At 40.5% G+C, this 144,179-nt stretch overlaps 2 protein-coding genes and 1 long non-coding RNA gene across 6 annotated transcripts; 2 read left to right on the forward strand and 1 right to left on the reverse strand.

Annotated features, from left to right (window-relative positions):
* Window positions 1-466: 466 nt before the first annotated feature.
* dnajb11 (DnaJ heat shock protein family (Hsp40) member B11) lies at window positions 467-7,668 on the forward strand. Its single transcript, XM_044131111.1, has 10 exons — window positions 467-662; window positions 1,070-1,226; window positions 2,507-2,604; window positions 3,791-3,923; window positions 4,056-4,198; window positions 4,913-4,995; window positions 5,074-5,131; window positions 5,211-5,322; window positions 5,400-5,559; window positions 6,734-7,668. The coding sequence occupies exons 1-10, from the start codon at window positions 589-591 to the stop codon at window positions 6,796-6,798; spliced, it is 1,083 nt and encodes a 360-aa protein (XP_043987046.1). The 5' UTR covers window positions 467-588; the 3' UTR covers window positions 6,799-7,668.
* Window positions 7,669-38,771: 31,103 nt separating this feature from the next.
* Window positions 38,772-97,549, forward strand: satb2 (SATB homeobox 2). Of its 4 annotated transcripts, none has more exons than XM_044131112.1 (14): window positions 38,772-39,406; window positions 55,988-56,203; window positions 61,124-61,309; window positions 70,897-71,023; window positions 72,729-72,852; window positions 73,281-73,383; window positions 74,463-74,516; window positions 74,588-75,171; window positions 77,437-77,649; window positions 77,763-77,849; window positions 78,709-78,861; window positions 80,833-81,027; window positions 94,324-94,530; window positions 95,299-97,549. In XM_044131112.1, exons 2-14 carry the CDS (start codon window positions 56,032-56,034, stop codon window positions 95,794-95,796), a joined length of 2,703 nt encoding a protein of 900 aa, XP_043987047.1. In that variant the 5' UTR covers window positions 38,772-39,406; window positions 55,988-56,031; the 3' UTR covers window positions 95,797-97,549. The 4 variants fall into 4 exon arrangements, with proteins under 4 accessions (XP_043987047.1, XP_043987049.1, XP_043987048.1 ...); XM_044131114.1 differs by having other exon boundaries at window positions 94,345-94,530; XM_044131113.1 differs by having other exon boundaries at window positions 74,466-74,516.
* A 1,671-nt stretch (window positions 97,550-99,220) lies between these two features.
* LOC122839504 lies at window positions 99,221-104,629 on the reverse strand. Its single transcript, XR_006372050.1, has 5 exons — window positions 104,596-104,629; window positions 104,085-104,247; window positions 103,255-103,326; window positions 99,577-99,648; window positions 99,221-99,260 (listed from the first exon to the last, which is right to left on the reverse strand). It is a non-coding gene; the product is annotated as an uncharacterized LOC122839504 (long non-coding RNA).
* Window positions 104,630-144,179: the final 39,550 nt, after the last annotated feature.

The following is a 144,179-nucleotide window of genomic DNA, read 5'->3' on the forward strand; positions in this document are numbered from 1 at the left end:
AGGAAGTCTTAATTTTTTGTGCCCTGCTATCAGCCAGCTTCCATCTACGGAAGAGGATTAGGGCCACCGAAAAAAAAAAGAATTCTGAGTTTAATCTCAGAATTCTGACTTTAAAGTCAGAATTATTATTATTATTTTTTCGGTGGCCCTAATCCTCTTCCGTATCCATCCTATTATATCAGCAGTGAAAAATTATAACTACACACAAAGTGTTGGAAACCCGTGTTTGGTGACTGACTTTTAATTGTCAGGTTTAATATACAATGAATACAGGTTTTAGAAATTATTTTAACATTTCAATAATTATAAGTAACACATTAATTATTTTGCGCATATAAATTTCCAGTTATATCCAGATGTTATTGATTTATTGCATTGTGTCACTTTTGGCTCTCATCAGAAAAAGTAACCTCGACTCATGGTCCCTGCGGCTGGAGCTTCTTTAAGTGTGGGCGGAGTTTCTGGACACGCTGCGGTGGGAGGGTTCTCTCTGACAGGAGGAAGAAGGCTTGTGAGTGGCTGCGGGATCTGAGCTTCAAAAGCCGGCTGGTACCTTCTGTATCTTCTCCTTCGTGACTCCGGGGATCTATGGCTAAGAAAGGGATTAACATCTGGAATGCGTGCTGCCTGCTGCTTTATATCGCCACGGCAGTACTTGCCAGGTAAGACGGTGTCGTTCGCAGAAGCGGGGACCCAACGGTGAAACGGCACCGCCAGCAGGTACACATGTTTAGCTGTGATTGGTCTACCAGGGGCTCTCCATGTGTGGAGGAGAGCAGGCTGATATTCTGAATAGAACCTCCAACAGGCGTTTTGTTGTTTCGTTGAACCCCAACGAGCTGGTATTAGCGGTCATGTTTTGGTTTAGTTAGCTTAGTTAGCATGGAGCTAGCAGTCTCACGGAGGGAGCCTGAACATAATACCGGTGGCTGTCTCCTCTGAGACTTTAGCTAGCAGACCACTGCTTCACTGACTGGGAAGCTACCAACATTAGCAACAGAGCTCGGTGTGTTTCTGTCCATGGAATAATGAACATGTCCCCATTCTTCCCTCTCCCTCTTTGATGTAGTCGAGATTTCTATAAGATCCTGGGGGTGAGTAAGACAGCAACCATCAGGGATATAAAGAAGGCCTACAGAAAGTTGGCTCTACAGTTACACCCCGACAGGAACCCCGACGACCCCAAAGCACAGGACAAATTCGCAGATCTGGGAGCAGCTTACGAGGTGAGCATAAAACCATTGTTTTGTACCAGTTATAGATGAATGAGGCCCAATACACACTTCCTCCTTACAGCATAGTTGCTCAACAGCAGGAATGTTTCTAAAGTCAAATGAAATGCAATATAGAACAAAATTGTACAAGAAGTGCCAAATGGCTTTGTTATTAAAGTCTTTTGTGCGCTTGCTATTTCATTACTATTATAAACTATCAAAGCTCTGTGATTGGCCGACTACACCGTGTGGCTGCAGCTCATTGGCTGTAGCATAGCACAGCTGGCGACAGGAAAAGTCAGACGTGGATGACTGGGAGTGGATTTTATTAACCGCTGCAGGTGTTTCCATCTCAAATGTTCACATTACCTTATTGCTGACTTTTGATTAGCATATCTTAAGTATTCGTAAGAATCACAAGTGCTGTTAAGATTTGTGGGCTTGGAAATCAGATTTCATTAATATATTTGGATTTTACTGTAAGCGCGTTTTGCTAGAAATAAAGCTTTAAAATCCGACACGATTTTTTTTTTTTACTTTACTCTCAGCACAATACTTTATGTAGTTGATGCCGCCTATACATACTGCATGATGCACAAACTGCAATAAACCTTTCAAATGGTTCACAAAGTGCAATTTGGGATTCTAAATATAATGCAAAATAAATACTAAAGCATAACACTGCTCACAGTAAGACATAGAATTAGACTGAATAGTATGGGTGCACCAATTGCAGTATTGTGGCCGATTGCTTATTACTGATCTTTTAAAAAGCCTAACTTACCATTCCGATTTTGGCCTATATCATGTTTTTGTCTGAAATGTTGCTTAATATGTCAAGAAAGTTGCTCAATTAGCAACAATGGGGTGACTATTGTTAACTGTAAATGTGCAGACATGACCTGGTCAGGCAGTTTGTCAGTCAAACCTCTCTCACGGGTGAAAAGAAAAGCACGGTTGTTGATTTAAAAAAATAAAATAAAAAATTTCTAGACCTTTTCCGAGGTTGATAACATCAGTGGATAAGATCGGCTTCACATGTAAAAATCGGCCGATCACCGATCTCCCAAAATTAAGGAAATCAGCACCAATAAATTGGCTGGCCGATAAATCTGTGCACCCCTACTGTACAGATATTAATATCAGATCATTCATCCAACTTCAACAATCTATTTATTTACAAATTATCTAACAATTTTATGTTAACCTTAAAATGTGAAATGGTTCTGAATACCGGTGCCTGACACTGTGTATGTGTTTACCTTGAAGTTGATTGGCTGTTTTGTATCCAGGTTCTGTCTGATGAGGAGAAAAGGAAACAGTATGACATGTACGGAGAAGATGGACTCAAGGAAGGTCATCACAGTTCTCATAATGACATCTTCTCCAGGTTGGTTCTGTGGTCCTTTTAGAAATCATTGGATTATTTTTTATTATCAACATAAAGAACTGTTTCAGTCAAAAGTAATGTTCCAAAAGCCTCTCATATTAGTCTTGCTAATGTACTAGTTCTGTTGTTCCAAGGATCTGGTTAGTTTGGGGGTAAAAGGCAGTAGATCTGCCTCAAACAAAGAGACTGAAAAGTTTTACGTTTTAATCGAGTCTCACAATAAATCAGACCATTAACGAGAAGATATTTTCTTAAACTTCCCTGATGTGGTCTTTGAGCAGGAGATGGAAATGGAACCAGTTCTATATTTCAATTGGTTTGACATTTAAACCTGAATAAATGTTATCTGGCTCAGATGGTCTGGAGGCTCTCAGTCCAGATCTGTTCAAACGGATGAATCCCATATTCAGCTCTGGGGCCTCGTGTATAAATGCGTGTGCACAAAATATGTGCGGCGCCATATTTTACGCACAAGTTGACATGTAACAAAACGAACGTGGCGTGAAAGTTTGTGCAAACGTTTGACCTGGTGTGAAAATGTGCGGCAGCCACGCAACCTTTTTAATAACAAACTACAAAGCCTCAAAACTCAACTAAATACACTGAAATCTGACTCCATTCAGTGTATTTAAACCAAGAAGCATCAAACCTGAAGTTTTTTCATGATTTTAATATTTTATAGTTGAAATGTAAATGATCAAACTGAACTACATTTATCCTCAGACAATAACCTAACACGCACACAAACTAAAGAAAATAAAAATAAAAGGATGTGAAAACTTCACTCAAATGTAAATAGTACTTTTCCTCAGTTTTTGTCTCATAAGAATGTAACATGTTGGTCTGCACCGAAGCGCAAGAAAAGCATCTATGGGGTAATTTCATTCTCACTAAAAAAGAAAACTGGGTGGGATCAGCAGATTAACTCCAAACAGGTTTAATTATTTTTAAGGTGATCAAGGTGTGTAGACAATCACATGTATATAAGTAGCTGCATGAAGGTGAGCCGCTAACTGAGGAGCGCTTTGTCTCTGATGGAGAACTTCGCCAATGAAAAGATTCAGAGGGAGCATTTAATCAGAGACCTTACTGATCTGCTGGGAAATGTTGATGATGGTTTATTAGTGTTTAGATTTCCCAGACAAACTCCACTGACTGTTTCTCCTCACCGTCTTTGCCCTCAAAGCTTCTTTGGCGATTTCGGCTTCATGTTTGGAGGAAATCGGCAGCAGCAGGACAGGAACATCCCCAGAGGAAATGACATAGTCCTTGACCTTGAGGTCACGCTGGAAGAGGTTTACTCTGGAAACTTTGTGGAGGTATGGAAAACCTCTTCCTTTTTGAATTAATAACTCCAGAATTACCTTTCATACCGTCTGTAGAACAACATGGAGTTTTCTGCTGTAATTTTGTTTTATTTTTGATTCCTTGTGAAACTGTTTTGTTGCCAGGTTGTGCGGAATAAGCCTGTAGCTAAAGAAGCTCCTGGTAAAAGGAAGTGCAACTGCAGACAGGAAATGAGGACGACGCAGCTCGGACCAGGCCGCTTCCAGATGACTCAGGAGATGGTGTGCGACGAGTGTCCGAACGTCAAGTGAGTCCCTCATCATTAAAGAGGGGTGGAGTCATTCAGGCTGAACTTATGATGCAGCTTATTTTTTTTGTTGATCTGGATCTCAAGTTCTGGAACAAAACCTGACTATTTGTGATCCTCTGTTATCAAGTTAGTGCTTGGAGTTGATTACATTTACAAAATGCTGAATTTGCATCACTGTCAAAACACCTGGTCATCACTGTACTTTCAAATGGAGCTAGAGGCCTTGTAACTGTGGTGCCCTGAAGAACTGGAGTTAAATACTTGTGCATGTCCGAAAAAGACACCGAATCTGATCAAATTGATCACCCTGCTGGATCCAAAGGTATGGAAATCAACCACTGTGTCCATTAGCTCTGGTGGGACTGACCAACCCGTCCACCAGATTATGTCTGCACCTGCAGTTAACAATGGTCACCCCAGTCTAGTTAACTTAGCATTTTTAGTTAGCTACTTTTTATGTTATTGTGTTGACCAAAATCAGTATCGGCAGGCCAGGCTTTTCAAACATTGGTGATCGGACAGAAAGCTGTAGTTGGAGCACCGCTAGTTATTGCTTGTGCGTCCTGCCTGATTGGCAGCAATTGGTTGAATAAGCAACCAATTGCTGCCAATCACTTTATCATAAAGTGGAACTCTCTCTGTTAGTTCTTGAATTGACTGTTAAGTGAGTCAGAGTAAGCTCCTCTCTAACATGACCTTTTCTCCCCTCAGGCTGGTGAACGAGGAGAGAACCCTGGAGGTGGAGATTGAACAGGGGGTGAGAGACGAGATGGAATATCCCTTCATTGGAGAAGGTGATCCTCACAAAGCTTAACCAGAGTCATTAGTTCATGCGTTATCATTCGTTCCTCATGTTTTATCTGTGACGTCAGGTGAACCTCACATCGACGGTGAGCCTGGAGATCTGCGATTCCGCATCAAAGTGCTGAAGTATGAAGCATCTTTCATTACTGATGGATATGAGATGAGCGTGTAGGGAGCTGATTTCTGACTTGCTTTTCTCTTTCAGACATCCGGTGTTTGAACGCAGAGGAGACGACCTTTACACTAACGTCACTATCTCTCTGGTTGAGGCTCTGGTCGGTTTCGAGATGGACATCGTCCATTTGGACGGGCACAAGGTCCTTCTTTTTTAGAACTTACACTGTTTGAAGTTGGTGGAGAAAGTAGGAGTTGAACTGAATGCATCTCTTATCAGGTCCACATAGTGAGAGACAAGATCACTAAACCCGGAGCTCGAATGTGGAAGAAAGGAGAGGGTCTGCCGAACTTTGACAACATCAATATCCGAGGTTCCCTCATCATCACGTTTGACGTGGAGTTTCCTCAGACACAACTTGATGATCAGCAGAAAGATGGTGAGAAGACAGAGCTGAAGCTTGTTGTGCCTGTTGAGTGACACATTTTAAATGTTTATTTGTGGTAATTCAGTTTTTCAAAAAATTGCAGTGTTCCCTAAGAGCAACAAAAAAGGACTTCAGAAATGTTATGTTGTACATAATCACAAGACTTTATAGACTGAGCTGATGCAAAAGGTCACTGCTAAACCAGCTGGCTGTTAAGAGATTTTAATGGAAAGTTTAGGGGTAGAAAAGAAGTGCACGAGCTACAGCAACAGCCTCAAGGATTGTAAAGCAACGATTGGAATCGACTTCAGCTGGAGTCCCCATTGCCAAAACCACCAATACTAGCTTTAATAACCATGACATCACTGCTGATTGGCCAGCTGAACTGGCCAATCAGCAGTGAATTTATGAAGTATTATCAAATGAAAGATGAGACACCAGACCCAACCATGCAAATGGCCACTCCCATTGGCAACCTGGGCTTCCATTACATCTTAGTGCGTTCACAGACTGATAGCCTGCATTGGCACTCAGTGGTTTCCATTACAAATGACTAACGGCTCAACTGGGTGGGGTTGTCATATAGTCAGACGCACCCAGAATCTGAAAAATAACATAAACTGATCTTTACAAACAACACAACAATGGAGGGCATGGAAGCTTTGTTAAAGTACTCAGTGCGTGGATTTTTGTCAGACTCATACTAGACGAAAGCCAGAAAAGGCTGCTGGCCTAGCCTAGAGTAGCCTAGCCAAACAAGGACCACCAATCTTCAGCCTATCATGGCAGCAACATAGGTTCTAAAATGGGGGCTGGTACAACTTAGCCAACAATGTCAAAATACAGACATACTTTTCAGAAAGTCCACATTTATACATTAAAATTCATTTTATTGGTCTGATATTTGTTTTATGATTCTGGGTAACGGTTTAAGGTCACAGTGAGAATACATCAATCAGCTTTGAACCTCTTGTCTGCTGGAGTCACCATGGATCATTATGTTTGCAGATGATATATTCATCTGTTGTAATAAAAGGCAGAGAAGAGCCTGTTGAACTTTTGTTTTTTTTAAAGTTATTTGTTAAATGATATTTTTACTGCAACTCTTGTACTACATCTGCCATCGGGTGAAGCCACTTGACTCTTCCGTGACTCTAATAGTTCCTCAATGTATGTGTTGTTCCAGGTATCCGGAGTATCTTGAAGCAGGGATCTGTACAGAAGGTTTACAACGGACTACAGGGATACTAAACTGCTGGGAGAGACAGCCAGGACTGATTCTTTACTACAACCACAAGAATACACTTGTTCAAGTCAACAGGAGTGTGCTCCAGGGATCCTGTCATGATGTATTTATGATTTCCAGAATGTTCTCAGGACGGTTGAATCTTGTTAGTTTTTATTTTTAAAATCATCTTGTGAGGAGCAGCAAAAGTGTTTTTATTTAAATACACAATCAGATTCAAAGTTTGAACTTTTTTTGCCCCTACAAAGTCTACTGTAATAATTTCTAAAGTTCTGAAACATAAAACCTGGGAAGACCTTTATTTGAAGTATCATGACTCCTCCTGCAGGGGGAGATGCTGAGCTGAAGTCACACACCTGAAGTAGCTCTACTTGGACCTTATCTAGTTGATCCAAACTCAACAGCACCACGTGTTGAGTGAATTTGCTCTGCTCTTAATCTCAGTTCAGTGGGGAGGAACAAAACCTGTTAGATTTTCCAGTAGTTTTCCTAATTTATGTTGTTTGCCTTTTCCTCCTGAAGGGAGAAGTGTCATCCTCCGAGGTTTACTGTGGCAAGAGTTGATCTCTTCAAATATACAGTGAGCACAGTTTACTTTGCCTCTTCAGACCTGATAGTTTACTGATTTTTCTTAGCCATCTCAGACATTTTCAGATTTTTTTTTCCGTTCTTCTCCCTCACTGATGAGTCAGACACTCTGGCCTCCAATCAGGATTTTCAACAGGATCTTCTCTTTTTAATGTGACTGCAACATGTCTCCCTGTCCAAATTTCGAGAGTAATAAGGTTTTAATATAAACTATTTGGCTGTTTTTACGTGTACAATGAGATGATGTTCTTTACTTAAAATATAAATAAAGATTTATACAAATTTGATTACATGTCATGCCACAAATATACCACTAGATGGTACCAGAGTCATTAAAATGGCACACTAACGTCACTACGTCTGTACAAACCACTATCTGCAGTTTAGTCCTCAGGTCTTGTTGGACTTTGAAAGCTGCTGTTTCTAAAGCAGAACTTGAGGTTTTTGCTCTGTTACGGTGTCTACATTCCTACTGACAGTAAAACCATGAGCACATCAGGAGGACTGGTCGGATCTGAATGTCATTTGGTTCACACGCAGATCTAAAATGGGTTGATTTGCAAGGAGCTGACAAATCTAGAACGGACATGCAAGTTTAGTAGCTGCATTTTCACCACAAATGTGCACAAAAACCTTTTTCTGCTAATGTTGATAAAATGCAATTTCGTAATTGCAGTGTTTCCATTGAATAAGAAATTAAAATAAAATGATGTGAATAAGCCTGCTCGCGCGATAAGTCATTCAAAATGATGGAAGTGACGGGTGAAAACAATTGCATAAAATATTCATAATTCAGCCATGGCACTTTGTCAGCCAATCAGAGGAGACGTCGGCGTCCTTTTCAGGCGTCGGGGAGACAAGCCCCTTATTCTTGGGAGCGACTGTCTATGCGGCGTTTTGGGGAAATTATAGTTGGTGATTTTACAGAAGAGTTATGGACTCAACACGATACAACGTTTTATCTCCTGTGAGAGCTCTGGAGGAGCCAGCTGTACATTGTCCGAAAAAACGCTCCATCATCTCTACAAGAGTTATCTTGTGATCGGACGGTTGTGGGTTCAATTACAGCTTCTTCCTGACACAGTGATTTGACCCTTAACCCCAAGTTGCCTACCAGTCTGTGCTTGAATGCGTTTGTTACTGTTGTAAAGTACTTTGCGTGGTCAGTATGACTGAGAAAGCTCTGTATAAATTCGTCCCACTTTCTTAAAAGTGGGCCGAATTTGTTGACAAAATTAATAAACAAAGAGCCCATAATGGTCACTGAAATAAATTGAAACTGACAAAAGTACTGAAAATTTAAAAATATTACTGAAAATGAACCAATGAAAATCAGACATTGCTTTTGAATTGTAGTCCAACCCATCCATTAGAAAAACCAAACTAATGAATAAGGACTTGACAAAAATGATTGTACTTGTAACTTGATATTTGACATTGAGGCAATCAAATTTCTACTGGTATTCTGGTCTACTCCTCATGGACAAATTACTCCAGTAGTTTTAGGTTTGAAGGGTACCTTCTCAAGATGTTCAACAGGATTTAGATCAGGGCTCGTAGAAGGCCCTGATCTAAGCTCTTCATTATCATTGGACTTTTTTAGTTGTTTGCTTCAGGTCTTTACCTTGTTAGAAGACTGATGTCCTGTGACTGAGACCAAGCATTCTGACGCTAGCACATTTCTCTCCAGAATGCCTTGATAGTCTCGAGAAATCATCCTACCGGGTTCATTTTTGGCAAACTGTTCAAGTCACTCTACAAGATGCAGTAAAGCAACTCAACCCCAGAACAGAATCAAGTCTCCTCTATGCGTATGGAAAGTGTTCTGTTATGTTTTTTTTTTTATTATTTTGCATCTGTGAACAAAGAGCCTTGCCAAAGAGGCTCCAGTTCTGACTCATCTGTCTATAGTACATTCTCCCAGAAGCTTTGTGGCTTTTCGACATGCATTGTGGTAAATTCTGGTCTTGGATTTGCTTTCAACAAAGTCGTCCACCATAAATTCCACTTTGGCTCAAATACTGATTGATGGTAAATTGTACTGTACTTGTATAGCTCTTTATCAAGTCCAGAGGACTCCAAAGCACTTCACACTACCTTCAGTCATTCACATACAAATTCACACGCTGATGGTGGCAAGCTATTGGACAGCAGCCACAGCTGACTGGGGCAGTCTGACATGATAGTGGATGGTGAGCAATAGTGTGTCTTGACATCGACCTTGGAGTTTAATTTAGTTGTTCTGGACTATTTGGCTAGGATTTTTAATCGGATGTTAAACTGCAACAAGATCACAATAAATACCCTGAACCAGAGAATTAATTTGTCCACTAAGCTGTGCTGGACACTAGAACGTTTCTCTGTAAACTAACACTTCCTGAACATGTTAGTGACTTGCATTGAAAGCTTGGATTGAAATGTGTAGTGATGGAGTTCTTGTATGTGTGAGGTCTGAAGTGACAGCGGTGTTACCCCTGCCATCATCTGACCCTTTGACTCCTCTGTGGCTTTCCTTATAGTAATGTCTGCCATGTGGGGTGTTCCTTGCCTCAACCTTTAACATCCACACCCAGACCTCGTGGGTGGATGCGTTGTGGGTGGAAGGCTGCCGGGGAGCCTGTGTGGATGGGTGGGGAAGGGGGATGTCCACAGAAATAATCACTGTGGTTAGTTTACGGTGCGGTAAAATGCACATCTGCCCACCAGTGTTTGTGAATGTGCAATAATCTCACACAGCTCATGAATTAGTTTATGTGTGCATGTGTGTGTGGCCAGTCTGTGTGTATAATGAACTCCCACAGAGATAGCAGGGCTGTGGTAAAGGGAGTTTCCTCCTCAGCCCCACTGCACCGTCTTTTTCAGGGAGAAGAAGCTCCGCAGAGGAACAGAGGAGCTTTGTCAACAGCTGTTCTGCCTCGCAACTCAACTCTCCAGTTAATAAAACCACTTAGCGTCAGCCCACTACAGCTGGATGCCTCTGTTCAGTTAGGCATTCAAAAGACTACCAACCTCAGACTGCTCACAGTACGCTTCAGACTGATCCTTTATTAAAGACACTTCCCTGGAAGGAAAAAAGAAATCCCTTTTGCTTCCTCCAACACACTTTGCACCCTGTAAGTTGATCATAAGACTTAAAATGCTGTGCAAAAGAATTCAGACCTGTTTTCCTATTTTTGACACATTACAACCACAGGCTGTCTTTTTCCAATTGAGCCTTTGCCCACTTCAGAAAGTGTCCCTCTCTGCTATGACGGATGCTGAAGCAACCCAATGTCACTTTTATCTGGTTGATTTTACTGTCGTGCAGGACGCAAACCAAACTTGTCATTTTATCAAAATAGATAGATAGATAGATAGATAGATAGATAGATAGATAGATAGATAGATAGATAGATAGATAGATAGATAGATAGATAGATAGATAGATAGATAGATAGATAGATAGATAGATAGATAGATAGATAGATAGATAGATAGATAGATAGATAGACAGACAGACATGCAAAAACTATACAAAAGTTCAAGAACCAATACTCGCATGAACGTCTTTGCACAGCGCTGTAGTGTGTGAGTGTGTGACCCATTCTGAGACGTGCTTCTCAGAGAGCAGGCCTGAGTGAGTTTTGTCTGGGATCTACCAACCACCCACAAACAATATCTTTCAGCCATGCGTAATTGCAAAGTGTAGAAGAGCTCAAGGGGGCAGCATTGCCTCTCCGATTGCATCCCTACATAAATCACTTCTTATTCCTCACAGAGGTCTGTTTGTAAAATGTGCACGCGGCTGCACTTGCCAGTTGTTGACGCAGATAAGCACAAGGATCACACTTGACCCTGAATGTAATGAACTGTAAGAGTAGCTGCGGGGTTAAGAGAGGCACCAGCTAAAGGAGCACTAATTGAGCAATCAGCTCTGTGTGTGTGTGTGTGGGTGTGTGCGTGTGTGTGTGTGTGGGTGTGTGTGGGTGTGTGTGCAGTCGTGGGTGCGCTGGCGCCATGGGGTGTTTTGACCTTCTCTGACTCTGGTGGCAAGGGCGTAAATCCCATCTCATCATTGGGGGGGATCATAAATAGGAAAATTTCTTAAGAGCAAATTTCGGGGGATCAGTGAGGTTCCATTGAAATGTAATGTAAGAAGAAGTTTAAAAAGTTTTTAAAACCACATTCAAGCTCCAGGACCAAAAAGGACTAGTAATGCACCTCAAACAGTAAGCAGTCATTTCACTTACTTATTCTCAGTAAACAGCCTGCAGAGAAGTAAAACTAAAATTCAAATGTTGCTTAGATACGAGTTTTGTTAGTCTGACTGGCCTAATCTCTTCTACACCTTTACAAAAATGTCAGGTTCTAAATTAAAAAACTATAATGAGTAACTGCTCTTAATGAAATCCCTCATAAACATCGATTTATTGAAATGCAAGTTATGGCCTATTTAAATTATAACTTGTTAAATTGCTGTATTTTAAAGCCTCTTTTAGTTTTGGTATGTCCTGTGGTAACTGAGAACAAATAAGTAGATAGAAATTAATATCTGGGAAGTATCATAATTTAAAGGTAGCACCTAAGGCACGAGAGTTTATATAGAAAAATATTCTGATTTTATTTTGTGGTTTTAAAGGCTCTACGTTGAAGGCAGTGAGAAATAAAGCCATAACTTTTCGTAAATTTCTATCTGTTCTCGGCTCCCACACACAGAGCTGCGTCCCCTGACTCTGCCCCTCCCTCCCGTTTCAAACTCTTCTAACTTAACTTAAAGTTAAAGAGTTAAATATGAATGAGATGTTTGCTACCGTTAACGAAAAAGCTTAAGTCTATGAAAGCAGTGTAGCAGTTTTGCTAATAAGCTGCTGATAAGGCAGCTTATTCAGTCAAAGTACACCGTGTTCCAAATTATTATGTAAGTGATATTTTCTCAGATTTTCCTAAATGGTCAATGCAAATGATGGTCAGTTTCATTTTCAAGTCATGAACTATTACATTATAAATCAAAATTTTACTGAAGCTCCCCATGAGAACAGTATATTTTCAAAACTAAAAAACTCAAAATGCACTGTTCCAAATGATTATGCACATCAGATTTTCTAAGCATTTATGGATTATAAAGAACTACAAACGGTCATTCTTTGAATGTGCAGCATTAAGTGTTCACATGTACTAAAATCAAAAGCTATTTCAATCAAAAACATCTTAACAGACCAAGTTACATGTTAACATTGGAACCCTGCTTTGATATCACAGCACAATTCTTGCATCCATTGAACTTGTGAGTTTGTTGATAGTTTCAATGGTTTGGAAGACAGAAACATTTGGAAATGTGCAAGGTTTGAAAAGTGTTTGTGAACATATCAGAATTTGTACTGTAAAAAGACGGAGAATTTTAGTTTTAGATTAACAGAAATGTTGGTAAATTGAACATGAAAAACTGTTAAATTATGGAAAACATTTTGATGGAAATTCTGTAAAAAAAAAAAAGTATATATATACAGAAAATATCCTGGTAATTTTCTGTCAAGATGTTTTCAGTTTTTTTATTTTTATTTTTTTTACAGAGTTTCCGTCAGAGGTCTCCCGTAATTTAACATTATTTTATTCCAAAAATGTTCTGTAAAAAAAAAAAAAAGAATAAAGAAAAAAAGAATGGCGTGGTAATTTTCTGCCAGCACGTTTAGTGTTTTTTTTCGGAATCTCCAGCAGAATTTTTATGGAATTCTGCCGGAATTTCCGTTTAACATGTAAAACCTATTAAATTGCGGGAAAAAAACCTGTTAAAAGATTCTGGAAAAAATTCTGATGAATTTCCGTAAAAAAAAAAAAAAAAAAAAAAAAAACCTACAAAAAAACCCCAACAAAAAAAACCAACAATAAACAGTAAAAGTACTGGCAAAAAATTACGGGTTTCTTTTTTTCTTTTTCTTTTTTACCGTGTACCTTTTCATACCTGGCAGTAGTCAATTTAGTTTAAACCCGTATAAAACAGATATTTTTTCTGTCAGCAGTCAAGAAAAATCTCTTACTCTACACATCACATTGATGTGTAGCCCATGTGACAAGCTCCAGCTAATTGGGTTGCCACGATCTCTGGCATGTATGTATATATATATATATATATATATATATATATATATATATATATATATATATATATATATATATATATAGTATATTGTACTGTAATTGTCCCAAAGCACTTCTTGGTCCACGGTAGGAGCTAGCTATAGCTATAAATGCATAAATAAGAAATAAATAAATAGAGAGTAAATAGCTCGTCTCCATACCTCAGACGGTGCACTAATATTAGCCTTTAGAATTCTTTCTGCACTTTTGCAGAGGGCTGAGCTCCTCTTTAGAACTACAATGACGGCAAAATGTCAGAACTACAAACATGGCACTTTGAGCGGCTTTTAGTATGAAGGGTGCTTTATAAATAAAATTGATTGAAATGTTTCATTTTTTTAATAAACGCACTTAATGTCAGAGGAGTCAAGTGATTAAAGGTTAATTTTCCATTTCTAAACGTGAAAATTGTTTCTATTATCTGTTGCATCTCTAGTGTTCATTCATCTACAAAGAGAAAAATTTGACAAGACAACAACATGTCGTCAGTGGAAGATGTAAGTCACCTCAGCATGTTGTAGTTTGCTACAGACCTATTTAGGCTCGTTAGATTAAATGCTTGTCTTTGCTTCACAGAGCAAAAGCTGCAGGATTCTGGACACACCAGAAGAGCAAGAAGAGGGAAGCAGCTACAAGCTCAGGAAAGAGTTTTTCTGCTTCATGGTCACTGAAAGAACACCTCCGTGTCCACACTGGAGAGAGACCGTTCCTCTGTGAGGTGTATGGAAAGAGTTTCAGGCATCCGAAAAGTCTGACATGTCATCAACTCATTCACACAGTGGAGAAGCCTTATGTCTGTAACCACTGAAACTGGGAGTTTAGATTTTCCCAAGATTTGAAACATCACAGAATCCACACAGGAGAGAAGCCTTACAGCTGCTGTAACGGGTGGCATCAATGATTTTCCAGAGGTCATTCAGTCAGGTTTCAATGAGATTGTTTTTTCTTCTGGGGAAGAAGAGTAAAAACAGACCAACCTCCTCTTCAGCTCACTCTCCTTGCGCTCCAGCAGCACAGAACAACGCTGTGCGAGAAAAGGGGGAAGCTACGAGGGCTGGAATGAACTACGGAAGCCCCGGAGACTCAAACGAGGAAGAGTGCAGAAAGGAAAAAACAACAAATAGCAATAACTGAACAAGATCAAATTCTCAATATAAAATGAATTAGAAATAATAATTTTAAAAAAGCACATTTGTAATTTTGTTACACTGCAGCAGGTGTGATAAAAGTTTGGATTTGGATTCTTTTAAAGTACCACCAATACGTCCACACAGGACAAAAACCTTACAGCTGTGAGCAGTATGGAAAACGGTTTGTTTCATCAAATGATTGGAAGCAACGTCAACTCATCCTCAGAGGAAAAGCTTGATGTCTGCAGATACTTCAGCAAACATTTCAGTGCTAGGAAGTTTGAAAGTTCATCTGAGAATCCATGATGGAGCTCCGTCCTCTTAGACAGGATGTTCAAACCTTCAGGGACACTACTGTCCATTCTCTCTCCTCAAGGCTCAGAGTTCTTCAAATTTTTAAAATGTTCAAAATGTTTTTGGGTTTTGTTTGGTTGTGGAGTTTGTTTTAGTTGTGAAGTTGTTCGTTATAATTATGCAAATATTTTTCTAGAAATATAGTTTAACACAAATGTTTTCTATCTGGAAATGTAAATGTTGTCTCCACCCCCTAATTAGCCCTTGTAGGAGCCAATGCTTTAAAAGTCAGGTGATTTAGATTAGAGGGAAACTCTCCCTCCTGTTGTTTGAATGCTTATCATGCTGTGAACTGGAGTGAAATGTTTGAAGAACTGCATAAAGAAAAAAATTCAGAGCTCTACAATTTCTGGATTCTGTCTGATTTTTCATCTCAAACCAACAGTTAAAAATCCACCTCTGTGTATTTAAACCTTAGAATAAAAGCTTCTCATTCGTCTACATATAACACCTTTTATACTCAATAAGATGGATCGCCAGCTCTCTCCCTTATGCAATAAATGTGGAAGAGAGGTAGGAACATATTACCATTATTTCTGGCAATGCAGACTGATTAAACGATTCTGGGGTGCAATTTCTAAAGAGCTGAGCGACGTATTTCATGTAAGAATCAGATGTGACCCAGGTCTGTTTCTTCTTGGCCTCCCTTCAAAATCAGTCACTCTGACACAATTGCACTTCAAACTCTGTGACAAATTATTACTTTTGGCTAGAAAATGTATTTTAATTAATTGGATTAAGGATAAACCACCAACAATCACACAATGGTATAGAGAAATATTTAGGGTCCTCCCTCATGAAAGGCTTAGTGCAGTTCTTAAAGGTAATGAGAAGCATTTCATTGATATGTGGTCTCCTGTGCTAAGCTATTTGCCTAAAGAGCTGACACAACTTGTGATGAGAGGTCAGACTCCTATAAAGTGGAAGGTTTCACCAGGTCACAACTAATGTACATCCTCCTTTGGTATTACTATGTGTCTTTTTTCTTTTTTTGATCACCTGGCTAGTTATGATTGTTTTGATATCAGGCTCTTCAATATGTTAATGTTTGGCAACCACTGGAGACATGATATAACTGGAATGTGACATTGTATGGCGGCTTCCTTTTATTTATTTTATTTTATTTTATTTTTTATTTTGCCCTTTGTGTTTGTTTGTTTTCTTCTGTTGTTTTTGTTTTGTGTCCCATATTCATGTAAGGTAACTGCTTGCACAGTGTACAATTTTTATTTTTATTTTTTCTGTTTGTGAAAACACAAAACTAATAAAAATGTTTTAAAATAAAAGCTTCTCACATGTTCACAGCAAAACATGGTGGTGGCAGCATCAGGCTACCGGGAGGATTTTCTTCAAAGAATATTCTCAGTTTATTCTCTCTCGAGTGTCTGGAAGGAGAACGAGTGTGAGGTTCTCTAAAGGTTTGAGCTTCATTTTTTTTTTTACAGTGGTGATTCACTTGTTTCGCACTTTAACACATTCTGTTTCCACTGGTGCTTCAATAGTGTCTTTTCGGGCAACACCAGGCTTTTAGCTCGGTGCGATGGAAAAACGTTGTTTTCTATCATTTTTTAAACCTGTTTTGAGAAGGATGTGTAGATTGGTTAAAGGACCAAAAGCAGCAGGCGAAGACATTGAGTTGGTTTTAAAGTTTTAATTCAAACTGAAGGATCAACATATACAAAAAAAAAAATCACAGGGAAGGCAGGGAGCCAGAGAGAAACAAAAAGGAAAAGGAACTGGGAATAAAAGGCCAGCAGGATGAAACGGGGAAGTGATGGGATTTAAGGAGGATCCAGCCAGGAGTGACAGCAGAGGAAGTGTTTAAAAGGTGGGAGAGTGAATGTAGGACAAATGACCTGACTGGTTAGCTAACAGGTTGCTGGTGTGAAGGAACAGAGAGAAAAAATCACACAGGGGGCGAGGAAATTAATACAACATTAAAGAATAACTTGGCATCATTAAACTAGAGTAACAAAGAATAACTAGACACACAAATAAACATAAATTAGAATAACTAAGGAAGCGCTGAAGTAAAATAAAACAGAAACCAGGCTGACATAATCAAACACAGAGACTCAGGAACACAGAAGAATAATGAAACTAGAATTAATAAATCAAATACCAAAACAACCCAAGGTCCTGACAAAGGGTATTTTTTGCAGCACAGACCTTGAATCCACCACAAACTCCTTTGGTTAATAAACGTGGGCTAACTTTTCTGAAGAGACTTAAAAGAAAGTGATATTCAGTGGTGCTTTATGTTCATTGTGAAGGCTTTGTTTTTGTTAAATAGTTACATACTTATGTTAAACAGACACAGATTTAGGGAATCTCAGAGCTAAAGATAAGTTGAGTTATTTTTAACAAATATTATTGAAGACATAAAGCATCTGTGCGTAGATATATGAACATTCAATTCATTTTATTTATGTAGCACCATTTCACAGTAAGTTTGTCTCAAGGCACTTTACAAACAAAGTCATTTCAGTTCCGTCACCCATAGATTCAAATTGATCCTAGATATCCATCCATCCATCCATCCATTTTCTAACACCCTTGTCCCTAATGGGGTCAGGAGGTGATGGTGTCTATCTCCAGCTACGTTCCAGGCGAGAAGCGGGGTCACCCTGGACAGGTGGCCAGTCTGTCGCAGGGCAACAGACTGGCCACTGGACACACAACCATTCACACACACACACACACACACACACACACACACACACACACACACACACACACACACACACACACCTAGGGAGAATTTAGAGAGACCAATTAACCTGACAGTCATGTTTTTGGACTGTGGGAGGAAGCCGGAGAACCCGGAGAGAACCCACCATGCACAGGGAGAACATGCAAACTACATGCAGAAAGACCCCGGACTGGGAATCGAACCCAGGACCTTCTGGCTGCAAGGCAACAGCTCTACCACTGTGCAGCCCTTCTGTATAAATTCATCCCACTTTATTAGTGGACTGAATTTATACAGAAGGGCTGTATAAAAGCCATCATTGGATCCAGGTGTGGATCCAATGATGGGTCATTAGAAGGCCTAAGAAGAACATTGACATGGTGAGGAGGTTGTTACTACAACCAGGGAGAGAACTAAAACATGCAGGATGCTGGCCCTCCAGGACCCACTTTGGGCACCCCTGCCTTAGAATGAGGCCTGAGAGGCAGAGGACCGTTCCCAGACTGGCCTGACCTTACTGGAGTTTTTATCTTCCCAGCTGTTCTAACAGATCACAGCTAGACTTCCACAGAAAGGAGCAGAAATGGGGTTTTCAGTGTGTTTGACACGTCAATAAATGCCAAGGTCAGTAAAGGACAGGAAAAAAAACGAGGACAGATTGTGACTGAAATAAAACACGCTGATGGACGAAGCCTACAATTTGTGGGATCTGGGCATAAAGCAAACAAAGGGCAACTTTTGTAGGGAATAATGCATGTCAGCCGTATCATTGTCCCGCCGCAGCTTTGAACAGTGCTGGGGACGTCCGCCACTACGCTGTGTCTGTCCTCTTTCTATATTAAAGCCAGTCGCCTCAAAGGGAACGGCCTCAAATATTCAACAACTGAATGGCAGTACTGTCATTATGGCCAATGTGGGCAGATAAAAAAAAAAAATAAAAACAGGTTTTGGGGGTTTTCGTCGCAGCGACTCGCAGCCCTCCGGTTAGCCGGGACGAGCTGCTGTTTATCTCAGAGCCTTTCTGTGGCTAAACTTAGTCAGCTGTCATTATGGATCGCACTCTCTTTCCCTCATCCATCCTCCCTCTCTCTGCTCCAGCATTTATTTATTTCTCTCTCTCCCAATTTTGCCTTCTAATGACCCGTGTTGTGTTGTTGTTTGATGGCTCCCCGGTCGCCCACATCCTGTGAGGAGGAGAAGGGGTGGCTGGGACGCAGGAGGCAGAGCGCGGGACAAACTGCACAGCAGACCACCTATATGGATAAAAGCCACGAGCGATGGGGACGACATTCCACAGGGGGACGAGGAAACTGAAGGTACGAGCAGCAGTGGTCTGTACACACACTTGGTACGAACCACTTCTTGATGGCAACACCTTCACAGATGTTCTTATGAAAGCATCAAATTCTTCCCGGCAGGGAGAGGAAATGTTAGCAGAGCACCTAAAAGTGTGTGATTCACATATGAACTCATGTAAATATGTATTAGTGAGTGCTGAGGGGTCAGGAAGGTATGCAAAGGTGAAAGAGGTCTTTGTGTTTGGAGCCGAGCCCTCTGGTGGACCCTGTTCAGGCCGGTACAGGGGGATCACAGTTAATAGCTGTGTGGTGGGCTGTCAGAGGCACTTAGCCTGACGCTGGGCAGGCTGGGCCAGGCTGGGCCAGGCTGACGTCTCCGACTCCTCAGCCTGGACTCAGGAACTCAGCGTTGAGGGGAAATGGAGGGAGGGGGACGGACAAAGATGAGCACACGAATGAGCAAAACTCAGAAAACACTCAGCGGGACAACGCTGTCCCACTGAGTGTCATTTTCTTTACAAACAAGCAAAACAAAAGTTAGTCAATATTCCTCTAATGGAAAAAAAACAAAAAACAACAGTTTCACAATCATTAAATAAGAAACACATTTAAAACCAGTTTGAATAAGTTTGTCACTCAGAAACATGCTGCGTCATGATCCTCAAACCACTTCCTGTCTTCTTCTTTGTGGTTTTTGCCAGGGAAAAAATCTGGCTGTTGATCATCATCATTTTGTGATGCAAAAATGTGTGTCCATTGTAGTTTTGTGAAATAAACCGATTTTGATATAGCCAAAAAAAAAAATCACGTCATGTTAGAGCAAAAATATTTTTATCCAAAAGCAAGAATTAAAAAAAAAAAATTTGGCGTGTTTTCATTTAAAAATTTATTTTTGAAATGTCAAATTGCTCAATTCTATGGTCAATGGAAATGCAGCTACTGTCTGTGCAGCATGAAAAGGATTGAACTTAAAAGACTGACTTAGTGTGTCCACACACACGCAGCATAGGCTGCATTTCCATTCACTATATGATTTCAGAATTTGACATTTCTAAAATAAATTTGCTTAATGGAAACACAACAATTTTGAAGAAACTTGTTTTAAAAAATCTTGTGATCTTTTAAGAGTATTGACCAGTATTGATCATTTTGTTGCACCAAAAGAAAATACTTCTTGGTAAAAATAATTTTAGATCTAAGTCTATCAGGCACATTAATAATTATAAGATTAAGAACACTGCGTCTCTTGGCCTGCCTAATTTTGATGATCTAGTTTTATTGTCAGTCCTAGATTTGTTTTGAATATGACACCACTGGGTGTCATCAAAACAAGAGGAAGAACTGCAGGACAGAAAACATTCACTGGCGTGACCAGACCAGGTCAGGAAGAAAAGTAACATTTTTATACATCTATTAAAAAATTTGAATTAAAATTCTTTTTCTGAAACAGGATTACTGGCAAGTGTAGGTGATCCATTCACAAAATTAAATCAATGTACGTAAACCATTGTTATGAACGTATCCTGTGATGTCTATTATGACCTAACAATGAATAAACATGTTTTTTTTTAACACATATTTATTTAATTATTGGGTTTTAATTTTGTTCCACGTTTGAAGAAGATTAATTTTTATGAACTGAACATGATTTTTGGGGGGACCTCCTGTTGGGGGCGCCACTGTTACCTACGTAGCGAACAAAAGCTTAATACGGAAGAGACCTTCACAAATTTTAATCAGTCTGTTCTACAAATCATTATCTTTAGTTTACTGATTTTCATAAAACTGGAACATAAAAATACACCAATACTCAAACACACATAAACAGCAGTCACACCCACACCCACACACACATCTTCAGAACAGCAACAGTTCAAACAATCATATTCCAGTATGTTCATCATAACAGTTTGGAGCTACTGTCACTGTATCTCCTCTAAACATGTCATAAAAAAATAAAAATAAATCAGTTTTCTCTAATTGTTTGTTGGAGGATGTGGTGCTGAAGTCCAGGAAAACATCTCTTTACTGTCAGTGTGAATGTTTTTACTCTCAGGAAGAATTTCATTCAATAAAACCTCTGTTTTAAAAGCTTGTTTTATTCTGGTTTTATTGGTCATCGACCTTCACTGAGTTAAATATCACTTATGTTTCATTCAATAAAACAATAATGTCAGAATTAAAATGTCTACAATTCATAAATTTGATGTAAATTGATGATCCATTTATCCATACTGTGAGTGAAGATGGGCAAAAACGGAACCTGCTAGACGGGAAGGGAAAAATCAACAAAGCCAACCCGGCTGTTTAATCCCGTATAGCAGGAGTGGACAGTCCTGGTCCTGGAGGGCCGGTGACCTGCGACTCTTAGACGTCTCCCTGGTCCAACACACTTAAATCCAACAGCTGAATCACCTCATTATTTGACTCAGGTGTGTTGAAGTAGAGATACATCTAGAAGTTGCAGGAGACCGGCCCTGCGGGCCTGGAGTTGCTCTCTCCTGCCGTACAGCATCTCATCTGTTTGGTCACGGCTCCTCAAGGCCTTTAATAAACCCTGAGGCTGAACACATCGAAACGAGGCTCCATCTCCAGTCATCAGCATCAGATGTTATCAGGTCCACAACAAAGAACCGCCCAGATTTCTTATCTGATCCCCCCCCCCACACCCTCGTAAAGCGCCATGGACCAATGGAGACCCGTCACATCTTGAGTGGCATTTCCTTCTAAACAATGCTGACGAACAGACTGGCCTTCCTGTCTGTGAAGTCTAAAGTCCAGCTCATCCCAGTTTACAAGATTAGATAACTCGCTGTTAAAGGCAGGCGACTGTTTGCTCAGTGACTCCTCTCTGCCCTAATAGCATCTGATCTAATGGGAGATTGCTGGCTGCTTGTTGACTGTGGAGACCCACACAGTGTCATGGCAATGGCCAAACAACACAGGGAAAACAAAGCAGGGCTGAGCTTTAGGGCCTATAATCACTGGATAAATATCAGCCTCTTTGCTTAAAACTGCCAGCAATAAATACTGTATATAGCTGTAATTACAGCCACAACATTGTTTGTAACATTAAAACATAAACTGACCTGACAAGAGATGCTAATAGCAATCTGCACTGATTGCACAACAGTTTCTTCAGCAGCCATATTTAGTTAGAACACACTGTTTGCCCATTTAATCATGTAAATGTTTCAGATAATCAAACCCATTTTTATTTCAGGAATATAAAATGTGCTGTTTTCAAATCAGGATTGCATTTATTAAGCAAAAAAATCTCTCCAACCCAACCTGCCCCGTGTGAAAAAGAATTGCCCCTGAAAACCCATTACCTGGTTGCGCCGCCCTTGGTGATAATAATTGATATCAAAGGTTTGTGATAGCTGGCAGTGAGTCTTGTACATAGTTGTAGATGATTTTTGACCCACTCCTCTATGCAGAATTGTTTTAATTCAGCCACATTAGAGGGTCTTACATTATAAATACCATATTTGATCACAGAATCATAATCTAATTTCAGGCTGAATTCTCACAATTTTATGATTCTTGGAGAAAAGCGACAAACTTACCTGTGGCAGGTGGTCAGTACATTCCCTCAAGTTGTCTTTCTACAACATGATCTGAAACGAGTTTGACAACAAAGAAAAAAATGTGATTTAAATTTATTTTTCTGCAAATAATCTAAAGATCTGTGATCTTACATTCAGAAGCTCTAACTATTTTTATCAGCAGGTTGGTGCTAGCGTACCTAACTTCTTTGCTTAATGGTTTAGCTTAAATGAAAGCTGCAGTCAATACGCTCGTTGTCCTGACAGGCAGAGCGGGAAGAGATCAGTACAAAAACCAGCAGCCAAAACATTTTCAGCGCCGAGAACCGTCGATATGTTTATTTGTTTCAGGAGTGGCGGCCATCGAAAGAAGTTCTGGTCAAAATCAACTCTAACATTTGTGGACATGATAAAATAATCAGGAGAAGCGGAGAACATTCTTTGCAGACACGGTCACGCAGCGGCGGTTTTCATTATGGCCAAAGTTCAGACAGCCATGAGTTAAATGTAGCTGACTCCTTTTACATAAAAAAAGACAATTTTGACAAATACTGTATTGCTGTGTTTAGTTAGCTTTGCTTTCTGTTAACTTTACCTAAAATCTGTCAGTCATTATATTTATGGATTCCTGTGTTGTTGGTCATATCCTTGTCTCTGTTTTCTCTTCATGCAGTTGGGTTCTAACATTTGTTTGAAATCTTTTCTAAAAAAAAAAACAAAACAAAGCACTTCAGGAATGAATTCTTAGCTAATTGGGTTTGTTTGCATCTTTTCCACATCCATTCTGGTTTACAGCCTGAAGTTTCTGATTTTAGCCTCCAGAGATGAGAGAATAAAATCTCACTGTATGTACAGAATTTAACTCTGATCATAACATAATTGGTAGGAAGCGATTTCTCAGAATCAAAAAGTGTTATTGTAGCAATTGCATGCAGCATGACTAATTGGAATCAGATTGGAATCACCCATGAATCAGCCTGATGTTGTAAACTTCTATTAACCAAATTTACATCATGAGTAAAAACCCGCTAATTAACAGAGAAATCTTTTGTCACACTAGAAGAAATTACTTAGAAATTCCTCACTAAATGATGATATTGATAAAAGCCATTTTCAGTTTTAATGAATAGTAAATGACAATGAATGAATGCCATTCCCAAAGACACAGCAGCAGAGTGAGTAGGGCAGAATCACAGAAAGAACCCTGACCTTCATTTGTGCCTTGGAAATTCAAAGGTGGGCTCATAGAGTCCAAAACATTCAGAATGTTTTGAGCAACACGTTCAAATTGTTGATTTAATTTTACTTTTTGTGATGCCCACTGGTGTGTACCCACAATAGGAAAAAAGGAGCATGCATTTCTTTAAATGTTTATGGGGTAATGATAAGTAGCTATTTTATTTGTTGTTAACAGGGGTTAATGACGATGGGTGTAGTAACGGTGTTTCGCCAGTAGGTAGCGCATGGAGACTCTGACCTGCCTGTTGCTCTGCCGTTTCTCAGAAATTGAGAGAAATTGGAGTAACACAGACTGCGTCTCCGTGTGCTCGCTTACATGCTGTTTTTCAGATGAGAATAACTTTCAAGTTTATTTTAACAAAGTACTTTTTTATACTTTGATACTGTTCGAGAAATGTCAATGCGTCAATGTGTTAAAGATATTGGAAGAATTCTGTGTGTTTCGGAGCCAGCAGCGGCTAGAGGAAATAGCCAACATGCCGTGATGCTAGTTGGTTAGTAAACTGTAGCGCCGGATAATAGCGGGTTATGTAGGTGCATCCACTGAATTACTAACAGTAACCGCCTGTAAAGGAAGGTTTATATTTTTTTCAGACATCTGCTGCTGACCGTTACATTGTATTCTACTAATGTAGCTTAAACATGAATTAAAATATCATCAACATAACAAGCTTAGTGAAAACTGTGTTGGATTCATCTGATTTTACCCAAAATGTCCACAGACCTCCTCACCCCTGTCACTGGTCTTGATCTTGGATTTCGTAGGATGACACAGAGACATTTCACCGTTGGAGTCGTTTATAAATCAGTATTCTGGTCACAGATGCACTTCCATGCACTATTTTGTAGCGAACTCCATTTCCATCTCTATTCATCAACACCTTTTAACCCTGAACTGTAACCCACAAAACCTTCGCTTGTCAGACAGCAGCTTCATCAGGTCACCGGGGTCCTCAGGACATCTAACAGGTTTAAAGGCACATAAGTGATACTGATACAGATCAGAGATCCAGTTAGGGAATATGACATGTTACCTGCTGTTTGTGTTCAGAAATTAGGTTGATTTTACTTAGACATCTGTTTGCCTGGATGTGGAGATATTTAATAGGATTTAAATAGACTTGGTGTCTGTAAGCACTTTGATGAACGATGGAAACTGAAAGTGAAACAGGAGCATGTTCCAATATTTATCGGTACAGACATTTTTATCTCATAATAATGTGGCACCTCGCTGGCTGGCTGGGGAAAACAAAATGTAATCTTAACTGTGTTTTAATAAAAAAAAATTGTTAAGAAATTAACATTTCTAATTAAGTCCTAATTAAGCAGAGATGTTTGGACTGATATGGTGTGTTCTCATTCTGAAACTCTTCACACAGATTATTATTTTTTAAATAAAACATTTCATGTAAAGAGATACTAAGACATTTGACTGTTATTGAATACAATATCAGGTTCAATTGAAATACAATTGAACCTGATATTGTAGAAAATTACTTGATGTTTTATGGAAATAATTCCTTTGAATTCATACAGTCATGTGATATAAAGCAGATAGAAATAAGCTTTTTCTGATCAGTTAACCTGAGTATAAAAACCTGGCTGAACTCTACAGTGTCTGTATTTTCATAAGACAGAAGGGTTAGTGTTGCTGCCGTCTCTGGCACTCTGTTTTAAAACAATCACTTCCTGCTCACAATCCCCTCATCTGCTTATCCATCATTTCATAAGCATGCATGTCTCTATGTGCATGTTGACATGCTTGGGGTCCTGTTGCAGCAGCCACAGCCTCCCGGGAGCTGCAGAGTTTATAGACGGTGGGCAAAAACATTGGCAGTTCCCTCAAGACAGCCCTCAAATTAAGAACTAATCAGTTAGCCCCTGGAGCAGGGCTTTCCACAGAGCCCAGACATGCAGGCGAATGGGCAGGCCGACCCCCGGGCTTGAAGCAGATTCATCTTACCATCCTTTTTCTCCTCCCCTCTCCTCTCCTTTTCTCTCCCGCTTCTCCTCACCGCAGTGACGAGCCTGGCCTTGTCCCCACGAAGACCCCGCTTCCTCTTTCTCTCTTCCCTCTGAGATTAAACAGACCCGGCTGGGGTTGGGGGAAAGTGTTGGCCCTCACTTTTCCCGTCCTTTTCCACTCTACCTGGCTCTGTCACCTCGCGCTCCCCTCCTTCCTCTGACAGATATTTCTAGATTTGATCAAACTTGAAGCATTTCATATGTTTGTCTTGCATCTTCAAAAGTTTTGTTGTCTTTTCAAGGTGCAGTGTTATGAATTTTCAAGCTACATCGTGCCTTTTTACAACACAACCAAATAACTGTTACCTTCAGTTGTAATAAAAACTGAAAATCATTTATATTTCACACTTTGTCTTGTATTTTCAACAGCTTTCTTTTAAAGCGGCGGTATTATATATTTTCTAGCCACATAGTGCCGATTTATAATACAATCAAGTAACTGAGTTACCTTCAGTTGTTATAAAAATGAGTTTTACCTCAAACATGACTTAAAAGAAATAAGTCTTTGGATACTAATGGCTTCAAATTGGGCCTCTGTCTCTTTAAAAACTCCTTCTCTTCCTGAAGCGCCGCCTTCAGGAAATCATCACGACATGGCTCCTCTATTAAGCCCCTAAGGAGCACAGGGGATGACTGCAACGTGAGGGGGAGGAGGTTTGTGAAAATAGGCGGAGCTTTGTGAGAGCAAGCTGTTGTGCCACTCTGCTTTTCAGGAGCTTTGAACCCATAACTTTTACTCCAGAGGAGACAATGTGACTCCTGGCCCAAAGCCATCTAGTGATGAGACTTGAATCAGGAGATAAAATAGACAATAATGAGTAAATATCAGAGAATCAGTCGTTGCTTTGCAGCATTGGACTTCTGCTTAGTTCATCTTAAGAATGAGACCAAGAGGAGCAAAGAAACCCACATACCCTGCTTGTGTATTCATACTTTTAACATCATGTGTGACCAAACTGATCTTAACTATATATATATGTATATATATCTCCAGATAAAATGATGAAAGATGACTCTGGATAAAGTGGTGGAGAACAGTTACAGACAGATTCAGCTGAGAGTTTCATATCCACCCTGAGGAGATTATGAACCATATGCTCTCAGTTAGTGAACATTATTCATTACACTATTACAGAGAGTTAAGGCACCTCCGAATGGTTGCCAGGGGTGATTCAAGGATTTCTCAAACACGTAGTAAAGAATCAAACACTTCAGGTATGTTTCTGATGTAGAAATGACATTACAACCTCATATGAAGTTCAAAAACAATAAATTTACATGATACTCCCACTGTAAACCTGCAGTATGTAACTTTTATAGAAAACTATCTTCTTACATCTGTTGAAACAAATATGAGACAGATAATCTGAGCTCCTCTGTCTTCTCCCAGTGCTCACTAGCAACAACCAATCAAAGCCAGGAGGCGGGTCTTAGAGCTGCCCATCACTTCTCCATGTGGCAATGCTCATCCCTCCTCTCCCCTTCCTACCTTAGCCATGCTACTCTGCTGCTAGCACAGCCTGTCATAAATGCTAAGGCTAGTTAGCATGGCGACCAAAGACGGTGCATAAACAGTTTTTCTGTAACAAGTTGTTGCTCTGTGATTAGCACATTTAGCAGCGAGTACATGGGATTGATTGACTGCGCTAAGCCCCTCCTCCTGGCTGTGTTTGGTGGATTTCTACAGATGGCAGTAGCAGCTTAGCGAGGAGGTGGAGGAGAATGACCTTTACACAGATTATCTATCTAATAACTTTCTGTCACCACATGGCGAGAGTTTCAGCAAATATGTAAAAAAAATAAATATATATATATATGTATTACAAATGTTACATACTGCACCTTTAAGTAATAACTACCATGTCTATGTTGTCTATAAACTAATTTCAAAGTTTGTAGAGAACTGAATAATGCAAAGAAGTGTTGGGAAATGTTTTGTTGTTGTTGTTTAAACTCTTCCTTTTTACTTAATTTCACCTGACTGGATTTCATTTGCAGCTCAACATTAATCAAACAAAAACAAAAAAAGGAAAAAAAAAACCATTGCCTTTCCACTGTAATTATCATCAATTTCACTAGAATGTCTAAACAACTGCTGCCCTGCACTTTGCTTCTAATACCTGCTGAATTCCCAAAACGTCTCACCCAGCCATTTAGTATTTGTTGCCATGGCACTCGATATTCTCAGGGCAATAAAAGACAAGCAGCAGTGTGAGAAATAAACAATGTCACGATGACTTTGGAACCTCACTTAATGTGAACAAGGATCTGGCTTTCCCCTCACACACACTCAAACACACACACACACACTGAATGTTTTGGATCTGTGGAGCTAATGTGATGCTTTGGCAACTAAATCATTGTAACTGAACTCGGCTAATAGATGACACATGGCAGGTTCTGGCAACATCAGATCTTCACTGACTCCGTCCAACCTCTCCTCATCTGCTTCATCATTCCTACACACACACACACACACACACACGCCTGCACACACACAGACAGAGCCCATGTGCCAAACCAGACCACTCACCATACACACTAATGCTTCTGTTCCCCACACAGAGCTCCATCAGTCATGTTCACCTCACTTAAGTTCCCCATTTGTTTTCATTTCATTCAAGCGTTTGCTGAAACGCCACACACACAGAAACACCCCAACCGATATCCGCATATGTGTGTGTGCGCGCACAGATATAAAACCACATGTAGACTTTCTGACAGAGGATGTGGAAGAGTGTCACAACCTGAATCCGGCTTTTAGCAAGCTGAAACATCAGGTGAGGAGTGGAGGACTGCGGTGGAGGAAGAATTTTTATGATGTTTATCTGGTATCTGTGCTGCGATTATTTGAACAGCAGTTTTGAGGCCGCAGGGCTCGCTTTGGAATCCTGAACATGTTGATTTTAACCTTCCACAGACAATAAATACTGGCTGATTAAGAGGATACAGTCCGCTTTTTTCCAGCATACACACCTTCCCTGGCATCCTCTGTGTTACAGGGGATTAGAGTGTTTGAAATCTGAACTATAAGGAGGTGGGAGGGCAGTGACTGCCACACTCAGAGGAGGTGTGTGACGCACAGAGAACCGTCCTCTGTTTGCGCTACCATACCTCTTGTGGCGCTGCTGCAGTCGGCGCGGCTCTCAGATGTGGCTGCGATTGTACTCATGTGGCGACTGCATCACAGAAACATTTGGAAGTCTGTCTGTGTGAAGCAAATCCTGAAAGATCTGAGTGTGTGCTGTCAGAACGAGCAGCTAATCAGGGACTGAATCTTAAATAACATCTTGCTGAAAGCTGACTGTTTAACAGTGGAGCTATCATGTTTCCCGGTGGAGTCCTTATTAGTAAAAAGACAAATAGCGGTTCTTTTATTTGACCTTATGGAAAATATAAAAAACAAACATGATAATTCAATTCACATTAATACAAACTGTGCAGTAAGCTCATTCAATTTGGTATTTAAAACTTTAAGATTTTTCTGTTTTTCATCTGTTTTTCGGTGGGTCCTGACTGTTGTCTGTGCTTACAGGCCGAACGACAATTCAGATTTCCCACCCTTCTTGGAGTCCTTAGAAGGGGTAATGGAGAGTGCCCCTCCTGGGGATTCCTTGTTCTGCTGGGGGACTTCAACGCTCACATGGGCATTGACAGGTTTCACTGTCAATGCCCATGTTGACAGGTCTCAACTGGGCATTGACGAACACCATGTTCAGGCATAAGGGTGTCCATATCTGTACTTGGCACCAGGACACCCTGGGCCGCAATTTGATGATCGACTTTGTCGAGATTTAATCTCCAGCCGTATGTCTTGGACATTGGGGTGAAGAGAGGTGCAGAGCTGTCCACTTACCACTACCTGGTGGTGAGTTGGTTCCGGTAGTGGGGGAGGATGCCGGTCAGACCTGGCAGGAACAGCACTGATTAGGTTCCCCTCCCCTCCAGCCAGCCGCTCTCCCCTCTCGTACAGATAGCTTGGGCAGCAGCCCTTCGAAAACGTGCTGAGCCGCATTTTTTTTTCTTTCATATTTGTAGTAATGCCTTGACAACAAAGAGCTAAAGATGGGGCCCAGAAAAAACTCCGGGGTCACAAAACATAAAACGGAAGAGGGAGAAGGATAAAGATGTTGGAGAGACGAAGAAAAGCTCTTCAAAGAGGTTGAAAGACAGAAGGTAAGTAATGTCAGTGTATCAAGAAGAGAGTTGTAAATATTCAGGTTAACTTAAACTAGACTACATTAACAGGTGGTTGTTGTTGTCCGATACGGACTCAATTCATTCCGTATTGCTATAAATGTCTGATAGACACACCTATCACACACCTCTCAACAATAAGTGTAATAATAATGACCAAAACAAAACAGGGGAAATATTAGTGTCAGCTAAATTGTTGTTGCGGGACCTAAATAGGACCCCACAAACTGACGCTGTTGTCATGGTTACCTAGAGATGGACACTACGCAGCCGCAGTGAGCTGCTATTAACCAGTGTCTTTTTAAAATGTCCACCCGATACTACACCGTCCTTAAAGTAAAACGTCTGGCAAAAATACAGACGGTAGTGGGAAGACACAGGCTAAAGGAGCTATTCCAAAAATGCAATTGTAAAAAGGCACCTGGTAATACAAACAGCATTACCAAATGTATTGGTAAAACTTTCTAATTGATCATGCAAGTCGATTTTATATTATTATTATTATTATTATTATTATTATTATTATTATTATTATTATTATTATTATTATTATTATTATTATTATTATTATTATTATTATTATTATTATTATTATTATTATTATTGTGTGAATCTATGCTTCCATTGACCTGTCTATTCTATTCTATTCCATTCTACAGTATTCTCTCATAACATTAAAACAGATAGAGCCTAGACTGAGCAGATTGTGAGAACAGATTGAAATTAAGTCACAATTCTGATATTTGCTTAAGGTTCAGTGTTGATATTACCTCTGACTGTGTTATGGGGCTGAGGGAAGGTATTTGGGGTCCTCTTATTGCTAAACTCACCATCTTCTTATTTTTAAGAAAAATAACACTTGTTTAGTTGTCAATAATCCCCATTGTTCTGGCAGTTATCTCTGACAAACTGATGCAGATTTAACAGAATCCAGGATGGATTAAGTCAGTCTATTTATTCTATTTATTGAGAACTATGTACATGAAGACCAGATGAGTGTAAAGTGCGAGATGCAAGTAGCAGGAAATGAATTAAATTAGCACTGCTATCATAGCTGTTAGCTAGCAAGAAATGCTTTGTTGTTCTACATTTGTCACTTTACAGAAATCTGAAACAATCACACTAAAAGATTGAAAATCTTTTAACTGTCCTGCAGTCTTAACGTGAAGGTCAGGAAGAGCGTGGCAGATGTCAGACGGTCAATTCCTGAAACCACACACACACACACGCACACACGCACACACACACACACACACACACACACAAACAACAAATTGGAAATGCGTTTTGCTGCTGCAGTCTGATGGTGTTGCACTAACTCCACAGAATAAAACACCTGTGGGTTCCAGACGACTCCATCTCTTAAAACCACGGGACGGTGAAAGGGGCTTGAACTTTACACCACGTTATAATTTTATTCCTTCATAAGAGACATACCTAGAGTGCTGCTATGATTCTTTCATGCATGTTTGAGAAATCCTTTAATTTCAAAGTATTAAATTAGTCAAAGTCAAATTTCTTTGAACTCATATTTGAAATGTGCAGCAGTTTTACAACAACTGAAGGTGACATAGTGATATAAAATGGCACTATGTCCTGGTAAACACGTAATGCTGCCCCCTTTAAGTGCGGCAGGATTTCTGTGCATCCGATCCTGAAGTGAAGTGTCAAACATGCTGGTGGAAACTCCAGTCTGAACACGGTGAACCGGCAGCTCCTGCCCGCCCTGCGCTGGGATATAACATTTCACCAGTTTAGATTAACTCACTCTGGCCCATCAACACATGTGGAAGTGACCCTCAGACGCCTCTCACAGACCCACTGGCTGAGAAGTGCATGTGTAGGATGTGTGTGTGTGTGTCAGAGGAAGTGCATGGAGCAGCTGATGCAGTGTGTGCTATGTTAACCCGTCCAAGGGCAGCAAAGCAATAACAAACACAAGATCACAGCACTGAGGTGACCTCTGACCCTGCACCCTCCACACAGCCGGCCAGATCACTATCACTCTGACAGTCGCTGAACAGTATCACACACACACAAACACGCACACACACACACACCAAGCCTCTCTAAATACTTGCCATCATGGGTGTCCCTCAATTCGTGTTTTCAATCATTGACTTCCCCTGGAGAAATCAGAGGTTCTGCTGGCCGCTGCCCCACAGTAAATGATTGACGTGTATTTTGAATGGAGGGCTCCGCCCAATCAGACAGGAAGTGTGAAGTGGAATCATCTCGCGCGGGCGGTCGCGCCAGGACACAAGGAGCTGGACACGAGACGAGACGTGACCCAGCGAGCGTCCAGGTAGGACCTGCAGGATGACCTCTGACCTCAAACTGAAAACACACACACACACACACACCCTCGTTGTTGCTTTCCATCTTCATGCTTCGTCCATGCACCGGTTGGAGAGGCCGTCCTGCGGCTCTGAGGTAAGCCGCCGTTCAGAGGGAGGATGAAACGTTCTCAAAGGGTTTTTTTTTTAATTTGCCGGCGAATCCTGCTGGACCAGCGGTTGGAGATGTTTGGGGTTCTAGTTTAGCACTTTTTCTCTTTTTTTGTCCGTCTTTGCTTCCCATCAGCCTGAGGAGGACGCAGCTCCGCTCAGCGTCTGGCTCAGTTGAGAAAACCCCGAGCTCCAAACACTGAACACACACTCCAGACTTCATCACAGAGACCTCCACTGTTTTGTAGATCCTGCCCCCCCCCCCCCCCCCCGCCCTCCCCCCTTCACTCTCTCCACTAAATGAGAATTGAATTTCTTTTTCTTTTTGTTTATGTTATCATTTTGTCGATCTTACCAGAAGTGGACCATGGAGGGAAGTAAACGGGGGGCAGAGGGGGCTCACACACACTTTAATGAAGTATTTACAGATAATTCCAGCTGTCAAATACTTGAGCTGGATGACATAGTGCAGAGTGCTGACGTTTAGAAGTGACCCCCCCCCCCCCCGCCGCCCCCCTCCTCCTCGTTAAGCAGGCGGATTTGATTTCAGGTAAGAACGTCTTGCTGGGTGGAAAAGCGAACGGCGGAGCTTTAACTAAAAGGAAAACAGTCGTTAGTGTTGCGGATTGGAGCTGGAAGCTGGAGGCCGGGAGCAGATAGCTGCTGTCTGCCCAGGAACCCGGCCGCCCTGATGGGTTCTGGACCCACAGCGCCCAGAACCTCCCTGGCTCCGAGCTCGACTTTTTACTCAGAGGCCATGAAGTCATCAGGAGTCTCTGCTGATCATTTGAGTTGAGCAGAAATGTTGACATGGAAAACGTAACCTGAAGACTGGCTTTTTTTTTTTTCTTTAAGCTTCACATTTATTTTTGTGGAGATGAAAAAATAATCTTCAAGGCTTTAAGGGTCACTTCAGCCTCATTAAAAGGTTCTGATCAGATTAATAACCTGCTGCATGTCCACCTGTTGACATAATGAATTCACGCCTTATAGGAATAAATGAATAGAAATAATATACACATAACTACACTGTGCACATGTAATAATAAATAGAAACAGTTGAGAACACACATTCATATTCAGGTTATAGTATTAACAAACATATCAATAAAACTTTATTTATAAGTTCTCTAAAGAAACAAAAAACTAAACAAAAGAGACAACATAATTATTTGTTCAGTATCAAATTAATTATACATTGATTTAACACATAAATATGCTTTTAATAATAATTAATATCTGAAATAATTTTTACATTATTGATATAAATTATGCTAATATTTTTTAAATAAATAATTAATTCATTTATTTGTTCCTAAATCTGACGTGACAGAAAATATTTAATAAGGAATACAAAGGAATAATAATAATAATAATAATAATAATAATAATAATAATAATAATAATAATAATAATAATAATAATAATAATAATAATAATAATTTTGCGCCAATTATTTGGCGTAAAATGATGCGTATTGTTTTGTTGTCAGGGTTATAATGACTAAAGTTCCAATTCAAAATAAATGTAGTTGTTTGGGGGAAAGCACGGGATTGAGGAAAAGGAAAGGAAAAGAAAAGAAGAGCGCAGATGCGTTTTTCTTCAGAGGAACTGAAAGTATCAGAGGAGGTTGAGGGTCTGTCAGAGGCTTCGGGGCTCTTGGGGGCCCGGGAGCCGCGTGGCTCCTGCGTGGCTCCTCCGCGGCACTAAAGAGGAGCTGATGGCCCCAAACGGCCCAAATGGCTTGTTTTTAAAGGTTGGATCTCGTTTCCGCGGAGCATTAATTTGTCTTTAATTTGTCACTTTCGGGCCGCCCGCTAATTGCTTCCATGCTCAGGTCACGGATCACGGATCCATTATTGCTGCTCCGCTCCATTTTTCACTTTCAGGCTGCGATCCCGCAGCTTTAAACCCGCAGCTTTCCTAAATTAACAACTTTATTATTATTATTATTATTATTATTATTATTATTATTATTATTATTATTATTATTATTATTATTATTATTATTATTATTATTATTATTATTATTATTATTATTATTAAGTTTATATAACTATTATGTCCTTAACAACTGTATAATAATAATAATAATAATAATAATAATAATAATAATAATAATAATAATAATAATAATAATAATAGTTTGGATTGAATTTTTTTACAATTATGGCCAATAAATAAGAACACATTAATGATTTTCTTGCTGTTTGATGGATCATTTTTCCTGAAACATTTTTTGCACCATATCCTCACTCTCTCTCTCTCTCTCTCTCTCTGTCTCTCTCTCTCTCTCTCTCTCTCTCTCTCTCTCTGTGTGTGTGTGTGTGTGTGTGTGTGTGTGGCTCACTTCGTCAGATTGTGACCAACCATGTTTTAAATGGACAGTAGATCCCGCAGCAGATCTAAAGCTCAGAGGATTTTCAGATCCGACTTTAGATTTTTTTTCTCATCTTCCGCATTTATTTCTTTTCTTGGTTTCAGAGGAAATGATGAAAGTTAGAGCTGAACAACAAAATGCCTCAGAAAAACTCAAACCGCCCCAACAATAAGTGACCTGTCGTTCTGATGACGTTAGTAAAAAAAAAAAAAATCTTTCTTTAACAAAATAATAATAAAACACTTTTTCTTTCTTTCCTTTTTTCTTTATTCATTTCTCTCTCTCTCTTTCTCTCTCTCATTCCTTCCTTTTGTCCATCCACTCTCCGGAACAAACTTCTTCTTCTCCCGCTCTCACCAGAGTCGCCGCTCCGCGTTGCTTTGCGCCACTCTGGCCTTCCTCATGCGCAGCTGCAGCCTCTTCCTGTTCGCCACACCGCCGCGCTGTTCTGTTCTCACAGAGTGATGCCACCGGCTCCATGTGACCAGGTGACCGGGAGACTCTAACCAGAGGAGCAGCAGAACAGAACGGCCCCTGAAAGATGAAAAGCGCCGTCATTAATAGTTGAAGAAATGATTTATTGCGCATCAGCTGCGCTGCGGGCCGCAGCCAGAGGAGCGCCTGATTCTTTACGCTTCATTTTGCCTGATCCGAGCCAGGCGCGTTCTTCTCCATTATGATCCCGCTGACTTGTTGAATTTTAGATGAGCTTCGTGCTCTGCACAAAATCATACACGTTCTTTCTATGAATCTGCTCTTAACATAATAATCCTGTCATTGCTCTGCTTTTCCTCCCCGGCGGCGGCTGCAGCCGTGATGAGGCTCCCCGCAGCCCGGCGGAGGCCTTCTACCTGCGCCGCACTGCGTCTTCCTCCGCGCACTCGAAGAACTCTGAGGTTTTATTTGATTTCTTTCCTTCTTTCTTCTTTTCTGGTCTCAGAATCAGCCTGTTTATTTCAGGGATCAATATTTCATCTCGGGCTCACCGCGCCGTGGGAATTTGCACGCTTGTTTGAGTTAATCTGTGGATCCACAAGAAGTGGGAAAATAAGAAGGAGGGAGGGAGGACGGAGCTTCAATAATTTACTGCCGAGTGTTTCTGGGAGGATTTCTGTTCTTTGTTTTGCGCAACAACAACAAGAAAACTAGTTTCTAAATGAAATCCAGCAAACTAGAACTCTGTGTTGATTTTTTAAATTTTTTTTCTCCAGTATTTTAATTCCTGAGTTTCGTTCATGTTCCAACCTGAGACTCGCTGCCTGCAGTCAGAGACCGTTTTCTGTCTGATCTGGAGCTGCTAATAAATAATTCATCCGAGAATAAGAAGAGATATTATTATTATTGTTATTATTATTATTATTATTATTATTATTATTATTATTATTATTATTATCATTAATAATAATAATAATAATAATAATAATAATAATAATAATAATAATAATTTGTTGGAGGAAAGAAATACTCAGAAAAATTAAACTCAAATTTAATTATTGCAATTTAGTAAACAATAAATAGTATGTTTTTTTTAATGAGCAGAGTTGTTTTATGAAAATAAAGCCACGAATATTTTACGTTTAGCGTCGAGTGATTCTGTCTCAGCTGTTATTGGCGCTTTGCGGCGGAACGAGGAGCTCCGTGATGACGTTTCTACAAAAAAAAAAAAACAAACAAACAAAAAAAAAAGTAATTTCACAATCATATGAAGGAGGCGCAGATCTTCGTCAACATTGTATTCGTCGCTCATTTGTAACATTAAATCATAATAATAATGGCGCCGCAGCTTCTCTGTGCAGCGGTGACCCTGCTCGCGCGTCCTCGTGCGTGATTTTTTTCTTTCTTTTTTTTAAAATCTCAATACTAAGTCATGTTGGGATGGTGTGGTAATTCAGTTAAACGGCTGAAAAACATCATCTCCTATAACTGGTAAGCTGTTTATGCCCAGCCGGCCCGAGGTATAAGGAAACTCTGCAACGGTTTAAAGCTCCCTCACACCAGTAGGAGGCACCCTAGGTATCTTTAATCCGCACAGATTATAGATCTTAAAATGCTGCAATAGTCATCAAGTAAATGAAGAACGAAGCAGCTTTTAAATTCTCTGCAGTGTTTTGGGAATCAAAACTGATTTCATAAACTTGTTTGGATTTCAAATCTCACTTTGCTTCAGAGATTTAATAACCGATTAATTATGTTTTACATCCCAGCTCAGGAATCCGTTTATGAACTGATGCATTGAGTGGAATCTCTCCTGATGTCCCACTGCAGGCGTTCTGCAGCTGATCCTAAATACATCTTCAAAACACACATTTTCCCCAGAATTGAAATGTTGTTCATTTGCCGCTATAGGCTTTAAAAAATCACTTTATTCCAAGTTCTATTTATGTACAAATCACATCAGTGAGCTGATGTGATTTGTAAACTTGTTTATGTATTTATTAGTCCTTCAGTCAGCCTGTGTTTGTTCCAACATGTGAAACATTTATTCCTGCTAAAGTCAGCCTAACTCTACACGCAACAGTCACAACAAAAGATGAAATGTGTTTTGTTTTTGTTGTTTTTTTGCTGGGAGGAAACACTCCCCTGCAGCAGCCCTCAGTGGCATTTGACCTTCTCAGGCTTCCTTATCTATTAGACATGGCGCTGTGACATCTGTCTGTCACCCCACAGGTTTATGATTAACGCTGCAGCGCATCTGATGTGGACACAGTGGAGGGAGAGAGAGAGGGAGGGAGGGAGCTCATCCTGGACTTATTATTAGGCTACTTATTAACACACATCAGAACATGGACTTCAGTTTGTGGCTGTTGGATGAGACGGAGAGAAGCTGCAGATATCAGCCTGATAAGTTCCTGCTGCGAGGCAGAAAACACTACAACTAGTTTATTTCCTCTCTCACCTCACTGCACGGTTTCTGCACGTTTGGTTAGAAACAGTTCAGTGAACAGAACTCAGAGCAGATCCTACAAAGAACCTGATATGGGGATCTGTTCACATCTTCTCATTTAGAACCAGCAGAACGTAAACCGAGGAGTCAGCCGGTCAGACGCAGCTCAGTGTTTGAAAGCATCAGTTAATAATCCGCAAAATGGGACTCAGGTGTCTTTATTTCTACCATTAGGTGTGTTCAGTGATCTTTCCAAAGACACACAATAAATAATTAATATTAATATAACATAATTCAAAATGTTCTGGTCCTCAGTACTTTGAAATATATGAAAAAAAACCACACACACATACATAAAAAAACAAAACAAAACAAACAAACAAAAAAAAAACCCCACAGACACAAATACAGTATTAATATTTTGGATAAGATTAAAAAGTAAAAATAAAATTAAACAATATTAAATCTATGCTGAATCAAATTTTTGGAAGCTTAAGGCAATAGAAACAAAAATGGCTTCACATCACTTAGTCTGACAATTATGATAAAAAAACAGACAAATAATAATAAAACTCATATTATGTTGCTTGCGTCAGCTTTGTTGATAGCTCAATCAGTAATGCAGTCTAATTACTGAGAGCATGACAGCTGGCCCCTACTTCCTACTTCCTACTTCCTACTTCCTGCTTCCTGCTCTGCACTGACGGTCTGATCTCTAGGCTGCAGTCAGAGGAATCACTTTGTCTCCACCATCTTTAAGAAGTGAATTGAATCACAGAACGGCTCTGAATTTCAAGCTGTCAGAGGTCAAGGGCTCTTGAGGGCCCCCTGCTGGCCTTAAACAGCAGCTGAGTTCGCTTGTGCCTCGGGCCGAGTTGTGCCCCGCAGGGTGTCCCTCCGCCGCCGGGTCACGACCCTCTCCTGATCCGGATCAGCAGAGTTCCTCCCTGGTCATTTCCAGTGGAGATCCGGCCCACCAAGCCCCTCCGCGGCGGCTCCTCTCCTCTCCTGCCTCTCCTCTCCTCCCCCTGGCCGTCTCTCCTCCCCTCTCTCCTCCCTCTATCAGGCGCTGCAGCCGTCAGCGCAGTGGACGATTGAAAGTGACAGTGTGATTCCAAAGCGCTCTGCGCCCGCTGCACAACTGGAACTCAGACGCTGCTGGGTTTTTTTTTGTTTGTTTTTTTCCTTTTCGCTCAGGTTTGGGTTTTTTGTGTGTGCTTTTTTTCCTCCCCGGACTGACCCGCGCTTTCTTCTTCTTCTTTGCGCCTCCTGTCTCCTTCTCTCCCTCTTTTCGAGGATGAAGACGTGAATCCAGTCGGGCTCAGAGAGAGCTGGCCGGAGGACAGAAAAAGTCAGAGCAACTCACCCAGAGCCGGTGCCGCGCAGTCCACTCCGCAGACCGTCTTAGCGAGCCGCTCCTGAGCGCCCATCATCCGGCCACCGCTCCACTCTGACCCCGCCGCTCTGCGCACAAACCGCACAGATTCACACACACATACAGACACACACATTCGAGCGAGCGCGCGCTCTCGGAGAACTTTTTCTTTTTTTTTTTTTTCTTTTTTTTTTCTCTCCGGATCTTCCGCTCCGAGTTCAGATCTGGTCCGACAACAGAAGGACCCGGACCCGAACCAAGGTCCAGCCCTGGATTCACTACTGCTGATCAATGGACAGAGCCTCTTCGGCGGCCAGCAGCGCTACAGACACACCGTGAACAGTGAGTGCAGAGCACACACACACACACACACACACACACACACGCACACACCCTCTCTCTTTCTCTCTCTCTCACACACACACTGAACGACTCAGAACACATGGACGTAAACTATAGCTGTAAATAAAAGAAGTGGATCTTCGCATTCTCCATTATTAATGATCTAATTGAGGTTGATAACTGCGCAGTAGAGACAGTTGGCTAATTCTAGTTATGGTGAATTTGAATCATGAGTAAAAATAGGAAATTATTTGTAAGGTGATTTTCTTTACGGAAAACCTCAAGCGATTTCGTTTAAGCTATGCAAATGTATTATAAGTGTAGCTCACCAGTGACAAACGTCACCCATCTGTATTTAAAAGTCTTCATTATATATATATATATATATATATATATATATATATATATATATATATATATATATATATATATATATATATATATATATATATATATATATATATATATATGATGTATCTCTCTAGTGACAGATTAAATCCATTTTAAAATCCGTCACTTCGTCACATTTTAACTCCTGCAAGAAAAACAATTAATGACCAATTACCGCGAGAGCCGTCAATCATTACAGTGCGCGTGTTTTTGGATCATTTTGTCGCCGTTTCATTGGGTCAGCGTTGGAAGCCGGGCTGAATAAATCGAATAACTTGCAGGTAACATACGCAGATGAAGGCCTTGTGACTGAGCGGCGGTGCGTTAAGGGGAAATTACACACACACCCACACACACACACACACACACACACAAAAAAAGCCCCAAAAAGCGTGAGGAATGTGAATAGAGGCGGCGGAGGCCACAAATGAGAAGCAGCCCCGCATCGAGCGGACCGTCCTGTCAGGAGCAACACTTCATCCTGCTGCTCGAAAAAAAAGAAAAGAAAAAAAAAAAAAAGAAAAATAAAGTCATCTCTGATGTTTCTGTATTTTAATGTTTTTATTTTGTAAGCTTGCGCAGACCTCTGATGTTTTGGACAGGAGGGTAAATCAAAATGCGTTTCTTCCTGATTTTGTAGCATCTAGATTTTAAAGCGGAGCTTCTGATCAGGTAAAGTGCGCGCGCGAAGCTTCTTGTGAATCACGATAGATTATTATTATTATTATTATTATTATTATTATTATTATTATTATTATTATTATTATTATTATTATTATTATTATTATTATTATTATTATTATTATTATTATTATTATTATTCACAGCCCGTGAGACGCGCATTAAATTATTCCAAAAATACGTCCCTCCCACCAGGCAGAATTCCTGTAAATGTCGTCACTTTTTCTTCCGTTCTTTTTTTTTTTAATTATTATTATTTTGTCGTCTGCTTTGGTGTTGAAAGCAGAATTCCGGTCGAACCGCGTGGAGAACCAGATTGGTCTCGGTCGCTCCAACTTTCCTGGCCTGCATGGCGCAGAAGAAGCGTCCAAAAGAACAGGAGAAGCTTATGGGCTTTTCTTTGGCTCCGAGTAAACAGGAAAGGCCTCGTGTATGTGTGCGTGTGTGTGTGTGTGTGTGTGGGTCAGTTTAGTCCTGCGCATTCGAAGTCTGATGTGAATGTTTCTGATATCTGATCGGTTATAGCCCAGATTTCTGCAACAGACACAAACCACTTAAAAAAAAAATCCAGCTGTTTATACTGCAGAGATGCACTCCCTTTGTTCACTCGGAGTCAGTGTGTGTGTGTGTGTGTGTGTGTGTGTGGATAGTGCCCCCAAAAATGAATCAAACACATCGACAGTGACATTTAAAAAAAAAAATCCCAGTAAACACATCTACTACACTGTGAGGTGTAAATGCTGGTTTGGGTGTCAAACTGTTTCACTGGATAAATTGTTCACCCATCAGAATGAAGCTGCAGCTTAAACTGCTGTTTCTAAATTGTTGAGTTTTCATTTGATTTGATTTGATTTTTTTTTTTAAGTGATTGTAACAAAAAAAGCCTGACTGTGTTGACAGCAGCCTCACACTGACCAAACAGTTCCACAACATATTTTATTCAGCTGGATTTTCATCGGTTGTTTCTGGATGTGATGTAACTTGAACAGCCAAAAGAAACATGAAAAAGTTCATTTTGAACTAATTCTCATTTTGGAACGCAGCTGCTCATGGTGGTGAGTTCAGTGGTCAGGATGACCGGAGCTCCATGTTCACAGCAAACAGACGAATGGATGCGACCTTAGAGTGAAGTGAAGCATTTCAAATGCATTCTTACATTTTGCTGCATAAACATTGCTAACATGGTTGGGACTCAGCTTAGCATGCTAGGCTTTAGCATTAGCTCTGCTGCTAGAGGAGCTAAATCTGTATCCAAACTGTAAACTTTTGCTGAACTGATGAAGTTTTTCATTAAACCATCCAGACAGCAAACCACCATCTGGAGCTTCCTTCTAATTGAAATGTTCTTTATTAATTGTTAATAATTGCTATTATTGTTATTGCTCGATTAAAAGTGAAGTACTTAGCGATATTTAACATCTTCCAAAAACATTTTTTACAGTGCACAGAGACGTGACTGTAGTTGTTAGTGGGGATTCATTAAAGTTTAAAACTGAAAACCTTTTTATTCATCCATCTGTTTAGAAATGCATCTTAACTACTCTGATCAGGATTTTTAGCCTGTGTGTTTTGGAAATGATGTGAAATTACTCAGCAGTCGAATTGTATGAATTTAATAAATTATCAAGCAGTATAATAATAAATTATTATCAGTTTTTATCAAGCAGAGAACAGACGCCACGCTCTCCAGAGCCGCTTGGTTTTGGCCCGTAGCAAAGATAAACGTTTAAAGCAAAAACATAAACATGAAAAATGAGTCTTATTGCTCTGAGTTGCAGTGAAACATAACTGTGTATTTCCTCAGCTCAGAGTTTTTATGCGTTTCCCATAAAATTCACGTGTAAAACAGCCAAACCTTCAGGATAACAGCCGGATTTCACAGCAGCCAATCAGCAGCTCCATACGTTCCCCTCCAGGAAACCAAACTGATGCAGTTTTTCTTTTTTTTTTTTTGATAATCATTTTCGTTATGCTTACATTGTGATCCTCTCTGCTGTTTGGCTCTCTGATCTTTTCTGCTCACTTCGTGTAAAACGGTCATTAAAACCTGCTTAGATACCGAAACTAAAGATGAAGGGTTCGACCAGCTTAAAGTCTGTTTTTTTATTATTATTGTTGAACATATATATGTATTTCATAAACTTCTTGGTTTCCTGTAATTGAAGGTAAACTTGAATTAAACAGTGAAGGGTGTGTGCTGTGATTAATCACAGGTTTATGGCTGGCAAATGAAATTATTGGAGCACACCTTTTTATCGCTGGTGAAGAACAGAGCCGTTGGTATGCGTCAAGGTCAGGGAGGGGTCATCCAGCTGGGCTGCAGAAAAACAAAAACAAAAGAGCGTCCAGAATATTAAAATCCTCCTTTGTGATTGTAATATTGTTGATGTTATGATATTTTCATGCCGTGCAGCTCCAGAAGAATCTGCCGATGGACGGCTGGAGCTTCTGCAGCAGAACAGTTTGCAGATGATGTTTGATTTAAGGGTGACATCATTTTTGGTTTTATGATTACCCTGATAAAATAATGACAGTTAATGGAACATCATCGAAATGGGAAATTACAGCTAAAAGCATGTGTGATGACAGCGATAGTAAAAAAAAAAAGAAATCCAAACCGTCTTAAGGAAGGAGCCAGAACCAGAACATTAGATACTTGTCAAATTTGCTAATAAGTAATATTCTACCTGAATACTACAATCAATAACAAAATCCTGATGGAAACCTTGATAAATCTATTTTTGCTGCCGTCTTCCCTCGTAGTGAATGACTGGTCATTTTAACAAAGCTCCACTGACCTTGATAATCGTTATAGTTCACAGGTCATGAAACAGTCTGACTGGGAAGTTTATTATGTAGTTTGTAAACTTTGAACTGTGGAGGACAAGAAACCAGCTGGACGGGTTCATCTGACCCTTCAGCTCTGCTTCCAACGGTCGACTCCTCCGGTTGCTGCGCTGCAAAAACACAAAGTCTTAAAAAGCAGTTTTGGTCTACTTTCTAATAATTTTACTTAGTACAAAACTAAATAACGAGGAACTTTCCAGCATCAAATAGAAGCTAGTTCAGAGTCAATAATCCTTTAATATTGCAGATTATTTCACTGATAACCTGACATTTCCTAATACTTTTTCCATCAGTATGAGGGAATTATTTACTCTGAACACAATCCTACATCTTGCTAAAATGAATTAGTTTTATGTTATTTCAAGTACTGAGACATTTCCTCTAGAAACAAGACCAAACTTCACAAAAACCTGCAACGTTTTTGTGTTTTTACAGTGTAAGGTCGTAGAATTTGCGCTCTTTGTGTGTGAGTGTGTGTGTGTGTGTGAATTTGTGCATTTGACCAAGGACATGTGCTCATCCTGGAGGTCGAGGCCGCCTGCCTTCCTCTCCGTCTTATCAAGCAGGACGTTTACACGAGAGCCTTTAAGGTTCACGTCGGCAGTTCCACAACAGCAGGCCGTAAACCGAGGAACAGCTTCCTTCTAGTTTCACCACGTAAAATAAAATCCCTCAGATTGGTTCAGGCTGTGAAAGAGCAGAGTCCTGCCTGTTGGTGGATGTGTGAATTATGTGAAGCATCCCCCTGGAAACGAACCAGCTTTCATTGAAACGAGCCAGTAACCCAGATCCAGAGCCAGGAAATAGTCTGATCCCATACCTCAGGTTCAGGATTCTCCACATAATCTAAGTGAGACACGATATCTCCACATCCAAAAAGTACAAAATACAATAAATAAATAAATAAATAAATAAATAAATAAATAAATAAATAAATAAATAAATAAATAAATAAATAAATAAATAAATATCTTCAGTCAGAAGCTTTGTGAAATTTGCTGCATTACAGACTGCCACAGGAGATCCTCCACCAGCATGTACAACAACTCTTAAATTCTCTTCTGGATCAATAAGATATTTTTGAATTTGAATTGAATTCATTTTGTTTTCATGCCTTTAAAATCTGCAGTAAATGAATGTACTGAATGTACATCAGTAAGTGAAACATGTTTGTCAGGTATAAACATTTGATTTCCTTTTCTAGATTAATCCAAATATGTTGGAGGGAAAATAAATCTGTTAAAGACCAACAGAAAAAAAATGTAGACCTGGAAGTTATCAAAACATGACACTAACTTTACTGCACTGTAAAAACACAAAATCTTATCAAGTATTATTTTTGTGAGTGTCTAGGTTCTGGTGCAAATAAAAATGAATAGGACAGAATTAACTGACAAGTAACTTTTTTTTTCCATAATATTGATGAAAAAGCAGATTATTTCACTGTTAAGACGTTTTCTCTGTGTTATAAGTGAAATAATGTGGTAAGATTGAGTATTTTTGCAGTGTAGAATAGAGTGAATCCCTTGCTGTCCCTTGTGCACACACACACGCGCGCACACACACACACACACACACACACACACACGCTCTACATGATCATTAGACAGCAGGACTCTTAATATCTCTGCCATTCTTTTATCTGCTGTGCAGAGCCGCACATTAACCAATAGCCTGATAGCCCTACTATAAAAGCTGATGTGGAGCGTTCGTATCTCAGGACATTTCCCTGGAGGCGACGCCTCCCCCTCCTCCCTCGCTAACGGCGCTAATAATGCCCCGGCAGCTCGCTCCGTCTCTGCCTGGTTTGCATTCAGACGGCAGCAGAGTCCGACAGCGAGACGCTGGAGAGGAGAGGCGGTTCAGCCGGGGGTCAGAGGTCAGTTCTTCCTCAAACCTTCACTAGTTTTCTACCTGTGTAAGGTCCCAGCTTCACCTTAGGGTGTGTGTGTGTGTGTGTGTGTGTGTGCAGGTGTGTGTGTGTGTGCTTCCTGTCTGCCTCTTAGTGGGACTCTGTGGGAGGACATCTTCTGGATGTTTGGTTCTTTAGTCGTGTTCTGACGTTTCCTGCCTTCAGAAAAGAGTTTGGTTTTTTATAAACTTGTGGTTGAGATAAAAACGGCGAGCAGAGTCTGCCTCTGAATTACACGTCGGCCTCTGTAAGTGTGTGTCTGAGCAGAACACATTGTTTATAGGTGTGTTTGTTGATGTGTCCTTCGGGTGTGTCCACAGTCTTTTCTTTTTTTTTTTTTTGTACTTTATAATCTCATCTTCGGCTCCTGGTGTGTCGGTTTTTGTCATGGAAGTATAAACCCAGACTGAGGGACGAACGACTTCTCAGTAGCAGTAGGGGCCCTTCAACAGAGTATTATCTGGGGGGCCACATCTACCTACATCAAGAGCAATTATTGTTGTCAGATTATTGGAAAATTTAGGGAGGAATCCCACTATGAAGCGCCAGCCTCACTCAGCACTCCTCCCTCTTGACTCCTCCACTCAGCTCCTTCAGACTAGCCAACAGCCATTAGCAAACACCTGGTCGAACATCTGCTGAGCTCATTACAGGAGCTACATCTCAGTGCAACTCTGGTAAAATTGTTGTTAAAGGATTAACAGAGGAGCCATGTTGTGATGACTTCCTGAAGGCGGAGTTTCAGGAAGAGCAGGAAGTTCTTAAAGAGACAGAGGCCCAATTTCAGAGTGTTAAATTTCAAAGTCAAATTTATTTTAAGTCATGTTTTATATACAAAACATTTTCATAACAATTGAAGGTAACATAGTTACTTGATTGTGCTATAAATGTGCCTGGGAAAACATGTATTACATCCCCTTTAAGTTGGTTGAAAGAAAAAAACAGTCAGTGTATGGCAGCATCCCTCTGTTTCAAACCAGTCAAGACTATTTAATAGAACAAATCTTCACAAAATACAACACAGAGTTGGAAAGTTCAGGTTTCCCCTTTAACTTGTCACAGGTCTTTGTTGTTTCTGTTACCACAACTAATTCATTTATTACTGCTAAGTCTTTAGCTCTTACCTCTACTCCAATTAATACATTATATATATCATAAATTACACACAATGTAATTTGTAAAATGGTACTATGTGTTTGGAAAGTACATAATGCTGCCCTTTTAATATTGAAGAATTGTCTACTTAAAACCAACGCCTATATTTTAGTTACTTGTAAGTGAGTTTTGTCTTATTGATTTTGTGTTTTTGCAGTGTATGTCAATGCTTGAAGCAGCTGCCTTCTCAAAGTTGCCATAGTTACGCTTTAAACTGTTCCTACCATTACCAGTCATTTTAAAGAGACAACCAGACAGGTGGATTGCTGTCCTTCCCCCACATGTTGCTGATCACTGCTGGTCATTGACTTATAATTACACTTGGCTGTTTACTGGAAGCACATCAGGTCAAACTAACGACACATATCCTCCGTAGTCAAGAGGATATGTGTAGTCAAGTTTGAGCTTTGTAAAGCTCAAACTTTACAAAGTTTGAGCCCAAACTTTGTAAAGTTTGATTGTTGCTCTGGCCGGCTGGGTCTGACAGTGCCTTCCGAAGCAATGAACTAGGTTATGTGTTGTGACCCGTTCCTTATCAAACCCATGCTACGCGCAGCTCCATGTCTCCATAGCAGACGTGCAACAGCTCCTCTTATCGCCTGTTTATTAACTGCCCTCACTATCACACACCTTGTGATTATTCTGAACTCGATAGCCATCTCAGTATCTGAGTCGTGTTTCTGAACGCTCTGTTTTAATAGGCGCGTGGTGTATTTACATGTGATGCACCACATACTGTCCGCCTGTCCTTAAAGACGGTCTCTGGAACAAAGACTCATTATTGCTCAACACACCAATAATAGATAAAGCAGGTTGGCATTTATCAGGCTGAGGGGGGATATGGTTATGTCATGTTTCCTCACGCCCAGTTATTAGTCCGTTCCCAGAGTTTAGAAACCATCTTATCTTTGTGAAGATTACCCACTTGATTACTTTTACCCACAATGAAGTGTTATTAATTTCTGTGCTAAATATCATAAACACTTACATTGCAAAAACACAAAATCTTACCAAATGTTTTTGGTCTAGTGCAGATTTCTTAGTGCAGCTGAAATAAGTCAAAACTAACTTTCAAGTTACCTGTCAGTGAGATATAGGAGTCAGTATGGATGACAAAGTAAGTTTTATTTCACTATAACTAAACATTGTTTCCCATATTAGAAGTGAAATAATCTGCCAGTGGAATATTAAAGAATGATTGACTATATCTACCTGAAAAATTATTTGCAAGTAGCTTTGAACTTTTTTCAAGTGAACTAAGATATTTGGACTAGAAACTACACCAAAAACACTTAGTTAGAGTTTGTGTTTTTGCAGTGTAGTAGCAGTTAGAGATATGCATCCACTCATTTTGGACATGATTTTCAAGACAATTTAAATGTATCATAAAATGTATTATGGGAATTTAGATAAAAGAATGGCTCTTACTACACAACAGCTTTATTGAATTTCATAAACAATAACTGGTTAATAAGTCTGGGTTCTTTCTTACTTAACATTTGACCGCACGTCTGTACAGAACTGTTAAAGTACATTTAAATGGCTGTTAAGTACAATCCACAAAACTTTAATGTGGTTCAATTCCAGATGTTTTAGAAACTTATTCTTTTCCTGTTTGATGTTTTTCTATTATCTAACATAATTATTATTATTATTATAATAATAAAATAGGATAATTTTATGTTACAACCCAATAAGTGTTCAAGTTTCAACCATCGTGTTATTGATTTGAGCCGCAGCTCGACAGTTTGGAGGAAGTCCTGTGTTGTGCAACAAATAGGTTTGGTTTGACTATGAATAGCTATTAATAATTGATAACGCCAAAGACAATTATTAACAATGTTAATAACTGAGATCAAAATCACCAAGTCGGGACGCTGCCTGATTATCAGGAACTAATAACTCAACAGCTTCAGGTCTTGTTTGGTTGACAGCCTGCTGGTTTGGTGTTATGGAACTACAGACAGCAAGAAACACAAACAGCTAAGAATTGATTCACCAAAATAACTCAACATATAGTCAACAAACTCTTTTTCCAGGCTGCTAACATTCAACTAAACTACAAAGTAAAATGAAAAAAAAAGTAATAATAAACTCCAAACAGCAGTGAAGGTTTGTCTTGAGGAACTGAGATTGAGGCCAAATCAGCAAGACATTTATCCCAAGTCAAATAATCTTCCAGTGGAACTCATATTCCTTCATCAATATTAAGGCTTCATTGACTCATATCTCCTGCTGAAATGTTACTTGTAAGTTAGTTTTGTTTTATTTGAAATGAGATAAGATCCTTGCTGTAGAAACTAAAATAAATTACTTAGAATTGGTGCTTTTGCATTGTTAAGAAATAAGAAAGAAGGAAATGATGTAAACGATCAACAATAATTCCAACAATGTTCATAAATTCATACATTAGAGAATAATGTGGCCAAGCATAATTAATTCTTTTCATTTATAACGTTTTACAAAGTTTTAGATGTGACAACTTGTGATCTGCTGCTTTGTTGGATCCAATTGTGCAAAAATAATTAAAGAGCACATTGTGATAAAAAAAAAAAAAAAAAAAAAAAAAAAGGCCGAGTCATTCTGCCCTTTGACCTGGAGGCTTTCAGCATCCAAACAGTGGATGTGCACACACATCCTTTTATAAACTACTTCCAGGCAGCCGGTCTGTGTCCCAATTTAATTTATTGAATCTAAACAAAGGTGGTAAAACTCAGACCTTGGTTTGATCAACATGTTGTTTAGATGTGTCTCTCCAAAGCTAAGAACAGCTGCTGAACAGTGAAGCAAGAAGGTGTCTGTTAGTTTGGTTAGTTATCACTAGTTAGTCAACTCTAGTTAGAATGGTTGAAACCCAATGAACTGTTTTTGCTGGTATTTTTACAAAAAGGTCTTTGTCAGGGCTTTGAGTTATAAATGTGGTATTGGTTCGTTTGTTATTAGCTATAAAGTACTAATTATAATCATTTTAATGTATTATTGAATAAATTTATTTGATATGATACCTGGAAACAACCTGGTACCAGCTAATGAATAAGTCCAGGTAGATAAGAAAGCCATGTGTCTGTAGTTAAATGCCACCACAGGGCGTCCTGTGACATTATTTGTAACGTTCACACATTGAGTCGTTTCATTTCTACTTAGGAAGTCGTTTAAATTTTTAATGTTTCCTGTTTGTCGCTTATTTTCTGGTAACTGATTCACTGAAACAGCCGACAACCAAACCTCTTCACATTCAACCAGCTGAGACAAAACAAAGTTCACTAAAAATACGAATCAAATGCTGCAAAAAACAAAGTCTCACAAAGTTTTTTCTTTTTTTTTTGCATACTTTCTTGTGTAAATATCTTAATACAGTTGAAATAAAACTAAACTAACTTACAAGAAACTTTTCAGTAACATATAATGCTGATAAAAAGTATTAGTTATATTGACACATTGGGAAAAATGTAAATAATAAAATCAATGAAATAATCTGCCGATGGAACAAGTATTTTTTATCAGTATTAAGGAATTATTTACTTAAAGCAAACTGCTCTATCTTGTTGAAAAGTTACTGTTGAGTTAGTTTAGTCTTATTTCAACTGTACTAAAGTATCTGCACTAGAAACTAGACCACAATACTTGATGAGATTTACTGTTTCTGCAGTGACTGATTGATATTTATCAGCTGTAAAACCTGGAAATTCACTGATTTATATCTGACACTAATGAACTCTTCTCACTCTAAACTTAAAAAAAAACCTGTTGGCCAAAGAACCAATTTCTTTGTAAATTCTCATAAATCACTGAATATGTTTTGACTAAAAACAGTTCTGGTTTATTCCCCACAAATTCTCTCCTACAGTTTCAGTTTGCAAGCAAACATCTGAGTGAAAACAATGTCTGAATAACAGAGTGAATTTGAAAATGCATCAAAATACCAGTAATGTAAAAAAGGTTCCTCAGGTCTCGAGAAAGTGCTCTTGAACATTTTTGATGCGTTGCGTGTCAGATTGACACCAGAGTGGAAATAAAAACAAACAAATCTGTCTACATCTGGACAAGTCAAACTCCCAGCATCCAGAGCTGTCAGATCGATCAAAAATACACCCTGAAAATCTGTAACTAATCTGTCCTCACCGCAACTCAACTACAATCTCTGCAAAGCAACAAGCAACCCATCCGCCTCCAGCTGTAGGTCATACTGCCCCCTGCTGGACTCAATAAACCGCCTAATGTAAACAGAAAGGAAACAATGCACAAAAGCCTTTGTTTTCTCTGCACAGCACAGAACTACAGACTGGGGGCTGGGGGGCATCTCCTCACTGGGAGGACTGGGGGGAGTGTGTGTGGGTGCGCGTGTGCGTGTGTGTGTGTGTGTGTGTGTGTGTGTGTGTCGGAGAGCAGAGCAAATGATCTAAGAGACGATTTTGGTCATCAATATGTTAAAAACTAAAAGTCTGTGTGCAATAACATCAAAAACCTACAGATGTAACTAAGAGTGAAGGACTGAACAATAGGTTTAAGGTCCGCCTCGTAAATTCCTAAATCAGAACAAGTATCAGTCGTTGACTCACTTCCTGCACTTTAAAGACTAAATCCAAAAATTAAAAACGATGGAAAGTCATTTGATCACATAAAACACATTCGGTTTTCTGGCTAATAATAATAATAATCATAAAAATAATAATGCACAACAGAACAAATAACAGGCTCAAACCTGTCAAATTGTAGTATACCTAAAAAACCTACATGTAATGAGGAAATGGAGGATCGACTGACATGTTGTGTCATGCCGGTGGTGGCAGTTCATGCTGTGGGGAACCTTTTCCTTGGCTTCTACAGGAAATGGATCAGTGGATGGAAGAACAAAAGAAAACTTTTCAGATGCTGCAAAAGATTCAATAAATAGATCCACCGTCCAGCACATCCCCCTGAAATGAACTTCATGTGTTAGAATGGCCCAGTCAAAGTCCAGAGCTAAGTCCAATCGTCAATCTGTGACGAGGGTTGAACATTTTTGTGCCTAACAGATGTTCTCCATCCAAACCGAAAGAGGGAAGAATAAATCCAGTCTGTAGACGTTTAAACCTGGTGGAGACACTTTAACAACGTGTTGATCCATCTGGACTGGATGCAAACATCTGTAAAAACTAAAAAAAGCATAAATGATTCCTTCTACTTCACAACAAGGCTGCAGTTTGTGTCCATCACCATCATTAACAACCCTGAGGTCACATGATAAAGATCCAAAACGGTTGAAGGAATGTGAATCCTTTTCTAAGAGACATGAAGGTGGTATCCAGGACGACCTGCATCAGCATCCTTCACCACAAAAAAAACACAAAATCTTAACAAGCCATTTTGGTCAAGTTTCTAGTACAGATATCTTATTACACTTGAAATGAGACAAAACTAAATTACATGTAACTTTTCAGCAGTAATTCCTTAATATGGATGAAAAAGTATCAGCTCCATTATTTAATTTATAACAAAACATTTTTCTCGTGTTATAAGTGAAATAATCTGCCAGTGAAATTAGCACTTTTCCATCCATATTAAGGAATTATTGACTTAAAACAAGCTCCTATGTCTTAGTTTTGTGTTATTTCAAGGGTACTAAGATATTGGCAGTACAAACAAGATCAAAATGACTTGGTAAGATTTTGTGTTTTTGCAGTGTTCTAGTCCTGGTAATGCTGTTTAAAAAAAAAAGGTTGGACCACAGCAGCATGAGAAATACCAAGAACTCAAAAGTAAATGACAGAATTTGTCACTGCAGAGTTTACCACAGGCCTGGGCTTCCCTTAACACTGTACCGAAATAAAATGCAGCGACTTTAATGATGTCTTCAGCAGGTCGATAGAAAAACACCCCTGTGTTTTCTCCTGACCTTGTGACTTGGTAACGATCGCTGGCATTCAGGCAGGACATCTTATCTGTTAGATTCCTCCCCCCCCCAAAAAAAAAAAAAAATAGAAAAGAAAAAATATCAAAACATATGCAGCTTGATTCTGTATCTGCTGCATCAAATACCAGAAGAAATGTAATAGAAGTAGGCTGTGCGTAGAGATGAGGAAGATGCTGGAGATGTGTGTGTGTTTGTGTATAAGTGAGTTCCAGGGAGATGAGAAGATGTCTATGCAGCCTGGTTCTGATGGCTATCATGAGCAGCTGGAGCAGGACTGGACCTGCTGCTGATACCGTCGGATTCTTTGGAGGATGATTTGAAAATATGAAGGAGAACCAGAACGTTACATCAAGTTTGAATTTGAGCGCGAGCCTCCGGTTCCCCCCTTACATGCTATCCTTGCTAGCTGCTCTTTATTGCAGCTACGACGTTGTTAGCAGTCGGATTTATTCGCGGAGCCTCCCCCCCCTTTTTCTCAGCGAGCCTCACGCTGTGAATTTGGGCCACCGCTGTAGTCGCATTTAAACCCTCTGCTCCCTCGCTCTGCTCAGCTCTTTGAACTTGTTTTCTCTTTTATTAAACTTTGCCGCCCGCATTTTTTGGCCTCTTTGGCCTCCCACACTTTTTAATCACGCCAGAGCTAATGTCTTTAATTTATTGTTCATTTGTACATTTTCCCCAGGCTCCAAGCGCCTCTAAGATCATGAGTTTGTTTACTGTTTTTGTGGTGTTTTTCAGCTTCGATGTTGTGGGAGAATGCGTCTCTGTGTGTGTGTGTGTGTGCGTGTGTGTGTGTGTGTGTGTGTGTGTGTGTGTGTGTGTGTGTGTGTGTGTGTGTGTGTGTGTTTGTGTGTTTGTGTGGAAGGTGGAGGGATAAAAGAGGAGAATAGAGAGGAAGAGGAGTGAGAACCTGGAAAATATTTCTGCAAACAGAGATAGCTGAGGGCCGTGTGACTAACATGTTAGCTTTACTGTAAAACATTCATAGTTTGTTACTTAGATGATAAATAAACCCCCTCATTTTATATAAACAGGTTCTCATTTGCTGTTAGAAACTACAAATTTCATATGAAGTGAAACTCATTTTATCTATGTTACTTTTTAATGTGAATTCAACAGAAGCACCTCGGCTGTGAACACAAGGTTTCACTTTAAGGTAAAAATTGTTTACAGGATTCTTTGAAAAGGCATTTATTGAATAAAAGGGCAGAAATAAAACTCCTAATGTTGTCACACTCTATTAGTGTTTACTGTCATATTTTAGCATCAGAAAGCGGTAATGGAAACAACAAAGTGCTTATTTGAATTTTGTTCCATGATATAAAATAAAAAAAACTGTAACACAAGCTGTTTTTCTTTATTGTGGTAGAAATTACGATCTTGGTTTTCATACAAAATGTATTTTTGAACAAGAATAATGGAAGCAATTTTTGTTTTCCTTTTTTTCTTTTTGGAGGTTTTTCAGTTCTGGTTTCTAATCGAATGTAGTTGGAGAAACACGCAAAGACTGAGGTGTAACAGCAACACTGAGTTCTCCAGGTTTAATTCCACCTTCTGCTTCATCTCAGAAATAAGTACAGAAATAAGAGCGACTTGAATCAGTTTTACAAACAGTAAATCTACTTGCGACTCGAAGTTTTTGATTTGTTTGTCTTTAGGGCCTGACTCCTTATTTAAGTGGAGAGACCTGATGCTTTTTTGAGAACTGCATATCAGTGAGTCGGTCCCACAACTTCCAGATATTTTTTTTACTTACAGAGTGTCAGATATTGCCCGGGAGCTTTTGTTTGAACACCAGCTGTTCATTTGGCCCGGGTGTTGCTGGCACCAACCCGTCACTCAGGCCTGGCAGCGTCGCTAATGGCATTACACATATTAGATGTTTGGCTGACACTTCCCAATCAGGAAACACCGAGCCTGGAGTGGATTTCTGCAGGCTTCCTGGCTCTGTTTACGTCAGGCGAGTTGCTACACATTTTGCCACGCAGTGCAACGTAACCTGAATTCTGGAGATCCACTTTACCCGTGTTGGTTTGTCATATAAAATCTAAGAAAAACGCAGTGAAGTTTGTGGATTTATCATGACAAAATATGGAAAGGTTTGAGAGGAATGGATAACTTTGGAGGCAAATGGAACCTTTACCAGTTACTAAAAAATGTTTTCTTAGTTTTCAATATTGTCACCTTCCAAAAATAATATAATTTTTTAGAAAGAGTTATTCTTTTTGCCTAAATCCATCTTTTGGCAATAAAAAGGTGGCCTTTTTTTCCCCAATATTGTTTTTGGAAAAAAAAAGCATATATATATATATATATATCTATCTATATATATATATATATATTTATAGATATATAGATATATATATATCTATATATATAGATATATATATATATATATATATATATATATATATATATATATCTATATATAGATATATATATATATAGGGGACAGGGGCAGAGTTGATGGGTTGGGCTTGGAACCCGTTGATAACTGTTATATTTTAAACGTAGATAAACGCTGAAAAGATTTCAGAGTTGTTAACATGCATGTAACATTTTCATTCATTCCATTTTTTCTCATACATACTTCATAATGTGTAAGGTACTGAGGTTTATCTACTGCAACCACTGGGTGAGATGAAGGTACAGCCTGTTTATCAAAGCTTAAAACTAATTCCTTGTGCGTTTGTAACGATTTCTTTTTCCTTTGATAAGTGAAGAAAATACTGTAGTTTAGCTTAAATAATCATTCCTGGATGGAGTGGATTTAACTGGACTGGCCTTTGCAGTGTTGTTGTTGATTTATATTACCAAAGTGAAGTGACAGCCTGTCAATCAGCCTCATAATTATAAGGAGAACAAAAAATTTTCTAGATGTTTATGCCGACTTTAACTTCCCTGTAATATCCACTATTGTCAGCTTGTGAGAGATATAATATATAGTTAGAATTAACAGGTAGGTATTCTCAAATAAAAGATGAATGTTAGAACTCTATGTTTTATTCATATTATTAAAAAATGACTAAAAATGAAAGCTGTGTTGCTCTTTTCTGGAGAAAACCTGCAAAAATTAACATTATCTCTCACAGAATAGACACAAATAGACACATTTCATTTACAGGTCAGCTTGGAGGCCTTGTTTATGCTTTTATCATTTTGGAATATTGTTACTATGACGAGAAAATATTGAAATTGATTATTATTGCCGGTGCTGCTTAAACAATCTCCCCAAGTGGTCAAATCATTATTATTATAATTCTGAAATGGGTCAGATTGTTGAGGAAGTCCTCATCAGTGCAGATAGAGTGTCTGCATAAAGCAGCATGAGAATGAGTTATGTTATTTTGGGACAGTTGTCGCGTTCCCATCACAAATGTGTGTAAAGCTTTGTCAATATTCTGGTAATGTTGAAAAAAACATAATTTTGCAATTTCCGTGTTTTTATTAAATGCAATTACCGTCACACGTGAATAAGTTTGTTCACTTGACAAGTCATTAAAAAACATGCGGTGCCATCATCGTCCTGCTACTTCCTGTTGTCTTCTTCGTCTTTTCCACCAGCAGTAACATCCAGTTGTTGATCATGTGATGAGAAAAAGGTGTTTCCATCGTAGTTCTGTGAAATACACGAACAAAAGAGTACACAAAAAAAAATACACTGGATTCCTGATTCCTTGGCTTTTCTGTTGAATCCCTTCAGACTCTTTGTCTCTGACTGGAGCTCCATTGGGGGTGTGGAGGAGGATGGAGCGAGGAGGGGAGAGTCCTGTCGCCCAGGGCAGTCCAGAGCGGAGGGGCGGCAGTCCGGACCTTAGCGGTCTCCCGCCGCCAGGAAAGAAAAGCCGACTGGAGCTGAACGGGAGCCCCACCGGGCCACGAACTCGCCACAATGGAGCCCCACCGCGGCCCCTTGGAGGTAACCGTAGAGTCTTCACTGTAGAGATTGAAGTAACAGTGAAGCTATTTGATATTAGTTATCTTCTGCAAATGACATTTGCAGCAGGGTGAAAAGAACCATCATAAATGAATGAGATACGATGACTTTTTTTTCGATCCTTTCCCTCTGCCAGAAGGTTTTTAGCAGCGTTGTACTCCAAACCCACAAACAGCCGCTGGCTGCGCTGCGAGCCACATGGGTTGAGTTTGGCTCCGTGTTCCACGCTGCAGTGCTATGAGAGCCCTGAGCTGTTAATCTATAAGTCAGGGGGGAACTGTATAACACAGGCTTACCAAATAAAGGAGATTGCTCCATATAAACAAGATTTATACAAGTCACTCTGGGTTATCGATCCCCGCATTAACTGTGAAAGTTGCTTCCTCCTTGTGTGCAGCTGTTCATGTGTGTGCCTCCGTGTCCGTGCTTTTCATGCTTCTGCAGAAATGTCTCAATCTTTACCTGTCCTTTCACTTTATGAATAATTGTTGCATCATGAATACTTCCTGTTCTTTTCCACTCTCTATCTAGCCCAGATTAAAGTTTGTTTTAATCTTTAGGTGGGTCGTGTCCACCTTTAATCAAAATGTAAAACATTACAAAATAAGAGACACATAAATACAGTCCCTGATATGTGTGTGAGATGTGAGCTTGTCCAACAAACAGTCCCACAGTGATGACTTTAGCATGCAGCTTAGCTTTACTAGTTTCACTGAGGAACGGCCAGCAGAGCTGTGTTGTTGGCAGCATGACATATCCAGCGATCTGGCTGGAGAATGTACCAACATATAATGATTTATTTTTTATTTTTAAGCACGGTGGCCAAATATTGAAACTTCTCCCATGTAGCTACTGAGGCGTACTGTGTGTAACCTGTGACCTCCTGTGCTGTCCGGGATGGTCGAGATGTCATAGTAGATTGCTTACATTTCTCTTCACGAGTTCCTTGTTTCCCACGATGGGAAAGAATGCTAGCTGGTTTCATGAGCTAGCTGGTGGCTAGCTCCGTTTCCTCTCCACCTATCAGGAGAGGATAGGTGGAGAGGAACAGAGTAAGTTCCTCTCCACCTGCTCATGTAAATTCTGCACATTTACATGAGCAGAATGTAAATGCTGCTCATTTACATTCTCTGCTGTAAATGAGCAGAGAATGGCATTCTTCTGACTGGTTATGGTGACTCTCAACACTCTCAGCTTGCTGCTACATTTTGATGGGAACACTGTTTCCTGCTGAGACGTTTCTTGTGTGAGTCGTGAGTCATGGGGCTAAAAATGTACCTCTGTTCTGGAAGTCCACCTTGAATATGCATTGATGCAGATAATGCAGATATTAATATTGGACCAGTGCATCTCTTCTCTGGATGATATCATCAACATGCATGCTGTCTTATGTTTTATTTGCTTTTTTTGGTCTGTTTCCTTTTCTGGTTGTGATGTTTTATTTTTGATGCATTCACACCAATAACAGTTTATTTAATGCCAACAATGCACATCCATAATATTTATTATTATTATTCAAGCTGTTTGACTCAGTTTTCAACTTTTAGCACTTTAACATGCTTTGCTGTCCAGTCCAACAGTTAGACTTTGTGTTCTAACAGGAAATAAATCATGGGGTTTTCAAGCGTCTTTGAGAGCATTAAAATCTAAGTTTGTCCATTGTGATACATTAAAAAACAAAGAAATATTGCGTAATATCCTGGAGTGTGCCCCAGTATAGGAAAAGATGTAATATTTTAGTGTCTCTGTTGGCAGCTTTGTCTTTAAACACTGGAAAAATGGAGACAGAAGGGTTTCTTTTATAGGCGTGTTATAAATCCTACAGCATGGAAATTCTGACTAAAGACCTTGGAGAGCACACATTTTGAAACGTGCAGCACAATAATGAAAATCGATCAATTTATTTTGACGTTATGCGGTCCATTTGATGTAAATATATTTTAGAATTTATGTCGTAATGTTCCTCGGACTGAGGATCTTTTTTTTTTTTTCCTCCAGCAAAACAAAACCGTTTCTGTGGGTTTTTAAGAGTTTCTGAAGATAATCCATATGTGGTTAGGCAGAGTTAACAAACCGGCAGGAGGGTCAGGTCTGACCACCGCGATGCAGCAGAAAGAACGACAGCGCGCTAAACAGAAGAAGAAGAAGAAGAAACCGTGCGGGTAGTGAGGCAGGAGGAGGACGGGGTTTCCTGCGCTCGGTGGAAGCCACGGCTTGTAATAATGACGGGTTAACTTTGAACACAGGAAACTCCATGTGTCGCCCCCAAAACCGCACGGCTGCTGCGAGGATGGGGGCCAAATGCACACATGTAGGCTGCGCCACACAGCGGAGACCCCCGCACGCAGATTTACAAGCTCGCACACCAGCCGCCGCGCGCTGCAACACTGCGAACCTGCCAAAACACACATATCTTATTTTAATATCTCCACTCACTCATCCCTCAACATATTAGAGGGATTAGAGGTTTTGAGGCAACATCACATCATCCAAACCAGATCATCCAGTCTCAAGATGCCGGAGACGACACTCGGAGCTGGAGATGGAGAGAGACGGAGGGAGAGGAGCGCGGGTCGGAGGGAGCTACTCCGTGTTGACAGTTATATTTCCCTGTTGGGGGAAATTCACTTACTTCAATTGGCACGGTCCTCCAGTGTGTAATTCACTCCATGAGAGCCTGGAGGATTGGGAGCCGAGTGATTAATGAGGAGGAAATAGAAATATCGGAATTGACTGATTAAAACAATGGAGGAGATGGATCGGGGTCTCTCTCTGTGTGTGTGTACGTGTGTGTGTGCGCGTGCGCGTATGTGTGTGGACTTGAACCGTTTACCATTTACTTGAGAGAACCGTGAATGTGTGTGGTTTTGTTTGGCCATACGGTAAAACACCAGCGCCTGTATTATTAGAGCTGGGACGCTGCCTAATGCTCCCAGTCCATCATTTCTTCAGGGGACTTTAAATAACGGCCCGGTTGACAGATGGCCCAAAACCAAAAGCCGTTCAGGAAAAAAGCTCCAGATTGGAGCAGAGGCATTAGTGTGAGAGCAGAGAACCGACAAGAGGAATTTTTGGAATTAGACTCTTACTGAAGAGCAGGTTTCTCCACTGTTATTGACAGTGTTGCCATGGTAATCGATCCCCTTAAGCTGTTTCACTTTGTGTCAAGATGCAAGACATCAGTGTGGTAGACCAACAGTAGCTGAGTTTTCATTACAAAAGTGCACAAAACCTTCCCCACATTCCGCCAATGTCAAAATTTTTTTTTTTTTTTTTTTTTTTTGCAACTGCTGTGCCTCTGTTAAGTAACAAACACAATTAAAATCCCACATGAATAAACTTACTCAGGCAATAAGTCTTTCAAAAATATGCCCATCAACCTCTAACTACTTCCTGTCTTCTTCGTGGTTTGCACAAGTAGCAACGTCTGGTTGTTGATCATGTGACTGGGATGATGGGAAAAAAAGTGTTTCCGTTGGAGTTTTGCGAAATAAATCATTTTTGATTTGACCAAACATCCACCTGAGCCCAGTGTCAATTTTTTTTTCTGAGAAAAAAGTTTTTCGAATGGTCTCCATGAAGCAAATTTATTTTCGAAATATCAAATTGCATAATAAGGTTGTCAGTGGAAGCACAGCTACTGAAGAGTGGAAAGAAGGAAGGTGTTAATAACTGAAAGCCAGAAGAGGTTCTGTTTGCACTGTGAAACAATAACCTAAGAAACGCAAATAGAAATCAAAGATGAATTTCTTTTCACACAATAAATCATTAAAAAAACATAATTTTCTTACCACTTCTTTTCTTCTTCATCTTTTCTGCCAGCATCAACATCCAGTTGTTGGTCACATGACTCAGGCGGTACAACAGAAGGAAGTGTTTCCATTCAGTTTTACCAAGTACACTAATTTCCAAAAACAACCTCATTTTAGCATTAAAGCTTTTTATCAAAACACATTTTCTTTTTTTTTTTTTTAATTGCTGCGTTTCCATTAAGCAAATTTATTTTTGCACTTCCAATTTGCGCGATTCTGTGGTGCATAGAAATGCAGCTAATTACAACCTGTGAGCTAACATGCAAAGCGCCACATGTGGTGGCGTGGACCAATCTGTGGACGCCCAGTAACTGCAGTCGATTCTTCACGGAGAAAGGCAACAATTAAGCTGTTAAGACATTCTGTTTAAAGTTTACAACAAGCCGTGTTGGGGACACAGCAGACGTTTGGACTGAGCCACTTTGGTTAGTTGAGACAGACGTTGCGCTCTTTGACATATCCTGCATGGGAGAAAGCTTTAGCGTGTCCGTAGCCTAGGCTGATCCCTGTGTTGTGCACCGAGAAGTGAAAGTGACTCAGACTGGAAGGGCATTAAGTGGTCAGTATTCCAGTCGCTCCAGTTGCAGGAAACCTTTGCGATGCTCCCAGGTGTCTGAACAGTCTGATTTGGACTTGATGTGGTCCACCTGGAGGCCAGTGACGGTTAGGCAAAATATGTGACCTGCATGGAGAGCATTAGAGGACATTTATTAATGGCCTAATGAGGGCAGCTGCTGTTATCACAGTGACTGTTTTGTGTATTGGCTTTGCATATCTGTGAGAGGAGTCATTCCTATGAATTCCTATCTAATATTCCGTTAAGCAGCTGGATGGTGCTTTCTACAACTGCTCTGTATTATTTATCTGACATTACTACTTGACTAAAGGGGGTCTAAGGTGTTCCAATACCTTGCAAGTAAACTAAGAAAAAAAATAAATCAAGTGATCTCAGGCTTCACCGACACCAGATGCTCTCCACATGTTTCTCATCGGAGGAGACCAATTTGTGCCAGGATGATCGTCAGTTAATGCCAGGCTTTTAGAGAGAAGTCCTCGTTGTTCTCTTTAACTTGTTGTCGTCCCTCCACAGGTCTGATGATTCCCGTCTTCTGCGTGGTGGAGCAGTCGGACGCGGGGCTTCAGAGCGACGGGTGTGAAGGAAGGGAGGAGCACGCCGAGTTTGTGCTGGTCAGGAAGGACATCCTCTTCTCCCAGCTGGTGGAGACGGCCCTGCTGGCGCTGGGCTACTCCCACAGCTCGGCCGCGCAGGCCCACGGTCAGTCACACACACATCCCCATCAGCTTCCTTCAGGGTTCTGTAATCGCAAAAAATGTTTCATGAGCTTGTGCCGTTTGGAACAGTTCATACGAGACATTTACATACACGGTATAAAAAAAGGATATTTTCTTTTGTCACTGCCTGACTTTATTCCAGTCACAGTTAGTCGGGTCTTATATCAATTTAAAGTTGCTATATCTTAGGTCCAAATTCCCGATTCAGCAGCATCATTGCGTGTGAGTGTTTGACTGCAGGAGGGACTGGTGCACTTCACAAAACCTAGACATGAGGACGACAGAAAATATTGATTTCAAAACACCAGCCGGACTGAATGGGGGTCTTTCAAACTACCAATGACACTAAGATTATTTATGGATCGGTTACTAAGTTGCTTACAGACAACATGTTTTGCATAGGCCATTTAACAGCTTCAGACTCATCGGATGCACTAATAACATGTAATTTTCCTGTGTTATAAGTGAAACAATCTACCAGTCAAATCAGGACTTTTTCATCAATATTAAGGCATAATTGACTTAAAATCAGCTCCTATTTCTTTCTAAAAAATAACATTTTTGTCCTTTTTCACGTGTACTTAGCTATGTGCACTAGAAACTAGACCAAAAATACTTGGTAAGGTTTTGGTGTTTTTGTAGTGTACCCTCCCGATTCCTAATGCCACCTAATGCTGCCCATCTTTGCTTTCCAGTTATCTTAAAGTGCTTTTTAACCCCCTTTTCATCATCCTTGATATAACGCATAAGCTTACTCACCAGGAGTGTCAATAAACTCGGTAACTGCTTGTTTTTGTTCTTTTTTTCCTCCTAGAACAGTAAAGTGACAGAAAATTTCTGACAGAAGCTTTTTTTTCTTCTTAACAAGATAAAGCTGAATAGAAACTGCATTACATATTTAGCCTCTCTGTGCCCGTCTCTGTGTGAGCTACAGTAGTCACAGCTCAGCATTCAAGGCAGGACAGCGTCCCTCTCATCAGCGATCAGAGGGGAGTGTGTGATGTGAAGTGGTGTGTACAGAGCAGACATTGTTATAGTGGCAACAAGCACGGGAAAGCTTGAAAAACACACCAGAGACACAGACAGAGGCTGTGAAAGTCATTAAAGAGTCAACAAAGAGCTGGACAGGAATGTCCTCGCACGACAAAAATACACTGTGTGTATGCGGGGTACGTGTGAGAATGTTTATGAAGCAGAGAAAAAGAAAAACTCTGTAATTTATTGTCGCACACATGGTAGTCATTGCAGCAGGACAGTGTCATTTACTGCTGTCTTCTCTCAAGTATGCAGAATATTCCATCTGGAGAAGTTGCCTCACCACGTTATAAAACGGGACAGCAGAGTGATGGGGGGCAGCAAAGCTGCTGGAGCTGGCTGAGGATGCTGGGAGATCCCCATCTGTTTGAAATCTCCTAACATCGTGTGTGTGCGTGTGTGTGTTCATGTTGTCCCATCTAATTCTTGTTTCAGCTTGCAGACATATTTGTTTGCAGAGATTTTGTAAACTGCAAAAAAAAAGTGTCTTTCAAATGACTAATTTGTTATAGCTTATCCTATTTGCTTTGCTCAAGCTACATTTTTGATTAGGATGATTCTCAAATCAGAGTTTGAGCTTTTGCAAAACTAATAAATTGCCTGTAGCACATTAGTCCTTTTTTTAAAGGTGCAGTATTATGTAAAATCCACTTTTAAATTTTTTTTTATTCCTTCATCAGAAAGATTCCTGCGTGAGTGATGACTTGATTCTTTTATGCATGTTTGAGAAATCACTGAATCTCCATGACAACCATTAAGCTGTGTAAAACACCTGGGTGGACCTAGGTTCGTCTTTGAGACGCAGCTCCTCCTCAGAGCTGCAGTTAATAAACTTTCACCTCACAGAGGAGCCCTTCCCTTGACTTCCCCACTCAGCTCCTTCAGACTAGCCAGCAGCAAACAGCAAACAGCTGGTGGAGCATCTGCTGAGCTCATTACAGGAGCTTCTTCTCAGTGAAACACCGATACAATGTTGCTAAAGGGTTAATAGAGGAGCCATGTTGTAATGACTTCCTCAAGGCAGAGCTTCATTTAAAGCAGGAGTTCTTAAAGAGACAAAGACCCAATCTTGCTTTAAATCACAAAGTCAAATTTCTTTTAAGTCAAATTTTATGTATAGCATTTTTATAACAGCTGAAGGTAACACTTGATTGTGCTATAAAATGGCTCTATGTTTCTGGAAAATACATATTATTACCCCTTTAAGTAAGTTCAAAAAAACATTTTTTCAGTGTACGGCAGCATCTCTCTGTTTCTAACCAATCAGGACTGTCTAATCGAACACAGAGTTCAAAGGTTCAGGTTTCTCCTTTAACTTGTCCCAGGTCTTTGTTGTTTCTGTTATGGCAGCTAATCCCTTTATTACCACTGGGTCTTTAGCTCTTATTTCTTCTCCATCCATCCTGAAACAGGCTCAGCACACACAGCCTCCATCTCCACCATGTCTCTTGAAATTCACACTACACTGTGTGTATAACCATCATTTAACATATTGCTCTCTAACGCCCTCAGTTATTCTTTAATCCAGATGGACAGGTCGAAAGATGAAACTAATAAACTGAAGTTACTGAAAGTCTTGCTCTCTCTCACTCTCATGCAGCCTAAATGACATTCAGACACATCTCAACATGTATAGAATGTATAATTTTACAATACAGCATTAAATATAGTTTCTTGGACCATAAAGCTATCACAAAAAAACTGTTCCACAAAAAAAAAAAAAAAAAAAAAAAAAAGAAAATAGAATGTCTGTCCATGGATCAAAACATCAGAACAAATATGGTTTAATATAGAATGGAAAGAATGACGTTTTAAGATAGATTGAAGTTAGCAAAATTTGAAAAGATCTGTTCTAGTTTTATTATAATTTGAGTTATTTACATGTTATATGGTTACACTACTACTCCTTTATTGAGGGGCTTTATGTATTTTTTTTTTGTTTAGTGCTGCTAATCAAAATACATTTTAGCATATAGTTTCTTACTTCTCTGCACTTCATTTTAACCCTTTATCAGAGATGACAGTTGTCATTCAGTATGGGATCATAATTTTAAGTCTCCAGTCATCCAGTCTCTAAATGATCTCATTTCTCAACCAGAAGCTGTTTACTGTGATGAGGTTCAATTCAGTCTTATAACTACAGATGTTAGCCAAATGCAAAACAGTTACTTTTACTCCTTAAATTGATAAAAAAAAAAAAAAAGCAAAGTCTTGTTCTGAGCTTTTTCTGCTGCAGGTTGTAAACTTCCGAGCTGCAGTAAACAGCCACAAAACAATCACTCAGACAGCCTTTACCTTACGCTAGTGGCCTGGGCAGCCCGCTCCACAGTTAGGGGGAGGTTTACAGATGAACGCTGTTACTCACACTTAAACCCTCAGTGTTTTTTTGCCAAACGGAGGTCTCTGTCTGTCTCAGCAGACAATGTGCTGGCAACTTCGAGCCACATCAATGCTGAACGCCAGGCCCATCAAAGGCGAGGGTGAGGGAGACATCACTGAAAGCCCAGAGTGGAATTCACCTTAAAAAACGAACAACGCTAATAGAAGGATGTGTCCGCGCCCGGGCAGCGTGAAACAGCCTCAGACAAAGCCCTCTCACACAAACCTCTCTCCCAAGCATCTTCCAAATGAATACATTTTTTTTTTCAAACAAGCATTTATGTTAAATGAATAATTTTTGGCTTAAATTATACATTTTTTCCCCATGCGGTCTATGACCAAAATTATACAGAGTCCAAGCTATTTTCTCCCTGTTTGAATTGTGTCCTGCATTCTTGCGTCCCAGCGGTGTATTTAAAGCACCGCGGCCTTTCTTTAATTAGCTCAGCCCAGTAATTAGCTGGAAGATATTGTTTATTTCAATTATAAGGGTTTGGAAGCTTTTATAGAGCGGATGAGAGCAGACCTGTACTTTCCAGCTTCAATCAGCGAACAGTTAACTGTGCCACGTCTCACAGGTCAAGAGGGGTCAAAGGGCGCATCCAGCTGTTTGCTGGAGAGTGGAGCAAATCAGAGAAGACAGTTTGTAAATGGTCTATTAAAAGAAAACTGATGGTCCCAGTCACCAGCCACCACTGGTTGGTGACAAGACCAACTAGTGGCTGGAAGTAACCATGATGCCACACTCTTTTAGCAGAAGGCTCTTAAAAATCGGTCTGTAATCAAAACAAGTCCAGTTTATTTGCACTTTGGCAGTTCAAAGTGACAGAAGGCCGGCTTTATAACTGTCTTTATGTGACTCACAGGGTTCAGGTCTGAGTCCATCTCAATGCCCAGATTCAAGGCCTCATCATTTGTTTCTAGCTGTAACAACCGAAAAGAAACGTAATAACTTTGATATAGAAAACCTGAATCTATTTAGGCTGAAATGCTCTGTCTTTATTTTCTAATGCTGGTGGTCCGTCTATTATGGAGCAGCACAGAGACTCACAGGACAAACAATCATGCGTGTACACGCTCATGCCTGCGGGAAACTTAGAATATCCTGGTAACATAACACACATGACTGTGGATGTAAACCGGGAAGACATGCAAACGTTCACAGAGGAAACGCTTTTAAAGCTGCACCACTAGAAACCTTCTTCTGTTCATATTTACAAAACCTATGAACAATTCATCCAGTTTGATCACACATCTCTAGCCTGTCACCAGCTGTGGCTACTGGACAGATGTTGCCATATTCTGCATCATTCATCAGAAATATGACCCTTTTGGCTTTCCATACGTCCAGCAGTCAAGCTCCACTGCTGTCCTAGATCATGAAAAGATAACTGACACTTTTGGTCTTCAAGTTCTGGCACTGCCTTGGTGTGGAGTGCTTTTTATTGTATCTTTGTCCAGTCGTTTCCTGTTGCACTGTTGCACCAAGTATTTTTCAATGCCCGCTAAAATGAATGCAGAATTATGAGCAGATATGGAATAAGTCATGTTTTTATCCTGTTCTGGGATTTAAAGGTTTGTAAATACAATATATCAGTTGAAAAGTTTGTCTGAAATAGTTAAATAAATGCTGAATTAAACATAAAAGTTCTAAACCGAAGATGTTGTTTTAGTAATCCTCATATTTTAAGTGTTTTTGATGAATTGTCTGTTTACATAGAATTAAAAAAACACTAATAGTAATAATAATAATAATAATTAAAATCCCTGACAGTGTCAGTGTGGATGACAGGGACAGTCAGACGCCCGGGGTTTCCCTCAGAGCGTGCCAGGGGTGCAACCTGGAATGGTTTTAAAGGCAAACGGCTCAGTCCGGCTGCGTCAACCGTTAAGTCTCACCGTGGCGTGGGACAATGGGATTACTGTGCGCACACGCGCCTCCCCGTGAGTGAGTGCGCGCATGCATCCATGCGTGCAGGCCCCATGCGAGCGTTGATGAGAGGAGCCGGAGACGTGAGTGTGCGTTTGTACAGATGGGCACACTCAGACATGAGCCAAGCCACCAGTCGGCCACATGAAAGCTCGTCTCTGGGAGATGGAATTTTAATGTGGAAATGAGAACAATAATTCCTACTTTTAAATGCGCACAAGAAGCACAGCTCACTGATGGGGGCAGACCAAGAATGATGGATCAATTATTAATACATCACACAGCGAGCAGGGGCTCTGTGTGTGTGTGTGTGTGTGCGTGTGTGTGTGGGTGTGTTTGCATGCGAGCCTCTATGTGTCCAGTGCTCTGTGTGCTGCCATGTGTCCTCTGTGAGTTCCTGTTTGTCTGTTTATTCACCCGTTCGCTTCCACCTAACTTGGCATTAGCTTCATGTTTGGATGTGCAGACGCTGCATGGAGGCAGGCTGTAGAGTCTGTCTGAATGTGTGAAGTGAAAAAAATCAAATACAGCAGAAATCCAACATTTCCAGTTTGGCATGTAAAATTTACCAGTTAGGCATAGCTAAAGCAGTATCATTTTAAATGGAAATTTTGAGCCTTATATTGTGTTGTAATGTTATTCCCTCATCTAAAAACCTGCCTGGAGTGTTGGCTTGATTCACTCATTCATTGAGAAGTTATCTAACCATTCAGCTGTGCCAAACGCCTGGGTGGACCTAGCCCCACCTTCTAGGACGAAGCTCCTCCTCAGACTTCCTGAAGGCAGAGTTTCAGTAAATCAGAAAGTTTTTGAAGAGACAGGGGCCCAATTTCAAGTCGAATTTCTATTAAGTCATATTTGATATTTGTAGCATTTTTATAACAAAAGAATGAAACAGTGTTACTTTATTGTGCAATAAAATGGCTCTCTGTGGCTGGAAAATACATAATACTGCCCCTTTAAGAAAGTACAATTATCTGTAAATCTAACTGTGCCTACTATACTTAAGCGGTTTTATGCATCCATCAGCCTACATGAACTGCAATTGCTCCGACACAGTTTGTTCTGATCCTGTCAGAGTTCTTGCCTGTTCCCATGGTGGTCTGAGGTTCCTCAGGAGTTCTTTTGGGCCCTGAGGGAGAACGGTCCATTCTGTACATGGTGTTTTAACGATGCTCCCTCCGCATGGCCCAATTAATGAAGAACACAGCTCGACCGAGTGGAAACACAGATATAGCTGGGCAGTAAACACACCGAAAAGACATCAGAGAACAGAGGGCAGAGAAAACGGGAGGAAGGAACACACAAAGGGCGATGCAAGGGAGGAGGGTGGATGATGACGGGGTGGGGGCAGGAGGAACAAGAGAGATGATGGGAGACTTCTCTGGACGCGTCTGGATCTCATTTAGAGGATAGTAATGCGATTAGCTTTGTTTAGTTTTCACAGCTCCAGCCAGTCCCATGAAGAAGCCTGTGTGTGTGAGTGTGTGTGTACAGGAGGGAAATGGTGAAACGTCCCCTTACATTATAGTCTTACTTTACACCACACCCAATTTAAAAATATAATGATTAGCAAATATTTTAATACCTCTGGAAGCTCCTTACATTCATGTTGTTGACCAAAAGACTGTGCAAATTTGATTTATAAAAATACATTTGGTCAGTGGAAACATGCTGATTTCAATAAAACAAACAGTTTTTTGTTTTTTTTTGCGCTAGGATGAGGTGGATTTTTTCAACTGTGTCAAAGTTGGTGCATTTAGCAAAACTGTAATGGAAACAATGTTGTTTTGCAACACATCAGTCACTCCAGTTTGTATGCAGCAACAAAATGCTTCGTTGGACAATGTGCATCGCAAAATTGATCAAAAGTAAAGTGTCAGTAGCTGCACTCTCAATGACCGTAAAATTGTGCGAATTGGAAGTACGAAAATAAATTTGTTTAATGGAAACATGACCATTTTGAAAAAAAATATTTTTTTGATAGATAATTTTGGTGCTAGGCTGACATGATCAACAAACGGATGTTTCTACTGTATGAAACGACTGAAAAGACGACAGGAAGTGGTAGGAGAATGATGGTGCAGAGTGTTTTTTAATGACTTACTGTGTGAACAAACTGATTCATGTGACTTTAATTGCATTTCTTGTTTAAGGGAAACACTGTAATTGTGAAATTGTGTTTTTTAAACCTTAGTGAAATATCGACATAGTTTTCGGCAAGTTTGTAATTGAAACGCATGTAGTGGAAAGTTTTGAATACATACATCTTCTGTAAAATGGGCATTTATCATTTCATTTATGGGAGTTTGTTGCTCCAACACCTCAATAAGACATCAACTTCTCCTCTGATAGCCGATAATGAGCTGAAGTGCTGCGGCTGAAACATTAATATATTATGATTACATCCGTTGCCTCCACGATTTTCACGTGAACAGAAGATTTTAATTGCATTTCTTATTTAAGGAAAACTCTGCACTTGCGAAATTGAGTTTTTTTGGGAAACGTCTTACGTATATTTGTAATGGAAACACAGCTAATGTGTTTTATGGAGATGTTATGTGATGGAATAAACACAAAGTGGGACTTCATTTTGAATTTTGAGGGTTTTTTTGTTACAACAAACTTTACGATGAGGAATAAAGAGCATAGCATGAAGACGTTGTGGGGAAGTAGGGTGAGGTGAGGTGGGAGGTTCACCCTCCAGCTGGACAACCAGCCTAAAGGAACCAGACCTACAGTGGAATGGATTACTGTGAAATATGTTCCAGTTTTAATTGTTGAATTGTTAATTTTCCATCAAACACAGTGTTTCACATTAGTCACATCTCTTTGTCTCCCTATGCCATAAGTCTTGCTATGTGATTCATGGGAAATGTAGTGAAACCAGTGTCTTGGGGTGTAACATTAAATAAATAGAACCCAGAGCGCTAGATCTAGATACCAGAAAGCGCCACACATACTTGTTGAAACTGTCACCATGTTGTGACAGTTTCCTCTCTGAGCTGCTACATCGCTCAGTGAAAAACAACCAATCAGAGCCAGGTGGAGGGACTCAGCGCTGTTAATCATCCTCATGTACTCACTGCTCCATGTGGTAATCGCAGAGAAACAGCTTACCGTTAAAGGAAAGACGTTTATCTGCCGGCGGCGGCATGAGGATAGGTGATGGAACACGGTGGTAAACATCAAAATGAAAACAAATCAGTAAAATTTACCCATTTGAACACTAAATATTTACTCTCTGATAGTGTATTCAATTGAATATAGGTTGAAGAGGATTTGCAAATCATTGCACTCTGCTTTTGTTTCAGTTTTACACAATGACCCAACATCATTGGAATGGGGGTTGTAAGATGAGTGAGCTGGTCACTGTCAGTAATCTTATATGAATATTTTTATGTCGATGAAAGGTTTAAGAGCATCAATCTGAAAAGTGGTGCTGCTCACCTGTCAGTCAGCGGTGTTAGAAGCTGACAGTTTGGGGCAGCTGTTGCTCATGATGAGCTTAGAAATGTTTTTCATTTGTTTTTCAGCTGTTTCCACTCACAGCATATTAGGCATGACTGACAGTTTTTGTGGTTGTGTTCAGGCACTTGCAGTTCTTGCTTCATATCAGGGAAACATGGGGGTGTTGGTCAGATATTTCAAAAATACTAAGTGACTGGAGTCTGTGGGGCCCACAGACCCCGCTGGTGGAATGAGACATTGTCTAATATTTGTTTGTGTGTGTGTGCGTGCGTGTGTGTGCTGTAAGCTTTCTTCCCAATTTAGCATGAAAGTTTTGTAAAAAAAAAAAAAATCTGGGTGGTAATATTTAACACAGAAATGTTTCTCAGACAGAGGGTTTTAATTAACTAGACAGTCAAAGTGCTTGTTTCTAATTATTCTTTATTGTTTTGTTTTCCTCTACTTCAAGCTATTAAATTTCAGTTAATCCTGAAATTTCAAGTCATCTGCGTGAATGCACAAGCTTGGAGAAAAATCAGAATACTCTTGTATTTCAGAACGATACAGAAGAAAAAAAATCAAATAAATCCACGCCAGCAAAATTCTCCAAATGCCTCACCACAGAAATAAAAATCAAAACTCTAATGTTATCACAGAATATCTAAAGATTGAAAGGACATGCGCCTTTCAAATATATGTGCTTTTTAAAAATATATTGTTTAATAAATGAGGACTGTATGTTAAAACTTGCATGGATCCTCTCTGTTTGTGTCCAGGCATCATCAAGGTGGGTCGGTGGAACCCTCTGCCCATCCACTTCCTCACAGACGCGCCTGAAGCGACCGTGGCAGACATGCTGATGGAGGTCTATCACATGGTCACGCTCCACATTCAGCTGCAGAGGTCAGACTTCCTCCTTCCAACCATCACTAGTTTAAAAAGCATGTAGGATCACAGCTGGATGTCAGGTTGTTAGTCTACAGGGCAGCCGATACGACTGCAGTGGTTTTCAGACGCTAAAGTCCCGTTGGAGAACTATCTGCTCTCTGTCTGCGTCAGCTGTTCAGGGGGAGCTGAAGGAGGGAGGGGTCTGTGCTTCGGAACTTCCTGGTTCTAGAGAAGAAATGCAGCAGCATCCTGATGAGCAGATAAGAACTGATAAACTCCACATGAGAGGGTTTATTTGTTTCTATTGTCGTGGTACATTCCAGCTAGGCTTGCTTATGTGTGTATCCACAGTAAGGGCAGGGCTCTGCGCTGCTACTGTTTAGAGTCTGACTTTATTTATTTCATAAAATAGCTACAAAACAACAACAACAAAAACAAAAAGACAGTAGAAATAAAGAAGTTCACAATGGAAGTTCTAAGGTTAAACTCTCCTCTGACTCCAACTGATGGCAGCCCAACCTACTTTCTGACTCATTTTGATTAATTATAGATTTGACGACTTGGAGGCACTCAGACTGTGTTTGAAGGGGTAGTCTTCTGTCAAATTGACTTTTTACCTTTATATCATGTCAATGTGTTATTTAATCCTCAAAAGCGTACCTGGAGTGTTGCCTTGATTTTTTTTCATGCATGTTTGAGAAACTCTTTGATCTCCAAGACAGTTTCCAAGCTTCTGCCTCACAGAGCGGCCCTTTCCCACGACTCCCCAACTCAGCTCCTTCAGACTAGCCAGCCGCAATTAGCAAACATCTGGTTATTTATTGACAACAAGAAAGAGAGAGAAAAAAATCATGTCAAATGTTTTATGCAGTATGCAGGTCAGATGTGCTCTGTAAGAGACACACATTCTTCTTATAATCCAGGATTTCATAAAAAACAGTTGGTTTTTTATTTTTTTTGTGAAGACGGATAGTTAGGCACGTTCCCAGTTTTACCAGCTTGTGTTTAGCATTGTCACGGATGCTAGGCTACCAGAGACTGCATAATATTTTCATGGTGCAAAGCATTTTAACTGCTTTGTTGCTGAAATGCTCTAAACAAGTGAACTTTACTTGACTTACACCACTATGACGGCATAAATCTGAAGGCTTGACCGTCTGATTACACTGCTGCTAACTTTCTGTCTTTGCGGCTGACGAAGGAACCGTAAATTTGGACTCAACCACTGTTTACCAAACTTTCTTCTCACTCAGTGCTCAAACAATCTTCAAATGAATCACTGCCACCTACAGGACTGGAGTGTACATCTAATGTATCTGCTCTGGTGTTCTTCCCTCTTTGAAGCAGACAGTTTGTGGTTCTGACTCCTCCACAGCTCTTATGATATAGACTCCTCTCACTGTTACACATGGAGCTAATTTAAAATATTACAATATTCCCAATATTTCAAAATGCTCAATTAAGCAAACTTGTAGTGTCATAACTAACAGTTTTACAGCATAAAGGGATTAGGGACACAAACATGTTGCTTTAAGGAGCAGCCTTACATTTGTTTGCCTCCAAATACTTTTAATAATTATGATGAAGTGGTTCTCCTAACACACCCTGTGTAATGATGTAAAACACGTCCAAAATGATTAGCGTGACTGATGCATTTGTGTCTATGGAGAGCAATGAATGATGTGTGTGTCTGTGTGTGTGTGGTTTTGATTTGTTGTAGCTTTGCGAAGCTGGAAGACCTGCCCTGTGAGCAGTGGAACCACGCGACTGTCAGGAATGCACTGAAGGAACTGCTGAAGGAAATGAACCAAAGCACTCTGGCCAAGGAGTGTCCTCTGTCTCAGGTAGGCCGTCCAGGAGGAGTCCAGCTCTGACCTCCCAGGAGTCGGGGCTCTGGTTACTGCAGCCGCTTCAGGCCAAACACCGTCTCCTCAGCCAGTTACAAGTGTGGCACCCGGCCCTGCTCCCATAATGTGTGCAATGTGTTTGCATGTTGTGTTTAACGCCATCTCTGGTGGGGGTGTCGATGGCTGCATTAATTGCTAGCATATGTGTGTGTGGCTGGAGATTCCCCTTCTGCACTGTGCTGGCTCGACTTTGCATGGGTGGCTTCCAGTCATGATTAATGTTTCTCTGCTTCTATTGTGTGTGTGTGTGTGTGTGTGTGTGCGTGGGCGTGTGTGTGTGTAAATGCCATGTGGGTGTTGCGTGAGTCAAAGCATTTCATATGTTGTTAGTTATTATTTATCTTTTTCCTCTCTCCTTCCCTCAGAGCATGATTTCCTCCATAGTGAACAGTTCTTACTATGCCAATGTCTCCACTGCCAAATGTCAAGAGTTTGGCCGTTGGTATAAGAAGTACAAGAAAATCAAAGGTAAGACCAATACTCACGCAGTCTTAGGTCTGGGTTGGGCGAAATGGACTTTACGTTTTACGTTTTATCATAATATTTTAAGGTAATATTGTGATAATGATAAAAGTGATGATTCAAACTCTTTATTCCTGATTTTTAGCTAACACAGCAGTCACATATAAAGCTCTTGAAAAACAAACTTGTTTGTAATATGCTTCTTTAGGATGCCACTTACATAAAGAAGTGGGATTTGTGTCACTAAACTACACACCTTGACTGCTTTTAATCATATTTTCAATGTATTAATAATTTACTTGAACAAGCAAAGGAGAAAAGAATAAAACTAATAATTCTGAGGATTCAGACAGTTTTTTTACATCATTAACTGAAACTTATAATGACAACAATAAATAGGAATTCTTATCATGATAAGAAATTTATCACAATAAATGATAATTGATAAATGATAAAGGATGCGATAAATGTCAACCCATAATTTTAAATACTCTTACAATGTTTAAGCAAGAGTATGTCAACAACTTGCAAATTCAATGCTTTCATATACCATGAGATTATTTTTTTTACCATGATGCTTTAACAAAATATTCCAAAATTGACTGAAGTAAGAATAAGAAAAAACGAAATGCAAATTTTGATTAAATTAAAAATGTGTTTTTTAGGGAAGATTTCTGATCTGCAGTTTCCACAAAGCTTTGATCCGGTGTCAGATAATGTAATATTTAAGAATTCTAGAAAATATGACAACAATGCTGTGTTGCAGACTGGTTGCTGGTAAGCCAGGTTCAATCATTTTAAAACAAGAGCAAACACTTTATGTATAAATAAGTTTTTTAACAAGTTTTGCATTTTATATGAGCAGTTAGCATGAATGTTCCAACAGTTCCTGTGTGTATTGGGCAGAAAGTGCAGACCTTTTCCTCAACTCTCAGAGTCTTTCCATTGCAGTTTAGTGAAACAGACTCATTTCAGTGCTGCTGAACAGCCACCTCATCCCAGTGGGAAAACGTTTTTCTAAGTTCGATTTATTTTCACAATTCCAATGTCGAATCAGCTACTGACTCTCTGCTCGTTGTTTTAAGCAGGGGATTACCTGGAGAAGATGTGGACTGGTCGCGACGCCACAGACATTAAAAGTACGTTTTTAACTCTCTCAGGTTACTTTTGTTTTTTTGTGCTTGTTTAATGTTGCTTTTCTTGACTCCAGTTGAGAGGGACAACATGTCAGACTTCTGTGTGCTGGGGCCGAGGCCCCCGCCCCACCTGGCTCAGCTCAGCCACCTGAGTGCCGGCGGCCCCCTCCTCAAAGCCGGGTCCGGGGACCCTCAGGCCCCATCGCAGCCACTTCAGCAGCCCCCTCTGCCCCAACAGCAGCCATCGCCTCACGGTCCCCTCCATCACAGCCCCCCCCTCCGCACAGGGCAGGTGCCTCCTCCTCCCCCGCCGCCTCCGCCGGGTTCGCTGCAGCCCCTGCTGGGGCCAGGTGGGCTCCTCTCGCCGCAGCTCTCCCCACAGCTGGTTCGCCAGCAGCTCGCCATGGCCCACCTCATCAACCAGCAGCTGGCCGTGAGCCGCCTGCTGGCCCACCAGCACCCTCAGAGCCTCAACCAGCAGTTCCTCAACCACCCGCCCATCCCCCGGGGTTCCTCCAAAGGAGCGGGCGACCATCCCGGGAACAACCCTTCGGCCGCCGAGGTGTCCTCTGAAATCTACCAGCAGGTCAGGGATGAGCTGAAGAGGGCCAGCGTGTCCCAGGCCGTGTTCGCCAGGGTGGCCTTCAACCGCACACAGGTATGAGCTCTGGGGCATCGGGTACTACGCTGTGGGCTGTGACCGTGTGAATATAACCCGACTTCAGTCAAGGTTTTGCTGACACTCAATTGGCAAATTAAAATGTTGACTTCAATAAAAATAAATTCAGTTTAAATAAGTTGAGAGGTTTTTGAGATAAAGAGGTTTTAACAGTTAGTTAAAGGGGCAGTGTTATGAGTTTTCCAGGCACAATTTGTAGCGGAAACTTGTAGGCAACAAATTTGCATATATGTTTCTTAAATAAAAGAGAACTAATTAGGTTTTACAGTGTATGATGCTCTCCAGCATCTTACCGTTGCATTCTCAATCACTGAAGATACAGTGGCTCATCTCAATCAGGATGTCTATAAAGGAAGGGCTCCTCTATCTTGTCCTGTTGTCCCTGTGATTAGCAGCAGCTTGCTGGGTCATTGGATCCTCTCCCCCGCGTTCGCAGCAGCACAGACACCTGATGCAGTCAGGCTGCGCTGAGCTGCTTACAGCACGCCCCATTAGAGCAGAGTAACAGGAGGAGGCTCAGGGAGGCCAGGTGTGATGGAGGGAGGCAGCTTTGTGTCTGTTTATAGAGCTGCACTTACATGTGAAGTCACCCGGTCACACGCTATCAACAACACGTTTATCCCTTTTCTAGCTTTTAATATTCAAATTAGAGCACCGTGTTAATACCTGACCTGTGTTCAGGGAACATCGATGATCTCATCAGAAATGATGGCAATCAACAATTTGGAAGCCAACGATAAGCAATTGTGAGATTTATTCATTAAAAAAGATTCTTTATTGGAGTCCAGCAGGTTAAATGTTCTCAGCCCAAATAATAAAATAATGTTTTTGAGGAGAAGACGCCTGTGCAGATGTCCACTTTGTTCTGTTCTGTTAGATCCAGCTGAGAACTCCAACTAGAAGCTCTGTCTCTCCACCAGACTGAGCAAGCAATTGGTTTTGCTCATTGCTAATACACAGACCTGTCACAATAAATCAACTCATCAATTAATTGCATGATACATGTAGCTTTCAAATTGGCCAAAATCCCCTGGATTCAGTCCTGATTTTTCTCCATTACTCATTAATTGTAACCCAGTGTAAAAACTCCAACTTTTCCAGTCCGTAAAAACATTAACACGGGCATGTTCTGTAATATCCTAATTACATCAACCCAAAAGCAGCAAGTCAGATCTTAAATCAAACCATAAATCTGCTTTGACCAGTGAAAACCTGATTGGTGCATGTGTAATAATAATAATGGAGGTTTGCAAAGTTGCTCCAAGAAAAACCACAAGCTGTCTGGCCCCAAGTCTTTTTGGGGGAGATGAGAACAAAGACAAGATGTTTGGCTTCCAATGCCTGGCCACATATCTGGAAAAACCTAAATCCATCAAATGGACACAAACGGGTGTGTGCCCTTCACTGAGAGCGGAGCAGGGTTTGATGAATTCTAACACAAAAACATCAAACACACAGTGATTGGTTTGTCTAGTCAATAACTCATCAAAACCGAAGAGTGCTTTAGTTTTATACAATGCTAAACTGCGGGGAGGGTGAAGCGAAAGAAACTAAGTCAAATGGTTTATAAAACATGAAAGAGACAGTTCAGTCTTTTCAAAGCTCATAAGCAGGTGGTATTAGCATATATTTATTGATTGGTTTTAGTTTGATTGAGGCCCACTTCAAAGGCAGTATCTTGTGAAACCAGCTTTCTCAAGCTTCACATCATGTTATTATGTTTTTACCTGATCAAAATCATATCCAGAGTTTTGACTTGATTCTTTCATACATGTTTGAGAAATCCTTAAATCTCCCATGACAACCATTCAGCTGTGGAAAACACATGATGGGAGCGAGCGCCGCCATCGAGACGTGGCTCCTCCTGTAGCTTCCACACTTCCGTGATTCAGCTCCTGCAGACTAGCCAGCGGCAATTAGCAAACACCTCATGGAATTCATTATACAGACTACTTTAATATACAAAAACGCTGCTAAAGGGTTAATAGAGGAGCCATGTTGGGATGTCTTCCTGAAGGCAGAGTTTCAGAAAGAGCAGGAGCTTTTAAAGACACAGAGGCCAATTTTAAGGCATTAAATAAATCAACAAGTTGATAATGACTGATTGTGCTATAAAACGGTGTTATCGGGCTGGAAAACAAATCTTCTTTTTCCCTCATTACTGAAACCCTGAACTATCCCTTTAAATACTCTGAAGGTGGGCAGTGGGTGACAGTGGCGATGTGTTTGGGTTGTGTTGGTCAGGGCTTGCTGTCAGAGATCCTGAGGAAGGAGGAGGACCCCCGCACGGCGTCCCAGTCCCTGCTGGTCAACCTGAAGGCCATGCAGAACTTTCTGAACGTGCCGGAGAGCGAGAGAGACCGCATCTACCAGGAGGAGAGGGAGCGCACCATGAACCCCTCGGTGGGGCTGCCCTCCTCCAACTCCACCAACCCCGGAGCCCAGCGCCTCACGCAGGTTACACCTCTCCTCCAACCTCAAAAAATATGAAAACAGAGATTTTGTTCTTTTTTTCCACATTTGAAGTGATGCAAACGTTGAACTGGGCCTCTATGTGTGTTTGTGCATAGAAAGTGTGGGAGAGGAGCCTGGACGACCCAATAGCCCCTGACACTTGGGCATCCATCTGGAAGAACAAGACGAAGATCTCCAACTCTGTGAGTTATCTGCCATCTTTAACCAGACTGCTGCCCCAAGCAGCCTTAAAAGCCTTCATAGGAGCTCGCTGTAAACAATAAAGCGGCATTCGGCATGCTTCCAGGTTCACCCCGCAGCTTGGGTGATAAGGCGCCGCCTCTGATGTCAGGGCATATGCCCATTCATGGCCGCAGCCATGAATATGTTGCCCCGTTCTTATTATGGCTATGTAAAATTATCTTAGCATGGTTTACACTGGGGGAATGTAAGCGAGCTGGTCCGTGCACGTCTCGCGGACGACTTCAAACGCTGTGTATACAAGCTCTGGGAGAGCCAGCCCACGTCGGGTCGAACAGAAACAGCCCAGAGAGACAAAAGAGGGGGTTCTTAATGACTTGGATCTGTAAACACGGGTCATGTGGAGACGTGTGCCGCAGATGTGCAGAGAACGCGGCGCGTCTGCTGAGAGCGGCTCGCCTCGATCGTCAGCTGATAGCCACTCTGAAGAGAAATGTTCTGTAGCAGTCAGTTGTTTCTCTGCCATCAACATATTGTGAGTACATGAGGATGATTGACAGCGATAAGCCCCTCCTCCTGGCTCTGATTGGTTGTTTTTGATCGGGAACAGTCCATAGTTTCAGATGGCAATAGAAACTCAGGGAGTGAGATTTTTAATAGATATGGAATAAAGATATTGTTCATAAAAGCTACATACTGTTGCTTTAGAGGCTACACAGGTGGTGCTCTGTCTAATGGTAACAGACAGTGTGTTTCAGCACTTTCATCCTTTAACACATTATTCTGTGAGAACAGAGGCTTTCTAAGTGTGAACCTCACACTCCATCACTTTGTGACCCTGCACTGTCCTTCTCCCCCCAGCCGAAGCCGTCCGCCCCAGGCCCAGACCTGCCTCTGAAGCTGGAGACACTGGTCAACATCACGTCGGGCATCTACGACGAGATCCAACAGGAGATGAAGAGAGCCAAAGTGTCGCAGGCTTTGTTTGCCAAGGTGGCAGCCAACAAGAGCCAGGTGAGCCAGGAGAGGAGGCGCCGTCGGGCCGGGGGTTCTGTCCAAATCAGAGTCCAAAAGATATAAATGAGTCCAAAAAAATCCACTTGGAGGAAACTGATCCAGAACTGTGATGAGATGGACTGTAGAGCTTTAAATGTGGCTGCAGCCTGTGGTGCAGTTGGCAGACGGTTTTAGATGTCAACCTTTCCAATACTTTAAAATCTCACTGGAGGATGTAATTCATGTTGCTGAAAGTAGGAAAAGGCCTCCATGCTCTGTCCAGCTTTGGTACACAGGAGTTACTGCATACAGCAAAATAATGCATCTAAAAATAACTCAAATGAAGACATTCTCGTAGGGAGAAAATATGTAATTTTAGTTTTTGAGGAACGGATTATTGGAGTTTTTTTGTTGGTACTTGATATTTCTGAATGCGATCAGAAACTTTAACATATTTAATTGCGATTTGATGTAAAAGACAAAGAAGTGTTTCATTATTAAGATGAAGGAAATTATTTTTCAAAATTATTTACAGATGAAGTTTTATGACAGGTGGTGTGGATTTATCCTGGGTGGAAAACTAACAGCTTTTCCAGTTTTGCTCATGTAAGGACTAAAAGTTTTGCCTGACTGAACGGAGAGCGTCGATGAACTTTACAAACCAATCATTTTTTTTCAGTTACACCTCAGTCATTCTCCAAATTTGAGTCTGGACTTTGACCTTTCCTTGGTGTCCATGATGCTGGAACTGAACAGCTGCATTAGACTCAAGTCGACACTATTTACTACCTAGTCAGGCTGCACCGGTTGCATGTTTCTAGCTGATCACTGATTACCAGTATATTACAAGTCCTGAGCTGCCAATTCCGATTTTGGCCAATACCAATTTATGTTTTGTCTGAAATGTTGCTAAATGTAGAAATAAAGTCAATGAGTTGCCAACAGTGGGAGGGCTCCAGACATTCTGCTCTGTCACAGCAGAGCAGAAGAGGACAGTGGTTGATTAAAAGACCTTTGCAGAGGTAGATAAAAATCTGTGGATAAGATCAGCTTCATGTTTACAAATGGGCAGATCGGCACCAGTAAATCGGTGCAGCCCTACTATCTGTTTGGCTTCTGTAGGCAACTTTTTGGATTTGATTCGGAGTAAGTGGGGCTGAAATAAATACTGTATGACACAATCTTTGGGCTCTTCATTTGAAAAGAATGTTAAAAACTTCTTAGCATTTTCATTTCTTTCTCAGTTGTGCACTACTTTGTGTTGGTCTGCCTCATATAATCCTAATGAAATACATGAAAGTTTGAGGTTACAGCCTGATGAAATGTGAAAGAGTTCAGGATCTGTAGAGTGAGCAGCAGCAGCAGCGTCTGGCTCAGAGACGGCCGTCTAGATGTGTGTGTACACAGGACGTGTGTGTGTCTGTGTGTGTGCATGCAGGACATGAGTCTCCTGTGTGTGTTGGTGGTGTGCTCCGTCCCCCAGGTCGGGGGTTGTGGGGTCCGTGGGGGTGGCGGAGGGTCACGGCTCGGTGCACCCATCTGCTGCAGCTGGCCACGAGGACGGAGATGATCAGGCTATTAGCGGCACATGCTGCCCGAGGAGGCTGGCTGAACACAGCAGCTGGCGGCACAAACTGGAGCAGTCTAGCAGACATAATTCAATCCTCTCCGTCTTCCTCATTAAACGTCCCGTAGATCCACGACTTTTCCGCTCAATTTAAACTGCTACTTTGTACTTTTTTGTGAGGGTCGGTGAAGTTACCCGTGATAGTTCTCTTACCCGGCAGCAGGAAGCTGTCATGTCACTGTGAGCTGGTTGGGAAGAGGCGAGAACTTCAGAGGAGGAATCGATTAAAAAATGTAATCTCAGAGGTGTGCGATTAATCACGATTATTCACAAAGTCTAGAGTTCCTGTGGGGGGGGGTTTAGCAGAAAGCGATAAGAAACTGAACGCTGCAGCTCTGAACGGAAGCCCCTCTCCTCCGCAGGGCTGGCTGTGTGAGCTGCTTCGATGGAAGGAAAACCCCAGCCCCGAGAACCGCACCCTGTGGGACAACCTGTGCACCATCCGGAGGTTCTTGGCGCTGCCGCAGGCCGACAGGGACCTGGCCTACGAGGAGGAGTCCCGACACCATCACAGCGAACGGCTGCACACCGTCCTCCACCTGCCGCAGGACGCTCAGGTAAGCAGACAGGCTGATTGGCTCCGGAAGCAGGCGGCAAACGCTGGAATATGCAGTTCAGATTGGTTGAACCTATTGAACTCTGATTGGTTCTGAAGCATTGAGGCAAAACACCCATTTACACCGACTGGACTGGAAGAGGAACCAGGGTTGTAATGGTTTTGGGTTTTCCACTTTTATTTCATTCTGACTTTTTTTTGTCTCGGTCAGTTAGTTTTTAAAGTGTTTGCTTGTTTTTGTTAGTTATTATTACTTAAATATTGTTTAGTTTCAGTTTAGTTCATATTAGTCATAGCAGTAGTTTAAGTTCATTTCATACTTTGACGTTTTTGAATTTTGCACTAAAAAACAACCAAAGTATTGGGATTATTTATTCACCGATTGGTTATTGAACACTACACAGAAGAAAAGATTTCCAACAAATGGATTCAGTTAATGTTGAACAACCAGCTGACTGTTTTATAACAACCTTTGCGATATTTTGTTTTTATTGGGTTTTTTTGTGGAGTACCATGAGGAGGAAGATGGAGAATCATAATTTATCGACAGCTGATGTAAACTAAACACAGAAACCAAGAATATTATCTCTGTGATTTCAGAATGTTTTAGGATATAGTTCCAGTTAGTTATAGTTTATTTTTATTTTTGTGAGTTAACATGTTTTCTCAATGTCAGAGTTTGTTATTTCATTAGTTTAGTGAACTGTAATAACCTTGAGACAAACTCTGCTGCCATCTTGTTTTTCCTCCATGTCTCTCTTCAAACACCTCCTCTGCTTTTTTTGCAAAATATGAAACTTTTTTTTTTTCCCTCTGGATGTGTCCACCGTCACGCAGCTCATTTGTCATTATTACCCCCATATTTATTCTGCATGGGGCCGTTTGATCTCATGCACATGTGTTTGTGTGTCCCTGCGTGCCTTGGCCCTCTGGAGCCCAGAATAAACACTGTTGCTGGGTGGTGTGGCATCAGAGGAAATGCCCCATTAGTTTATGAGGAGGGTGAGGGTGAGGGGGGGGGGGGGGGATCGATGCAGGATGCATGCTCACATGTCGGCCTCTTTCACTGCTGCGACCCTCCCACTCACACACACACACACACACAACATGGAGATCACTCACTGTCTCCCACTGAAACCCTCGTCATCCTCAGCAAACAGACCAGCCAAGACATTTTAACACCAACCTGCATGCGTGAATTTGAAATCAACTCTGAACGCAGCTTGAAGGTTGAGAATGAAGCCACATAACAAGAACGGTAACTGACTGGATGATTCTGCCGCTGGAATAAGGGTGGAGTTAAAAATAAGTTTATTCGTCTCCCCGCTCCTTTGAACGTGTGAAAATCATTGTATGTTACTCTTGCTCTTCTGCTTTCTTTGTTAAAGTGTATTTTCTTTACATACAACTCTGTTTTAGGACTGCGACTAACAATTCTAGCAAATGATTCATTTATCTGGAAGTGAGAAATATTCATCACACACGGAAAACGTTCAAGGCAGCTGCCAGTTTTCTCAAACATCAACTCTACATGTAGCATAAGTTTCATGTTGGTCAAGCATGGTGGTGGAGGGCTTATGATGTGGGCCTACATCCATTGAGTCAATCACAAAATGTTCTTTAAGCCAAACTTGTCCAGAGTCAATGTAAAAATAAAAAGGAAACAAAAAAGCAAATAGCTTCACAAACAGAACGGTGATCCCAAACATAACCGCATATCTACAATAAAACCTGAAAATAATGAGTCCTGCAACCGACTCAACATTTGATGAAAAATGCTGAAACTGGAAGAAATCTGTACCTTAGCAAACATGCTGCAAAAAAAGAGAGGACTAGAATTCTAGAAAGTCACAGAGAGGAACTTATTATTCATGAGGACGGTTCTACCAGGCCGAACGTCTTTGCATCTCCACAAAACACCAACATTTTAAGATTTCAGCATCTCAAGTCAAGCGTCTCATCATTCAGATTTTTGCTGTTTGCTTCATCCATCTGTTTTATACATCTGTGGAAACAGTTGTGCAACAGATCAGTATCCAGCCACTGTCACTGAGATCAGTCGTCACGTTGTGCTGATGATAAAGAACAGGTCTGTGCAGGTCGCTCCATCCTGAAAAAAAAAAAAAAAAACACAAACAAAAACATCAGGACTTAATCAGATTCCCCTCAACCCCCAAGTCTCAAAAATGTCAAACCACCACAGAGCCGCGTCCAACAGAAAGACGTGTCACTTCCTATGTTATGGCTCTCAGTAAAGGTTGTTGGTTAGTCTGAGTGCAGCTTTATATGCGTTTAATCAGGAAAACACATCTAATATCCATCCGATCTACAGTAGGTCATTATTCCACATGGGACACACCGGTTCACACTTCTGATACGATACTGATATCTGAGGCTTAGTATTGACTGATATCAATATGACACAGAAAATAGTGAATTCTTTTTTTTAAACAGACATTAATGTAGTGAATTACAAATTTACACCAACAGCTTCACAAGCTTGGTCAAACATGGAAAACAACACAACTTTATTTTGTTCAATCAATCAATCAATCAATCAATCAATCAATCAATCAATCAATCAATCAAAGTTTATGTAGCCCATTTCAGCAACAAGGCAGTGATTCACATAGTAATAACACCAAGTTTAGAAATCATGAGGATAACATCCAATTTACAATAAATAATAAAGAAATGACAACTGATAAAAACAATGTAAAAATTATACAGTGACAAGCCTTTAGAATGGTTCAGAAAGTGAAATTAAAAATTCTGAATATAATGTAAAATAAATAATAAAGTATGACACAAAGCATAGAATTAGACTGAATAGATCTGCCCTCATGGATTGTTACCAATAGATCTAGAACTTCTTTAACATCAGAACTGATACAGATGTTGGTATCAAATCGTCTCTACCACATTCAGCATCGCCTCACCATCCTCCACCTCTGCTGTGGTTCAGAGTTCATAGTGATGCTCTTATCATGCATTAATGAGGAGCGACATCTGTGTGGGTGTGTGTGTCTGTGCGTGAGACTGTGTTCCACTGCGGGCCCCACATTGGCCCCATGTTTCACACAATCTGGTACTGATCCTGGGTGGTTCCGCCGCTCAGCAGTCTGCGCCGATGCAGATCCACATAAAAAATGAAAGCGCCGCTGAGACTCTGAGGTGAAGCACACCCCTGAAGTGTGTGTCTGAGCAGACCTGGGTGTTCGGTGTGAGACGGTCCTGTGCGTTGGGGGGGGCTTTGAGAAATCACTGCCTGCCAGAATGTGTGTGTCAGGTCTGCAGATGCTGCGTGTCGGTGCGGCATCACGATTCTCCAGAAACCGTCTCCACGGCAGCAGTGCTCATCCCACTGCCAGTGTGGTGAAGTCTGCCCTCATGAATAATTTCTCTCTCGATTTTTGCTCTATTTGTTTTTATTTCTTTACTCCAGTTGTGCTGCTGTTTATGTGTGTAGCCTCTTGTTGTGGAAGAGAAACTCAGAAATAACAGACTAGAAAAAGAAAAGGCAACATCTATGAGTCTCACTTCAGTGGGAAGGAATGCTTCAGAAGATGAGGGCTTTTCTGCATACATTTTCATAATTACTCAGAAGTTATTTTAGAAATATGCTGCCTTCATACAATTTAAAATAATAATAAAAAAAAGAATACTTGAACAGGGGTGTGGCCACAGGGGCTGCTGGTGGGGGCGGGCCCCTGGCCACCCCTGACATCTGATTGGCAACCCTGTCTGGTCGCCCCTACCCAAGCTGTAGGTTTGTTCATATCATATCATATCATATCATATCATATCATATCATATCATATCATATCATATCATATCATATCATATCATATCATATCATATCATATCATATCATGTATCATACAAAATATGCATTTCTGTCATAAATTATTAGAAATAATTTTTTGTTGTTTTATATTTACCATTAATAAGTTTTTTGGTGATTGTTTTGAGTGTGTTTTTTTAGGACATTAAGTATTAATGAACATTTTCATTTAAATACATTATATTATAATGTATTGTCTCTTCAGCAGGTTGATGATGTACACGGTGTTTAATAATAAGAAAAAGCAGCCTCAGATTACTGCACCAACAAACTTCATGAAGTGGAAAATGGAAAAATGAAAACAGTTGTTTGTAATTTGTAGACCACAGGGTTTCAATAATTTTGACTTTAAACAGATAAGTAAGTTGAATAAATTTCGCATAACAGTGCTAAAAATAGAATTCAAGAAAAATGATCCGTTGTAACAAACTAATCTACTGCACAGTTTTCACATGCTAAACACATCTGTGTGTTTTATTTTAGGTAAATCAATAGTTTTGTTATTGAAGTTTTTCCCCGCTGTTCATTGTGACGTAAGACTGCAGTTCATTTACATGAAATGAATATTTTTAATGTGCCGCCTTAAGAAAAAATATCTATATAAAAATAATTAGATCCCACAACATATTAACAGTTTTCCTCACAAATCCCACATCCAGATTAACAAACAGCAAAAATATTACATCTAATTAAAAAAAAAAAAAAAAAAAAAAGCTAATGTATGAAACTACATATCGGGAAGATTGTGAATTGGAGACATTTTGCATGAGAACACGATTACATGAGACAGCAAGATATGAAATGGTTAAACCAATGGGAAAAGCGGCGGCCATTTTGAACTTTCTTCAACTCAACTTCACTTCAGTGTTACTGTTTAGCTGAGCTGAACTATGACCACAATTCACACTCGTTATGTTTCTCTGTAAATCTCTGATGATTTTACATGACAGATGATTAACAAAGCTATTAAAACATCTTCTTTACAAGTCAGCTTATTGGTGATGGACTTTAGCTGGGTGTGAATTAAATCTCTTTCCTAAATGTAGATAAGATGTTCTGATAAAAAAAAAACTCTTTTAATATGGTGCGAGTTTATGCAGTCGGCTATATTCTTATGCTGCCGGAACATGTTGGTCTCCTTCCTGGAACCTTTCGGCTTGTAGAAACCAGAAAAAAAGAAAAAGAAATAAATCAGTGGGTCATTTTGAAACAGACACGACTTTATAGGAAAGACAATTCAAATGAATTCTGGTAGGAGTGAGTGTTTTTCTGTTTGATTTGTATTTATTATAAATTATATGTTGCTAGAGTTCAGAAAATCAACACTAACAAATTCATAAGTGATACAGAAGAACCCTTCCCAATGTGAAAATGCAAAGAAAAAACAATGTTAAATATTATCTTTTGACTTATTATTACACTCATTATTACTTAAACTCCAACTGGAACTTCTTGAACACCAGGTAGGATATTTGACAGCATTCATGTTTCAGCATCAGGTGCTGTAAAGTGCAGATTATGACCCTGGTGACTTTCCATAGCTCAGAAAAACCTCAAAACCTTTTAACTTCACTGACTGAGAACGAGCCGCTGAAGTGTCGATGTTACATCGTTTGGTTTGGAGCAGAGTCATATAAGCTTTGGATTTTTTTCATTATTTAGTTTTATTTCATAGTGACTTTATGATTGACTAATTCAGTTAGATTTAATTAGTTTTTAGAGCGCTTGCTGTTTTTTTTTTACATAGTAAAAGTTAAATATTGCTAAGTTTTAGTGTAGTTTTGTTTTAGTTTATAGAAGTAGTTTTAGTTCTTTCATACTTCATTTTCAGGTGCAGAATTTGAAAAGGTCAAAGTATTGTATTATTATATTGTGATTACAAATACATCGACTGAGTAATGAATACTCAACGGAAGAATCCATTTTTTAAAAATGGCTTCAGTTATTGCAGAACAACCAGCGATCTGCTGGCTTCTAACAACTTTTGCTGTGGCCATTTTGTGGACTAAGTTCCACCAGGAGGAGAATGAAGAACTGTAATTTATAGATGGTTGACATAAACTGCTGGTGTGGGAAAAAAATAATCTATTTCACATCAGTTCAAAAAGCTAATAAATAGATTCATAAACACCAAAGTGAAGAATATCATGTATAATTTAAGCATGGTTTACTTTTATAAGCACACAATATAATTTCAGTTTGCTATAACTTTCCCCATTAATTACCATTTAGTTCTTTTTGTTGTTTGTCTCTTTCAGTTAACAAAAAGTCTTTTTCCGTTTCAGTTTTTATTATTTCGTTAGTTTTAGTAAACCGTAGCAGCCCTTCAGGTTTTGTCTTTATCTGCTAATTTTCTGTCGTGACACTCGCTAGACTCTACACTTTTATTTGGGAAAATGTGTTAGGGACTGGAAAGCATTGATTTTTACAAGATTTCCTTCTCCTAAAAGGTTGGTGTAATGTCTGCACACCTATTAACAGCTTCAATTTAGCATGTCGTGAACTTTAAATCACGTGTTTGTTTCTTTTTAAAAGAAAAAGAAAATGAAGGTTCTATCATTTGGATCTTTGGTTGCTGCATCTTATCATTTATGTTTTCCATTTGAGGACGGACTGTTGACTCCGTGTGTGTGTGTGTGTGTGTGTGTTGTGTCCGTGCTTGCCTCAGTGTGTTTGTGTCAGCGCTGTACCCCGGTGGCCTCTCGCTCTGCTGCTGCAGGGTGGAGTCTGGGCTTTTTGGTGAACCACAATTAAGTTAATTCTTTAATTGCAGATAAATGGAATGAATACCACACACAGCGAGAGACATGAAAAGGACAATGCAGCAAAGCCTCGCATGCAGAGTGAACATACTCAGCATATGGGATGTAGACCCACACGAGCGTGCTGATGATTTTTAATCAGAGAAACTGTGTGTGATGTCAATAAAGCAGGATGTGGTTTAGTCCAGACTATGACAGAAAGACAGACAAAAAGATAGTGACAGACAGACAGACAGACAGACAGACAGACGGAGGATCTGGGGAAAATGAAGCAAAAATTAACAGCTAAGGTGAAGTCATGCCAAAAACTAAGAGAAAAGTGACTTCCTCCCCCTCCCCATTATATATTTATCTCTGTGTTAATGGTGTCTCTGGTGGTCACACACTCCCCCCGCCCCCCTCCCCATCCCACCCCTACAAACACACACTCACACATCCAGGCCGGCAGAAACACGGGGAGTGTTAGCTGCCCTGGAGGACCTGAGCTCATTAAGAAAGAGATAAATGTTTCATATTCCATAATTCTTTCATAGTTCTGCATCATAATTTGCCTTGATTTACGTTTAAAAGAAAACTTTCTATTTCACTGCAGAGCACTCAGAATGCTGCCAGGAGGACAGGAGGGTGTGTGTGCGTGCGTGTGTGTGTGTGTGTGTGAGTTACGGAGAGTAGAGGAAAAGGGGGGAAAAAGGGATTTAAAGAATATTAAATCACATCACAAGGAGAGATGGCCTCACCACAAAGTTCCAGATCTTTGTGGTTTGACTGGCTTGATCTAAAAGTGACGTTGAATCTTCTTTATTTTTTTTTTTTGGCATCTTAAAAGCAACACTTTGAGACTCTAGTGGAGTCTGGTGAGTCCGGAGGTTCATGAGTGTTATCTCTTCTGATTGTCCTGCAATTGTTCCTGGGAGGAAAGTAAAGGTACAAAACAGACCCCAGGACCTCAGAACCAAGAACAACATCAAGTTTCTTTAGATTAATCAAAAGATACACAAGCAGACTCAGGAGTAAGTCCTACATAAATGAACAAACTCATGGAGTTCTCTCTAACGATGTAATGATACACCCAGGGATCAAGAAAACCCCAGTTTTGGTTTTCACAAATTGAAAATGTTTCACAAGTAAGAAACGTTTTTTTTTTTAAATGGCCTGCAGTCAAAATGATCCCCTTCTGTATTTCTGTAGACATAACTTGTTTCATAAATCTCAAAATGTACTTTAAAGAATCTGTTTGTGGTGGAATTGTCCTGTTATGGTGTGACCATTCTTTTATTATAGCCTGCTGGGTTAGTTAATGTTATCCACATAATATTCACTGACAGAAAAGAATTGGTAAGATTTTGATCAGAATCCGCCTCTATACGTGATATTACCAGTTATCTAAAGTGGAATATTTTTCTGTCAGTTGTACTTTTCTGGATCATCCTGGTCATCAGAAAAGCCCATCCAGATTCTGTCTGTTAACTTTGGCTCAGATTATTCATGTTGACAGCACAAACTGCCAGTCACTCTTTAAATGAAGCCTGACCCACTGTGTCCTCTAGGTCGCACGAAAGCAGTGTAGACAACTCAGATGAGAGAATATAATATGTGCTTATCAAATAAGCCTTGCTGTGGCCTTCCTCTTGTGCCTGTTTTCAGTCTCTCTCAGTGCTACAGCAGACAAGGAGTTTGTGTCTGCATGTGTGTGAAACACAGCAAAACAAAAAAAAAAAGGAAAAAAAACAAACATGAGAATGTTTTGCAACTGTGACTCAGATCCTATTGTTTCTGTTAGGTTTTAGTTTCTTCATGTTACTACTTGAAAACAGACTTCTCTTCAGGCTGGCCAGCAACATCTCAACAAGGGCAACCTGTTCAAAGGTCGAGGTAAGGTTGCTTGTGGAGCAGCATCTTTGGTATTTCGTGAAAAAAGACAAAACATGCGTTGAACGCAAGCATTCTTCAAATACTGTGGCTAACCAACCTTTAGCCACTAGCATTTTTTAAATTAGCATCTACTTCAGAGCTTCCTGCTAGTGCTAGTTCTTTAATATCTATCTGTGTTTGATTATCTTGAGATGAAAATCAAATAGTGCTACTCCAATACTACTTCCTTTCTTTCTTCAGAGTAAAAGTTAATAGACAAGGAATATAGTAAGGACCAAAGCCCCCATGCTGGGGTTCTGTCCTGTGGTCGGGTCTCTTTGCCAGTAATGTCAAGCAATATATTTGTAAGAAGATTCGGGGAACTTTGAAGTCGGAAGACACCATCATGTGGTTTGGATGTGACATCTTGGTGGTGTGTGGGAGTTTGTGGGTGTTGAAAATACAAAAAAAATTATGTGGCCGAATGACCAAAAACAGAAATGTTTAGTCTGATTTAAAGTCATACAGAGACACAAACTGTTATGTCTGGTGGCCGTAGATCTCCACGTAGTTGTCGTGGGTTCGATTCCCGGTGTAGAGCCGTTTGCTGCCTGTCTTCTCTCTCTCCACCTTGTTTCCTGTCAGTTGACTGCTCAATAAAGCATCTACTTGCAAAACAGTTTTATTTTTTTAATTATAAATGCACACATGAACCGGAATTTCTGTAAATTGTTGGTCAAAAATTAGGGAATTATTTTTCTAACTTAAGGCCTGCATAAATATTTCTTATTAAATTTGCCTTTGTTAAAACAGAAAAATGAAGGTAAAACCTCATGAAAGCAAGTAGGGAAACATGAACGGCTTGTGCCACGGGCGTGTACGATTCTTTTTTTTTTTAACCAAATGAACATTTTACATTCCTCTGAGCTTTGAGCATGAGGCTATTTTTCCTGAAGTGATTACAGTGGATCTTCTTGTAGCTCTGATCTTTCTCTGGCCTTCACTGCAGAGGTTTGGAAACCAAAACCATGATCTTTATATAACCTTAACACAATAGTTTTTATTCCTAAACTTAAACAGCGTTTACCCGTGTGGATGACAGGTCAGTAAACAGTCATCCTATGACTCAGTTTTCCGACTAACAAATCCCTTTTTGAAAGTCTGAAACATGTTTTTCTCATTTTTTGGGGGGAGAGGAAAAAAAGGACCAGAAAATGTTTAACAAAGCAACCAGATTTGGAGGTCCTGTCCCGCCGGCCGTCCCGTTGCTCGGCTAAACGTTTAGCTAGCTGTTTCAGAGGAGTGCGTCGACCTCAGTGACACGAGGCTCTCGCTTTTTCAGTTTCTAATTAAATCTACCAGAGAGAGCAGACATGTTTAATAGTTTTCGCCTGGTTTCATGTCCCCACGTTTAAACTTTTACCCCATAAACCTCGCAGATTTTCTCTATAACAAAACACACATACACACAGCTTTGACAGGTAGCCTTACACCTTCAACCTTATCTTCTTTTATAATGTCATAAACTCTAACTTTAACATATTTTCATGGAATTTTATGCTATAGATGAAATGTTTCTAAGGAAAACTTGCGCGCACACACATACTTGAAAAACGTACCGTATAACCATTTCATACCGGTCCTTATAAATAATTATTGATTCGTTTTTTTGTTTAAAATATCTGAACTACTGTCAGTATTTCCTCTCCTGTTTCATCCATATTTTTCTCTCCACTCCGTTGTTTTTTATGTTTCAGCAGTTATGAGTCACAGTGGCGAAACCTGAAACTGCTGCTGTGCAAGTTACTCAACAGGTTGTTGCTAGGGAACCAAAGAGTGAGTTTATGCCACCAAGCTTGTTGAGCTGGCTGTGAGAGGTTGAGCAGCTAAAGCCTTTCCTCTGCCTACATCCCCCAGAATGCTGTGCAGTTCTGGTTTGGATTTAAGTGAAATGACTGAAAATTCTATCAGAAGAATTATCTAGGATTTAATAAAAGTACATTTTCTGTTGTCTAGACGATGATGGGAATCTTATTTACAGCAATAATATTAAAAGTTAAAGTTATGGTATTCTATATATAATCATCTTCCTAAAATTCTGCAATCTTTTTGCCATAAGTGATGGATATTTTTGTCTAAAGAGGTGATGTTTCTTTTTTTTTTTGTTCTCTTCCCCCCCCCCCCCCCTCCCAAAATAACGTTTGACAAAAAAGAGAGACTTTGCCCAATATTTTAGGATTGTGGTGATATTGAACATTCTCTCAGATTCATTGTCCAATCCTAGCTGTTTCTATACTTCTTAAAGGAATTTCTTACATAAAAGTTCAGTGGGGGAAACAAATGAAGATGTAAAAAGCCCTGCAGGATAAGATCAGTTTCAGGAGCAGTGGGAGGGTTCCAGGAGGTCGTGGAGGATTCTCAGTTTCATCAACACCTCAAATGATGCGGTGGCTCCCGGTTGGCATGGCAGCAGTGCCCCGTCTCACTCCCGTCCTGAACCAGGAGTCAGGACAGGAGACAGGGGTGTCTTTAGAGCGGGGCTCGCTGCGCTCTGCTGGCTAACATCATCATTAGCTCATGAGGGAGACCAGACCTCACCGCCGATACGTGCCTGCGTGTGTGTGTGTGTGTGTGTGGCCATTGATCCAACGAGTCCCCACATGTCAGCACGAATAAGCAGAGAAGTGATGAAGGCCTAGGGACGAGGGCTGGCGGGTCGCGGTGCATTTCACCATCCTCTCCATGATTTACCCTCAATTAAGCTATTAAGTGTCTGGGTGAGCTGCAGCGGTGGGGCGTTTGTGGATGTGTGGTCCTCATTAAAGCGAGGAAACATCTTCTTTTTCATGCCTCATGCCTTTAAGTGTCTCTGTTCTGCTGTTGGCCTCGCCTGCATTCTTCAAGCCTTTTTTTAGATGTTTGAGGGAGCGAAACAAAACAAAATCTGGATTATGGAAGGAGAAAAGAAAGGAGGGAAAAGAAAGGAGTGAATTCCTGTAAACTGGTCATTCCCTTCCCCCGGAATATAAAGCCCCCGCGAATAAAGTGGAGCAGTTTCATGGTCTGGCCGGCCCACAGTATTATTTAAGTAATACCCTGTTATTATTGAAGAGAGAGGGAGAAACGCGAAGGACTATTATCTTTATGTGGGTCCTTTAATTTTAATGTGCCACAGATTTATAGCTGGGCATTCCAGTGGGGACGCCCCTCCCTGCTCTTTAAGACAGCGGGGCGGGCCGGGACCACAAGGTTCTCACAACAGCCACTACCTTCTGACAAACAACCAGAATCCCCTGGCCTCCTTACAGCTGTCAAACAGCCTCAGCTGACAGCCAGCCCACCAGCCCCTCCAGACCCCCCTCTAATACTCCTCCACCCCCCCATGGCCCCCACACGGAGGCTACGGGTTAAACCAGGGGTCTCAAACTCCAGTCCTGGAGGGCCGGTGACCTGCAGTTTTTAGATGTGCCACAGGTACAAACCACTGGAATGAAATGGATTAATTACCTCCTCCTTGTGTAGATCAGTTCTGCAGAGCATTAATGACCTAATTATTCTGTTCAGGTGCTGCAGCAGAGACACATCTAAAAGTTGCAGGATACCAACCCTGTAGGACTGGAGTTTGAGACCCCTGGGTTAAACGCTGCTAAACATTGAGCTGCTTCAGTCCTGAACCAGATTACTGAATAATCTGAGTTGAGGAGTATGAGACGTGAGAAACCTGCTTTTGAAATCATTTTCTGAGGCTGAACAAGAATCCTTCTGATCTTAAAAACTTTTATTTCAAAAAATATATTTTTTATATATTTGTAAAAACTGTCACCTTGTTGTAATATGAAGCAGATAATCTGAAAAGATCTCCACCGCCTCCCTGAGTGGCTGTTGACTCCCAGTCAAAAACAACCAATCACAGCCAGGAGGAGGGGCGTAGCGCTGTCAGTCACTTTGTGTACGCGCTGCTAAATGTACTTATGGTGTGGAAACAACTCACCGCTACAGGAAAACTGTTTATCCGCCATCATCAGTGGCCATGCTATCTACATTAGCTGGGAATGAGCAGCACCTCACAGAGGATGATTGACAGCCCAGAGACACACCTCCTGTCTCTGAATGGACGTTTCTGGTCAGCACTGGGAGAAGGCAAAGAAGTTAAATTTTTTTCCACATATTATCTGTCTCATAGCATCCTGTCATTATATGGTGGCAGTTTCAAATTTAATTCCAAATCAAACACGACTGTTTATGTTTCTTTATTTTTATCCATTATGAATGCATCTCCCTTCTAACTGCTGGGGAAAATATGACAATGTTAATAAAATTGTACATTTTGTTTGGAAAGGTCTTTCTTTCTCACTATCTCACATTTATCTGCAGCTCAGACAGCTGTACATCAGACCCTGATGTACCCAGCATTATTTTGTATGATTGTCCTTGAACACCCTTTCCCCTCGTCCGCCCACAGAGGTTCTGAATGAGCTGGTTAAATAATGACGCGGCTGTAAGACGCTTCCTGGCGGACCGCTGGTTGGTGTTTCACTACAGCTAATCTTACACACATTAGGTCAAAGGTTTACTGGACAGAAAGGCGTTTAAATGCAGCCCTGGAGCCGGTTAATGGTGCTTGTCGCTTCGGAGCTGTGAAACACTTGTTCTCACCTTTAGTTCACCCTGCAGCCCTGACTACTGTGTACCAGAGGAGGGGCAGTTAATGGGTGTTTTATAAGATGGATTGCATCACAGTGTGTTCAACATTTGATCTTAGATTTTAACCCACGTAATTTTTACTAAATGGATTTCTGGTTGGGTTTTTGATCAGGGGTCACTGTGCCCCGTTAATCAGCTCTACTTTCTTTCTCGCCAGGCACTTCACAGGCCACCCCCGCTTCAGGTAAAGGAGCACCACTTGTCTCCGATGCGTGACGAGCCGCTGCCTGCCCAAGCCAATGAGGAGAGGTCGCAGAACATGGTAGTTGGAGCAGCAGGCGGATGTCCTCCTGCTGCGGCGAGCAGCGCCGGCGGCAACAAGAAACCACGATCACGCACTAAGGTACAGTCACTAAAAGACCCTTCAACCTTTGACTCAGCTGACATCTTGTGGTAGGGGTCACACTATGAATATCTGGTGCGAGAAACCAAAACAAAATGACGCTAGTTACAACAGATCAAGGAAGGAGAGTGCTAGCGTGAGTATAAGTCACATCAGCCAAGGGCTACATCATGAAGCGGAAACAAATGGTTACACATTGTGTTCAGTTGCTTTTCAACAAACTCACGGGAATTTTTGACTTCGGCATGGAGGTCTGGCAGCAGTTTGAGACGCGCCGATGTCCGTCCGCTAAAATAGAAGTATTAGGAACAGTAGCACTTTGCTAGCGAAGTGCGCAGCAAGGCAGAGCAGAGACACATGCAGTGTAAATCGGGTGTGATAGAGAGACATCTACATTCATCTCCTTGACATCTACAGGACATAGCTGCACCATTCACTAGCCCTCTAAGTAACCAGCTGTAGACTTAGTCCTCCATTTTGCTTTCAGACCTTGATTTTTGCAGTCATTTCAACAAAACACTAAAATATAAGCAGGAGGTTATGGAGAGTTAGTCAGCGAGGCCAGTGGTGAATAGCTGATTTACATTTCTCCATAGTTTTCCATTCTGACAAAACTCCTGCTGACATCCCGAAATTTCAAGGCTCACAGTAATTTTATGCACCAACAACTTTTCATGCAGTAAATTCTGCGCTTCTTTGTATCGGTCTGTCACATAAAATGTGGAAACTGATTTGTTCTTCCTGTCTGAATCGGCCGTTTCCTTCCAGATTTCCTTAGAGGCCCTGGCCATACTGCAGAGCTTCATCCAGGATGTGGGCCTGTACCCGGACCAGGAGGCCATCCACACCCTGTCCGCGCAGCTCGACCTCCCCAAGCACACCATCATCAAGTTCTTCCAGAACCAGCGCTACCACGTCAAGCACCACGGCCGCCTCAAGGAGCTGGGCGAGGGGGCGGCGGCCAGCGGCGGCGTCGACGTCAGCGAGTACAGGGACGAGGAGCTGCTCTCCGGCTCCGAGGACCCAGAGTCCAGCGAGGACGGGGCCGAGGAGATCTACCAGACGGCCGAGGGGAGCAGCGGCAGCACGGGGGGGCTGAACCAGCCCCTGACTTCCTCCAGCTCCACCCCCAGTCAGTCGTCCTCCGGTAACGGTGTCGCTCCAGAGGAGGGTAAGGACAAGGGCCCCGGCCGGCTTGGTGGTCCTCTGGTCCCGGGCGGCTCCGCCTCATCCAGTCCTCAACAGCAGACTGACTACCAGAGGTAGAAACCGAGCGACATCGCCAGATCAGGACGAAACTGGAGAAGAAGACTCTAGGAAGTTGTCATGACAGCAGCAAAGCGACGGCGTGGATGTCTGACGGCAACACTGATCTGAGATCCCACATGTACATGACTCAAACAGTTCATCGTGACAATCTCCCATCTGTGGAATTTGTGAATTTACCTCAGAAAAAGACTGCAGGTTTTTTTTTTTAGGAGCGGTTTGTGTAACTGTGTCCAAAGGACCACAGAACCGTTTTATCGTTTGCCCCCCGTCTGATTTTTAAGACCTTCGCTGCTCAAGCAGAAACAGTCCAGCAACTTCTCTGCCACAAAGGGAAGTTCCTGCTTCTGATCACTGAAGTCTGAGCACACCTCACCGGGAACGTCCTCACCTGACTGTCAGGTTCTCTCCCCTCTGAGGCGACGGGAACCTGAGGCTTTCATCCATCCGACGTTGCTTTCGCCTGCCTGAGAATGCACACAGACAAGCTTTAATTCGCCGAGGGAGGAGGGCAAACGAGACTCCAGAGCCCCCCAGTAGTCCTGTCTAGCACTTACAGTTCACACGGACTCACTGCTGTTAGGGGCGACCTTCTTTACTCCCCAAGGGACAGTCGGGTCTGACCCACCTTCCTGGCTCCACCAGCCAACATGTGGTGGAAGAAAAAAAAATAAAAGTACCCAGAAGGTTTAAAGACAGCGCCTAAATGTTCAGCAACCAAACAATCAGTCACTTTATGTGCGGTAGTCGTCCCTCCTCCCCTCCCTGCCCACAGTCCCTGTGTTTCACCACACCTACCCGCACTTAAACGTCTCCAAGCCTATTTATTGCTATCTTTATCCATGATTATTATTATCATTATTTTTATTATTGTTGTTATTATGGTTAGAATTGCTGTCACTGTGCGCTATTTCTAGGTTTTATTTCCATGGTTTGAAGCGGCGGTTTCCAGAACTGGGCGGCTGTGTGGACAACAGACAGTAAAAGTTTCGGTTCCGCCGTCAAAAATGGGGACGAGGAAAGAAAAAAGGGAAAAAAAAAGTCGGTGAGGCTGGACTGACATAAAGAGAGGCAGTTACTGATGTTACTGGGTAAAATAAAAATGTCCTTTCATGTTGTGTTATGCCATTTTTTTTATTAGCTGTGTCCCTCCTCCCACTCCTCCAACTAAAAAGGAAAAGACTTCTTGGAAGGACAGAATCCAGAGTGCTTCTTTTTGCTGCAGTTGATGACAATCTACTTTTTGAGCTCTTAAAGGAAAGTGGCAGGTTTAACTCTGTTGTTAGCTTTTAATGTTTGTAAATACCCAAAAATGGGATAAATTGTTGTTATTATACTTGGGTTTTTTGTTTGTTTGTTTGTTTTTCTTTTTTTTTTCTGAGTGTTTTTAAAAATTTGAGCCAGTTCGGAGAGACGGAGGACTCAGTGAAAACTTTCAACAAGGCTATTTAAAAAAAAAAAGAAAAACACACACATATACACGCACACACACACACATGCTCTTCTTATTTGATGTCTGGTGAAGTCGTGTAAGCGTTCAGTATGTTTGAAATACTAGCATGGATACTGTCTGGTTCAGCGATGTGATTGGCTGCTGCCCAGTGACCTGTCTGTCCAGTCAGTGCTCTGTGTGATGATGATGATGATGATGATGATGTTGTGTTCTTCTGTGTGACAGGAATCAGGGTTAGACTCCAGTAAGCAAATCTTTGTCCATAAATGTTGAAGTGAATTAAAATTTGTGCATTCCAAACTGTTTTGTTGTTGTGATCTCCATCACAGGGCAGCGTGCACACACACACACACACACACACATACGGGTTTTGGTGGTTTAGAGGGACAATTTTTTCAAACCAGTTTTTTGCAACACTAAACAGTCACCCCTTTCCACTTGTGCTAGAAAGACGTAGTAAGTTGTCAAAAATCTTGTTTGAGCTACACAACATAGATCTCACTTGAAAACTTCAATACACACATCAGAACTCAAAATACAAGAACCTGATGCAATGCTGTATTAGAAGGACAGACGATAATGAGGTGCTTGGCTCCGCCCATGATACCAACAGTAATTGTCAGGGCCAATTTTATTTATCAGGACCACAGCATACACAAACATGAAATATATATGTATTAAGTCCAAACATGGAAATATGGAATATGGCTACACAGAAAGTGGACTTTATTTACAGCACCTTCACTAAGAACTAGAGCAACAATTCTGTTTGTGAACATAAAGGAAAATCTGTGAATGGCAAAGTTAAATGAATTATGGGTCTATTGTTAAATCAAAAAGATAATGCTGGCATTCTATTATAGTGGCCAGTTGTCCTTTCTTGATGTGTTCGCCAAAGTGCCTCATGACCGCAGCAATCTCCAGGGAGATCATGGATGCTTTTTTGGTCTCCTAGCACTTTCCATAGATGCTAGAAAAAAGAAATAATTCATTAGTGAAAACCAACTCCAATTGTTAATTTTTCTTGGTTATAAATTATGTAATGCCTGTTTTCAAATAAGCATTCATAAAGAACATACATTAGTGGGAGAAGCTACAGAAATGAGCATGTAGGTTGCATCGATGAAAATTAATTTCTGCAAATGCCAAACAGGTTAACACTTGGTATGGTTGCTTGGTATGTATGATTAATTATTTGAGGGAATTCTAGAAAATTTTTTTTTTTTTTCATAATTTAAAATTGCATTTGTTTGACAAACAGGCCTCAGCAGCTGGTGAAGAACCATCCAAAGCCAAAAGACTTGTTCCTCCTTCTAATGCTGGTGCCTAGTCTTTTTTCCAGTGAAGGAGATCCCACTCTGAACCATCTCACTGACTCCACCAAAATACAGGTTCTGTACAGGTGCAGCATCAGCAAAGGGCCGTTTATTGAGATCTCTGGTTTCCTAAAACCAGAGATTAATCAAATTTAAGATGTTAAATTTGGTTAATATCTTAAAATTAACCAAATTTAAAGATATACTCTGATTACTTTGCTTATTAGTTTTGTGGTGCTTTGATATTTTGAAAAAAATATAAATATGTGAATGTATTTCAGATTAAGATTGGGATAGAGAAAGTAGTATAAACAGTCCCATTACTGATCACCAAATTAGATTTTCTAGCATCTGAACATTGGCTGTGTGAAAGTTTATCATTTTAATACAAGGCACAGTTAAATGGTATGTGTGTGGTAATTTAAGCCAGATGACATATTGGATAATGTCTGCTCAAAATATCATGCATAAAGAAGAACATGGTCACCCTATTGCCTTTCAGTGGTGTAGATCATTACTTTTGACCATGCTTCAGTTGTGCTTTTGAGCTTAACTAGCTTGGTGTTTCAAGACTTGTGTAGGTGTGGTGATTTACCAGAATTTTTATTTGTGTTCCTTTTTCTGCGGGGCTCTATGTCCTTCTGTTTTAGTTTTCTGTTGAGCTCTTTCCCCTTACCATCTGTGTTTACTTTGTGCTGAAAAGAACATATAAAAAATATGGGGTTAATCAACTGAAAAGTAAAGAACACTTGCTTAAGGTGAGTCTCTTCCCAATGTAGAAAACAGTTCTCCATATTCCTGCACATTACATGTTGAATATTACACAAGACCTGTGTGTCTGTGCACTTCTACATGTAACTTTCAATTTTTTGTAACTTCAAAACTCAGTCCTCTATATACCTGCATCTTACATGATGAATATTACACAAGACCTGTTTGTTTGAACAGTAGTTAATACCATTTTAATGACTTCATTTAGAAAATAAGTTGGTCTATGGAGACCAATAGTACCTCAGGAGGGTTGGTTAAAAAGGATCCCCATGCATCCACGTCACCAGCCTGATACGGTTCCTTTTTGGAAATCTGAAATGTAAAGAACACTCATTGAATGCGAGTTTGTTCCCAATGTAGAAAACAGTCCTCCTTATTCAGGGACCTTACATTTTGAGTATTACACAGGACCTGCGTGTATAGGCATTTCTACATGTCACTTTCATTCTTTCAAAACTATGTCCTCCTTATTCTGGCACCTTACATGATGAGTATTACACAGGACCTTTGTGTATGGGCGTTTCTACATGTAACTTTCATTCTTTTGTACTTGTAATTTCAAACCTCTGTCCTCCCTTTTAATGCAGCTTTACATATCAAGTTCTAGACAATACCTGTGTGTTTGAACAGTACTTAATATCATTTCAATTACTTAGTTTTAGAAAATATGTTGGTTGTTGGACACCAAAATTACCTCTGGAGGGGTTGGTTGAACAGGATCCGCATGTTTCCACATCACCAGCCTGACACAATTCATCTTTGGAAATCTGAAATGTAAAGAACACTCATTGAATCCAAGTTTGTTCCCAATGTAGAAAACAGTCCTCCTTATTCAGGGACCTTACATTTTGAGTATTACACAGGACCTGCGTGTATTGGCGTTTCTACATGTCACTTTCATTCTTTCAAAACTATGTCCTCCTTATTCTGGCACCTTACATGATGAGTATTACACAGGACCTTTGTGTATGGGCGTTTTTACATGTAATTTTCATTCTTTTGTACTTGTAATTTCAAACCTCTGTCCTCCCTTTTAATGCAGCTTTACATATCAAGTTCTAGACAATACCTGTGTTTGAACAGTACTTAATAACATTTCAATGACTTAGTTTTAGAAAATATGTTGGTTGTTGGACACCAAAATTACCTCTGGAGGGTTGGTTGAACAGGATCCGCATGTTTCCACATCACCAGCCTGACACAATTCATCTTTGGAAATCTGAAATGTAAAGAACACTCATTGAATGTGAGTTTGTTCCCAATGTAGAAAACAGTCCTCCTTATTCAGGGACCTTACATTTTGAGTATTACACAGGACCTGTGTGTATAGGCGTTTCTACATGTCACTTTCATTCGTCTGTATTTGTAATTTTAAAGCTACGTCCTCCTTATTCTGGCACCTTACATGATGAGTATTACACAGGACCTTTGTGTATGGGCGTTTTACATGTAACTTTCATTCTTTTGTACTTGTAATTTCAAACCTCTGTCCTCCCTTTTAATGCAGCTTTACATATCAAGTTCTAGACAATACCTGTGTGTTTGAACAGTACTTAATAACATTTCAATGACTTAGTTTTAGAAAATATGTTGGTTGTTGGACACCAAAATTACCTCTGGATGGTTGGTTGAACAGGATCTGCATGTTTCCACATCACCAGCCTGACACAATTCATCTTTGGAAATCTGAAATGTAAAGAACACTCATTGAATGTGAGTTTGTTCCCAATGTAGAAAACAGTCCTCCTTATTCAGGGACCTTACATTTTTAGTACTACACAGGACCTGTGTGTATAGGCGTTTCTACATGTCACTTTCATTCGTCTGTATTTGTAATTTTAAAGCTATGTGCTCCTTATTCTGGCACCTTACATGATGAGTATTACACAGGACCTTTGTGTATGGGCGTTTTTACATGTAACTTTCATTCTTTTGTACTTGTAATTTCAAACCTCTGTCCTCCCTTTTAATGCAGCTTTACATATCAAGTTCTAGACAATACCTGTGTGTTTGAACAGTACTTAATAACATTTCAATGACTTAGTTTTAGAAAATATGTTGGTTGGACACCAAAATTACCTCTGGAGGGTTGGTTGAACAGGATCTGCATGTTTCCACATCACCAGCCTGACACAATTCATCTTTGGAAATCTGAAATGTAAAGAACACTCATTGAATGTGAGTTTGTTCCCAATGTAGAAAACAGTCCTCCTTATTCAGGGACCTTACATTTTGAGTATTACACAGGACCTGCGTGTATAGGCATTTCTACATGTCACTTTCATTCTTTCAAAACTATGTCCTCCTTATTCTGGCACCTTACATGATGAGTATTACACAGGACCTTTGTGTATGGGCGTTTCTACATGTAACTTTCATTCTTTTGTACTTGTAATTTCAAACCTCTGTCCTCCCTTTTAATGCAGCTTTACATATCAAGTACTAGACAATACCTGTGTGTTTGAACAGTACTTAATATCATTTCAATGACTTAGTTTTAGATAATATGTTGGTCGTTGGACACCAAAATTACCTCTGGAGGGTTGGTTGAACAGGATCCGCATGTTTCCACATCACCAGCCTGACACAATTCATCTTTGGAAATCTGAAATGTAAAGAACACTCATTGAATGTGAGTTTGTTCCCAATGTAGAAAACAGTCCTCCTTATTCAGGGACCTTACATTTTTAGTACTACACAGGACCTGTGTGTATAGGCGTTTCTACATGTCACTTTCATTCGTCTGTATTTGTAATTTTAAAGCTACGTCCTCCTTATTCTGGCACCTTACATGATGAGTATTACACAGGACCTTTGTGTATGGGCGTTTTTACATGTAACTTTCATTCTTTTGTACTTGTAATTTCAAACCTCTGTCCTCCCTTTTAATGCAGCTTTACATATCAAGTTCTAGACAATACCTGTGTGTTTGAACAGTACTTAATAACATTTCAATGACTTAGTTTTAGAAAATATGTTGGTTGTTGGACACCAAAATTACCTCTGGAGGGTTGGTTGAACAGGATCATGTTTCCACATCACCAGCCTGACACAATTCATCTTTGGAAATCTGAAATGTAAAGAACACTCATTGAATGTGAGTTTGTTCCCAATGTAGAAAACAGTCCTCCTTATTCAGGGACCTTACATTTTTAGTACTACACAGGACCTGTGTGTATAGGCGTTTCTACATGTCACTTTCATTCGTCTGTATTTGTAATTTTAAAGCTATGTCCTCCTTATTCTGGCACCTTACATGATGAGTATTACACAGGACCTTTGTGTATGGGCGTTTCTACATGTAACTTTCATTCTTTTGTACTTGTAATTTCAAACCTCTGTCCTCCCTTTTAATGCAGCTTTACATATCAAGTTCTAGACAATACCTGTGTGTTTGAACAGTACTTAATAACATTTCAATGACTTAGTTTTAGAAAATATGTTGGTTGTTGGACACCAAAATTACCTCTGGAGGGTTGGTTGAACAGGATCTGCATGTTTCCACATCACCAGCCTGACACAATTCATCTTTGGAAATCTGAAATGTAAAGAACACTCATTGAATGCGAGTTTGTTCCCAATGTAGAAAACAGTCCTCCTTATTCAGGGACCTTACATTTTGAGTATTACACAGGACCTGCGTATAGGCATTTCTACATGTCACTTTCATTCTTTCAAAACTATGTCCTCCTTATTCTGGCACCTTACATGATGAGTATTACACAGGACCTCTGTGTATGGGCGTTTCTACATGTAACTTTCATTCTTTTGTACTTGTAATTTCAAACCTCTGTCCTCCCTTTTAATGCAGCTTTACATATCAAGTACTAGACAATACCTGTGTGTTTGAACAGTACTTAATATCATTTCAATGACTTAGTTTTAGATAATATGTTGGTCGTTGGACACCAAAATTACCTCTGGAGGGTTGGTTGAACAGGATCCGCATGTTTCCACATCACCAGCCTGACACAATTCATCTTTGGAAATCTGAAATGAAGAGATGTATACTGAATGAGTCCATAGAAAAATAAAATCCACCTATTTAATGAACCTGTCCAGCTGATTGTTAAACAGACATTTTATGTATTGACACTGCAAAATATGTCTCCTGCTATAAAATGTTCATTAATATAAGGTCAAAATATACTAATTTACATATGACAGTTTCTAGCATTTTGGATAGCGCTGAACAAGTTGAAATGGTGGTCTGGTTAAGTCTTTCTCCAAAATCTGGTTTTAGGCACTCTGCTAATCACTTCTTGTTTTCAACTATAATGAAACTCTGTACTACAACTTGACATTTCCTTCAAAAATATTTTCAATGCTAGTAGAATGACTTGTGATAGTATTTTCACACTTACTCGTACCCTTCTTCTCCATAGCCAGTCAGAATCACTACAATTATGTCATTTCTTCCCCTGGACCAATATCTTTGAGTGCAAACAAACAGAGATGACGTCTTCCATCCACCCTTGTAACTTTCATTTTGTTGTTTGTGTTCATCTCTTCATCATTTACCAGCCTCCCCAATGATCCATGTTCTCTGGCAGCATCAACACTAAAATATTAAGTATGCTATAAGAATAATTATACCATGCAACGGAAATGATTTTGCATATTTGGTGTTTGCATGTCAGAAGAATATTCCTCCTCCAACTAAAACTACTTTTACTGATGAAGCTGAAAATGTTTACATCACTTTGATTAAATATAAAATAAAAAACAACATTAAAACAGTCACATACCAAAGCTGTTGTCCATTGAACTTGAAATCAAACATAAAAGCCTGGAGTGCATCATGGTAAATTTTCAATCGGTTTTCTTGTTCCTTCCTACTTATGACTTCCCCTCTGCACTCAATAAGGAAATCTCCTTTTTGAAAGCACTGGCAGCTGAACACACCCTGACCTGCAGGTAAACATAATGAGTAAGGTTGAATAAACTTTAAACAATGCATATCTTTCAAATAGTAGCAAATGAGATTATTAAAATTTTTTCAAAATCAGTTAATTGATCTAATTTGAGGTCTTTCTGTGTTACTTGAACATTTGTTTGTCAGCTGAGTGGTGCTTCTAAATGTCACTCATTCTTTTATACTTGGAATTTCAAAACACAGTCCTCCTTTATACATATATATATATGATCTATGCTAGTGTGCAGTATAAAATAGTTTAAAAGTCAAAAAGCAAGACAAAAGTAAACAAAACAATCCTTTAATAAACTCTGGAATCCTGTACGTAAAAAGTCACAACTCACCTTTAAATGAATTGATGTATTTTACATCAAATCCTCTTTATCTTCACCCAAGGAGAATAATAGCTGGCATCATGTTTGGGATTTCTTTTTGCTCTCTGAGACCTTGTTGCTGACATCTCCTGCAAAGATCAGAGTAATTTGTTGTTGAGCAACAACATGATGCTTTAAATCAGGAGTGTCAAACTCCAGGCATCGAGGGCAGTGTACTGCAACTTTTAGATGTTCCTCTGGTCCAAAACACCTGAATTATATGACTGAATTAGCTTCTAAGGGCAGTCAAGTTGATGACCTGCTGATGACCACCTCATTTGATCCAGCCATGTGGCATCACAGACACATCTAAAAGTTATTGTATACAAGCCCTCAAGACCTTGAGTTTGACACCTCTGCTGTACACAATATGATTTGATTTTATCGTATGAAAAACCTGTACTGAAGTACACAGTATTACATAATTGACTTTCTATTGACAGGTTCTCAAAACCTTCAAATATTAAAACATTATCTTAATAGTAATGATTATTACAAAGGATAATTTGTGCCTGTGAAAGAATATCACTCACTGATGCACAGAAAATGTCCAAATACAGTTTTGTCTAATTCTGGAGTGAGCCACCTTCCCTTTAAACTCTGGTACACTGACTAAGATGGTTGGTGATAACTAGCTAAACTGAAGCAAATCAGATGCTTTGGTGCATCCAAACATCAAGTAACCTACAACATTCTTCAGAATTACAAATCAATATGTACTTAAATGTCTTAAGAGATTCTGTATGAGTCTTACCTCTTCTTCCACGCAAAAGAAGTTCAATTAATACTAATGGCTTGCACCTGGCCTTGATGGACTGTACCATGTTGATAGAGTAGGAGGGGTACAACAAAAGGAGAAATCCATTTTGTTTCTGAAGCACACAAGGTCAGATTTTTTCAGAAACAAGAAAACAAATTTATTTGAGTTATATTTTGTAACTTTCATTCAATATTTCAAAGTTAAATAGTTTATCATACATCTTTCTTTAATTAGGAAACAACAGTAAGATGGTATCTCTCACCAGCAATGTTTAATCTTTTATCAGGAAGGTCACTTCTTTTAATCATTTCTGTTCAATCAATTATTTAAGTTTACTTCTATAGCACATTTCAACACATATATATACATATATATATATATATATATATATATATATATATATATATATATATATATATATATATATATATATATATATACATATATATATATACACTAGATCACTTTATGATCTAAAGTGTTCAAAACACTTTAAATCATAAAACAACACTGTTGTCTAATGGCAGACAACACCAGCAGAAAAAGGTTGTCTTATGTACCTGCCTACAGACAAATTAGACTACCTAGACAATCTGCATGTATGCAGAGTAGTGACATTGAGATAATGACAAAATATCAATCTAAAGTTTTGTGCTAACAGTAACATAAGTAATCATAATATTTTTGGCACTTTAAATATTTTTAAATAAATGCTTTTTATATTTATATTTGTAATTCTGTATTACTCCATGAGTGGTTATCCCTTCTTTCAAATTCAAAAATACTTTATTGATCCTAAAAAGGAAATTAAATTTTAAAAAAGCTTAGGTCCTCTACCACAGGCCTTGGAGTGTGAGTGGTCTTCACAGTATATTAACAGTTCCCAAAGGTGTGCTTCTCTGTATCAAGAGGTCTGATGATGTATTGTTTGAGCCACTCTTCCAGTTTAGGGGTCATTACCCCAAGGGTTTCAGTGACCACAGGCACTACTGTTGCCCACACCTTCCACACTCTTTTTAACCTTTTGCATGGCATGCATTATTAATTCATCTTTAATATTGGGGCTGATTGGGCCCTAATGATTCCAAAAACAAAGAGTTATCTATTTACATGATATGTGGACATAATTCTTCTCAGAAAAATATTTATTCCTTTTAAATCACCATGTTTAGCACCATGGTAAATCTCTACAGTTGCCAACTTTTGTAAACTTACACCACAACAATAAACACTGAACATCTTGGGTCTAGCCTGTAATATGTAATAATCTTCCACTACCACTAAGTCATAAAATAATGACCTAACATATGGACACCCAATCCCATGTAGAGCTAAATTTATTATTGTGGGCTAGACAAAAATAAGTCATCCACTTATGTGGATTGGCCTCTATTGCTACGGTACTAGGCACCTGCTTGTGTGCCACCATAAATACCACCTCTGTGCTGTGTTTCAGTCTAAGCCTTTTTGTCCATTGGTAGTATTGTTTGCTCGCTATTGTAAAACACCCTGTTGTTATGATTATGCATCATAACAAAATAGCAAAGTATAAAAAATATTTACAAAAATCAGTCCAAATACACAGTATCAAAACAAGAAGGAACTTTTGTCCAAACAAAAGCTATATTTCCCCCAGAAAGGCAGGAATGAAAGTTTAAAAAGTTAAATTCTCAATGAAAGAACAGGGCTACTCCAATGTGCTACAACCTTGAGAGGCACAATTTTCCATTCATCATCAGTAGCATTTGAATTCTTATATCAGTGGACTGAGTTTCCTCCCTTTTCCATCTTATCATTCCAGCATGGTATTTGATAACTGTCAATGCATAGCTGTTGATTGCTGGACCTTGTTTCTCTCATTGGACTTGCCTTACTTATTGTAGGTACAGTAGTTTGCAAAAGTATCCATAGCCCTTGAACTTTTCCATATTTTCTGACATTACAACCGCAAACATATTTTTACAGAATTTTATGGGAAAGACAAACACAAAGTGGCATATAGTTGTGGAGTAGAAACAAAACTATACATGATTCAAAACATTTTCTGCAAATAAAAGCTGAAAAGTGCAGTGTACAAAATCTTCAGCCCCCTTTCCCTAAGTGACCAATTGCCTTCAGAAGTTGCCTGATGACTGCTAATGACTAAATAGTCCACCTGTGTGTAATCTAATCTCAGTATAAGTTCAACTCCTCTAAGACTGCCTCAAAGGTTAGTTAAGAGAATATTGGGAAGCAAACAGCATCACAAAGTCCAAGGGACACACCAGACAACTCAGGGACAAAGTTGTGGAGAAGCTTAAAGCAGGCTTAGGTTATAAACAGGTTCCACGAATCATCTGGAAATGGAAAGAGAATGGCACAGCTGTGAACCTACCAAGACAAGGCCATCCACCTAAACATAAAAAATCCCATTTGCAATTTGCCAGAAGCCATGTTGGGATACAGCAAAAACAATAAGACGAGACCAAAATTGAACTTTTTGGCAAAAATGCAAAGCATTACTTGTGGTGGAGAATGGACACTGCACATCACTCTGAACACACCTTCCCCACTGACAAACATTTCTTTTCTTCATTCTTGATTGTAAGATGGATTGAGCCAAATACAGGTCAATCTTGGAAGAAAACCTGCCGGAGTCTGCAAACGACTTGAGGCTGGGGCGGAGGTTCACTTTCCAGCAAGACAATGACCCTAAACATTAAGCCAGATCTACAATGGAATGGTTTAAAAAACATTCATGTTAGAGTGGCAAGGTCAAAGTCTAGACATAAATTCAACACAGAATCTTTGGCAAGATCTGAAAACTGCTGTCAAGTCAAGTTTATTTGTATAGCACATTTCAGCTGGAAGGCAGTTGAAAGTGCTTTACATCAAAGAAACACAGAACTAAGAAGTCATACAAGTAACATACACTGTGTTCCAAATTATTATGTAATTGATATCTTCTCAGATTTTATTAAATGGTCAATGGAAATGATGGTCAGTATGATTGTCAAGTCAAGAACTACTACAGTATAAATAAAATTTTACTGAACAAAGCTCCCAAGGAGAACAGTATTTTTCAAAAAGAAACTCAAAATGCACTGTTCCAAATTAATATGCACAGCAGATTTTCTAAACATTTTATGGATTATAAAGAACTGCAAACAGTTCTCTGAACTAATCAATATTTGAATGTGCAGCATCACAAGTACTAAAATCAAAACCTAATTCAATCAAAAACCTCTTAATAGACTGAGTTACGTGTTCACATAGGACCCCTTCTTTGATATCACCATCACAATTCTTGCATTCATTGAACTTGTGAGCTTGTGGATAGTTTCTGCTTGAATTTCATTGCAGGATGTCAGAATACCTTCCCAGAGTTGCTGTTTTGATATCAACTGCATCCCACCCTTAGATCTTCTGTTTGAGGAAACTCCAAAGGTTCTCAGTAGGGTTGAGGTCAGAGATCAGAGGAGGATGGTGACCTCACCATGAGTTTTTCCCCTTTCATGCCTATACACAGTGGCCTTGCAGCATAAGATGATGCATTGTCATGCATGGAGATGATTTTGGTATGGAAGGTATGGCTCTTCTTTCTGAACCATGAAAGAAAGTGATCAGTCAGAAAGTCCATATACTTTGCTGAGGTCATTTTCAAGCCTTCAGGGACTCTGAAGGGGCTGACCAGCTCTCTCCACATGATTTCAGCCTCCACTACCTCCTTGTTGATGTCACAGCTGTTTTGGAATTTGGTGGCCATCCATCATCAATCCACTACTGCGAACATCTGGACTATCCAGGGTTGCACATCAGTCATCAGTGAACTAATCTGTTTGAAAATCAATCTTCATGTACAGTTGGGCCCACTGCGACTGGTTCTGCTTGTGAGCTCTGGTTAGGAGCTGCCAAATAGTAGGTTCATGCACTGCAAGCCTCTGGAGGACCCTTCACCTTGTGGTTCCAGCTTCAAGTAACTGCTTGCTGCTATGTAAGGGCATTTTAACAGCTGCTCTCTTAATTTGATGAATTTGTCTAATAGAAACCTTCCTCATTCTGCCTTTATCTATACAAACCCATCTTTGTTCTAAATCAGCCACAAATCTCTTCACAGTACAATAATGCTTCAGTTTCAGTTAAAATATTTGATGTTTTCATATCTTGTCATATAGCACTACACTATCTGATGATTTTGGTCAGCAAAGAGATCCTTTCTCTTTCCCATATTGCTTGAAAGCTGTGGCCTGCTTAATAATGTGGAACATCCTTCTTAAGTAGATTTCCTTTAATTAAGCTCACCAGACAAACTAATCCGAAATTAATTATAGTGATTAAAAGAGCCCTGACACACAATACCATCTATAAATTTAATAGCACAACAAAAAATGTAATCTTTATAACAGTTAAATCCAATTTGCATAATAATTTAGAACATGGTGTGCATTCACCTTAAGAAAGAAAAACAAAGAAATTAAATTCAAAGTAAAATCAAAATTAAAATCATATACATCAAATATAATGATACATGTACCTTTGATTAAGATTCAGAAACAATTGTAAATAGTTGTGTTTTTGCCTTGATTTAAAGGAATTCATTGTTTCAGCTGTTTTCAAGCTTTATTCAAGATTTGTGGTGCATTGAAGCTAAATTCTGCTTCAAAATGCTTGGTTCTGGTTCTATGGATGCAGAGCAAGCCAGAATCAACAAAATGTTAGCAGTGGAGTGTATAAATAGTTTGGTGAAAAATGGCTCTCTTATGGTTTATATTTCTTTTAATCCATGCACTTATGTCACACATTTATTAGTCATAATATTTTAAATAAACAATATTTGACCAAAATATATATTCATTTCTGTATCTTATAGCACAGAATAATCATATTGCCAACTCATCCCCAGTGTAAATTGCAAGACGTGAATTAGAAGGACACTGTAATAATTAGCAGGACCTTCCGGTAAACAACCAATCAGATTAAGACCTTGTGTGAATATTCATGAGGTCCTGCTATTACACAAACCTGCCATAGGGGGCACTGTGGTGATACACAGATTATACACAAAATCAGGTTTATGTGTATTAAGCGGACATCTCGTTTTTTTTGCATTTTTGGGGTTAATAGACCAATAGAAACCTTTCTACGTTTTTAGATTTTTCTCTGTTTTAGCAGGACACCGCTCCTGTCCTGCTAATTCAAAATGTCCTTCTAGTGTGGTGTGTATTCTGACGAAATGTCCTGCTAAATCACATATACCAACGCACACACACACCCACACACGCCTGCACACGCTCACACACGCACGCCCACAGTCAACCTAAAAGTCGCCCATGCATGCAGAGGGAGAACATGCAAACGCCTCGCAGAACAGAAAAACTCCAGGCTGGGAATCAAACCCACCACCCTGCTGGCATTAATCATTTAATAATAACACATAAATAAGTAAAGCCGTAAGTCAAACCTGAATAAAGAAATCATATTTACTGATGTAAATAAAAAGAGGTTTTTTTGGGGGGTTGTTTTTAGCACAAAGCCATCCAAAAGTGATTTACCTGTTACATATTTTTTCTGTTTCTGTTTTTTTTTTTTTTTTTGTCGTCCTTCGATGTTTCCGATCATCAGGCAGCTGTATGTAATATAAAGGAAAGGAATCCAATAAAATTAAAAAGCGTTTTCAAATGATCATTTACTTCATTAAGGGACAAAAAATCCATCCAAACCAACCTGGTCCTGTGGGAAAAGTAATCGCTCCCTAACAAATGGTTGTTTTGCTCCAAGCAGCAACAAGTTCAAACGTTTAAAATCAGTCAGTTAGTTTTTATTTCACTTTGAGGGAGTTTTCACTCACTCTTCTTTTTTCAGAATTTCAGCTGAAGAACATTCCACCGCCTCACAATATAAGGTTGTGGAATAGTCTGGTCAACATTGTAGACTTTGACTAGGCCATTGTACGGTCTTCATTTTGCTGTGTTTTGTCCCATTCGGAGGTGGACTTGATGCTCTTTCTATCAGTGTGTTGAACAACACAACCTACAAGAACCTTTACCTAAAGTCACAATCATTTCTCCTTCCTCAAACTACAAACACGTTTTACATCATATTAAATTAAAACCAAACTCTATTCATGTAGTTCAATTGACAGAGCAATCACTTCAGAGTGGTCAAAAAGACAAATCAGTCCCATTCATGTGTATAGATATGGTATAGAAACCCATTAACTCTTATTTCTGCTGCAAACTCAATCCGTTTAATTCCATTAAAAAGCATAATCATATTCTAATCCAGTTCCATACAGTAACTGTATTATAACATCCAATTCATCTGATCCTGGATGTTTATGGAGAGACTTTTATCTTAAATGACAGAGAAAAACAGCAAAGTTAATATCAAAACTAACAATCAGATTCTTAGAAGGAAAACAACTATCATGGTTTTGTCAGCAGAAACGTAGCTATAGAGGGAACTGTAGATCTGATGGGAGATAGATGAAAACAGATAGTTCATTTTGTGCAGCGCAGGTCATCCCACCATCATGGAACAGTAAATAGAGTCTGCTATGCCTCCAGTGTGGTGTAGACAATGTTAGCCAAAACCTTTGATGACCAGGGTGACCCAGCAATCCTCTCTGAAAACATTCCAAAAGGTTTGTAGAGTTGGGCTACGTTCACACTGCAGCCTGAAGTGACCCACATCTGATTGCTTTGACCTCATGTGGCCTGTATCCAATCTGTTCACGACTGTCTGAACAACACAGATCGGACTTTTCAAATGCGACCCAGGACACTTGGATATGTTCCTAAAGCCCATACATTTCTGATCTTTTCAGATGTAACCTGAGTCTGAACAGCCAGGTCACATTTATTCCACCCAAAAGTCATTGATAAACTTAACAAACGTCTCTATTGTGCAGACAAGCTCCACCATTAGCATCCATGCTTACTTCCACAAACACTGAGCACGCTCTCTATGTGAGAGTGGTTATTACATCCTTATTACATCCTCCACTCCAACACTTCTAGGTTGTTAGCAGTTTATTAGGAGATCACATACAAGTCTCAGGGGGAAATCTTGGTTGGAGATGATGTGTTCTGATACATCACAGCATGTCAGAGACAGTTTGAGATTCATGTGCAGGGAAATCCTGTGACCAAGTTGTATGAATAGAACCACAAGCGTGATCTCCCTGTGATGCTAGTATGGACGAAGGGATATCCTGGTTGACAGTGTCAAATGTAACTGAAATAGGATGAGAACAAGTGGAGCAGGATGTGTAAGAGTTATCTACGTAAGGGAGACCAGTCTGTGCAGCAATACAGAGAGACGTCCAGCAGAACCAGAACCAGGCCCAGTGTGACTGGAAAAGGACTGAAAGAACTTTAAGAATGATTGCAGAGAGCTTCACTCCAAGTCGGTCCGCACAAAGTTAGCAACAACACAGCTGGATCTTTAGCCCACAACGAGATGTGTGAGGAGAAGATGCATGGTGTAAAAGGTCACAGCTCAGGAGGGACAGTTATATTTTAGGTCAGGAGAAAAGTAAGACAGGACATGTTGAACGTTTAAACCACAACCGGCTCCAGATGCATCCTGATGCCAAGCTGCAACAAGAAAACAATTCACCTGACAGCTTCATCATGACAGTCATTTACATCAGTGGAACAAACACATTTCATGCTGCTTGTGTAATGAGCCTGGGGTGTTTGGGGGTGTTTAACCTGCCGCCGGGGGCCAGATCAGGCATTCTGAGGCTCTATATGACCATTCTTGACTCTTTCAGTAAACAATGGAGCCTGAGTGCAGCTGATGAGCTGGAGGGTAGAGGTCTTCCTGCAGACCCGGCCCCACTCAGTGTGTCTTCTACGCCTCAGGACAATCAGCTCATGCTGTGATTCTGTCTGTGGACTGACTCTTCCTGCTGAGAAACTCTTGTTTCTGAAAAGTATACACACACCATTCATGTTTAAGACTTAGAAACCAAAAATAATTTCAGAAAAAGTGAAAGCCACAACCCGGTTGTGTGTTTTATGTAGTCTGCTAGGATTTATGACTGGCTTGCTTGCATCTCTCAGCTGCAGCTGCACTTTGTAGAGACACTAAAGAAGATCAACATGATCTCATCTCTCAGCTGCCTCTGTCTCTTCCAGCGCTCACACCCTGCACGTCTTACGGCACGACCAAACACGTCATGACTTCTGGAAATGATCATAATTACGCTACAAGAGAAATAATAAACAAAACTGTAATCCTTTAAGGAATATTACAATGTTTATCGTACAGTACACATGGAAAAGAGATCTCTTTGATTCCCTAAAAAATATTTTTTGGAATCTTGTGGATCAAAGTTTTATGGTCTAATGAAACAAGACTGAAATATTTGACGCATAATTCCGAAATGTATGTTTGACACCAAACAGCTCTGATCATATGGAAACACCATGTCCACAGTACAACATGGTGCTGGCTGAATCATACTGTGGGGTTAAGTTGGGTTTTTTTTTACAAACTGTTCTAAACACAAATCTGTTCTGACCTGAAAATAAAAATCAGAGTAACAAAGGACTGACTACATGAGTGAAAATTGAACGTTTTGGAATGAACTATCTAATATTCATAACTATATCTGACAGAAGATCTCTGGAAAAGCCTGAATGTGGCTTTGGACAAGAAACGTCCTCACAGTCTGAAAGACATAATGACAAAAGAAAATATTGAAAAGATGCTTTAACAAAGTTTGGGCTAAAAAATATTCCCACTAATCCAATTAGGCTGTGAAGCTTTGTGAATCTTTTTCTTCAACAGATTTGTTGGATTTTACATCTGATTGTAGAGGATAGGTGATGGATGGAGGGTTTGGTTCAGCATGTTCTCATTTAGCTGGTGTGAACACTGTTCAGACTGACACACGCTGACACATTCTTATAGATCACAGCATCACCGAGCAGAATACCTGACCAAAGCAACAGAAAAAAGACTGTCCTCCAGAGACCAAGCAGTCATCCTTCTTCTCCTCTGCCACTGCTTTAGTGTCATTTTCAGAGAACAAATTCTGTCGTTGTTTCTAGCATGAATCACCCGGCTCTGAGAGTTTATGTTTGGCTGTCTGAGCAAACCCCAGAATGACTTTGTTTGATGATGTTCAAAGCCTGAGCAGCGCCTTGTCTTTTGAACAATGTTGTGCATTGTGTATAAACTGGAAGAAGGCTTGGCTTGGAGGAGCGCAGTGGGAGGGGCCACGGGGGCCGGGTGAGTGAGCTCCGCGGCCGCAGGAACCAAATATTGCTCCATTTGTTCACAATCAAAGAAAACCAGGGATGGAACAAAAAAAAACAAAAAAAAAAACAACAACAACAAAAAAGAAAACCCCAAGAGGTCGCTGAGGGAGGGATTTACAGGAACCGTTGGATGACAATGCAGCTTCCTGTGTTTATACAGTGAGAGAACACACTTTTAAAAAGCTTTATTACCCAACACGGGTATTCCAAGAAATTAAAAAGCCAAGCTTCGAAAAGACAATGGCACCAAGACAAGGGCCAGTTTCACTCAGACTGCCCAAACTAATCAGCCTCCAACTAAATAAAATTAAATATTACGCAGCATAAAGCTAATAAGTGGGCAGCGGCTCAATCTGGATGCTAATCCTATTCAGACCTGCCAGTTTCCTCTGCAAGCAAACTCAACTTGACATGAAATAATATTACTGAGGAGGCTGTTCTGTTCCGTCAAACCCAAGAAAACTGAGCAACACGGTTTCCCTGTAAAGCCTTTCATCCAGGACATTATGCAAAGCGAGGCGTTCGAGGAGCCGTCGACTTCATCTGGATGGAAATGCTCTTTTCAGTCGGCTCATGCCTCTGAAGCAAACAGAAGCTCGCCTCCTGCTCACAATGTGATTTACTTTCAGTGACGACGTTTAGCGCAGCAATAATCTTCTGCCTAGACACAAACCAATTTCAGTCCACAGGGTTTAATATGAAGAGGCTGTAGTCGCCTCAACTCTTCTGGGAAGTTTTCCAGGAGGTTGAGCAGAGTCCTCCTGCACTGAAAGAGAAGAAAACAGTTAACCCGTCTTAAAAAAAAAAGAAGAGTTAATTTGTTGCAAGTCATCAACTTAAGTTTATCCAAGTAAATGTATTAAGTTCATTAACTTGTCATGGTGAACAAATGTAAATAAAGTAAGATTGAAAAACTCCATTCTCCTTCATCCGTGTGGGTATTTTTAGCCATCCTCACAGAAACACATTTGTGAGGTCAGACACTGATGTTGGCTCTTCTCTAATTCATCCCAAAGCTTCAGTTTGCATTCCAGTCAGATGTTCTTCTGAACCAGACGGCTGTTCGGACCGCGAGCGTTATGTTGGAGCACAAAGACGACATCAACAAACCCTCACAACAAACCTAAACGGTTGAAATGTTCCTACAAGTCTTAGCTTGTTGAACCACTGGAATTCTTTGAGCTCCTGATAGAAACCCAATGTTTCACAAATATCTGTAGAAGCAGTCTGCAGTCTGCTTCAGTGTGGGATTCTGAACACCTGTTGAAATGGAAATGATTGGAACATGTAAATTCAATGATTTAGAGGAATTTAAAGATAACGTTTTGCAATATAATGTGTTTGTGGGATCATTAAAATCTGCAATATAAAATCAAAATATGGATAAGTTTGTGAGAAATTTGAAGTAAGTGTTTTCCAGGGACATAGTGCTTTTTATTGCACAATTAAATAACTGTTACCTTTGGTTTGCGATATTACAAAGAATATAAGGAAATGTTACCTTATATTTAAACACCTTGAAATCTGACCTTTGTCTCTTTAAGAACTCCAACTTCAGGAAGTCATCAAAACGTCCTGAAGTTCCTCTATTAACCCTTTAACAACATTTCACTGAGAAGAAGCTCCTATGATGAGTTTGGCTGATGTTCCGCCAGGTGTTTGCTAATTGCTGCTGGCTAGTCTGAAGGAGCTGAGTTAGGTAGTCACAGGGCAGGGCTGCTCTGTGAGGTGGAAGTTTGGAAGTTTGTAAACTGCAGCTCTGAGGAGGAGCTGGGTCTTGAAGGTGGGGCTAGGTCCATCCATCTGAATGGTTGCCATGGAGATTAAAGGATTCCTCAAACATGCATGAAAGAGCCAAAGTAACACGGCAGGAATGTTTTGGATGAGCGGATAACATACCATGATGTGAAGCTTTAAAAAGTTGATTTTCTGTAACGCTGGCCCTTTAAATGAAGCCTCTGTCCGGTCTCTGACAGAGCTGCAGTCTCTCTGCGCTGCGGTTCTGTGGTAAGCACCTCTGGTTTTCATTCAGTACCATCCGCCCCGTTCTCATTCCACCTCACCCCTAAATCTCCTAATTCAACTCATTATTCGCCCAATTGGTGGGTTCCAGCCCCTCCCCCCACCCCTAAACACACACCCTGCCTGGGGTCTTCCAGAGCTGGTAGTCATTAACAGACAGGGTTGCTGATGCAGTGGAGGGGTGTGTTAGCAGACCTGAACTCTCTCTCTCTCTCTCTCTCTCCCTCTCATCCATGCAGTGCCATAAAACACCCGAGCATCCTGCAGGGTGTCGCTGCAGTTCAAACAGCCTCCTGGCGCTGCGCGGCGGCTCCGTCAGAACCAGGCCCGGAGGCAGCGCTGCTCAGCTGAGACAGACATGCAGACAGACAGTAATGAACACAGCAGACCACCCAGAGGCCTGCGGTTACCCGGGATGCTGCGCTGCCGTCTGGGTGTGTTCGGCTGGAGGGAGCAAAGCTTCAGTTCTGACAAACCGGGACTAAAACTAACAGACTAATGAAAACTTAAAATGACAAGGCATTTTCATGAACAGAAATAAATAAAAATGGTAATTAGGGGGGGAGGGGGGAGGAACTATAACTAACTGGAACTATATGGTACGTTTGAAACATAATGAATTATAGATAAAATAATTATCTATAATTATAGAATTATAGATAAAATTATAATGAATTGTAATTCATTATGTTTTTGGGTTTTTTTGCTGTTGGCAAATTATGGTTCTCCATTCTCCTCCTGCCAGAACCTAGTCCCCAAAATGATGAAAAAACAAAAGTTGTTAGAAAACAGCAGTCAGCTGGTTGACCAACAATAATAAAATTCATTTTTCGATAAAAAAAAATATATATAAAAAAGTGCATATATAACCACAATGCTTTGACTTTTTCTGAATTCTGCACCTAAAAATTAAGCATGAAAAAACTAAAACTACTATAACTAATTAAAAACTGAACTAAAACTAAGGAAAAGTTCACTAATTAATAAAAACTAGTAAACTCACTAAACCTAACTTAACTTCAGAGAAAACAAAATGTGAATGTGTCTTTTTATTCAGTGTATGTAAATATTTGTTGTCAGCTGTAAAATAGTTTCTTGATTGAACTATAAAATGGGACTATGTGGCTGGAAAATACATAAAACATCCTTTGTATTCCTCAGTCTAAACCCTCTCCAGTGTCCAGAGAGTCAGTGGGTGGGGCTGCGAAACATTTGGAAACTTCTGATCTTTAAAGTTAAGTAATAATTCAGTTAATGAAGCCTAGCGTCAGGGTTATAAAAGCTTTGGGTTTTTCATTAGTTTGGTTTCATTTTCTTGCGACTTTTCTCTCGAATTCACTTTACGTTAAGTTAGAACAAACATTTCTTGTCTCAGCTCAGTTAGAACTACTTCTGTTTGCTAAATGCCAGAAAACCTGGTGAGAACTGGTAACCCAAACTCAAAAGGTTTTACCTGAGACATAAAGCTTAAGATGGTTATCCTTGATACTGTTTGTAGAGTTGAATTTGAGGAGATGTTAGAAATTATTTTGGCAATTCTAACAAAGTCAAACAAGAAAATTTGGTCTGGTTTAACTTCAGACACTGAGAAAAAAAATTTGTTTGTGTCTTTTTACTCAGTGTATGTGAATTTTTGGTTTGTTATAAAAATGCTGTACATGTCAAGTACAGCGTAAAAAAAATAAAAAATCTATGTTGTAATTTAGCAACTTGAAATTGGGCCTCTGTCTCTTTAAAAACTCCTGCTCTTTCCAAAACTCCGCCTTCAGGAAGTCATCACAACATGGCTCCTCTGTTCACCCTTTAACAATGTTTTTACCAGTGTTCCTCTGAGAAGTAGCTCCTATAATGAGCTCAGCTGATGCTGGGTTCCACCAAGTGTTTGCTAATTGCTGCTGGCTAGTCTGAAGGAGCAGATTGGGAGAGGGCTGCTCTGTGAGGAGAGATTCTGGAAGCTTTTAACCTGAAGCTCGTCCTAGAAAGTGGTGCTAGGTCCACCCAGGTGTTTAGCCCAGCTGGATGGTTGCCATGGGAGATTAAAGGATCTCTGAAACACGCATGAAAAAAAATCAAAGCAGCATTCCAGGTATGTTTCTGATGAGGGAGTAACATTATAGCATAATGTGATGCTCAAAAAAGTTAATTTTCTATGATACTGCCCATTTACGTTTCACGACGAACAAACGTTTAAAAGCAGAGATTTTTCATTTACGGTCCGGTTTTGTTCTCTGCCAGAAGCAGCTCTAAATATCTGTTGGAAATTCTCCCACAGTCAGAGTGGGATGATTGAGTTTTGTTGGCCTGTGTTTCTGCTTCTTGGTGCGTGGAAATGAGGCAGAGAGAGATTGACAGGTGTCTGGATACCCAGGGCCCCTCAGACAGCTGTGAGGGCCACACTGCAGGGCATTAGGCCTGATAGAGGGCTGATTAGAGAACATTAGAGGTGAAGGAGGGAGACGAGGCACAGCTGCTGCTGCTAACTATTATTACCCACAAAGCAGAGCCCAGAGGGAGGCCGGCTGCAGAGAGGGTTCACACACCTGTGGCCCCCTACTGTGCTCAGAAGATAACCTTGCAGACAGTCAGGAACATTAACTGATGGTCAACATGTCCTCTAATCAAAATCATCACAGACGTTGCAGCGCAGCACTAACCAGAGTCCCTGCAATGCTTCAAAACATCACATTTCTAGATTTACCCGGCAGTTTGTACAACATTCCAGGTATTTTTCAACAAAACCACTGCTTTTAATTAAGTAAATCAATATTGAAGGACGTCATCTCAACATGAGGAACAATTAAAGGCTTTTTACTGAATTTTATGTTTTAAAACTATGCGGAATGAGAGATATTTTTCTACAATTTTATTAGACATTAAAGATAATAACTTTAAACTCAGTCTGTTTCCAGGCGTTCAGGATTGCACAGGAACTGATAGAAGCACTTGTCGCAGGCCCGGTGGCATGGGTGGGCATTGGGGGGGCTTTGCCCACCCAGAGCTGAAAAACAACCACTTTCAGGTTGTTTTTACCTTAAAGTGGCCAACTCTCTATTATTCCTATATCGATTTAATACAGTAGGGGCATCCGCACTTCCCATATAAGTGCCTTCTGTCCAGGGGCAGAGCGAGACAGAAGGCACCCCCCCCACCCCCCCCGCCCCCCGACATTTGATTTTCCACCCCAAGTGCCCCCCATGATGACTGATTTGTAACAACACCAGGTTTATTCCAATACAGTATTGGAATAAACCTGTAAGCCGCCCTAGTGTGCAAAGAAAAAAAAACTGGAGGTGTCTGGAGCCGGGGATGAGCAGGCTGAGGATAGAAGCAGAAGAGCGGCTCTGCAGTCCACCAACACCGATCCACCCGGCGACCTGAGGGCGCCGCTGACGCTCAGCTGTGTGGCAGAACGGAAGTGAGCAGCAAACAGCAGCAGACGCTCAATTAGCCAAATGTTACGGAGGGATTAACAACTGCTTGTCAGGGCTTGGCTGTTCATCTCGACTCGTGTGAATATGGCTTGTGACATCAGAACACTTTCAGATGTTGTCCCGGGAAACGGGAAACCACAGTCATGTTTGTTTTACTGAACATGTGTGTTCGAGAGGCCGCCGCAGGCTGCAGCGCGGCTGTTTCCTCAAAAAAAACAAAACAAAAAAAAGAATAAATATAAACATTTTTAAAAAATCACCACCAGGCGGATTAAAAAGGCGCAGAGGTCAACGCTGTCTGGTCGAGTCTGCATCTCTGTCAGAGCAGATCTTTGATAGGAGAGGGCAAACAGCTGCTGTGATTAAAAATAAATCACACTCAGCATTTCTCTAAACCCTGGAATAACTAATCTGGACTGGGACATGAATTATGCATGGGGGCAAATGTAATAATTTCATCCATCAAAGGATTTGCTTAAACACATTAAACCAAAGTCCTGAATACACTCAGAGAAGATTGTTTCAGCTCGGCGCCTTTGTAAAGATATTAGTTCAGAAAGTTGCAGGAAAATGAAGTTCATGTGCAGGTATTTGGACCCAATCTGAATATATGAGCGCACCGTTGATGTTGGGGCTCGATTTATGTTCATTAAACTAAAAGTAAAGGTTCTCTGTCGGAGTGTTGGATCATAAAGCAAGAGACCTACAGAAGCAGGAAACATCAAATCCTTCGGAGGCAGCCGTCGCCTCTCCTCTCTGCCTGGAACAGCTTGGAAGGCCTGAGGCTGCGGTGGCGTGAGCCCTGACGTAACGGCCGGTCAAAGCCCGTTGTCCAGGGCAGCCAGAGGCCATCCCCGGGCGGCAGAGGCTGCTTCAGCCGCTGCTGACGCTCCGTGACACAGAAGATGGAGACAGCAGCCAACCAGAATGCTGCAGATGTTCGGAGTTAAGTTGGGCGTCAGAAGCGCCATGCACATGAGGTATTGTTCATTTGTAAGTGCTTTTGTCAAACACTGTTAAAGCTGCAGAATATACCTTTACATGCTGCATGTTTGTTGTAACTGTCACTATGACAATATGAGACAGACAATTTGTGAAAAAATAACAATTCTCCCAGTGCAATCTAGAAACAGCCAATCAGGGCCAGGAGGCGGGATTTAATGATGTCAATCAGGTCCTTGTGGGTGCTGCTCAGTCCTCTTTCCTTGTACTTGTTTCTTTCTGCTCGGCTGCAGCTCCTCCCTGTCAGCAAAGTCTGTTGGGAATGCTAAAGCTAGTTAGCAAGGCCACAGATGACGTCAGGTGAACGTTTTTCTTGTGATGGTAATTTGCTGGATTTAGAAACATTGGCAACTTTTTGTAAATCTCAGAATAAAGGTACGGCTCTGATTAAAATTAGGCATAACATTATGACCACTGACAGGTGAAGGCAATTTGTTTCGGCACCTGTATGTGGGCCAGACGTATCAGGGAGCATGTGACCGTTCTGTCTACGTACTTGATGTGCTAGAAGCAGTCGGTGACATTCCTGCTGTTTCCTGTCTGCACTGGTCTGTCCAGGGAAGGACCAGCCGGTCATAAAGACTGCTAATGCTCACCGATGAGTGTCAGGGTGGAAGGCATGTGTTAACTGTTCCGTCATATTAACTGGATAAAAATCAGTCTCAGCCTCAGATGTTAAAAACTAGACTGAATGAGAAATAGTTTCCCTCAAACGTGCAGCTTCTATAGCATATCTTACAGAAAGAAATTAGATGTTGTGCCGTATGTCATAAAAATCTGCTTCCCTCTGCAGCTGGAGGTCAGGAGAACCGGCTCAATTCTTCTAATGTGGTTCTTTAAAAAAACAGGGACCAGAAATCAGCCTGCTTCCCTGCATCTGTAGTTTTGTCTAAGTTTTAAAGTCTTACAAAACATCTGATACAGAGCAAGTAGAGGAGAAACTGTTAAACCTCACAGGATGAGTTATAGATTATAAAAATGAACAATTTGAACCCAAGGATGTAGTCTGAGAAGGGCTCAGCAGTAGAAACAGGTCGGGGAGGGGACGAGGGCTGGAGAAACATCAAACAGGTGAGAAAATGAAAGCGTCCTGGGATCACAACGATATAACATGTTCCTCTGAGGTCTTTTACCTCCAATACAAACTGTGAGAATGTGGCACCAAACTGTCAGTCAGTAACTATTATTTTCAGCATCTGTCAGAGTTGATGGTGAATTCTCATTAGGCATTAACTCCCTCCGTATCCCAGCGGCTGGCCTGTGCTGCTTCAATGGACACCTGTCACTTATTCTCTCTGCTTGTTTATCTTAATACACTGCAGCACACAGTCTGCTGGCAGGACGCTCGCTGCCTCCTCCTCTGGTCCCCGTCCGTTCATGCACAGCAAAGATAAACAGAAATCATTCAAATATTTACTACTGTGAAAATAAGTAATACGTGCAGGAAGTGTGTGTGTGTGCGCTAATAGACTAACGCGAGGACGCCAAGCATGTGATTCCAGCATCGCGTGTGTTTCCCTCCCTGATTTATCAGATTTTATTCCACGCTTTGCCCAAACTCTCGCGCACATCTGGAGACATTACCATTGGCACACAGTGGATTCAATATTCATCACTGCAAGCTGTCACATAATGGGCTTTTTCAGTAAAAAAAAAAAAAAGTCAAACAGCTGACAGAGCAGTTAGCCCAAAGCACACTTCCTGTGCTGATGGCAGCATCACATACACAGTGGCTTTCTTTCAACAATGTTAAAGCTCTTTCTGAAGTGTCTGATTCCAGCTCTCTGCTGAAACTTAAACATTGTTTTGGCAAATACACCCCACAAGCACAGCTGAGCTCCTAGAAGGCCCTGTTCATTTAAAGGGACAGTATAATGTATGTTTTAGGCAAATAGAGCCATTTTATAGCATAATCAAGTAGCTACATGAACTTCAGTTGCTAACTTCTTCATATATCAAATATGACTTAAAAGAAAATAGACTTTTCAATTTCACATCTTGAAATTGGACCTCTCACTGTTTGGCAAGAAACTAGTCAGTTTTGTCCCTTTTTTGCTCTTAATTAATAATTAATCACCTTTTAATAATTTATAAAGTGTTTGCAGATTATTTAATAACAAATCTATGAACTTTTTTTAGCCGTTTGTAAGAGGAGCCTTATTGTACATTGATCCCAATTCCTCTAAAATTCATGTTTTGTAAGAAAAGCAGAGTACTGAGGACAAAGTGCTGGAGGAAACCTGAATAATATCTAGATATTGATATTCTCTATTCCATATTTGTCATTTTAAGGTTACCCTCCACTGAAAAAAAGGTTCCTGGACGTTTCAGCCGATGGATCAGCTGAATGTCAGCAGTGCCTACAGAAGTGTGTGTACGTGTCTGAGTCCAGGTCTTCCTTCTGCATGAAAGTGTGATATTAGCTCACCTGCTCAGCAACAATAGCTGCCATCTCCACTGTCACGCTAAATTTACCCCACACTGGATATGTATACACACACATACACACACACACACACTCTCTCACACAGGGAACACCACTGATTGGGTGATGACAGTGGTGATATGACTGCAGTGCTGTCTGTAGGGGAACCAGGCTTGTCTGTTGATGCCAGCCAGGATAACATTCACAGCTTTGCACAGAAACCTTTCATCCCTTACGTGGATCATGCGCACACGGCCACACCGACACACACATACCCACGCCTATCATCTTCATCATCATCATCATTATCATCATCATCATCATCATCATCATCATCATCATCTTCACTGGAAATCTGCAGAGGCCAGCTGAGTGAAAGTCTGGATGGTATCATGTGTTTTGCTGTGATGGAGGTCTGCTGGAACTCCATGAAGTGAATCATTTAGTGACAAAACTGAAGAGGAACAAAAATGAAACACATTTATAGAACCTTTTATTATTATTATTATTATTATTATTATTATTATTATTATTATTATTATTATTATTGAAGCTGTATCCCAATCCTGGGTAGAATCCAAACCAACACTGTTTTTACATGCTGCTCAGTTTTTATTGAAGCTTCCTCCATAGTGAGTTCAGGATCTGGTTCAGTGTATCATAAAGTTACCAGTGTACCGGAATTTCCCTTTCTGTGTGAAATCATTCTGTTCTAATTGCTTTAAGTATTTTGTGACTGTTTGGTCAGTTGTGACACATGATTTAAATCGAACAGTTTGTGTTTGCTGATGAGTTACAAGTCTTTGAGTCTGGGCCATCAATTCAAGTTAAGATCAATGACTGGTCTGCTGGTAAAAGGAGGAATCATGAAGACATAGGAGGTCTGGTTCTTATAAAACATCAGGAACAGAAGGAACCATGTGACCTGGTTCCCTCCTGCTCATATCGATTCACATCAGGTTAGTGTGTTGCTGGAACAGCTGAGTTTCCTAATGTGATGTTGTGCAACAACAAGTTTGGTTTGACCATAAATAACCATTAATAAATGTCAAGCACAGTTATTACCAAAGCTAGTGATTCTGATTAAGATGACCTATGAGGTCACCATGTGATTATCAGGAAGTAACAGCTAAATTAGCCTCCTCTATAATGAGCCTCTATAAATGATTGTTTTATGAATATCTGAAAGGGGAGTGAGGTGCGTGTGTGTGTGTGTGTGTGTGTGTGCGTGTGTGTGTGTGTGTGCGCGTGGGCGTGTGTGTGTGTGTGTGTGTATTATAGAACCATAGATGAAGGAGTGAACTTGTGCACTGAGTTTCTTAAACAGCGAATCCTGGACAAAAAATACAGAATCAACACAGACAATTCGACTTCCTACATGAATTAATGCTGTGCATTCTGGGATGCAGAGGTAATTTTAGAGGGAGGTGGGGGGGTCTCTTTTGTTCTCAGTGTGTAGTTCAATCCTTTTTGTTCTGATTGGGCCCAACACGTAGTTTATTATTTACTGAATATCATTAGACCAGCATTTGTTAGATGTGCATGTAAATTACAAACCTGTGCTGTGCATCTGCTTAAAGTGTTTGAAGACATTGTCTTGTCTTTTAAATGTGAATAGACATTAAAAGAAAAACCACAAAGCCACTAAAGACAAAATCTTGACAAAATAGTTATTATTATTTTATTTATTTTTATTATTATTATTTTATTATTATTATCAAATATTGTTATTATTATTAAATTAATTTAAAGATAATTTAAAATTAAATTATTGTAATTTAATAATAATAATAATAATAATAATAATAATAATAATAATAATAATAATAATAATAATTTTGATGTTTTGTTGTACAATTACTGTATTTTTTATGTACTTACCTTCAATTGTTCTGCTGTCTGCAAAGCAAATTCTAGTTTTCTAATCTAATAATAACTGTCATTATGATGATGATGATTATTAATTTTATTAATGATGAAGAAACAGTCATGTTTTTATCATTATTAAAACACATGATTGCTCATAGAATCTCAATGTCAATTTTATGCATAAAGCACTTTTAAAAAACAGCTAAGTGCTGTACAGTATTCATGAAATTATCAAATCCGTAGCAAAAGGGTTTGCTTAGTTTATTTTCTTTCTGCGTCTGAGTTTCTGTTCCACACATTCTCTCCAGTGACCGACTGAAACGCTTGCAGTAAAACACCATATGAGCTTTCTTAATAAACTGATGTTCTTCCAGGGTCCCTGCAGGTCAGCCATTTTGGTCTCTAATGGTTTGGTTTGAAGACTGCTGGGTAAACTGATTGAGGACCTCTAAATTACTCCTCCACTCTAATTTCTTACCCCAGCCCTGTTTTACCTGCTAAGCCTCCTATTTGCCCGTCCAGTCTTTTCCTCTGCACTCCCTCTCTTCTCTTCCCTCCCGTCTCCATTTCCCCTCCTTCTGTTGCCTTTAGCTCGGCAGTGCCAGTGAGGGGGGGATCAGGCCTCCGAGCCTGGCCTCCCAGACAACTGCAAACAATTAGGAAAATTAGTGGCTCCAGCATCACCATCAGGAGGCCTGCTTGTTTATAATTTAATCGGGCCGCATGTCAAAACAGTCAGGGCTTGAGAGAAACAAGATGCGTCGGCAAGATGAAATTCAAACTGCCAGCCTGCTCAAAATATTAGGAGTGTTTGCTTAATAGCGTGCGACTGAGTGGGTAAGAGCAGAGCGCGGAGGAGTGCAGGGCCAGGGAACGGAAACTAATGAAAGAAAGAAAGCAGTGCAGGGGGAAAAAATTAAGATGAATTAATTTAGATTTCTGTAAAATCCATTCCGTGTTTTAAGTTAAAGCCTTCTACGATTTTGGCTCCTCTTTACTCCCTCTGCTCGGGCATTTCACTTAGTGCCCCTCTGGGACTTTCAAACACTTGGATCTGCGCCGCCTTTTAAATTCATTATAAAAGCTTTTTGCAAACTAAATACAGAACGAGGGCGAGAAAAAAAAATACTGCCACATTCATCTTTTAGCCCCCACACTCCCCCCCTCCCCCTTGACAATATATAAATAAACTAGAGTGACCTGATTGAGATGTAAAAGGCAGGGAGTTAGCACTGGGACCCATACATTACTTCTCAACATTAACAGTAGTCTACTCAGCCAACACATGGCGGTGGGAGCACGGGCCCCCGGGCAAAAATGTTCAGGGTAAAACTAATGCCCCCACTCGCCTGGGCAGACACGGTTGAGGCCAGAACTGTGGTGAGCAGGCCAACGATACGTCCAGAACTCCAACATATTTCACGTCCACACTCGCAGATTGCGGTATCTGTTAAGGTACGGAGTCATCATGTTGAGACCACTTGCTCGTTTTTCCAGCTCAGATTTCCTCAGCACTTAAAAACTGGAGTGCAAGTCAAACATTTCTGCTTTTTGCCCCAACAAACCAAAACATGACAAGAACAAAACAAATGGAGAAATGTCGAGGAGAGTCCGGATTTTCCCTCTCAGCTTTTTAATACACTTTGAGGAGTAAACACAAACCACAACGACCAGTTAGGTTTCATATTCTTTGAAGGAATGTTTTAACTCCAATAATCCAAACTGAGTTTATTACAACTAGACACATCATTAAAAAACCATCAGACTCTAAAAAAGAAGTTCTTCTTGCTATTGTATTTTGCAGTTCTGTAGTCAGTTCTGACTCAGAAATTCTGACGTAATTCAACTTTTTTGCTTTGAAGTTCCTAAGGTGTATAAAAAATACCATTCAGTCAACTGTTCAAATTTGCAAGGCTCTTCTACACCACAGTATCAACTTAATTGCTCTGCACTCTGCCCCATCTGTAGACATAATTCATCAACCGGCCTCAGTTCAGTCAATAGTTTGTCAGGCTGCATTCATACAAATGAAAGAAACAAAAACAAAGACATTCTTGATTTTTTGACTTTATAAAATATCTCTGAAAAAGCTTTCAGGGATAATGTGCTAAATGATTCAAAATTCTTCTAGTGTGAAAAACTAGTAGATGTGTTTGCCTGCTGAACTTTCTTGAACTGTTGATTGGCTAAAGTAAAAAAAGAAGAAACTAAGTCCATCAGTGTTCCACGTATAATTGTGATTGGTTTCACACAGGAAAACCCAGTCTCTTATGATGCTCTCCTGATCCTTGCTGAAGATACCAAAGTGTCCTCAGCAGGAGGGAGGTGTAGTTCCTGAATAGGAATCTCCTAGCACTATGTTGCACCCAGGATATCCTAGGTGCAACATATTCTGGGTCTTCTCTATGCATATGAGGAAAGTAGTTCAAGTTCCCAATGGATGAGGGAGCTACCTACATTATCTCTAAGGAACAGCCAGCCAACTTCATGAGGAAGTTCTCTCCACTGTATGAAAGATCTTGTTTTTTTTTTATTTTCTATTGTGGATGAATCAATATTTCAACACCATTGGTTTTACATTAAAATCCTTCTTCATTGCTGCCAACTAACCCCCTATTCTTTTGTCCATCTCAGTCCATCCTACCATCTCTTGTGACTGAGACACCAAAATAATTAAAATCCTCCCCTTTAGGTTGAGAAATGCCTCTCCAATTGTGAAGCCGCTGGGGGGCAAGGGAAACCTTGAGAGTGAAAACTCTTCCGGAAAACCAACTCCACCATGCATTTCCCATCAAGATAGGATGCAGTGGCCCGACAAAGGGATCTGATCTTGAGTGAGCATGCACTACCATTGGGACCCAATATCTTGTCAAGCCATCGGACGGCAAGTGGAGCCCTGAGAGTGAAAACTCCTCTGACGTAACCCCGCCTCTACACCCCTAATCCTAATCCTCAAGACAATTGTCCATCTCACATGGCTGAGATACTTGATGTCATTCCAAGAATGTGGAAGCAGTTCCTGCTCAGTTGACACCAACACAGCAGGAGACCCTGTCACCCTTCCAGCAGCACGCTGGCACAGGATGCCACCTGAAAGTTGGATCTAAAGAAAGTCTATGATCCACTAAACACATATGGATTAGGCAGTTACACTTCCATGATCCCCAGAACCAAAGCCACCTGTGCACACCATGTTGTGCAAATCTGATCTTTATGGAGGAAAACTACGGATGAAAAGACAAAGCCATAAAAACGTTGTTTCTACAGACCTTATGTGGGACACACAATCTGTAAAATAAAGTGCAAAACATTTTTAGCCTATGTTATGTTCATCACTCAGCATCTTAGCACATTAACAACATGGTTAAATGTGGTGGTGCCAGCACAATGCTGTGGGAATGCTTTTCTTCAACAGGAACAGAGTTGATTGGAACTTAGATTGAAGCCAACTCCAGGTCAATCCTGGAAGATTACCTGCCAGAGCTGCAGAACACTTGAAGCTGGTAAGGAGGTTCACAACCTGTCGCCAGATTCTGTAAATGCTTTGCATTAGTTTATAAAATCATGTCATGCCTGTTGAAAAAAGTGCTAGCTGAAGCTGATCTGAGTGTAGATGCCGGGTGAGGGATGAGACTTTGACGATGACGGTCTCAGTGGAGCATCATTAAGAAGATGGGGATCACAACAAGGCAGTAATTGGTGATAAGATGATGCATGGTGAAAGTGATCCAGAGCCAGGAATCATGATAACAAAAGTGCAGACCAACAAACACGCAGAGCACCTCAGCGACAGACAGGCCAGCGAGCCGACTGCGAGCCTGGCAGACATGCAGGGTCCTGGTCAAAGAGCATTATTTAGAGGGAATGACTGCATGCTTCACGGCACCAAGCAGCATTCATTACGCCGGCCTGCTTGTCTGCTAATGCGTGTGCACCCCCGACAACTTGAGCCAAGCAGCCCCACAGACACACAGGCCCTGACCATCAGCCGCCAGTCCGCGCAATCAGCCGCCTGCTATCAGCTCTCTAATTGGATCAGTGGCACGAATGTGATTACAGCAGGCGTATTTATTTACATAATAATTATTACCGCCCTCCCTAGAGGAGCTGGGGGAGAACAGTGAGGTCCGGGGCAGAGATGAAGGATGGGATAGAAGGAGAGAGGAAGTGAGGGAGGAGGAGGTGGACAGTGAAGAGTCTTCCTGTTGAGGAACAGAGAGATGAAGGCGAAGACAAGCATCCACTGAAAGAAACCAGAGAGAAGATCCTGGAGCTTAAAGAGATGGTTCAGATATTCTGAAGGGATGTTCTGTAAAGTTGCCAGCAATAGTTCCTTTATCTGCAGTAGGCAGATGTCGTAATACAGCAGGTTTATTGTAGCGCGTAAGAGAAATGGAAGGCTATCAGATAGTTAGGGGATACTCCAAGTAAGTTGACTTTGTCTCATATAAGATATCTGGATTCTACATTACATTAGTGGGTATCAAATATGAGGATCAGTGGTATCCAAACGTTTTGCTATGAGGGCCAAAATTTGTCCCAAGAGCCATCTTCTGTAGTCTTCGGCCACCGCCCACCGCCAGGTCCACTCCTTTGGTGGAGGGCCCATTGAAAGGGGGACTCACATTTCCTTTTCGGACTGTGTCTGGGCTCCGTGGGCAGAAGCCCGGCCATCAGGTGCTTGCCAGCATGCCCCACCTCCAGGAACTGGCTCCAGTGAGGAGCCCAGGTGACCCGTGTCCAGACAAGGGAACACTGTTTCCTAAGTCACTGTTCCGCCACAAAATTTCCCAACATACATATAACCTGGAAAACCCCAGCAATGTGCCATCTTAGATTCCATTAAGCAACAGACAGGACCGAATCCTAAAGTAAACTTCAGTTTTTGTGGATGTTTGGTGTTCTTGTCTCAGTTTTCATAGCCTTTGCTTTAAGCCCATACTTAAGAGGACTGAATATTATTAAGAGATTCAGCGAAGATGTTGTTACGAATAGTTACCTTACCTGTAGTAGACAGATTTCATAAGCAATATGGGACTATAGTAAAGGCTTACCAGGGCAACAACAAAGGACCGTGGCAGTCTGACAACTCAGCCGCCTGCTATCAGCTGTGTAGATGATACCATGTGAGATTACAGTACCTTAACTTCTAGAATTTTGACAAAGAAAATTGTTCTAATTTGTTAGAAAGGAGGAAAAGCAAACCAATTAGCTCAATCCATGTGAGGATTGAGCTAACTTGGAAGGCTGACTGCTAGTTTGATGGATAACCTGTTTTCGATTACTTCAGGAGTTTAAAATAATTTAAAATCCATTGTTTGTGTCGCAACATTTTTTTGTTTTTCTCCAAGCTGTTTGGAAAATATCCCAGTAGATTGATGATTATTGTTTTTTTCTTCTTCTTCTATAGAAGATACATCTGGAATGAATGCTGCTGGTCAACGGGTCCATGCAATCCTCTGTGTCCTTAGATAGAAAACTTTTTAAACTAAGTTGAATAATGAACTAAACGTAATGCACTGATTAACAGGATCAATGGGAAATGACTCTTTGTTTTTGTGAAGTGTCTTGAGATGACGTGTTGTGAACGGCTGCTGGAGAAACTGAATCAAACTGAATTGAATTACAGCTGGCAGCATTAACCAAAGTAACTTAATGTAGTAACCGATGCTGTTCTACTGACAGCATCAAACTCAAAGACTTCTTGTATAAAGCGAAGCCATTTGATTCCTACTTTTCTTCAATCTCCCATGGGGGGAACTAGCCCTTTAAAGCCCGGTTCTCTTTGCCCTGATCAGAACTTAACGACGCGGTGCCCACATGAGCGAGACAAAAGACCCTAAACGACGGTCATTTCCTTTTGGATTAGAGCGGCTTGGTGATGGAAGTTTGTGTTTGTTGCTTTAATGCGCAACTCTAATAAACTGAGAGAAGAGAAAAAGAAGAAGAAAAAAAAAAGAACAGTTCGAAGTCAAACATCAAAATGTGGTTATATCAGCAAACGCTCCCCTCCCACCCTGTCCCCTCCTGGAGCCAGCTGTGTCGGTGTCTGACTGTGTGGTCTGAACCCCCGCTAACCAGATTAACGTTCAGGTTAGGACAAAATGGATCCAGCTTCAGCACTCAGTTATGATGCAGATTGGCTGAACACCAGACCCCCACCCACCTCTTACTCCTAACATGCTGTGTGCATAATGACATTCAGCACAAACAGATAAGCAGAGATTAATTCTCTGTCATATTTTCTTCGAACGGCTTTCTGCTACTCTCGGCGCAACATGGACTTCCCATTCCGCCGATGGCTATGGCAGCATAATATATCTGCGGTGTTTGGAAAAAAATTTAGATATATTTTGCCCCCCACCCCTCTGAGAGTCCTCCCCCAAACTCAATATAAATACAGCACTCTGTTTCAATAACAGAGGCGGACAGACAGAGAGGGAGCTGGAGTGAGACGGGCAGAGAAGGATGGAGGGACTCTGGGGACTTGGCTGCGTTTACGTTTGCTGCCATTGAAGTTGTCCGCGGCCTGGCTCCGCTCGGCGCTTTAATGGTGCTTAATCACGGCGCTCCTAAAATAGGCCATTATATCAGCGCGGGGCTCTAGAATTACAGCGAGCCCTCAGGGCCCAAACAACAGAGCTTTTGTTAATAAGCTGCCATTAATCAGATTCCATTACGGAAGCCACCGGTCCAACAGGCGGCACCACGGCTGATAAATACCTCAAGAACAAAAAAACAATTTACTCACCTAGTCTAAACCGCAGCTCGTGTTATGTGTGTGTCACTCTGTCTGCACGTGTGCGTGTGTGTGTGCGTGTAGGCGTGTGTGAGGGTGTGTGTGTTAGCTTAGAGGTTGGGTGGGACAGGAACCATGCAAACTGACTAAGGACACCCAGAGGACTGGTAGCAGAAGATAGAGATTAATACCAGAAAGTCAATATTACAGCGAATGTCCTGCTGACCTCACACTCCAAGGCTTCTGAGGTGTGTGTGTGTGTGTGTCTGATGCAGCTGTGCTGGTGATGGACAGCCGTCAGACAATCACTTTCATCACAAAAGCTCCTTTGGGGACACGCGGCATCCATGCTAATGGCAGGGGAGGCTAATCAAATATCTGGCAAGCGTGCTAACAGCAGCAGCCGCTGCGAGTCATTGATCTACTCTTTTCAATACTTCTAATTAACTGGCTGCTAACACAACCATAAAGCTGGCAGACTATGAAAGCAGCCAAAAGAAGCATGTGTGGACCGCATTACTCCAGGAGACCTGGAGTCATGACTCAGTGTTCACGCTCAAACTTCCTGAAAACATTTCTTCTCACTCTCTTTACTCATTACTGCCAGTCCTGTTGATCAGTTGTGTCTTCTTCATCAATCTCCCTCCCCTCTGCTCTCCCGTCTCCTTTGTGGGGTGGAGGGTGGTAGTGTGTGTGTGTGTGGGGTCTTTCTTCCATCAGTCTGAGACAGATGCAGGAGTCTTCTCAGCAGACAAAGCTGCTAATTTCATTAATTATGAACCAATGTGGAGCAGTCTGTGTGGAGCAATGAGGAGATGTGAGGGTGCCACAAAGCAGCATCTGGCCCACTGCTGCATTCAGGGAAACGGGAGAGTAGAAAGAAAGGGAGGAGAAATGGCTGAAAGACTGAAAAATAAGAAAGTTTGATTTCTGTTTGAATAGAATTTAAAAACGGGCAAAAGGTAAGACACTGAGATGTTTCATGTGAGGAGGAAAAACTGACTAAATTAAACACAATAAATATTAGCATAAAAAAGTAATATGTCTGTTCCTCTGAACTGGAAGAAAATACCTTTACATTTTCAGTATTATGTATTTTCCAGACACATAGAGCCATTTTATAGCACAATGAACTATCTGTTACCTTCAGTTGTTATACAAATGCTGCATGACTTAAAAGAAATTTCAAAATTTAACACCTTAAAATTGGGCCTCTGCCTCTTTAAGAACTCTTCAGGACATGGCTGCCGTAATGTTAGCAACATTTTACCAGCAATGCAGTGAGAAGTACAGTAGGTCCTGTAATGAGCTCAGCAGATGAACAGTTCCACTAGGTGTTTGCTAATTGCTGCTGGCTAGTCTGAAGGAGCTGAGTAGTGTGAGTCGTGGGGGAGGGAGGGCTGCTCTGTAATTTATAAATGCGTGTCACACTTTTCACACTTTTATTAATAATAATTTAAGAAGAAATGTCTGATTTTCTCTCCAATACACGATTCTGCACTGCTGCATGTTGGTCTGTGACAGTCGTGTTTCTGGTCTTTAAAGTGTTGCAACTTTTCAATCTGACTTGGTTCGACAAACTTTTATCAATTTACTGAGCTGACTCCTCAGCATGAAGTCAGGTTCTACTGAGCCCTGTCTAAAGGTTGTGGGTCTAAATCAGACATGACCTGTTAAATACACTGAGGGTTGTCATAATGTAGTCAGATGTGAAAGGGTGTGAGACTACTTTAATAAATTCAATAACTAAGTGGTCACTTCCTGTCCATGAAGTACATCACTAGCTGCCTTTCCATTAACCATAAAACTGCACACATTGAAAATACAAAAATAAATTTCCTCAGTGAAATGGTTTTTCAGTCATATCAAAACATTTTTCATATCAGACAAGATAAATTTTCCAAAAACACCGCACACATAAGTTCTCCCAAGTAGGCGGGGCTTGTTGCTCCGATGTCTGAAGAAGATGCTGATGTCTCCTCTGATTGGCTGATAGATGATGGTAAGATATGAATATCTCATGTCACTGTTTACATCCATCGCTACCATGATATTAATGACTTATCAACAGGCGAGTGATTTTAATTCACACGTAGAATTCTGTTTTTTCCACATTAGCAGAACACTGACAAAGATTTGTAATGTAATGTAGTGAAATGATTCTTCATGCATTGTGTGGACCACTCCCTCCCAGTAACACCCAGTCACACCTCACCTACTGGACCACAAGGCCCTGGTGTCGGGCTAACCTGCTCTGCTGCTGGCTCTGCCTGCTAGTGTGTGTGCGTGTGTGTGTGTGTTTATAATTTTTTTCTCGTGTGTGTATGTGAAACATGAACACGTCCCCACTCTGACTGAGGTGTGTGAATTCATGAGACAGGTCCGTTTTGGCGGTGTGGGAGCAGCGGCAGCGGTCGGCGGTGTGCTGTGTGTGAGTCCACCTTAGAGGACGAGCCAACTCGTTAAATTGTACTCATAAGCCAGCAGTTAACTGCTGGTTAATGATGCTCCCAGAAACCCGGAGGAACAGACAGCAGAGCGACCTTTGGACTCCACAGAGCGTCCTCAGGCTAATCCCTGGTCATAAATATCTCTGGATTCATCCAGCACGTACACGCAAGCTGCACACGCACACACGCACACACACACACACACACACTCACCGTTTTCTTTTTGCATTCTGTCCGCTACAGAATTCTTCTTTAGTCTTTAAGAAGAATTGGTGCTGGTTGCTACAGTTGCTGCTGCACAGATTCTCTCTCTCGCTCACACACACACACACACACACACACACGCCAATCCAGTATCTCCACCGCCCTGGCCACAGACGCCTCACCATGCCTCATGATTAGCACTCCCTGCTCCGATGCCTTTGTTTTTCTGCTTTGTTTGTTTGCCACTGTGCAATGATATTTCTGTGGAATCTAGCGTGATTGCACCACAGGTCAGCGACACCCACCCATTACAGCAAAGAGGAGCCTTGTATTTAGACTGCTTCAGCGGCGGCTATATTTACCAGTGCATGCCTGGCCTGGCCCAGACGCGGGCCCCGCCACTCCACTTTGCTGCTGAGCTTTCCCAGTGCATTCCAGCGACCATCATGGTACGCTTAAGAGACGGCCCGAAGATGAACAACTTACTCCACAAAACCACATCTTCACTACTTTTACAGAAATCCTTTTTTTTTGTTGTTGTTTTTCTTTTTGATCCAATAACTATGTTACAGGTCAAGTGAGAGCAGAAGGCAAACCTGGCTTTCTGTAGTAAGCAAAGACATTTCACCAATCAATGAAAAGAAACATTTCTTTACTGGTGGTACGACCTCCATCTGCAGCCAGGAACCTGATATCCACTTAAAGTTACAGTAATATTTAAAATGGAAATCTTTAGCTTGTTACAGTGTCATATCTTAACCAAAAACATATATGGATTGTTGCTTTGATTGTTTCATCTATGTTTGAGAAATCTTTTAATATCCTATGGCAACCATTCAGCTGTGCAAAATGCCCGGGTGAACCTAGCTCCTCCTTCAAGGACGGAGCCCCGCCTCTGAGCTGCAGTTTCGAAGCTTCTGAGCTTCATCCTCACAGAGGAGCCCTTCCTTTGACTTCCCCACTCAGCTCCTTCAGACTAGCCAGCAGCAATTAGCAAAGGCCTGGTGAAACTGCTCATCGGCAGAGGTCATTACTTCTCAGTGAAACTCTGGTAAAAATGTTCTGAAAGGGTTAATAGAGGAGTCATGTTGTGATGACTTTCTGAAGGGGAAGTTTCAGAAAGATCAGGAGTTTCTTAAAGAGACAGTGGGCCAATCTCAAGGTGTTGAATTACAAAGTGAACTTTGTTTGAAATGATCATTTGTAAAATAATTTTTTCATTACATCACCAGTTTTGCCTCTGTAATGTAATGAAACATCGTGAATTGTCAGCATGTTCAGATGATCGTAAATGAGGAACAATTTCCATGACAGCCCCGGTTGGCATTGGGGGCAGTTCGCACTCAGCTGAAAACAGGAAGCTCAACCAGGGAGGTGGAGCAGCAGAGGTGAATTAAGCAGATCTTCACTTTCACTTAAAAACACCCTCATTATGTTCAGTCATGAATTATTTTGTACCAAAACACTAATTTTGCATTAAACTTACAGTACCCTGATTGTGCAGCGCAGGAATATTCATACACTCGTGGGGATTTTTGATCCATGGCGCTGTTTTTTTCTTCTTTTTTTCTCTCTCGTTTTAGTGAGGCTCGTCTGGCACAGAGAGCGCAAGCTGAATATAGGTCACATCCACACTGCGCTCAGCGGCGCTCTGGAGGATGGAGCTGCAGGTCTCTAAGCGACAACACCGCTACCAAGGGAATCCCCCCTCTGCAATGCATTGGCTGGTGTATACACACACACACACACACGCAGTCACAGACTTAGCACACCATGCTGCTATTAATACAGCCACAGCCATTTTAATATTTAATTGCGTTGATGGACTGCATCTGTGCTGCTCTGTGATGCAAACATTATTATACATACTAAGTGGCTTAATTGTAATTAGAGCTGAAAATTTAATTAAACTCAACAATAAAGGAGATCGGGGCATTTTTTTTTTTCTTTCTCCTCAGCAAATGCTTCCTTCTCCTCCGCTGCGTTTTAACCCGTTCAGGGCTGCAGCTCGGCTCCCGTCCAGATGCTGGGCTCCGTTGGCCCTTTTCAAACGTCACATCAAATACTTCAGGTCATTAAAGGAACAGCCAGGGGTGCATGCCATTTTTAGAAATTGTAAAAATTGACAAATTCCTAAAACAAGGATTTCACCGAAATACTGTTTAAAAAAAAAAACAACAAAAAAAAACATCTGAAATGGGAGAAATAAGACGTCTGTCCATGTGGTGAACATCCAAGTCACCTGGTGTTGGACCGAGCAATAAGGACATAGAGTATTTGACTAGAATCATTTTAAATAAAGATAATTTTGGTGATTGCTTGGCTTTAGTAAACAGTATGCTGGATGAGCCACTTTTAACATCTTCTTCCATGGATTCTGTAGCATTTTCAGTCCATACAGATAAGAGATGAAGAGGTTTGAACCTGAATGTAACTCTAGTGATCAGAGAAAAACTGATGTCTGAATGTAGAGTAGAATGAATCTGTATGTATGTAAATTTGATGTCATTTGATCACTTCTGCATATTTAGTGCTTGGATAACTCAGTGTCTTGTTTTTACTCTATTACTGTATTACTGTGTACTGTGTGCCCTGCACCATATAGAATGAACAGAAAACTTTTCTTCAATACAGATAAATCCTCATATACAGGTTAGTAACTTTAGTCACAAAACTCTTAGATAGTTGTAATAATCATCCAAACTACTCAGTAAAAATTAAAACTAATAAACTATTAAAAAATAAGGACAGACCAAAACGAAGCCTTCGTTAACAGATGAGATGTTGTTGATTTTCCATAAAGGTTTTTCATTGTGACTTCCTGTTTAATAAATAGTGTCAGTAGCAGTGTTTCCATTGAACATAGAAAATGCTCAATTGCAAAAATTTGAATTACAAAAATGAATTTGCTCAATGGAAACAGGCCAGTTAACAACAAAAAAAACATTGTTTTTTGATAAAAAAAAAAAAAAAAACGTTTTGGCGCTGGGATGAGGAGGTTTTTCAGCTGCATCACAATCAGTGTGTTTCACAAAACTACAAAGGAAACACATCACATGATCAACAACCGGATGTTACTACTGTACTGGGGTAAAACAGGAAGAAGACGGTTTTAATGTCTTATTTAATGATCTAATTTAATGTCTGGAACTACTTATTCAAGAGTGATTTTAATTGTTTCTTTTATGGGAACACCACGGTAACAAAATTGTGTTTTTTCACCATTTATATAATATCCACAAAGCTTTGCACATTTGTAATGGAAATGCAGCAGGTAAGGAACTTGTTGAATGTTTTGTGCAGAAATAAAAATTTGAACTTGATAGAGAATATTTTAATCACGTCCTGATTGTAAAACTCTATAACTGAAACGAGTGTAGGGCGTACTTTATTCTCACCGTGATTGTAAGTTATTATTCATGGGTGACATTTTAAATCAGTTATCATTCCTGACTTTAGGCCGACCTTGTCCACCTGCTGACCTGAATGATTTCTTGAAAGTTTCCACAACTGAACCTTATTACTCCATTAAAGCTTCGGCAAACATCTTCAAGCATTAAAACACTGATGCTCTTTAGACATTAAATGCGCCTAATATGTTGCAGACACAAAACGAAGCCTAAAGTTCTCTGCCATATATTTTCAAAAAGCACTGATGTTCCTGTTCCACTTGGAGAGGCTTGTTTAACTCAGACTTCTCTTTTGTTCATCTTTCATCAACAAATACACGTAAACTTCCTCCCTGAAGCAGACATATAGTTTACATCATGGAAATCATGTATAATTAAAACCAAACCCGTCCACTTAAAGTGATACTTTCCCAACTTTTTAAACAAATATTCCCTTTTCTGCTTTTTTTCCTACATAATCAGGCTGTCAAGACACTTTCTATGATTCTACATTTTGGTGTAAAATATTGCTATTCTGAAACCACATGGTGGAGTAGACAGCAAGTGTACATTTAAAGAATGTGCATTGCAGGTGAAAGATGAATTGAAAAGCTGTAAACAGTTCAGAGACCAGCAGAGGAAATCTAAATGGATCCTATTTCTAAACGTGGCGAATGTCACTTTCCACACAAAGGTTGTGATCTATAAAATACAGATTTGACAGGAGAACTAAAGGTCTGATTTGTTGCATTTCCATTGGCAGTATAGCTACGCATTTTGACATTTTGAAAATACATTTGCTTAATGGAAACATGGCAATTTAGAAAAAACTCTTGTTTTTCGATAAAAATGTTAACTCTGTTTCTTATTTAATGGAAACGCTGCCTTTGCAATCTGGTGTTTTCTTTATATTAACGTAGTATCAACAAAGTTTTCTGCATGTTAGCAGTGGAAACGCGGCTTCAGTCCCAGACATACGCTGGCTCTGAAGGAAACTGGTGACCTGGTGCTGCAGGAAGACCTTGAAAACAGAAGAATCAGGAGGGAATGCATCTTCAGGGATCACCAACATTTCCTTCCTATTAATGTCATATTGACTGTGATTCCTTATTCTTTTGTGCGTGTTTGAGGAATCCTTGAGTCTCCCATGGCAACCACTCAGAGTGTTTTAACACCTGCTCATACAAAGCGCCGCCTTTTCCCCCAAAGCTCCTCCTCTGAGCTGCACTCCATGGCCTGGTTCCCCACAGAGAGGCCCTCCACCACTCAGTTCCTGCAGACTAGCAACAGCATCAGTTAGCAAACAGGAGCGTTGTTGTGATGACATGCTGAACGGGTAGCAGGGAAAAGAGCAGGAGTGTCTTAAAGACACAGAGCCCAATTCTGAGGCATCAGAAACAGCTATGATGGAATGTCAAATGTCTTTTAAGTTGTTTTTTATATATGCAGCATTTTCATAACTGAAGGTAACAGAATCGCTTGTCTGTGCTGTAAAATGGCTCTATGTGACTGGAAGACAATAATACTGTCTGTTTAAACACCTCACCCACTCAGAAAATATCAAACTTTGGCCTAACCTTCCTGCAGCGACAACGTCCACTCTGAAGAGTGTTGTTAATACTTACTGTGATACATTCTCAATGAATCTCTTGTGTTTTTATATATCTACACTATTGTCTCAAGTATCTCCTGTAAAAACAGATCTTGAACATTTTAACTGAAAATATATTGTGAACCACATTTTACTTTTTAGATTTTTTTGTCTCTATCTCATGAAAGTGAAATAATTAACAAACTTTGTTGTTTTGTTTACATTTCCCCAGTCTAATCAATAGTTGGTTCCTGTAAATGCTACTGGTTTGAGTTCTAGTTTAAGTGGTTAATATTTTTTTTGTTTTTTATTTAAACAAAAACTAACTAAATAAAACATGCTATTGCTAAGCCTGTAATTCCTCCACCTCATGAGGAAAACGTCTAGAATCCAGTGAAAGTAATCTGGACTGAAGCTTTAGAGCATGAATTAATGATGCACAAACATAAATAGCTAAAAACGTTCAGTGTCTCCTCATTTATTTTTCCTGTCAAATCTCGCAGACCCCCCCCCCCCCCCCCACCAACCCCGGTGCCCCTCTCAACACACACACACACGCACACACACATTACTGCAGTGGCCGTCTGTTGACGTGTGTATTATTTATCAGGAGCGAGGCGAGTCGGTGCGGATTGTTTGTGGCCTGGTGTGTAAACAGCTGTGTGTTTCTTGACATGCTTTTGCACTCTCAGCTCAGCGCTAACTGGGTCTGCTGGTGCTGATCAGACCGGAGCCGAGGCGACAGGACAGCCTGCCAGGCAACAACCACCAGCCGGGCACCACCCCGCCATGCCCTGCCCAGCCCCACCCGCCTCCCCCTAACACACACACACACGAACAGACCCCCCCAAAACACACACAGGGCAACAGGCACTTAAATTGTCACATAGATTGACAGAACATCGTATGGATGGATACGAACTGAGCCTGAGTAACAAATCAATACGGCTTTGCGGTGATACATAAATAAAGAAAAAAACCTGCAGTCCGTCTTGCTTTCTGTTTGGAGGTACATGAGGCCTGTCAGCCAGCTCTGTTTCCAGCAGGGGCGTGACTAGCTTCTAAAGACAAGCAGGAGCTCAGGGCCCCCAGGAGACACACAGGATGTGAGCAAATGTTTTGGGCTTTTGCACAATTGCACCAGGTGTTTGCTGTCCTCTCAAGCAGCAACAGAAAATGCCAAAAAAAAAAAATTCCTTTTTCACTTTTAAAGGAGCAGTACTGAGTGCTTTCCAGCCACATAGTGGCAATTTTCAGCACAGTCACGTAACCATGTTAACTCAGGTTGTTAGAAAAATGTTGTATATGTCAAATATAACTTAAAAGAAATTTGATTTAGTAATTGAACACCTTTAAATTGGGCCTCTGTCTCTTTAAAAACTCCTGCTCTTTTTGAAACTCCGCCTTCAGGAAGTCGTCACCACATGGCTCCTCTGTTAATCCTTTAACAACATTTATTTTTGCTTTACCAGCGTTTCACTGAGAAGTAGCTCCTTTAATGAACTCAGCAGATGAGCAGCTCCACCAGGTGTTTGCTAATTGCTAATGGCTAGTCTGAAGGAGCTGGGGGGCGGAGGAGGGGGGCCTCTGCGAGATCAAAGCTTTGTCTCAAAGGTGGGGCTACGTCCACCCAGGTGTTTTGCACAGCTCAATAGTTGCCATGGAGATTAAAGGATTTCTCAAAGATGCAGGAAAGAGTGAAGGCAACAATGATGCAAAGCAGGTTTTTATAAAAAATAGGATTTGAAAGAACATTTGTGAAAACTCTTATGCTTGTATCACCTTCTGAACAATTCTAGCCATATTTAATACCTAAACTATATGAAGTAAGGGGAAACTGATACATTTATGTGATTGTTTATTTAAGTTCACTACCCACCAATGAAAAGCAGAAATAATAACAACAAAAAAACCACCAAATTATTTATTGGGGCCTGAGAATATTTTTGGAGCCTCCCCAAATTAGGCCTAGTGACGCCACTGGTTTCCAGTGATAATGACAAACACTCCCAGTTTTCACCGATGACATAAAAATGTCACTCAAAGCAAGAAGAAATGAGAAAAGACAAAAAGTAGATCATTTCTAGATATGCCTGAAGCGTAATGCTTTGTTGTGTTCCCACTTTTTTTGTAAATAGAGATTTTTTTTCTTTTAAAGCAGGAAACATTTTCCTTCTTTCTCTGTTATGTTATTTTTTTACATCCTGATTGAAGTGAATCTGAGACTGTTCATACGTGTGGGGACAGATTGCTTTTATTCTCAGGTGATGTGCATTCAGCTCGTCTCCCTCACAGACCGCTGCACTTTGGCCACCAAGCAATCAGACCAAACTCCCTCAAGCAAGCAGGAACTCTGTGTTCCATCGGGTACGTCCCAACTTCACAGGCATCTTTTTGCCATCGACTTCATTTAAATTGACACGGCGAGCAGTCGTTATCTTTAAGTGTCCCTAAGAGCTGAAAAGGACTGAGGGTGACTGACAGCGAGAGAACAAGAGGAGAAGATTAAAGAGCAAAGGCGGAAGTTCAGTCGGAGGAGCAGAACAAAAGCTGGAGAGGCGATGTTTGGAGAGAAAGATTCAAATCGATGTGGGGGCTAATGTATTCAATGCCCACTCTGTTTACAGAGCCCAGAGCAGGCCTGATGATATCCAGACTTTTTGGCCACAATCGAATAAAAGCCCTCCACCAACTGCTGCTCACATCTGAGAGACCGGAGTCAGAAACCTCCATGAAAGACAAGCTGCTTCAGCACATAAACAGGGACTCACTGTTATTCATCCATTAAGGTATGAAGCTTTAGAAAAACCGAACAACACATTTCAAATATCCAACTTTAACAATGATGTTATCCTTGTCTGAACAGTTCAGGATGGATCTACGGTCCACACAAAACATGTTCTTTACTTTTTTTTCCCACCAAATTGTTCGTAGGTAATTAAATTTTAGTCAGTTCTGCCTACTGTCAGAAGGAGCTGTTTTAGGGCCTCTTTGAAAAGCAGAAGTGGAGCCTCCTGCACAACCAATAACAATACAGAAATTAGATTTCATATCTTTTTAAAATAATAGCCTAAAAATTTTCAAATTTTTTTTTTTTTCAAAAATCACCACCTGTTTATTATCAGGTGGTGATTTAGACAAAAAAAATTGTTTTTTGGAAAAAAAATCACATAGACCATTATTTTAGGAAGTCAACAAAAAACCTAGTCTTTTCCAGGAGATGTTATGCAGCACCTACAACAGTAAAACCAGCTGACCAGATATGTTGGAACTTTGCTTATGTTGCTAGGTGATGGCGCAGTGCCTGTCGACTCAACAATCTGGAAGTTTCTGAAACAACTTCTTTTCCAGACACTACAAAAAAAAAATCTATTTATTACTTATTACCATTATCTTATTACCACTTGGGCTGTTTTTAGAAGCAATAAAAACCCCAAAAGAAGAATAAAAACATGCAAAAAGTACATTTTGAACAGCAGATCCCCTTTAAGAACATCCCCTCTGAAGGGGATCAGAGCATCAGTTCAGGTTTTGCCATATCAGTTCATGCCTCTCTATTTAGTTTTACAGTTTTTCTTCCATTTTATTTGATGACTTGAAACAAACCAACTAACTTTTTTTACGTTGGATCACAGGTCTTATTTTTTCAGTGCACTCAGCACCAAACTGGTCTCACTTTTGAAAACGTCTTACGACAAATTGTTTGTCCATCTCATTCGCCGCCCTTCTTTATCTTGATCTCAGCAGCTGATTTACAAAGCAGATAAATCTAATGATAAGACGGTGCAACTCACCCATCAAACACACCAGATGGAATATAGTTTAATTTTGTATCAAGTCATAAATGCCTTCACTTCACTGTCTAATCATAGCTTTTGTTCCAAGCACAACAGCTCAGATAACAAAACGTTTCCTGATAGCTAATTCCATGAGAAAAGCTTCATGTTTTGCATCTGTGGAAACATTTGCTCAGCAGATCTTCCTTTGTATGGGATTGTGAATCAGATCCACATGCAGACTCTGGTGTGCAGATATTAGCATTTAAAACAATGAAAACTGGGCAACAAGAGGGAAAACTATAGATTGTTTAACATAATCAAAAACTTTAAAAGGCCAGTGTTGTGTAAAATTTTCTATTTTTAAACTTTACAAGTAACTGCAGCTACCAAACTTTCTAACCCTACCCTGTGACTTCCCTGCTCTGCTCCTTTAAACTAGCCAGCAGCAATTAGCAAACACCTGGTGGGACTGAGCATCTGCTGAGCTCATTATAGGAGCCACTTCTCAGTGAAACGTTGGCAAGAATGTTAAAGGGTTAATAGAGAAGCCATGTTGTGGAGGCATAATTTCAAAAAGAACTGGAGTTTTTAAAATAACAGAGGCCGCATTAAATTACAAAATAAGATTGCCTTTAAGTCATA

This window comes from Gambusia affinis, linkage group LG11, assembly GCF_019740435.1.
Source record: "Gambusia affinis linkage group LG11, SWU_Gaff_1.0, whole genome shotgun sequence".
Classification (NCBI taxonomy): Eukaryota; Metazoa; Chordata; class Actinopteri; order Cyprinodontiformes; family Poeciliidae; genus Gambusia; species Gambusia affinis.

Coding starts and splice junctions, on each gene's coding strand:
- dnajb11 (XM_044131111.1), top strand. CDS start 589: ATGGCTAAGAAAGGGATTAACATCTGGAATGCGTGCTGCCTGCTGCTT. Junction 3,924..4,055: donor ACTCTGGAAACTTTGTGGAG/GTATGGAAAACC, acceptor TTTTGTTGCCAG/GTTGTGCGGAATAAGCCTGT. Junction 5,132..5,210: donor TTCCGCATCAAAGTGCTGAA/GTATGAAGCATC, acceptor TTTCTCTTTCAG/ACATCCGGTGTTTGAACGCA.
- satb2 (XM_044131112.1), top strand. CDS start 56,032: ATGGAGCGAGGAGGGGAGAGTCCTGTCGCCCAGGGCAGTCCAGAGCGG. Junction 72,853..73,280: donor AGGAGTGTCCTCTGTCTCAG/GTAGGCCGTCCA, acceptor TCCTTCCCTCAG/AGCATGATTTCCTCCATAGT. Junction 77,850..78,708: donor AGACGAAGATCTCCAACTCT/GTGAGTTATCTG, acceptor TTCTCCCCCCAG/CCGAAGCCGTCCGCCCCAGG.